Genomic DNA, 144179 nt, shown 5'->3' on the forward strand with positions numbered 1-144179 from the left:
GCATTGTACGTAAGTACCACAACTTCTTTATCCATTTTTCGCTTTCTGCGATATTGAACTTGTACCATAGATGAGGTTCTTGTAAACAGAGCCTTCCCATAATTTGGGGTGGCTGTGTCTTTTTGAGTTTAATTTCCCTAAGCTATAGTACCATAAGTGGAAGTGCCCTAGGCTCTGTTGCTTTGTTTCTTAGATGTTTCAGGAAACACCATACACTTCTCCAGAGTGGCTGTTGGCAATTTACATCCCGCCCATCAGCATAACAAGGCTCCCAGTTCTCCATGGCCTGTCCTGCCTTTCTGGATTTTACACTTTTTTCAGATGACCCTTTTGAGCATGGGGCAGTGAGACTTCATTGTAGTGTAGATTTCCTTTGTAAGCTTGCTTGGTTGGCCAAAAAGGGCGTATGCGTTTTTTCCTGAATATATTCAGGAAAAAACGCATACGCCCTTTTTGGCCAAGTGCATCATTGTGGACGTTCTGCCTCTTTTCCTATGCTTTACATGCAATTCCAGTCTACCTCCTGAAATCGGTTTCCTGCAATTCTGCCCCGCTTTCAAGTCCTCTTGGCAGCCTTACTTCAATATATTTTTGGACGATAGCTGTCATTTATAACTCTGCAGGTTTGTGAGTTACAGTGTCCCTGAGCTCCTTTCTTCAACTTGCTTTCTTGTGAGCTGGCCGCAACACCGCAGGATTGCTTCAGGCCCTAGTGTGGTTCCGCCGTGGAACGCTGAGCCTTTGGTTAATTCCTCTTCCTGGTGGGGAATGAGAGTTAAATATGCCCGTCCAGACACCTCCAGCTAGTCTCTCATTGGTTCTCCCTATTCCTGTTCATTTTCCGCAGAAATTGCAAACTGGGCCAAACAGGAGGTTAAAGGCACTGACTCTCCAAGTGGGGAGAGTGTTAGTAAAGCGTCTGGAATGTTGCACCCGAGTACCAGGGGACGAAACCTGAGACACATTTGAACACGTTTCCCGAACACACAGAGGATCATATTCTGGGTTCCACATGCATGTTTTAGCTGAAGGAAGAATCCCTTAAACCTGGAGAGTTGAGACCCATGGAATGGGTACCATGCAATATGACTTCAAAGGATCTGCATTTGCTCACCGATCCTCATCAATCCTATGACTGCTGTGTTTATGCCGCTGTACACAACCTTGATTCTCTTTCGGAGACATATAAATCAATAGGTTTTAAGATTATTACTAGTCAGGTATATTCTTAGGCGTTTAATATGGGGTGTTAAGTCCACTTCGTTGAACAAGGAGTAGCTCTTGTCTATTATATATTTGGCTTATGGAACGGTATCTGTGCCAAGTTCAATCTCTGGTTTTATGCAGCACCCCAACTCACCTTTCCCCTTAAGCAAGCATAAGTTGGTTTTCTACATTTGAGACCCTGTTCTGTTTTGTAATTCAGTTCCTGTGTAGCCAAGTTTACATTCCGTGTAGTAGTGATACCTTTTGATGTTTCTTTTTCTGTGTGACTTATTTCACTTAGAATCATCGTAGCTTAAGCCACTCATTATGCTGCTACGGGCCTGGTGACTTAGATTTCATTGCTGAGTGATATTGCATTGTACGTAAGTACCACAACATCTTTATCCTTTTTTCGCTTTCTGCGATATTGAATTTGTACCATAAACGAGGTTCTTGTAAACAGAGCCTTCCCATAATTTGAGTGGCTGTGTCTTTTTGAGTTTAATTTCCCTAAGCTATAGTACCATAAGTGGAAGTGCCCTAGGCTCTGTTGCTTTGTTTCTTAGATGTTTCAGGAAACACCATACACTTCTCCAGAGTGGCTGTTGGCAATTTACATCCCGCCCATCAGCATAACAAGGCTCCCAGTTCTCCATGGCCTGTCCTGCCTTTCTGGATTTTACACTTTTTTCAGATGACCCTTTTGAGCGTGGGTCAGTGAGACTTCATTGTAGTGTAGATTTCCTTTGTAAGCTTGCTTGGTTGGTCAAAAAGGGCGTATGCGTTTTTTCCTGAATATATTCAGGAAAAAACGCACACGCCCTTTTTGGCCAAGTGCATCATTGTGGACGTTCTGCCTCTTTTCCTATGCTTTACATGCAATTCCAGTCTACCTCCTGAAATCGGTTTCCTGCAATTCTACCCCGCTTTCAAGTCCTCTTGGCAGCCTTACTTCAATATATTTTTGGACGATAGCTGTCATTTATAACTCTGCAGGTTTGTGAGTTACAGTGTCCCTGAGCTCCTTTCTTCAACTCGCTTTCTTGTGAGCTGGCCGCAACACCGCAGGATTGCTTCAGGCCCTAGTGTGGTTCCGGCATAGAACGGTGAGCCTTTGGTTAATTCCTCTTCCTGGTGGGGAATGAGAGTTAAATATGCCCGTCCAGACACCTCCAGCTAGTCTCTCATTGGTTCTCCCTATTCCTGTTCATTTTCCGCAGAAATTGCAAACTGGGCCAAACAGGAGGTTAAAGGCACTGACTCTCCAAGTGGGGAGAGTGTTAGTAAAGCGTCTGGAATGTTGCACCTGAGTACCAGGGGACGAAAACTGAGACACATTTGAACACGTTTCCCGAACACACGGTGGATCATACTCTGGGTTCCACATGCATGATTTAGCTGAAGGAAGAATCCCTTAAACTTGGAGAGTTGAGACCCATGGAATGGGTACCATGCAATATGACTTCAAAGGGTCTGCATTTGCTCACCGAACCTCACCAATCCTATCACTACTGCATTTTTGCCGCTGTACACACGCTTGATTCTCTTTCAGAGACATATAAATCCATAGGTTTTAAGATTCTTACTAGTCAGGTATATTCTTAGGCGTTTAATATGGGGTGTTGAGTCCACTTCGTTGAACAAGGAGTAGCTATTGTCTATTATATATTACGCTTATGGAACGGTATCTGTGCCAAGTTCAATCTCTGGTTTTATGCAGCACCCCAACTCACCTTTCCCCTTAAGCAAGCATAAGTTGTTTTTCTACATTTGAGACCCTGTTCTGTTTTGTAATTCAGTTCCTGTGTAGCCAAGTTTACATTCCGTGTAGTAGTGATATCTTATGAAGTTTCTTTTTCTGTGTGACTTATTTCACTTAGCATCATCGTACCTGAATCCACTCGTTATGCTGCTACGGGCCTGATGACATAGATTTCATTGCTGAGTGATATTGCATTGTACGTAAGTACCACAACTTCTTTATCCATTTTTCGCTTTCTGCGATATTGAACTTGTACCATAAATGAGGTTCTTGTAAACAAAGCCTTCCCATAATTTGGGGTGGCTGTGTCTTTTTAAGTTTAATTTCCCTAAGCTATAGTACCATAAGTGGAAGTGCCCTAGGCTCTGTTGCTTTGTTTTGTAGATGATTCAGGAAACACCATACACTTCTCCAGAGTGGCTGTTGGCAATTTACATCCCGCCCATCAGCATAACAAGGCTCCCAGTTCTCCATGGCCTGTCCTGTCTTTCTGGATTTTACACTTTTTTCAGATGGCCCTTTTGACTGGGGGCAGTGAGACTTCATTGTAGTGCAGATTTCCTTTGCAAGCTTGCTTGGTTGGCCAAAAAGGGCGTATGCGTTTTTTCCTGAATATATTCAGGAAAAAACGCATACGCCCTTTTTGGCCAAGTGCATCATTGTGGACGTTCTGCCTCTTTTCCTATGCTTTACATGCAATTCCAGTCTACCTCCTGAAATCGGTTTCCTGCAATTCTGCCCCGCTTTCAAGTCCTCTTGGCAGCCTTACTTCAATATATTTTTGGACGATAGCTATCATTTATAACTCTGCAGATTTGTGAGTTACAGTGTCCCTGAGCTCCTTTCTTCAACTCGCTTTCTGGTGAGCTGGCCGCAACACCGCAGGATTGCTTCAAGCTCTAGTGTGGTTCCGGAACGGCACGCTGAGCCTTTGGTTAATTCCTCTTCCTGGTGCGAAATGAGAGTTAAATTTGCCTGACCAGACACCTCCAGCTTGTCTCTCATTGGTTCTCCCTATTCCTGTTCATTTTCCGCAGAAATTGCAAACTGGGCCAGACAGGAGGTTAAAGGCACTGACTCTCCAAGTGGGGAGAGTGTTAGTAAAGCGTCTGGAATGTTGCACCCGAGTACCAGGGGACGAAAACTGAGACACATTTGAACACGTTTCCCGAACACACGGTGGATCATACTCTGGGTTCCACATGCATGTTTTAGCTGAAGGAAGAATCCCTTAAACTTGGAGAGTTGAGACCCATGGAATGGGTACCATGCAATATGACTTCAAAGGGTCTGCATTTGCTCACCGAACCTCACCAATCCTATCACTACTGCATTTTTGCCGCTGTACACACGCTTGATTCTCTTTCAGAGACATATAAATCCATAGGTTTTAAGATTCTTACTAGTCAGGTATATTCTTAGGCGTTTAATATGGGGTGTTGAGTCCACTTCGTTGAACAAGGAGTAGCTATTGTCTATTATATATTACGCTTATGGAACGGTATCTGTGCCAAGTTCAATCTCTGGTTTTATGCAGCACCCCAACTCACCTTTCCCCTTAAGCAAGCATAAGTTGTTTTTCTACATTTGAGACCCTGTTCTGTTTTGTAATTCAGTTCCTGTGTAGCCAAGTTTACATTCCGTGTAGTAGTGATATCTTATGAAGTTTCTTTTTCTGTGTGACTTATTTCACTTAGAATCATCGTACCTGAATCCACTCGTTATGCTGCTAGGGGCCTGATGACATAGATTTCATTGCTGAGTGATATTGCATTGTACGTAAGTACCACAACTTCTTTATCCATTTTTCGCTTTCTGCGATATTGAACTTGTACCATAAACGTGGTTCTTGTAAACAGAGCCGTCCCAAACTTTTGGGTGGCTGTGTCTTTTTGAATTTAATTTCCCTAAGCTATAGGACCATAAGTGGAAGTGCCCTAGGCTCTGTTGCTTTGTTTCTTAGATGTTTCAGGAAACACCATACACTTCTCCAGAGTGGCTGTTGGCAATTTACATCCCGCCCATCAGCATAACAAGGCTCCCAGTTCTCCATGGCCTGTCCTGCCTTTCTGGATTTTACACATTTTTCAGATGGCCCTTTTGACCGGGGGGGCAGTGAGACTTCATTGTAGTGCAGATTTCGTTTGCAAGCTTGCTTGGTTGGCCAAGAAGGGCGTATGCGTTTTTTCCTGAATATATTCAGGAAAAAACGCATACGCCCTTTTTGGCCAAGTGCATCATTGTGGACGTTCTGCCTCTTTTCCTATGCTTTACATGCAATTCCAGTCTACCTCCTGAAATCGGTTTCCTGCAATTCTGCCCCGCTTTCAAGTCCTCTTGGCAGCCTTACTTCAATATTTTTGGACGATAGCTGTCATTTATAACTCTGCAGGTTTGTGAGTTACAGTGTCCCTGAGCTCCTTTCTTCAACTCGCTTTCTTGTGAGCTGGCCGCAACACCGCAGGATTGCTTCAGGCCCTAGTGTGGTTCCGGCACGGCACGCTGAGCCTTTGGTTAATTCCTCTTCCTGGTGGGGAATGAGAGTTAAATTTGCCCGTCCAGACACCTCCAGCTAGTCTCTCATTGGTTCTCGCTATTCCTGTTCATTTTCCGCAGAAATTGCAAACTGGGCCAAACAGGAGGTTAAAGGCACTGACTCTCCAAGTGGGGAGAGTGTTAGTAAAGCGTCTGGAATGTTGCACCCGAGTACCAGGGGACGAAAACTGAGACACATTTGAACACGTTTCCCGAACACATGGTGGATCATACTCTGGGTTCCACATGCATGTTTTAGCTGAAGGAAGAATCCCTTAAACCTGGAGAGTTGAGACCCATGGAATGGGTACCATGCAATATGACTTCAAAGGGTCTGCATTTGCTCACCGAACCTCACCAATCCTATCACTACTGCATTTTTGCCGCTGTACACACGCTTGATTCTCTTTCAGAGACATATAAATCCATAGGTTTTAAGATTCTTACTAGTCAGGTATATTCTTAGGCGTATAATATGGGGTGTTGAGTCCACTTCGTTGAACAAGGAGTAGCTCTTGTCTATTATATATTTGGCTTATGGAACGGTATCTGTGCCAAATTCAATCTCTGGTTTTATGCAGCACCCCAACTCACCTTTCCCCTTAAGCAAGCATAAGTTGGTTTTCTACATTTGAGACCCTGTTCTGTTTTGTAATTCAGTTCCTGTGTAGCCAAGTTTTCATTCCGTGTAGTAGTGATATCTTATGAAGTTTCTTTTTCTGTGTGACTTATCTCACTTAGAATCATCGTACCTGAATCCACTCATTATGCTGCTATGGGCCTGATGACATAGATTTCATTGCTGAGTGATATTGCATTGTACGTAAGTACCACAACTTCTTTATCCATTTTTCGCTTTCTGCGATATTGAACTTGTACCATAAATGATGTTCTTGTAAACAGAGCCTTCCCATAATTTGGGGTGGCTGTGTCTTTTTGAGTTTAATTTCCCTAAGCTATAGTACCATAAGTGGAAGTGCCCTAGGCTCTGTTGCTTTGTTTTGTAGATGATTCAGGAAACACCATACACTTCTCCAGAGTGGCTGTTGGCAATTTACATCCCGCCCATCAGCATAACAAGGCTCCCAGTTCTCCATGGCCTGTCCTGTCTTTCTGGATTTTACACTTTTTTCAGATGGCCCTTTTGACTGGGGGCAGTGAGACTTCATTGTAGTGCAGATTTCCTTTGCAAGCTTGCTTGGTTGGCCAAAAAGGGCGTATGCGTTTTTTCCTGAATATATTCAGGAAAAAACGCATACGCCCTTTTTGGCCAAGTGCATCATTGTGGACGTTCTGCCTCTTTTCCTATGCTTTACATGCAATTCCAGTCTACCTCCTGAAATCGGTTTCCTGCAATTCTGCCCCGCTTTCAAGTCCTCTTGGCAGCCTTACTTCAATATATTTTTGGACGATAGCTGTCATTTATAACTCTGCAGGTTTGTGAGTTACAGTGTCCCTGAGCTCCTTTCTTTAACTCGCTTTCTTGTGAGCTGGCCGCAACACCGCAGGATTGCTTCAGGCCCTAGTGTGGTTCCGGCACGGCACGCTGAGCCTTTGGTTAATTCCTCTTCCTTGTGGGGAATGAGACTTAAATATGCCCGTCCAGACACCTCCAGCTAGTCTCTCATTGGTTCTCCCTATTCCTGTTCATTTTCCGCAGAAATTGCAAACTGGGCCAAACAGGAGGTTAAAGGCACTGACTCTCCAAGTGGGGAGAGTGTTAGTAAAGCGTCTGGAATGTTGCACCCGAGTACCAGGGGACGAAAACTGAGACACATTTGAACACGTTTCCCGAACACACGGTGGATCATACTCTGGGTTCCACATGCATGTTTTAGCTGAATGAAGAATCCCTTAAAACTGGAGAGTTGAGACCCATGGAATGGATACCAGGCAATATGAATTCAAAGGGTCTGCATTTGCTCACCGAACCTCACCAATCCTATCACTACTGCATTTATGCCGCTGTACACACGCTTGATTCTCTTTCGGAGACATATAAATCCATAGGTTTTAAGATTATTACTAGTCAGGTATATTCTTAGGCGTTTAATATGGGGTGTTGAATCCACTTCGTTGAACAAGGAGTATCTATTGTCTATTATATATTACCCTTATGGAACGGTATCTGTGCCAAGTTCAATCTCTGGTTTTATGCAGCACCCCAACTCACCTTTCCCCTTAAGCAAGCATAAGTTGTTTTTCTACATTTGAGACCCTGTTCTGTTTTGTAATTCAGTTCCTGTGTAGCCAAGTTTACATTCCGTGTAGTAGTGATATCTTATGAAGTTTCTTTTTCTGTGTGACTTATTTCACTTAGAATCATCGTACCTGAATCCACTCGTTATGCTGCTACGGGCCTGATGACATAGATTTCATTGCTGAGTGATATTGCATTGTACGTAAGTACCACAACTTCTTTATCCATTTTTCGCTTTCTGCGATATTGAACTTGTACCATAAACGTGGTTCTTGTAAACAGAGCCGTCCCAAACTTTTGGGTGGCTGTGTCTTTTTGATTTTAATTTCCCTAAGCTATAGGACCATAAGTGGAAGTGCCCTAGGCTCTGTTGCTTTGTTTCTTAGATGTTTCAGGAAACACCATACACTTCTCCAGAGTGGCTGTTGGCAATTTACATCCCGCCCATCAGCATAACAAGGCTCCCAGTTCTCCATGGCCTGTCCTGCCTTTCTGGATTTTACACTTTTTTCAGATGACCCTTTTGAGTGTGGGGCAGTGAGACTTCATTGTAGTGCAGATTTCCTTTGCAAGCTTGCTTGGTTGGCCAAAAAGGGCGTATATGTTTTTTCCTGAATATATTCAGGAAAAAACGCATACGCCCTTTTTGGCCAAGTGCATCATTGTGGACGTTCTGCCTCTTTTCCTATGCTTTACATGCAATTCCAGTCTACCTCCTGAAATCGGTTTCCTGCAATTCTGCCCCGCTTTCAAGTCCTCTTGGCAGCCTTACTTCAATATATTTTTGGACGATAGCTGTCATTTATAACTCTGCAGGTTTGTGAATTACAGTGCCCCTGAGCTCCTTTCTTCAACTTGCTTTCTTGTGAGCTGGCCGCAACACCGCAGGATTGCTTCAGGCCCTAGTGTGGTTCCGGAACGGCACGCTGAGCCTTTGGTTAATTCCTCTTCCTGGTGGGAAATGAGAGTTAAAATTGCCCGTCCAGACACCTCCAGCTAGTCTCTCATTGGTTCTCCCTATTCCTGTTCATTTTCCGCAGAAATTGCAAACTGGGCCAAACAGGAGGTTAAAGGCACTGACTCTCCAAGTGGGGAGAGTGTTAGTAAAGCGTCTGGAATGTTGCACCCGAGTACCAGGGGACGAAAACTGAGACACATTTGAACACGTTTCCCGAACACACGGTGGATCATACTCTGGGTTCCACATGCATGTTTTAGCTGAAGGAAGAATCCCTTAAACCTGGAGAGTTGAGACCCATGGAATGGGTACCATGCAATATGACTTCAAAGGGTCTGCATTTGCTCACCGAACCTCACCAATCCTATCACTACTGCATTTATGCCGCTGTACACACGCTTGATTCTCTTTCGGAGACATATAAATCCATAAGGTTTAAGATTATTACTAGTCAGGTATATTCTTAGGCGTATAATATGGGGTGTTGAGTCCACTTCGTTGAACAAGGAGTAGCTATTGTCTATTATATATTTGGCTTATGGAACGGTATCTGTGCCAAGTTCAATCTCTGGTTTTATGCAGCACCCCAACTCACCTTTCCCCTTAAGCAAGCATAAGTTGGTTTTCTACATTTGAGACCCTGTTCTGTTTTGTAATTCAGTTCCTGTGTAGCCAAGTTTACATTCCGTGTAGTAGTGATATCTTATGAAGTTTCTTTTTCTGTGTGACTTATTTCACTTAGAATCATCGTACCTGAATCTACTCATTATGCTGCTACGGGCCTGATGACATAGATTTCATTGCTGAGTGATATTGCATTGTACGTAAGTAACACAACTTCTTTATCCATTTTTCGCTTTCTGCGATATTGAACTTGTACCATAAACGAGGTTCTTGTAAACAGAGACGTCCCAAACTTTGGGGTGGCTGTGTCTTTTTGATTTTAATTTCCCTAAGCTATAGTACCATAAGTGGAAGTGCCCTAGGCTCTGTTGCTTTGTTTCTTAGATGTTTCAGGAAACACCATACACTTCTCCAGAGTGGCTGTTGGCAATTTCCATCCCGTCCATCAGCATTACAAGGCACCCAGTTCTCCATGGCCTGTCCTGCCTTTCTGGATTTTACACTTTTTTCAGATGACCCTTTTGAGTGTGGGGCAGTGAGACTTCATTGTAGTGCAGATTTCCTTTGCAAGCTTGCTTGGTTGGTCAAAAAGGGCGTATGCGTTTTTCCCTGAATATATTCAGGAAAAAACGCATACGCCCTTTTTGGCCAAGTGCATCATTGTGGACGTTCTGCCTCTTTTCCTATGCTTTACATGCAATTCTAGTCTACCTCCTGAAATCGGTTTCCTGCAATTCTGCCCCGCTTTCAAGTCCTCTTGGCAGCCTTAGTTCAATATATTTTAGGACGATAGCTATCATTTATAACTCTGCAGATTTGTGAGTTACAGTGTCCCTGAGCTCCTTTCTTCAACTCGCTTTCTGCTGAGCTGGCCGCAACACCGCAGGATTGCTTCAGGCCCTAGTGTGGTTCCGGAACGGCACGCAGAGCCTTTGGTTAATTCCTCTTCCTGGTGGGAAATGAGAGTTAAATTTGCCTGACCAGACACCTCCAGCTTGTCTCTCATTGGTTCTCCCTATTCTTGTTCATTTTCCGCAGAAATTGCAAACTGGGCCAAACAGGAGGTTAAAGGCACTGACTCTCCAAGTGGGGAGAGTGTTAGTAAAGCGTCTGGAATGTTGCACCCGAGTACCAGGGGACGAAAACTGAGACACATTTGAACACGTTTCCCGAACACACGGTGGATCATACTCTGGGTTCCACATGCATGTTTTAGCTGAAGGAAGAATCCCTTAAACTTGGAGAGTTGAGACCCATGGAATGGGTACCATGCAATATGACTTCAAAGGGTCTGCATTTGCTCACCAAACCTCACCAATCCTATCACTACTGCATTTTTGCCGCTGTACACACGCTTGATTCTCTTTCAGAGACATATAAATCCATAGGTTTTAAGATTCTTACTAGTCAGGTATATTCTTAGGCGTATAATATGGGGTGTTGAGTCCACTTCGTTGAACAAGGAGTAGCTCTTGTCTATTATATATTTGGCTTATGGAACGGTATCTGTGCCAAATTCAATCTCTGGTTTTATGCAGCACCCCAACTCACCTTTCCCCTTAAGCAAGCATAAGTTGTTTTTCTACATTTGAGACCCTGTTCTGTTTTGTAATTCAGTTCCTGTGTAGCCAAGTTTTCATTCCGTGTAGTAGTGATATCTTATGAAGTTTCTTTTTCTGTGTGACTTATCTCACTTAGAATCATCGTACCTGAATCCACTCATTATGCTGCTATGGGCCTGATGACATAGATTTCATTGCTGAGTGATATTGCATTGTACGTAAGTACCACAACTTCTTTATCCATTTTTCGCTTTCTGCGATATTGAACTTGTACCATAAATGAGGTTCCTGTAAACAGAGCCTTCCCATAATTTGGGGTGGCTGTGTCTTTTTGAGTTTAATTTCCCTAAGCTATAGTACCATAAGTGGAAGTGCCCTAGGCTCTGTTGCTTTGTTTTGTAGATGATTCAGGAAACACCATACACTTCTCCAGAGTGGCTGTTGGCAATTTACATCCCGCCCATCAGCATAACAAGGCTCCCAGTTCTCCATGGCCTGTCCTGTCTTTCTGGATTTTACACTTTTTTCAGATGGCCCTTTTGACTGGGGGCAGTGAGACTTCATTGTAGTGCAGATTTCCTTTGCAAGCTTGCTTGGTTGGCCAAAAAGGGCGTATGCGTTTTTTCCTGAATATATTCAGGAAAAAACGCATACGCCCTTTTTGGCCAAGTGCATCATTGTGGACGTTCTGCCTCTTTTCCTATGCTTTACATGCAATTCCAGTCTACCTCCTGAAATCGGTTTCCTGCAATTCTGCCCCGCTGTCAAGTCCTCTTGGCAGCCTTACTTTAATATATTTTTGGACGATAGCTGTCATTTATAACTCTGCAGGTTTGTGAATTACAGTGCCCCTGAGCTCTTTTCTTCAACTCGCTTTCTTGTGAGCTGGCCGCAACACCGCAGGATTGCTTCAGGCCCTAGTGTGGTTCCGGCACGGCACGCTGAGCCTTTGGTTAATTCCTCTTCCTGGTGGGAAATGAGAGTTAAAATTGCCTGTCCAGACACCTCCAGCTAGTCTCTCATTGGTTCTCCCTATTCCTGTACATTTTCCGCAGAAATTGCAAACTGGGCCAAACAGTAGGTTAAAGGCACTGACTCTCCAAGTGGGGAGAGTGTTAGTAAAGCGTCTGGAATGTTGCACCCGAGTACCAGGGGACGAAACCTGAGACACATTTGAACACGTTTCCCGAACACACAGAGGATCATACTCTGGGTTCCACATGCATGTTTTAGCTGAAGGAAGAATCCCTTAAACCTAGAGAGTTGAGACCCTTGGAATGGGTATCATGCAATATGACTTCAAAGGATCTGCATTTGCTCACCGATCCTCATCAATCCTATGACTGCTGCGTTTATGCCGCTGTACACAACCTTGATTCTCTTTCGGAGACATATAAATCAATAGGTTTTAAGATTATTACTAGTCAGGTATATTCTTAGGCGTTTAATATGGGGTGTTAAGTCCACTTCGTTGAACAAGGAGTAGCTCTTGTCTATTATATATTTGGCTTATGGAACGGTATCTGTTCCAAGTTCAATCTCTGGTTTTATGCAGCACCCCAACTCACCTTTCCCCTTAAGCAAGCATAAGTTGGTTTTCTACATTTGAGACCCTGTTCTGTTTTGTAATTCAGTTCCTGTGTAGCCAAGTTTACATTCCGTGTAGTAGTGATACCTTTTGATGTTTCTTTTTCTGTGTGACTTATTTCACTTAGAATCATCGTAGCTTAAGCCACTCATTATGCTGCTACGGGCCTGGTGACTTAGATTTCATTGCTGAGTGATATTGCATTGTACGTAAGTACCACAACTTCTTTATCCATTTTTCGCTTTCTGCGATATTGAACTTGTACCATAAATGAGGTTCTTGTAAACAGAGCCTTCCCATAATTTGGGGTGGCTGTGTCTTTTTGAGTTTAATTTCCCTAAGCTATAGTACCATAAGTGGAAGTGCCCTAGGCTCTGTTGCTTTGTTTCTTAGATGTTTCAGGAAACACCATACACTTCTCCAGAGTGGCTGTTGGCAATTTACATCCCGCCCATCAGCATAACAAGGCTCCCAGTTCTCCATGGCCTGTCCTGCCTTTCTGGATTTTACACTTTTTTCAGATGACCCTTTTGAGCATGGGGCAGTGAGACTTCATTGTAGTGTAGATTTCCTTTGTAAGCTTGCTTGGTTGGCCAAAAAGGGCGTATGCGTTTTTTCCTGAATATATTCAGGAAAAAAGGCATACGCCCTTTTTGGCCAAGTGCATCATTGTGGACGTTCTGCCTCTTCTCCTATGCTTTACATGCAATTCCAGTCTACCTCCTGAAATCGGTTTCCTGCAATTCTGCCCCGCTTTCAAGTCCTCTTGGCAGCCTTACTTCAATATATTTTTGGACGATAGCTGTCATTTATAACTCTGCAGGTTTGTGAGTTACAGTGTCCCTGAGCTCCTTTCTTCAACTCGCTTTCTTGTGAGCTGGCCGCAACACCGCAGGATTGCTTCAGGCCCTAGTGTGGTTCCGCCGTGGAACGCTGAGCCTTTGGTTAATTCCTCTTCCTGGTGGGGAATGAGAGTTAAATATGCCCGTCCAGACACCTCCAGCTAGTCTCTCATTGGTTCTCCCTATTCCTGTTCATTTTCCGCAGAAATTGCAAACTGGGCCAAACAGGAGGTTAAAGGCACTGACTCTCCAAGTGGGGAGAGTGTTAGTAAAGCGTCTGGAATGTTGCACCCGAGTACCAGGGGACGAAAACTGAGACACATTTGAACACGTTTCCCGAACACACAGAGGATCATATTCTGGGTTCCACATGCATGTTTTAGCTGAAGGAAGAATCCCTTAAACCTGGAGAGTTGAGACCCATGGAATGGGTACCATGCAATATGAATTCAAAGGATCTGCATTTGCTCACCGATCCTCATCAATCCTATGACTGCTGTGTTTATGCCGCTGTACACAACCTTGATTCTCTTTCGGAGACATATAAATCAATAGGTTTTAAGATTATTACTAGTCAGGTATATTCTTAGGCGTTTAATATGGGGTGTTAAGTCCACTTCGTTGAACAAGGAGTAGCTCTTGTCTATTATATATTTGGCTTATGGAACGGTATCTGTGCCAAGTTCAATCTCTGGTTTTATGCAGCACCCCAACTCACCTTTCCCCTTAAGCAAGCATAAGTTGGTTTTCTACATTTGAGACCCTGTTCTGTTTTGTAATTCAGTTCCTGTGTAGCCAAGTTTACATTCCGTGTAGTAGTGATACCTTTTGATGTTTCTTTTTCTGTGTGACTTATTTCACTTAGAATCATCGTAGCTTAAGCCACTCATTATGCTGCTACGGGCCTGGTGACTTAGATTTCATTGCTGAGTGATATTGCATTGTACGTAAGTACCACAACTTCTTTATCCTTTTTTCGCTTTCTGCGATATTGAATTTGTACCATAAACGAGGTTCTTGTAAACAGAGCCTTCCCATAATTTGAGTGGCTGTGTCTTTTTGAGTTTAATTTCCCTAAGCTATAGTACCATAAGTGGAAGTGCCCTAGGCTCTGTTGCTTTGTTTCTTAGATGTTTCAGGAAACACCATACACTTCTCCAGAGTGGCTGTTGGCAATTTACATCCCGCCCATCAGCATAACAAGGCTCCCAGTTCTCCATGGCCTGTCCTGCCTTTCTGGATTTTACACTTTTTTCAGATGACCCTTTTGAGCGTGGGGCAGTGAGACTTCATTGTAGTGTAGATTTCCTTTGTAAGCTTGCTTGGTTGGTCAAAAAGGGCGTATGCGTTTTTTCCTGAATATATTCAGGAAAAAACGCATACGCCCTTTTTGGCCAAGTGCATCATTGTGGACGTTCTGCCTCTTTTCCTATGCTTTACATGCAATTCCAGTCTACCTCCTGAAATCGGTTTCCTGCAATTCTACCCCGCTTTCAAGTCCTCTTGGCAGCCTTACTTCAATATATTTTTGGACGATAGCTGTCATTTATAACTCTGCAGGTTTGTGAGTTACAGTGTCCCTGAGCTCCTTTCTTCAACTCGCTTTCTTGTGAGCTGGCCGCAACACCGCAGGATTGCTTCAGGCCCTAGTGTGGTTCCGGCGTGGAACAGTGAGCCTTTGGTTAATTCCTCTTCCTGGTGGGGAATGAGAGTTAAATATGCCCGTCCAGACACCTCCAGCTAGTCTCTCATTGGTTCTCCCTATTCCTGTTCATTTTCCGCAGAAATTGCAAACTGGGCCAAACAGGAGGTTAAAGGCACTGACTCTCCAAGTGGGGAGAGTGTTAGTAAAGCGTCTGGAATGTTGCACCCGAGTACCAGGGGACGAAAACTGAGACACATTTGAACACGTTTCCCGAACACACGGTGGATCATACTCTGGGTTCCACATGCATGTTTTAGCTGAAGGAAGAATCCCTTAAACCTGGAGAGTTGAGACCCATGGAATGGATACCAGGCAATATGAATTCAAAGGGTCTGCATTTGCTCACCGAACCTCACCAATCCTATCACTACTGCATTTATGCCGCTGTACACACGCTTGATTCTCTTTCGGAGACATATAAATCCATAGGTTTTAAGATTCTTACTAGTCAGGTATATTCTTAGGCGTTTAATATGGGGTGTTGAGTCCACTTCGTTGAACAAGGAGTAGCTATTGTCTATTATATATTACGCTTATGGAACGGTATCTGTGCCAAGTTCAATCTCTGGTTTTATGCAGCACCCCAACTCACCTTTCCCCTTAAGCAAGCATAAGTTGTTTTTCTACATTTGAGACCCTGTTCTGTTTTGTAATTCAGTTCCTGTGTAGCCAAGTTTACATTCCGTGTAGTAGTGATATCTTATGAAGTTTCTTTTTCTGTGTGACTTATTTCACTTAGCATCATCGTACCTGAATCCACTCGTTATGCTGCTATGGGCCTGATGACATAGATTTCATTGCTGAGTGATATTGCATTGTACGTAAGTACCACAACTTCTTTATCCATTTTTCGCTTTCTGCGATATTGAACTTGTACCATAAACGTGGTTCTTGTAAACAGAGCCGTCCCAAACTTTTGGGTGGCTGTGTCTTTTTGATTTTAATTTCCCTAAGCTATAGGACCATAAGTGGAAGTGCCCTAGGCTCTGTTGCTTTGTTTCTTAGATGTTTCAGGAAACACCATACACTTCTCCAGAGTGGCTGTTGGCAATTTACATCCCGCCCATCAGCATAACAAGGCTCCCAGTTCTCCATGGCCTGTCCTGCCTTTCTGGATTTTACACATTTTTCAGATGGCCCTTTTGACCAGGGGGGCAGTGAGACTTCTTTGTAGTGCAGATTTCCTTTGCAAGCTTGCTTGGTTGGCCAAAAAGGGCGTATGCGTTTTTTCCTGAATATATTCAGGAAAAAACGCATACGCCCTTTTTGGCCAAGTGCATCATTGTGGACGTTCTGCCTCTTTTCATATGCTTTAAATGCAATTCCAGTCTACCTCCTGAAATCGGTTTCCTGCAATTCTGCCCCGCTTTCAAGTCCTCTTGCAGCCTTACTTCAATATATTTTTGGACGATAGCTGTCATTTATAACTCTGCATGTTTGTGAATCACAGTGTCCCTGAGCTCCTTTCTTCAACTTGCTTTCTTGTGAGCTGGCCGCAACACCGCAGCATTGCTTCAGGCCCTAGTGTGGTTCCGGCACGGCACACTTAGCCTTTGGTTAATTCCTCTTCCTGGTGGGAAATGAGAGTTAAATTTGCCCGTCCAGACACCTCAGGCTAGTCTCTCATTGGTTCTCCCTATTCCTGTTCATTTTCCGCAGAAATTGCAAACTGGGCCAAACAGGAGGTTAAAGGCACTGACTCTCCAAGTGGGGAGAGTGTTAGTAAAGCATCTGGAATGTTGCACCCGAGTACCAGGGGACGAAAACTGAGACACATTTGAACACGTTTCCCGAACACATGGTGGATCATACTCTGGGTTCCACATGCATGTTTTAGCTGAAGGAAGAATCCCTTAAACCTGGAGAGTTGAGACCCATGGAATGGATACCAGGCAATATGAATTCAAAGGGTCTGCATTTGCTCACCGAACCTCACCAATCCTATCACTACTGCATTTATGCCGCTGTACACACGCTTGATTCTCTTTCGGAGACATATAAATCCATAGGTTTTAAGATTATTACTAGTCAGGTATATTCTTAGGCGTTTAATATGGGGTGTTGAGTCCACTTCGTTGAACAAGGAGTAGCTATTGTCTATTATATATTACGCTTATGGAACGGTAGCTGTGCCAAGTTCAATCTCTGGTTTTATGCAGCACCCCAACTCACCTTTCCCCTTAAGCAAGCATAAGTTGGTTTTCTACGTTTGAGACCCTGTTCTGTTTTGTAATTCAGTTCCTGTGTAGCCAAGTTTACATTCCGTGTAGTAGTGATATCTTATGAAGTTTCTTTTTCTGTGTGACTTATTTCACTTAGAATCATCGTACCTGAATCCACTCGTTATGCTGCTACGGGCCTGATGACATAGATTTCATTGCTGAGTGATATTGCATTGTACGTAAGTACCACAACTTTTTTATCCATTTTTCGCTTTCTGCGATATTGAACTTGTACCATAAACGTGGTTCTTGTAAACAGAGCCGTCCCAAACTTTTGGGTGGCTGTGTCTTTTTGATTTTAATTTCCCTAAGCTATAGGACCATAAGTGGAAGTGCCCTAGGCTCTGTTGCTTTGTTTCTTAGATGTTTCAGGAAACACCATACACTTCTCCAGAGTGGCTGTTGGCAATTTACATCCCGCCCATCAGCATAACAAGGCTCTCAGTTCTCCATGGCCTGTCCTGCCTTTCTGGATTTTACACTTTTTTCAGATGACCCTTTTGAGTGTGGGGCAGTGAGACTTCATTGTAGTGCAGATTTCCTTTGCAAGCTTGCTTGGTTGGCCAAAAAGGGCGTATATATTTTTTCCTGAATATATTCAGGAAAAAACGCATATGCCCTTTTTGGCCAAGTGCATCATTGTGGACGTTCTGCCTCTTTTCCTATGCTTTACATGCAATTCCAGTCTACCTCCTGAAATCGGTTTCCTGCAATTCTGCCCCGCTTTCAAGTCCTCTTGGCAGCCTTACTTCAATATATTTTTGGATGATAGCTGTCATTTATAACTCTGCAGGTTTGTGAATTACAGTGCCCCTGAGCTCCTTTCTTCAACTTGCTTTCTTGTGAGCTGGCCGCAACACCGCAGGATTGCTTCAGGCCCTAGTGTGGTTCCGGCGTGGAACAGTGAGCCTTTGGTTAATTCCTCTTCCTGGTGGGGAATGAGAGTTAAATATGCCCGTCCAGACACCTCCAGCTAGTCTCTCATTGGTTCTCCCTATTCCTGTTCATTTTCCGCAGAAATTGCAAACTGGGCCAAACAGGAGGTTAAAGGCACTGACTCTCCAAGTGGGGAGAGTGTTAGTAAAGCGTCTGGAATGTTGCACCCGAGTACCAGGGGACGAAAACTGAGACACATTTGAACACGTTTCCCGAACACACGGTGGATCATACTCTGGGTTCCACATGCATGTTTTAGCTGAAGGAAGAATCCCTTAAACCTGGAGAGTTGAGACCCATGGAATGGATACCAGGCAATATGAATTCAAAGGGTCTGCATTTGCTCACCGAACCTCACCAATCCTATCACTACTGCATTTATGCCGCTGTACACACGCTTGATTCTCTTTCGGAGACATATAAATCCATAGGTTTTAAGATTCTTACTAGTCAGGTATATTCTTAGGCGTTTAATATGGGGTGTTGAGTCCACTTCATTGAACAAGGAGTAGCTATTGTCTATTATATATTACGCTTATGGAACGGTATCTGTGCCAAGTTCAATCTCTGGTTTTATGCAGCACCCCAACTCACCTTTCCCCTTAAGCAAGCATAAGTTGTTTTTCTACATTTGAGACCCTGTTCTGTTTTGTAATTCAGTTCCTGTGTAGCCAAGTTTACATTCCGTGTAGTAGTGATATCTTATGAAGTTTCTTTTTCTGTGTGACTTATTTCACTTAGCATCATCGTACCTGAATCCACTCGTTATGCTGCTATGGGCCTGATGACATAGATTTCATTGCTGAGTGATATTGCATTGTACGTAAGTACCACAACTTCTTTATCCATTTTTCGCTTTCTGCGATATTGAACTTGTACCATAAACGTGGTTCTTGTAAACAGAGCCATCCCAAACTTTTGGGTGGCTGTGTCTTTTTGATTTTAATTTCCCTAAGCTATAGGACCATAAGTGGAAGTGCCCTAGGCTCTGTTGCTTTGTTTCTTAGATGTTTCAGGAAACACCATACACTTCTCCAGAGTGGCTGTTGGCAATTTACATCCCGCCCATCAGCATAACAAGGCTCCCAGTTCTCCATGGCCTGTCCTGCCTTTCTGGATTTTACACATTTTTCAGATGGCCCTTTTGACCGGGGGGGCAGTGAGACTTCATTGTAGTGCAGATTTCCTTTGCAAGCTTGCTTGGTTGGCCAAAAAGGGCGTATGCGTTTTTTCCTGAATATATTCAGGAAAAAACGCATACGCCCTTTTTGGCCAAGTGCATCATTGTGGACGTTCTGCCTCTTTTCATATGCTTTAAATGCAATTCCAGTCTACCTCCTGAAATCGGTTTCCTGCAATTCTGCCCCGCTTTCAAGTCCTCTTGCAGCCTTACTTCAATATATTTTTGGACGATAGCTGTCATTTATAACTCTGCATGTTTGTGAATCACAGTGTCCCTGAGCTCCTTTCTTCAACTTGCTTTCTTGTGAGCTGGCCGCAACACCGCAGCATTGCTTCAGGCCCTAGTGTGGTTCCGGCACGGCACACTTAGCCTTTGGTTAATTCCTCTTCCTGGTGGGAAATGAGAGTTAAATTTGCCCGTCCAGACACCTCAGGCTAGTCTCTCATTGGTTCTCCCTATTCCTGTTCATTTTCCGCAGAAATTGCAAACTGGGCCAAACAGGAGGTTAAAGGCACTGACTCTCCAAGTGGGGAGAGTGTTAGTAAAGCATCTGGAATGTTGCACCCGAGTACCAGGGGACGAAAACTGAGACACATTTGAACACGTTTCCCGAACACATGGTGGATCATACTCTGGGTTCCACATGCATGTTTTAGCTGAAGGAAGAATCCCTTAAACCTGGAGAGTTGAGACCCATGGAATGGATACCAGGCAATATGACTTCAAAGGGTCTGCATTTGCTCACCGAACCTCACCAATCCTATCACTACTGCATTTATGCCGCTGTACACACGCTTGATTCTCTTTCGGAGACATATAAATCCATAGGTTTTAAGATTATTACTAGTCAGGTATATTCTTAGGCGTTTAATATGGGGTGTTGAGTCCACTTCGTTGAACAAGGAGTAGCTATTGTCTATTATATATTACGCTTATGGAACGGTAGCTGTGCCAAGTTCAATCTCTGGTTTTATGCAGCACCCCAACTCACCTTTCCCCTTAAGCAAGCATAAGTTGGTTTTCTACGTTTGAGACCCTGTTCTGTTTTGTAATTCAGTTCCTGTGTAGCCAAGTTTACATTCCGTGTAGTAGTGATATCTTATGAAGTTTCTTTTTCTGTGTGACTTATTTCACTTAGAATCATCGTACCTGAATCCACTCGTTATGCTGCTACGGGCCTGATGACATAGATTTCATTGCTGAGTGATATTGCATTGTACGTAAGTACCACAACTTTTTTATCCATTTTTCGCTTTCTGCGATATTGAACTTGTACCATAAACGTGGTTCTTGTAAACAGAGCCGTCCCAAACTTTTGGGTGGCTGTGTCTTTTTGATTTTAATTTCCCTAAGCTATAGGACCATAAGTGGAAGTGCCCTAGGCTCTGTTGCTTTGTTTCTTAGATGTTTCAGGAAACACCATACACTTCTCCAGAGTGGCTGTTGGCAATTTACATCCCGCCCATCAGCATAACAAGGCTCTCAGTTCTCCATGGCCTGTCCTGCCTTTCTGGATTTTACACTTTTTTCAGATGACCCTTTTGAGTGTGGGGCAGTGAGACTTCATTGTAGTGCAGATTTCCTTTGCAAGCTTGCTTGGTTGGCCAAAAAGGGCGTATATATTTTTTCCTGAATATATTCAGGAAAAAACGCATACGCCCTTTTTGGCCAAGTGCATCATTGTGGACGTTCTGCCTCTTTTCCTATGCTTTACATGCAATTCCAGTCTACCTCCTGAAATCGGTTTCCTGCAATTCTGCCCCGCTTTCAAGTCCTCTTGGCAGCCTTACTTCAATATATTTTTGGATGATAGCTGTCATTTATAACTCTGCAGGTTTGTGAATAACAGTGCCCCTGAGCTCCTTTCTTCAACTTGCTTTCTTGTGAGCTGGCCGCAACACCGCAGGATTGCTTCAGGCCCTAGTGTGGTTCCGGCACGGCACGCTGAGCCTTTGGTTAATTCCTCTTCCTGGTGGGAAATGAGAGTTAAAATTGCCCGTCCAGACACCTCCAGCTAGTCTCTCATTGGTTCTCCCTATTCCTGTTCATTTTCCGCAGAAATTGCAAACTGGGCCAAACAGGAGGTTAAAGGCACTGACTCTCCAAGTGGGGAGAGTGTTAGTAAAGCGTCTGGAATGTTGCACCCGAGTACCAGGGGACGAAAACTGAGACACATTTGAACACGTTTCCCGAACACACGGTGGATCATACTCTGGGTTCCACATGCATGTTTTAGCTGAAGGAAGAATCCCTTAAACCTGGAGAGTTGAGACCCATGGAATGGGTACCATGCAATATGACTTCAAAGGGTCTGCATTTGCTCACCGAACCTCACCAATCCTATCACTACTGCATTTATGCCGCTGTACACACGCTTGATTCTCTTTCGGAGACATATAAATCCATAAGGTTTAAGATTATTACTAGTCAGGTATATTCTTAGGCGTATAATATGGGGTGTTGAGTCCACTTCGTTGAACAAGGAGTAGCTATTGTCTATTATATATTTGGCTTATGGAACGGTATCTGTGCCAAGTTCAATCTCTGGTTTTATGCAGCACCCCAACTCACCTTTCCCCTTAAGCAAGCATAAGTTGGTTTTCTACATTTGAGACCCTGTTCTGTTTTGTAATTCAGTTCCTGTGTAGCCAAGTTTACATTCCGTGTAGTAGTGATATCTTATGAAGTTTCTTTTTCTGTGTGACTTATTTCACTTAGAATCATCGTACCTGAATCCACTCATTATGCTGCTACGGGCCTGATGACATAGATTTCATTGCTGAGTGATATTGCATTGTACGTAAGTACCACAACTTCTTTATCCATTTTTCGCTTTCTGCGATATTGAACTTGTACCATAAACGAGGTTCTTGTAAACAGAGCCGTCCCAAACTTTGGGGTGGCTGTGTCTTTTTGAGTTTAATTTCCCTAAGCTATAGTACCATAAGTGGAAGTGCCCTAGGCTCTGTTGCTTTGTTTCTTAGATGTTTCAGGAAACACCATACACTTCTCCAGAGTGGCTGTTGGCAATTTCCATCCCGCCCATCAGCATTACAAGGCACCCAGTTCTCCATGGCCTGTCCTGCCTTTCTGGATTTTACACTTTTTTCAGATGACCCTTTTGAGTGTGGGGCAGTGAGACTTCATTGTAGTGCAGATTTCCTTTGCAAGCTTGCTTGGTTGGTCAAAAAGGGCGTATGCGTTTTTTCCTGAATATATTCAGGAAAAAACGCATACGCCCTTTTTGGCCAAGTGCATCATTGTGGACGTTCTGCCTCTTTTCCTATGCTTTACATGCAATTCTAGTCTACCTCCTGAAATCGGTTTCCTGCAATTCTGCCCCGCTTTCAAGTCCTCTTGGCAGCCTTAGTTCAATATATTTTAGGACGATAGCTATCATTTATAACTCTGCAGATTTGTGAGTTACAGTGTCCCTGAGCTCCTTTCTTCAACTCGCTTTCTGCTGAGCTGGCCGCAACACCGCAGGATTGCTTCAGGCCCTAGTGTGGTTCCGGAACGGCACGCAGAGCCTTTGGTTAATTCCTCTTCCTGGTGGGAAATGAGAGTTAAATTTGCCTGACCAGACACCTCCAGCTTGTCTCTCATTGGTTCTCCCTATTCTTGTTCATTTTCCGCAGAAATTGCAAACTGGGCCAAACAGGAGGTTAAAGGCACTGACTCTCCAAGTGGGGAGAGTGTTAGTAAAGCGTCTGGAATGTTGCACCCGAGTACCAGGGGACGAAAACTGAGACACATTTGAACACGTTTCCCGAACACACGGTGGATCATACTCTGGGTTCCACATGCATGTTTTAGCTGAAGGAAGAATCCCTTAAACTTGGAGAGTTGAGACCCATGGAATGGGTACCAGGCAATATGAATTCAAAGGGTCTGCATTTGCTCACCGAACCTCACCAATCCTATCACTACTGCATTTTTGCCGCTGTACACACGCTTGATTCTCTTTCAGAGACATATAAATCCATAGGGTTTAAGATTCTTACTAGTCAGGTATATTCTTAGGCGTATAATATGGGGTGTTGAGTCCACTTCGTTGAACAAGGAGTAGCTCTTGTCTATTATATATTTGGCTTATGGAACGGTATCTGTGCCAAATTCAATCTCTGGTTTTATGCAGCACCCCAACTCACCTTTCCCCTTAAGCAAGCATAAGTTGGTTTTCTACATTTGAGACCCTGTTCTGTTTTGTAATTCAGTTCCTGTGTAGCCAAGTTTTCATTCCGTGTAGTAGTGATATCTTATGAAGTTTCTTTTTCTGTGTGACTTATCTCACTTAGAATCATCGTACCTGAATCCACTCATTATGCTGCTATGGGCCTGATGACATAGATTTCATTGCTGAGTGATATTGCATTGTACGTAAGTACCACAACTTCTTTATCCATTTTTCGCTTTCTGCGATATTGAACTTGTACCATAAATGAGGTTCTTGTAAACAGAGCCTTCCCATAATTTGGGGTGGCTGTGTCTTTTTGAGTTTAATTTCCCTAAGCTATAGTACCATAAGTGGAAGTGCCCTAGGCTCTGTTGCTTTGTTTTGTAGATGATTCAGGAAACACCATACACTTCTCCAGAGTGGCTGTTGGCAATTTACATCCCGCCCATCAGCATAACAAGGCTCCCAGTTCTCCATGGCCTGTCCTGTCTTTCTGGATTTTACACTTTTTTCAGATGGCCCTTTTGACTGGGGGCAGTGAGACTTCATTGTAGTGCAGATTTCCTTTGCAAGCTTGCTTGGTTGGCCAAAAAGGGCGTATGCGTTTTTTCCTGAATATATTCAGGAAAAAACGCATACGCCCTTTTTGGCCAAGTGCATCATTGTGGACGTTCTGCCTCTTTTCCTATGCTTTACATGCAATTCCAGTCTACCTCCTGAAATCGGTTTCCTGCAATTCTGCCCCGCTTTCAAGTCCTCTTGGCAGCCTTACTTCAATATATTTTTGGATGATAGCTGTCATTTATAACTCTGCAGGTTTGTGAATTACAGTGCCCCTGAGCTCCTTTCTTCAACTTGCTTTCTTGTGAGCTGGCCGCAACACCGCAGGATTGCTTCAGGCCCTAGTGTGGTTCCGGCACGGCACGCTGAGCTTTTGGTTAATTCCTCTTCCTGGTGGGAAATGAGAGTTAAAATTGCCCGTCCAGACACCTCCAGCTAGTCTCTCATTGGTTCTCCCTATTCCTGTTCATTTTCCGCAGAAATTGCAAACTGGGCCAAACAGGAGGTTAAAGGCACTGACTCTCCAAGTGGGGAGAGTGTTAGTAAAGCGTCTGGAATGTTGCACCCGAGTACCAGGGGACGAAAACTGAGACACATTTGAACACGTTTCCCGAACACACGGTGGATCATACTCTGGGTTCCACATGCATGTTTTAGCTGAAGGAAGAATCCCTTAAACCTGGAGAGTTGAGACCCATGGAATGGGTACCATGCAATATGACTTCAAAGGGTCTGCATTTGCTCACCGAACCTCACCAATCCTATCACTACTGCATTTATGCCGCTGTACACACGCTTGATTCTCTTTCGGAGACATATAAATCCATAAGGTTTAAGATTATTACTAGTCAGGTATATTCTTAGGCGTATAATATGGGGTGTTGAGTCCACTTCGTTGAACAAGGAGTAGCTATTGTCTATTATATATTTGGCTTATGGAACGGTATCTGTGCCAAGTTCAATCTCTGGTTTTATGCAGCACCCCAACTCACCTTTCCCCTTAAGCAAGCATAAGTTGGTTTTCTACATTTGAGACCCTGTTCTGTTTTGTAATTCAGTTCCTGTGTAGCCAAGTTTACATTCCGTGTAGTAGTGATATCTTATGAAGTTTCTTTTTCTGTGTGACTTATTTCACTTAGAATCATCGTACCTGAATCCACTCATTATGCTGCTACGGGCCTGATGACATAGATTTCATTGCTGAGTGATATTGCATTGTACGTAAGTAACACAACTTCTTTATCCATTTTTCGCTTTCTGCGATATTGAACTTGTACCATAAACGAGGTTCTTGTATACAGAGCCGTCCCAAACTTTGGGGTGGCTGTGTCTTTTTGATTTTAATTTCCCTAAGCTATAGTACCATAAGTGGAAGTGCCCTAGGCTCTGTTGCTTTGTTTCTTAGTTGTTTCAGGAAACACCATACACTTCTCCAGAGTGGCTGTTGGCAATTTCCATCCCGCCCATCAGCATTACAAGGCACCCAGTTCTCCATGGCCTGTCCTGCCTTTCTGGATTTTACACTTTTTTCAGATGACCCTTTTGAGTGTGGGGCAGTGAGACTTCATTGTAGTGCAGATTTCCTTTGCAAGCTTGCTTGGTTGGTCAAAAAGGGCGTATGCGTTTTTTCCTGAATATATTCAGGAAAAAACGCATACGCCCTTTTTGGCCAAGTGCATCATTGTGGACGTTCTGCCTCTTTTCCTATGCTTTACATGCAATTCTAGTCTACCTCCTGAAATCGGTTTCCTGCAATTCTGCCCCGCTTTCAAGTCCTCTTGGCAGCCTTAGTTCAATATATTTTAGGACGATAGCTATCATTTATAACTCTGCAGATTTGTGAGTTACAGTGTCCCTGAGCTCCTTTCTTCAACTCGCTTTCTGCTGAGCTGGCCGCAACACCGCAGGATTGCTTCAGGCCCTAGTGTGGTTCCGGAACGGCACGCAGAGCCTTTGGTTAATTCCTCTTCCTGGTGGGAAATGAGAGTTAAATTTGCCCGTCCAGACACCTCCAGCTTGTCTCTCATTGGTTCTCCCTATTCTTGTTCATTTTCCGCAGAAATTGCAAACTGGGCCAAACAGGAGGTTAAAGGCACTGACTCTCCAAGTGGGGAGAGTGTTAGTAAAGCGTCTGGAATGTTGCACCCGAGTACCAGGGGACGAAAACTGAGACACATTTGAACACGTTTCCCGAACACACGGTGGATCATACTCTGGGTTCCACATGCATGTTTTAGCTGAAGGAAGAATCCCTTAAACTTGGAGAGTTGAGACCCATGGAATGGGTACCATGCAATATGACTTCAAAGGGTCTGCATTTGCTCACCGAACCTCACCAATCCTATCACTACTGCATTTTTGCCGCTGTACACACGCTTGATTCTCTTTCAGAGACATATAAATCCATAGGTTTTAAGATTCTTACTAGTCAGGTATATTCTTAGGCGTATAATATGGGGTGTTGAGTCCACTTCGTTGAACAAGGAGTAGCTCTTGTCTATTATATATTTGGCTTATGGAACGGTATCTGTGCCAAATTCAATCTCTGGTTTTATGCAGCACCCCAACTCACCTTTCCCCTTAAGCAAGCATAAGTTGGTTTTCTACATTTGAGACCCTGTTCTGTTTTGTAATTCAGTTCCTGTGTAGCCAAGTTTTCATTCCGTGTAGTAGTGATATCTTATGAAGTTTCTTTTTCTGTGTGACTTATCTCACTTAGAATCATCGTACCTGAATCCACTCATTATGCTGCTATGGGCCTGATGACATAGATTTCATTGCTGAGTGATATTGCATTGTACGTAAGTACCACAACTTCTTTATCCATTTTTCGCTTTCTGCGATATTGAACTTGTACCATAAATGAGGTTCTTGTAAACAGAGCCTTCCCATAATTTGGGGTGGCTGTGTCTTTTTGAGTTTAATTTCCCTAAGCTATAGTACCATAAGTGGAAGTGCCCTAGGCTCTGTTGCTTTGTTTTGTAGATGATTCAGGAAACACCATACACTTCTCCAGAGTGGCTGTTGGCAATTTACATCCCGCCCATCAGCATAACAAGGCTCCCAGTTCTCCATGGCCTGTCCTGTCTTTCTGGATTTTACACATTTTTCAGATGGCCCTTTTGACCGGGGGCCAGTGAGACTTCATTGTAGTGCAGATTTCGTTTGCAAGCTTGCTTGGTTGGCCAAAAAGGGCGTATGCGTTTTTTCCTGAATATATTCAGGAAAAAACGCATACGCCCTTTTTGGCCAAGTGCATCATTGTGGACGTTCTGCCTCTTTTCCTATGCTTTACATGCAATTCCAGTCTACCTCCTGAAATCGGTTTCCTGCAATTCTGCCCCGCTTTCAAATCCTCTTGGCAGCCTTACTTCAATATTTTTGGACGATAGCTGTCATTTATAACTCTGCAGGTTTGTGAGTTACAGTGTCCCTGAGCTCCTTTCTTCAACTCGCTTTCTTGTGAGCTGGCCGCAACACCGCAGGATTGCTTCAGGCCCTAGTGTGGTTCCGGCACGGCACGCTGAGTCTTTGGTTAATTCCTCTTCCTGGTGGGGAATGAGAGTTAAATTTGCCCGTCCAGACACCTCCAGCTAGTCTCTCATTGGTTCTCCCTATTCCTGTTCATTTTCCGCAGAAATTGCAAACTGGGCCAAACAGGAGGTTAAAGGCACTGACTCTCCAAGTGGGGAGAGTGTTAGTAAAGCATCTGGAATGTTGCACCCGAGTACCAGGGGACGAAAACTGAGACACATTTGAACACGCTTCCCGAACACATGGTGGATCATACTCTGGGTTCCACATGCATGTTTTAGCTGAAGGAAGAATCCCTTAAACCTGGAGAGTTGAGACCCATGGAATGGATACCAGGCAATATGAATTCAAAGGGTCTGCATTTGCTCACCGAACCTCACCAATCCTATCACTACTGCATTTATGCCGCTGTACACACGCTTGATTCTCTTTCGGAGACATATAAATCCATAGGTTTTAAGATTCTTACTAGTCAGGTATATTCTTAGGCGTTTAATATGGGGTGTTGAATCCACTTCGTTGAACAAGGAGTAGCTATTGTCTATTATATATTACCCTTATGGAACGGTAGCTGTGCCAAGTTCAATCTCTGGTTTTATGCAGCACCCCAACTCACCTTTCCCCTTAAGCAAGCATAAGTTGGTTTTCTACATTTGAGACCCTGTTCTGTTTTGTAATTCAGTTCCTGTGTAGCCAAGTTTACATTCCGTGTAGTAGTGATATCTTATGAAGTTTCTTTTTCTGTGTGACTTATTTCACTTAGAATCATCGTACCTGAATCCACTCGTTATGCTGCTACGGGCCTGATGACATAGATTTCATTGCTGAGTGATATTGCATTGTACGTAAGTACCACAACTTCTTTATCCATTTTTCGCTTTCTGCGATATTGAACTTGTACCATAAACGTGGTTCTTGTAAACAGAGCCGTCCCAAACTTTTGGGTGGCTGTGTCTTTTTGATTTTAATTTCCCTAAGCTATAGGACCATAAGTGGAAGTGCCCTAGGCTCTGTTGCTTTGTTTCTTAGATGTTTCAGGAAACACCATACACTTCTCCAGAGTGGCTGTTGGCAATTTACATCCCGCCCATCAGCATAACAAGGCTCCCAGTTCTCCATGGCCTGTCCTGCCTTTCTGGATTTTACACATTTTTCAGATGGCCCTTTTGACCGGGGGGGCAGTGAGACTTCATTGTAGTGCAGATTTCCTTTGCAAGCTTGCTTGGTTGGCCAAAAAGGGCGTATGCGTTTTTTCCTGAATATATTCAGGAAAAAACGCATACGCCCTTTTTGGCCAAGTGCATCATTGTGGACGTTCTGCCTCTTTTCCTATGCTTTACATGCAATTCCAGTCTACCTCCTGAAATCGGTTTCCTGCAATTCTGCCCCGCTGTCAAGTCCTCTTGGCAGCCTTACTTTAATATATTTTTGGACGATAGCTGTCATTTATAACTCTGCAGGTTTGTGAATTACAGTGCCCCTGAGCTCTTTTCTTCAACTTGCTTTCTTGTGAGCTGGCCGCAACACCGCAGGATTGCTTCAGGCCCTAGTGTGGTTCCGGCACGGCACGCTGAGCCTTTGGTTAATTCCTCTTCCTGGTGGGAAATGAGAGTTAAAATTGCCCGTCCAGACACCTCCAGCTAGTCTCTCATTGGTTCTCCGTATTCCTGTACATTTTCCGCAGAAATTGCAAACTGGGCCAAACAGTAGGTTAAAGGCACTGACTCTCCAAGTGGGGAGAGTGTTAGTAAAGCGTCTGGAATGTTGCACCCGAGTACCAGGGGACGAAACCTGAGACACATTTGAACACGTTTCCCGAACACACAGAGGATCATACTCTGGGTTCCACATGCATGTTTTAGCTGAAGGAAGAATCCCTTAAACCTGGAGAGTTGAGACCCTTGGAATGGGTACCATGCAATATGACTTCAAAGGATCTGCATTTGCTCACCGATCCTCATCAATCCTATGACTGCTGCGTTTATGCCGCTGTACACAACCTTGATTCTCTTTCGGAGACATATAAATCAATAGGTTTTAAGATTATTACTAGTCAGGTATATTCTTAGGCGTTTAATATGGGGTGTTAAGTCCACTTCGTTGAACAAGGAGTAGCTCTTGTCTATTATATATTTGGCTTATGGAATGGTATCTGTTCCAAGTTCAATCTCTGGTTTTATGCAGCACCCCAACTCACCTTTCCCCTTAAGCAAGCATAAGTTGGTTTTCTACATTTGAGACCCTGTTCTGTTTTGTAATTCAGTTCCTGTGTAGCCAAGTTTACATTCCGTGTAGTAGTGATACCTTTTGATGTTTCTTTTTCTGTGTGACTTATTTCACTTAGAATCATCGTAGCTTAAGCCACTCATTATGCTGCTACGGGCCTGGTGACTTAGATTTCATTGCTGAGTGATATTGCATTGTACGTAAGTACCACAACTTCTTTATCCATTTTTCGCTTTCTGCGATATTGAACTTGTACCATAAATGAGGTTCTTGTAAACAGAGCCTTCCCATAATTTGGGGTGGCTGTGTCTTTTTGAGTTTAATTTCCCTAAGCTATAGTACCATAAGTGGAAGTGCCCTAGGCTCTGTTGCTTTGTTTCTTAGATGTTTCAGGAAACACCATACACTTCTCCAGAGTGGCTGTTGGCAATTTACATCCCGCCCATCAGCATAACAAGGCTCCCAGTTCTCCATGGCCTGTCCTGCCTTTCTGGATTTTACACTTTTTTCAGATGACCCTTTTGAGCATGGGGCAGTGAGACTTCATTGTAGTGTAGATTTCCTTTGTAAGCTTGCTTGGTTGGCCAAAAAGGGCGTATGCGTTTTTTCCTGAATATATTCAGGAAAAAACGCATACGCCCTTTTTGGCCAAGTGCATCATTGTGGACGTTCTGCCTCTTTTCCTATGCTTTACATGCAATTCCAGTCTACCTCCTGAAATCGGTTTCCTGCAATTCTGCCCCGCTTTCAAGTCCTCTTGGCAGCCTTACTTCAATATATTTTTGGACGATAGCTGTCATTTATAACTCTGCAGGTTTGTGAGTTACAGTGTCCCTGAGCTCCTTTCTTCAACTCGCTTTCTTGTGAGCTGGCCGCAACACCGCAGGATTGCTTCAGGCCCTAGTGTGGTTCCGCCGTGGAATGCTGAGCCTTTGGTTAATTCCTCTTCCTGGTGGGGAATGAAATTAAATATGCCCGCCCAGACACCTCCAGCTAGTCTCTCATTGGTTCTCCCTATTCCTGTTCATTTTCCGCAGAAATTGCAAACTGGGCCAAACAGGAGGTTAAAGGCACTGACTCTCCAAGTGGGGAGAGTGTTAGTAAAGCGTCTGGAATGTTGCACCCGAGTACCAGGGGACGAAAACTGAGACACATTTGAACACGTTTCCCGAACACACAGAGGATCATATTCTGGGTTCCACATGCATGTTTTAGCTGAAGGAAGAATCCCTTAAACCTGGAGAGTTGAGACCCATGGAATGGGTACCATGCAATATGACTTCAAAGGATCTGCATTTGCTCACCGATCCTCATCAATCCTATGACTGCTGTGTTTATGCCGCTGTACACAACCTTGATTCTCTTTCGGAGACATATAAATCAATAGGTTTTAAGATTATTACTAGTCAGGTATATTCTTAGGCGTTTAATATGGGGTGTTAAGTCCACTTCGTTGAACAAGGAGTAGCTCTTGTCTATTATATATTTGGCTTATGGAACGGTATCTGTGCCAAGTTCAATCTCTGGTTTTATGCAGCACCCCAACTCACCTTTCCCCTTAAGCAAGCATAAGTTGGTTTTCTACATTTGAGACCCTGTTCTGTTTTGTAATTCAGTTCCTGTGTAGCCAAGTTTTCATTCCGTGTAGTAGTGATATCTTATGAAGTTTCTTTTTCTGTGTGACTTATCTCACTTAGAATCATCGTACCTGAATCCACTCATTATGCTGCTACGGGCCTGATGACATAGATTTCATTGCTGAGTGATATTGCATTGTACGTAAGTACCACAACTTCTTTATCCATTTTTCGCTTTCTGCGATATTGAACTTGTACCATAAATGAGGTTCTTGTAAACAAAGCCTTCCCATAATTTGGGGTGGCTGTGTCTTTTTGAGTTTAATTTCCCTAAGCTATAGTACCATAAGTGGAAGTGCCCTAGGCTCTGTTGCTTTGTTTTGTAGATGATTCAGGAAACACCATACACTTCTCCAGAGTGGCTGTTGGCAATTTACATCCCGCCCATCAGCATAACAAGGCTCCCAGTTCTCCATGGCCTGTCCTGCCTTTCTGGATTTTACACATTTTTCAGATGGCCCTTTTGACCGGGGGGGCAGTGAGACTTCATTGTAGTGCAGATTTCCTTTGCAAGCTTGCTTGGTTGGCCAAAAAGGGCGTATGCGTTTTTTCCTGAATATATTCAGGAAAAAACGCATACGCCCTTTTTGGCCAAGTGCATCATTGTGGACGTTCTGCCTCTTTTCATATGCTTTAAATGCAATTCCAGTCTACCTCCTGAAATCGGTTTCCTGCAATTCTGCCCCGCTTTCAAGTCCTCTTGGCAGCCTTACTTCAATATATTTTTGGACGATAGCTGTCATTTATAACTCTGCAGGTTTGTGAGTTACAGTGTCCCTGAGCTCCTTTCTTCAACTCGCTTTCTTGTGAGCTGGCCGCAACACCGCAGGATTGCTTCAGGCCCTAGTGTGGTTCCGGCACGGCACGCTGAGCCTTTGGTTAATTCCTCTTCCTGGTGGGGAATGAGAGTTAAATTTGCCCGTCCAGACACGTCCAGCTAGTCTCTCATTTGTTCTCCCTATTCCTGTTCATTTTCCGCAGAAATTGCAAACTGGGCCAAACAGGAGGTTAAAGGCACTGACTCTCCAAGTGGGGAGAGTGTTAGTAAAGCTTCTGGAATGTTGCACCCGAGTACCAGGGGACGAAAACTGAGACACATTTGAACACGTTTCCCGAACACACGGTGGATCATACTCTGGTTTCCACATGCATGTTTTAGCTGAAGGAAGAATCCCTTAAACCTGGAGAGTTGAGACCCATGGAATGGATACCAGGCAATATGAATTCAAAGGGTCTGCATTTGCTCACCGAACCTCACCAATCCTATCACTAGTGCATTTATGCCGCTGTACACACGCTTGATTCTCTTTCGGAGACATATAAATCCATAGGTTTTAAGATTCTTACTAGTCAGGTATATTCTTAGGCGTTTAATATGGGGTGTTGAGTCCACTTCTTTGAACAAGGAGTAGCTATTGTCTATTATATATTACGCTTATGGAACGGTATCTGTGCCAAGTTCAATCTCTGGTTTTATGCAGCACCCCAACTCACCTTTCCCCTTAAGCAAGCATAAGTTGGTTTTCTACATTTGAGACCCTGTTCTGTTTTGTAATTCAGTTCCTGTGTAGCCAAGTTTACATTCCGTGTAGTAGTGATATCTTATGAAGTTTCTTTTTCTGTGTGACTTATTTCACTTAGCATCATCGTACCTGAATCCACTCGTTATGCTGCTACGGGCCTGATGACATAGATTTCATTGCTGAGTGATATTGCATTGTACGTAAGTACCACAACTTCTTTATCCATTTTTCGCTTTCTGCGATATTGAACTTGTACCATAAACGTGGTTCTTGTAAACAGAGCCGTCCCAAACTTTTGGGTGGCTGTGTCTATTTGATTTTAATTTCCCTAAGCTATAGGACCATAAGTGGAAGTGCCCTAGGCTCTGTTGCTTTGTTTCTTAGATGTTTCAGGAAACACCATACACTTCTCCAGAGTGGCTGTTGGCAATTTACATCCCGCCCATCAGCATAACAAGGCTCCCAGTTCTCCATGGCCTGTCCTGCCTTTCTGGATTTTACACATTTTCAGATGGCCCTTTTGACCGGGGGGGCAGTGAGACTTCATTGTAGTGCAGATTTCCTTTGCAAGCTTGCTTGGTTGGCCAAAAAGGGCGTATGCGTTTTTTCCTGAATATATTCAGGAAAAAACGCATACGCCCTTTTTGGCCAAGTGCATCATTGTGGACGTTCTGCCTCTTTTCATATGCTTTAAATGCAATTCAAGTCTACCTCCTGAAATCGGTTTCCTGCAACTCTGCCCCGCTTTCAAGTCCTCTTGCAGCCTTACTTCAATATATTTTTGGACGATAGCTGTCATTTATAACTCTGCATGTTTGTGAATCACAGTGTCCCTGAGCTCCTTTCTTCAACTTGCTTTCTTGTGAGCTGGCCGCAACACCGCAGCATTGCTTCAGGCCCTAGTGTGTTTCCGGCACGGCACGCTGAGCCTTTGGTTAATTCCTCTTCCTGGTGGGAAATGAGAGTTAAATTTGCCCGTCCAGACACCTCAGGCTAGTCTCTCATTGGTTCTCCCTATTCCTGTTCATTTTCCGCAGAAATTGCAAACTGGGCCAAACAGGAGGTTAAAGGCACTGACTCTCCAAGTGGGGAGAGTGTTAGTAAAGCGTCTGGAATGTTGCACCCGAGTACCAGGGGACGAAAACTGAGACACATTTGAACACGTTTCCCGAACACACGGTGGATCATACTCTGGGTTCCACATGCATGTTTTAGCTGAAGGAAGAATCCCTTAAACTTGGAGAGTTGAGACCCATGGAATGGGTACCATGCAATATGACTTCAAAGGGTCTGCATTTGCTCACCGAACCTCACCAATCCTATCACTACTGCATTTTTGCCGCTGTACACACGCTTGATTCTCTTTCAGAGACATATAAATCCATAGGTTTTAAGATTCTTACTAGTGAGGTATATTCTTAGGCGTATAATATGGGGTGTTGAGTCCACTTCGTTGAACAAGGAGTAGCTCTTGTCTATTATATATTTGGCTTATGGAACGGTATCTGTGCCAAATTCAATCTCTGGTTTTATGCAGCACCCCAACTCACCTTTCCCCTTAAGCAAGCATAAGTTGGTTTTCTACATTTGAGACCCTGTTCTGTTTTGTAATTCAGTTCCTGTGTAGCCAAGTTTTCATTCCGTGTAGTAGTGATATCTTATGAAGTTTCTTTTTCTGTGTGACTTATCTCACTTAGAATCATCGTACCTGAATCCACTCATTATGCTGCTACGGGCCTGATGACATAGATTTCATTGCTGAGTGATATTGCATTGTACGTAAGTACCACAACTTCTTTATCCATTTTTCGCTTTCTGCGATATTGAACTTGTACCATAAATGAGGTTCTTGTAAACAAAGCCTTCCCATAATTTGGGGTGGCTGTGTCTTTTTGAGTTTAATTTCCCTAAGCTATAGTACCATAAGTGGAAGTGCCCTAGGCTCTGTTGCTTTGTTTTGTAGATGATTCAGGAAACACCATACACTTCTCCAGAGTGGCTGTTGGCAATTTACATCCCGCCCATCAGCATAACAAGGCTCCCAGTTCTCCATGGCCTGTCCTGCCTTTCTGGATTTTACACATTTTTCAGATGGCCCTTTTGACCGGGGGGGCAGTGAGACTTCATTGTAGTGCAGATTTCCTTTGCAAGCTTGCTTGGTTGGCCAAAAAGGGCGTATGCGTTTTTTCCTGAATATATTCAGGAAAAAACGCATACGCCCTTTTTGGCCAAGTGCATCATTGTGGACGTTCTGCCTCTTTTCCTATGCTTTACATGCAATTCCAGTCTACCTCCTGAAATCGGTTTCCTGCAATTCTGCCCCGCTGTCAAGTCCTCTTGGCAGCCTTACTTTAATATATTTTTGGACGATAGCTGTCATTTATAACTCTGCAGGTTTGTGAATTACAGTGCCCCTGAGCTCTTTTCTTCAACTCGCTTTCTTGTGAGCTGGCCGCAACACCGCAGGATTGCTTCAGGCCCTAGTGTGGTTCCGGCACGGCACGCTGAGCCTTTGGTTAATTCCTCTTCCTGGTGGGAAATGAGAGTTAAAATTGCCCGTCCAGACACCTCCAGCTAGTCTCTCATTGGTTCTCCGTATTCCTGTACATTTTCCACAGAAATTGCAAACTGGGCCAAACAGTAGGTTAAAGGCACTGACTCTCCAAGTGGGGAGAGTGTTAGTAAAGCGTCTGGAATGTTGCACCCGAGTACCAGGGGACGAAACCTGAGACACATTTGAACACGTTTCCCGAACACACAGAGGATCATATTCTGGGTTCCACATGCATGTTTTAGCTGAAGGAAGAATCCCTTAAACCTGGAGAGTTGAGACCCATGGAATGGGTGCCATGCAATATGACTTCAAAGGATCTGCATTTGCTCACCGATCCTCATCAATCCTATGACTGCTGTGTTTATGCCGCTGTACACAACCTTGATTCTCTTTCGGAGACATATAAATCAATAGGTTTTAAGATTATTACTAGTCAGGTATATTCTTAGGCGTTTAATATGGGGTGTTAAGTCCACTTCGTTGAACAAGGAGTAGCTCTTGTCTATTATATATTTGGCTTATGGAACGGTATCTGTGCCAAGTTCAATCTCTGGTTTTATGCAGCACCCCAACTCACCTTTCCCCTTAAGCAAGCATAAGTTGGTTTTCTACATTTGAGACCCTGTTCTGTTTTGTAATTCAGTTCCTGTGTAGCCAAGTTTACATTCCGTGTAGTAGTGATACCTTTTGATGTTTCTTTTTCTGTGTGACTTATTTCACTTAGAATCATCGTAGCTTAAGCCACTCATTATGCTGCTACGGGCCTGGTGACTTAGATTTCATTGCTGAGTGATATTGCATTGTACGTAAGTACCACAACTTCTTTATCCATTTTTCGCTTTCTGCGATATTGAACTTGTACCATAAATGAGGTTCTTGTAAACAGAGCCTTCCCATAATTTGGGGTGGCTGTGTCTTTTTGAGTTTAATTTCCCTAAGCTATAGTACCATAAGTGGAAGTGCCCTAGGCTCTGTTGCTTTGTTTCTTAGATGTTTCAGGAAACACCATACACTTCTCCAGAGTGGCTGTTGGCAATTTACATCCCGCCCATCAGCATAACAAGGCTCCCAGTTCTCCATGGCCTGTCCTGCCTTTCTGGATTTTACACTTTTTTCAGATGACCCTTTTGAGCATGGGGCAGTGAGACTTCATTGTAGTGTAGATTTCCTTTGTAAGCTTGCTTGGTTGGCCAAAAAGGGCGTATGCGTTTTTTCCTGAATATATTCAGGAAAAAACGCATACGCCCTTTTTGGCCAAGTGCATCATTGTGGACGTTCTGCCTCTTTTCATATGCTTTAAATGCAATTCCAGTCTACCTCCTGAAATCGGTTTCCTGCAATTCTGCCCCGCTTTCAAGTCCTCTTGGCAGCCTTACTTCAATATATTTTTGGACGATAGCTGTCATTTATAACTCTGCAGGTTTGTGAGTTACAGTGTCCCTGAGCTCCTTTCTTCAACTCGCTTTCTTGTGAGCTGGCCGCAACACCGCAGGATTGCTTCAGGCCCTAGTGTGGTTCCGGCACGGCACGCTGAGTCTTTGGTTAATTCCTCTTCCTGGTGGGGAATGAGAGTTAAATTTGCCCGTCCAGACACCTCCAGCTAGTCTCTCATTGGTTCTCCCTATTCCTGTTCATTTTCCGCAGAAATTGCAAACTGGGCCAAACAGGAGGTTAAAGGCACTGACTCTCCAAGTGGGGAGAGTGTTAGTAAAGCATCTGGAATGTTGCACCCGAGTACCAGGGGACGAAAACTGAGACACATTTGAACACGCTTCCCGAACACATGGTGGATCATACTCTGGGTTCCACATGCATGTTTTAGCTGAAGGAAGAATCCCTTAAACCTGGAGAGTTGAGACCCATGGAATGGATACCAGGCAATATGAATTCAAAGGGTCTGCATTTGCTCACCGAACCTCACCAATCCTATCACTACTGCATTTATGCCGCTGTACACACGCTTGATTCTCTTTCGGAGACATATAAATCCATAGGTTTTAAGATTCTTACTAGTCAGGTATATTCTTAGGCGTTTAATATGGGGTGTTGAATCCACTTCGTTGAACAAGGAGTAGCTATTGTCTATTATATATTACCCTTATGGAACGGTAGCTGTGCCAAGTTCAATCTCTGGTTTTATGCAGCACCCCAACTCACCTTTCCCCTTAAGCAAGCATAAGTTGGTTTTCTACATTTGAGACCCTGTTCTGTTTTGTAATTCAGTTCCTGTGTAGCCAAGTTTACATTCCGTGTAGTAGTGATATCTTATGAAGTTTCTTTTTCTGTGTGACTTATTTCACTTAGAATCATCGTACCTGAATCCACTCGTTATGCTGCTACGGGCCTGATGACATAGATTTCATTGCTGAGTGATATTGCATTGTACGTAAGTACCACAACTTCTTTATCCATTTTTCGCTTTCTGCGATATTGAACTTGTACCATAAACGTGGTTCTTGTAAACAGAGCCGTCCCAAACTTTTGGGTGGCTGTGTCTTTTTGATTTTAATTTCCCTAAGCTATAGGACCATAAGTGGAAGTGCCCTAGGCTCTGTTGCTTTGTTTCTTAGATGTTTCAGGAAACACCATACACTTCTCCAGAGTGGCTGTTGGCAATTTACATCCCGCCCATCAGCATAACAAGGCTCCCAGTTCTCCATGGCCTGTCCTGCCTTTCTGGATTTTACACATTTTTCAGATGGCCCTTTTGACCGGGGGGGCAGTGAGACTTCATTGTAGTGCAGATTTCCTTTGCAAGCTTGCTTGGTTGGCCAAAAAGGGCGTATGCGTTTTTTCCTGAATATATTCAGGAAAAAACGCATACGCCCTTTTTGGCCAAGTGCATCATTGTGGACGTTCTGCCTCTTTTCCTATGCTTTACATGCAATTCCAGTCTACCTCCTGAAATCGGTTTCCTGCAATTCTGCCCCGCTGTCAAGTCCTCTTGGCAGCCTTACTTTAATATATTTTTGGACGATAGCTGTCATTTATAACTCTGCAGGTTTGTGAATTACAGTGCCCCTGAGCTCTTTTCTTCAACTTGCTTTCTTGTGAGCTGGCCGCAACACCGCAGGATTGCTTCAGGCCCTAGTGTGGTTCCGGCACGGCACGCTGAGCCTTTGGTTAATTCCTCTTCCTGGTGGGAAATGAGAGTTAAAATTGCCCGTCCAGACACCTCCAGCTAGTCTCTCATTGGTTCTCCGTATTCCTGTACATTTTCCGCAGAAATTGCAAACTGGGCCAAACAGTAGGTTAAAGGCACTGACTCTCCAAGTGGGGAGAGTGTTAGTAAAGCGTCTGGAATGTTGCACCCGAGTACCAGGGGACGAAACCTGAGACACATTTGAACACGTTTCCCGAACACACAGAGGATCATACTCTGGGTTCCACATGCATGTTTTAGCTGAAGGAAGAATCCCTTAAACCTGGAGAGTTGAGACCCTTGGAATGGGTACCATGCAATATGACTTCAAAGGATCTGCATTTGCTCACCGATCCTCATCAATCCTATGACTGCTGCGTTTATGCCGCTGTACACAACCTTGATTCTCTTTCGGAGACATATAAATCAATAGGTTTTAAGATTATTACTAGTCAGGTATATTCTTAGGCGTTTAATATGGGGTGTTAAGTCCACTTCGTTGAACAAGGAGTAGCTCTTGTCTATTATATATTTGGCTTATGGAATGGTATCTGTTCCAAGTTCAATCTCTGGTTTTATGCAGCACCCCAACTCACCTTTCCCCTTAAGCAAGCATAAGTTGGTTTTCTACATTTGAGACCCTGTTCTGTTTTGTAATTCAGTTCCTGTGTAGCCAAGTTTACATTCCGTGTAGTAGTGATACCTTTTGATGTTTCTTTTTCTGTGTGACTTATTTCACTTAGAATCATCGTAGCTTAAGCCACTCATTATGCTGCTACGGGCCTGGTGACTTAGATTTCATTGCTGAGTGATATTGCATTGTACGTAAGTACCACAACTTCTTTATCCATTTTTCGCTTTCTGCGATATTGAACTTGTACCATAAATGAGGTTCTTGTAAACAGAGCCTTCCCATAATTTGGGGTGGCTGTGTCTTTTTGAGTTTAATTTCCCTAAGCTATAGTACCATAAGTGGAAGTGCCCTAGGCTCTGTTGCTTTGTTTCTTAGATGTTTCAGGAAACACCATACACTTCTCCAGAGTGGCTGTTGGCAATTTACATCCCGCCCATCAGCATAACAAGGCTCCCAGTTCTCCATGGCCTGTCCTGCCTTTCTGGATTTTACACTTTTTTCAGATGACCCTTTTGAGCATGGGGCAGTGAGACTTCATTGTAGTGTAGATTTCCTTTGTAAGCTTGCTTGGTTGGCCAAAAAGGGCGTATGCGTTTTTTCCTGAATATATTCAGGAAAAAACGCATACGCCCTTTTTGGCCAAGTGCATCATTGTGGACGTTCTGCCTCTTTTCCTATGCTTTACATGCAATTCCAGTCTACCTCCTGAAATCGGTTTCCTGCAATTCTGCCCCGCTTTCAAGTCCTCTTGGCAGCCTTACTTCAATATATTTTTGGACGATAGCTGTCATTTATAACTCTGCAGGTTTGTGAGTTACAGTGTCCCTGAGCTCCTTTCTTCAACTCGCTTTCTTGTGAGCTGGCCGCAACACCGCAGGATTGCTTCAGGCCCTAGTGTGGTTCCGCCGTGGAATGCTGAGCCTTTGGTTAATTCCTCTTCCTGGTGGGGAATGAAATTAAATATGCCCGCCCAGACACCTCCAGCTAGTCTCTCATTGGTTCTCCCTATTCCTGTTCATTTTCCGCAGAAATTGCAAACTGGGCCAAACAGGAGGTTAAAGGCACTGACTCTCCAAGTGGGGAGAGTGTTAGTAAAGCGTCTGGAATGTTGCACCCGAGTACCAGGGGACGAAAACTGAGACACATTTGAACACGTTTCCCGAACACACAGAGGATCATATTCTGGGTTCCACATGCATGTTTTAGCTGAAGGAAGAATCCCTTAAACCTGGAGAGTTGAGACCCATGGAATGGGTACCATGCAATATGACTTCAAAGGATCTGCATTTGCTCACCGATCCTCATCAATCCTATGACTGCTGTGTTTATGCCGCTGTACACAACCTTGATTCTCTTTCGGAGACATATAAATCAATAGGTTTTAAGATTATTACTAGTCAGGTATATTCTTAGGCGTTTAATATGGGGTGTTAAGTCCACTTCGTTGAACAAGGAGTAGCTCTTGTCTATTATATATTTGGCTTATGGAACGGTATCTGTGCCAAGTTCAATCTCTGGTTTTATGCAGCACCCCAACTCACCTTTCCCCTTAAGCAAGCATAAGTTGGTTTTCTACATTTGAGACCCTGTTCTGTTTTGTAATTCAGTTCCTGTGTAGCCAAGTTTTCATTCCGTGTAGTAGTGATATCTTATGAAGTTTCTTTTTCTGTGTGACTTATCTCACTTAGAATCATCGTACCTGAATCCACTCATTATGCTGCTACGGGCCTGATGACATAGATTTCATTGCTGAGTGATATTGCATTGTACGTAAGTACCACAACTTCTTTATCCATTTTTCGCTTTCTGCGATATTGAACTTGTACCATAAATGAGGTTCTTGTAAACAAAGCCTTCCCATAATTTGGGGTGGCTGTGTCTTTTTGAGTTTAATTTCCCTAAGCTATAGTACCATAAGTGGAAGTGCCCTAGGCTCTGTTGCTTTGTTTTGTAGATGATTCAGGAAACACCATACACTTCTCCAGAGTGGCTGTTGGCAATTTACATCCCGCCCATCAGCATAACAAGGCTCCCAGTTCTCCATGGCCTGTCCTGCCTTTCTGGATTTTACACATTTTTCAGATGGCCCTTTTGACCGGGGGGGCAGTGAGACTTCATTGTAGTGCAGATTTCCTTTGCAAGCTTGCTTGGTTGGCCAAAAAGGGCGTATGCGTTTTTTCCTGAATATATTCAGGAAAAAACGCATACGCCCTTTTTGGCCAAGTGCATCATTGTGGACGTTCTGCCTCTTTTCATATGCTTTAAATGCAATTCCAGTCTACCTCCTGAAATCGGTTTCCTGCAATTCTGCCCCGCTTTCAAGTCCTCTTGGCAGCCTTACTTCAATATATTTTTGGACGATAGCTGTCATTTATAACTCTGCAGGTTTGTGAGTTACAGTGTCCCTGAGCTCCTTTCTTCAACTCGCTTTCTTGTGAGCTGGCCGCAACACCGCAGGATTGCTTCAGGCCCTAGTGTGGTTCCGGCACGGCACGCTGAGCCTTTGGTTAATTCCTCTTCCTGGTGGGGAATGAGAGTTAAATTTGCCCGTCCAGACACGTCCAGCTAGTCTCTCATTTGTTCTCCCTATTCCTGTTCATTTTCCGCAGAAATTGCAAACTGGGCCAAACAGGAGGTTAAAGGCACTGACTCTCCAAGTGGGGAGAGTGTTAGTAAAGCTTCTGGAATGTTGCACCCGAGTACCAGGGGACGAAAACTGAGACACATTTGAACACGTTTCCCGAACACACGGTGGATCATACTCTGGTTTCCACATGCATGTTTTAGCTGAAGGAAGAATCCCTTAAACCTGGAGAGTTGAGACCCATGGAATGGATACCAGGCAATATGAATTCAAAGGGTCTGCATTTGCTCACCGAACCTCACCAATCCTATCACTAGTGCATTTATGCCGCTGTACACACGCTTGATTCTCTTTCGGAGACATATAAATCCATAGGTTTTAAGATTCTTACTAGTCAGGTATATTCTTAGGCGTTTAATATGGGGTGTTGAGTCCACTTCTTTGAACAAGGAGTAGCTATTGTCTATTATATATTACGCTTATGGAACGGTATCTGTGCCAAGTTCAATCTCTGGTTTTATGCAGCACCCCAACTCACCTTTCCCCTTAAGCAAGCATAAGTTGGTTTTCTACATTTGAGACCCTGTTCTGTTTTGTAATTCAGTTCCTGTGTAGCCAAGTTTACATTCCGTGTAGTAGTGATATCTTATGAAGTTTCTTTTTCTGTGTGACTTATTTCACTTAGCATCATCGTACCTGAATCCACTCGTTATGCTGCTACGGGCCTGATGACATAGATTTCATTGCTGAGTGATATTGCATTGTACGTAAGTACCACAACTTCTTTATCCATTTTTCGCTTTCTGCGATATTGAACTTGTACCATAAACGTGGTTCTTGTAAACAGAGCCGTCCCAAACTTTTGGGTGGCTGTGTCTATTTGATTTTAATTTCCCTAAGCTATAGGACCATAAGTGGAAGTGCCCTAGGCTCTGTTGCTTTGTTTCTTAGATGTTTCAGGAAACACCATACACTTCTCCAGAGTGGCTGTTGGCAATTTACATCCCGCCCATCAGCATAACAAGGCTCCCAGTTCTCCATGGCCTGTCCTGCCTTTCTGGATTTTACACATTTTCAGATGGCCCTTTTGACCGGGGGGGCAGTGAGACTTCATTGTAGTGCAGATTTCCTTTGCAAGCTTGCTTGGTTGGCCAAAAAGGGCGTATGCGTTTTTTCCTGAATATATTCAGGAAAAAACGCATACGCCCTTTTTGGCCAAGTGCATCATTGTGGACGTTCTGCCTCTTTTCATATGCTTTAAATGCAATTCAAGTCTACCTCCTGAAATCGGTTTCCTGCAACTCTGCCCCGCTTTCAAGTCCTCTTGCAGCCTTACTTCAATATATTTTTGGACGATAGCTGTCATTTATAACTCTGCATGTTTGTGAATCACAGTGTCCCTGAGCTCCTTTCTTCAACTTGCTTTCTTGTGAGCTGGCCGCAACACCGCAGCATTGCTTCAGGCCCTAGTGTGTTTCCGGCACGGCACGCTGAGCCTTTGGTTAATTCCTCTTCCTGGTGGGAAATGAGAGTTAAATTTGCCCGTCCAGACACCTCAGGCTAGTCTCTCATTGGTTCTCCCTATTCCTGTTCATTTTCCGCAGAAATTGCAAACTGGGCCAAACAGGAGGTTAAAGGCACTGACTCTCCAAGTGGGGAGAGTGTTAGTAAAGCGTCTGGAATGTTGCACCCGAGTACCAGGGGACGAAAACTGAGACACATTTGAACACGTTTCCCGAACACACGGTGGATCATACTCTGGGTTCCACATGCATGTTTTAGCTGAAGGAAGAATCCCTTAAACTTGGAGAGTTGAGACCCATGGAATGGGTACCATGCAATATGACTTCAAAGGGTCTGCATTTGCTCACCGAACCTCACCAATCCTATCACTACTGCATTTTTGCCGCTGTACACACGCTTGATTCTCTTTCAGAGACATATAAATCCATAGGTTTTAAGATTCTTACTAGTGAGGTATATTCTTAGGCGTATAATATGGGGTGTTGAGTCCACTTCGTTGAACAAGGAGTAGCTCTTGTCTATTATATATTTGGCTTATGGAACGGTATCTGTGCCAAATTCAATCTCTGGTTTTATGCAGCACCCCAACTCACCTTTCCCCTTAAGCAAGCATAAGTTGGTTTTCTACATTTGAGACCCTGTTCTGTTTTGTAATTCAGTTCCTGTGTAGCCAAGTTTTCATTCCGTGTAGTAGTGATATCTTATGAAGTTTCTTTTTCTGTGTGACTTATCTCACTTAGAATCATCGTACCTGAATCCACTCATTATGCTGCTACGGGCCTGATGACATAGATTTCATTGCTGAGTGATATTGCATTGTACGTAAGTACCACAACTTCTTTATCCATTTTTCGCTTTCTGCGATATTGAACTTGTACCATAAATGAGGTTCTTGTAAACAAAGCCTTCCCATAATTTGGGGTGGCTGTGTCTTTTTGAGTTTAATTTCCCTAAGCTATAGTACCATAAGTGGAAGTGCCCTAGGCTCTGTTGCTTTGTTTTGTAGATGATTCAGGAAACACCATACACTTCTCCAGAGTGGCTGTTGGCAATTTACATCCCGCCCATCAGCATAACAAGGCTCCCAGTTCTCCATGGCCTGTCCTGCCTTTCTGGATTTTACACATTTTTCAGATGGCCCTTTTGACCGGGGGGGCAGTGAGACTTCATTGTAGTGCAGATTTCCTTTGCAAGCTTGCTTGGTTGGCCAAAAAGGGCGTATGCGTTTTTTCCTGAATATATTCAGGAAAAAACGCATACGCCCTTTTTGGCCAAGTGCATCATTGTGGACGTTCTGCCTCTTTTCCTATGCTTTACATGCAATTCCAGTCTACCTCCTGAAATCGGTTTCCTGCAATTCTGCCCCGCTGTCAAGTCCTCTTGGCAGCCTTACTTTAATATATTTTTGGACGATAGCTGTCATTTATAACTCTGCAGGTTTGTGAATTACAGTGCCCCTGAGCTCTTTTCTTCAACTCGCTTTCTTGTGAGCTGGCCGCAACACCGCAGGATTGCTTCAGGCCCTAGTGTGGTTCCGGCACGGCACGCTGAGCCTTTGGTTAATTCCTCTTCCTGGTGGGAAATGAGAGTTAAAATTGCCCGTCCAGACACCTCCAGCTAGTCTCTCATTGGTTCTCCGTATTCCTGTACATTTTCCACAGAAATTGCAAACTGGGCCAAACAGTAGGTTAAAGGCACTGACTCTCCAAGTGGGGAGAGTGTTAGTAAAGCGTCTGGAATGTTGCACCCGAGTACCAGGGGACGAAACCTGAGACACATTTGAACACGTTTCCCGAACACACAGAGGATCATATTCTGGGTTCCACATGCATGTTTTAGCTGAAGGAAGAATCCCTTAAACCTGGAGAGTTGAGACCCATGGAATGGGTGCCATGCAATATGACTTCAAAGGATCTGCATTTGCTCACCGATCCTCATCAATCCTATGACTGCTGTGTTTATGCCGCTGTACACAACCTTGATTCTCTTTCGGAGACATATAAATCAATAGGTTTTAAGATTATTACTAGTCAGGTATATTCTTAGGCGTTTAATATGGGGTGTTAAGTCCACTTCGTTGAACAAGGAGTAGCTCTTGTCTATTATATATTTGGCTTATGGAACGGTATCTGTGCCAAGTTCAATCTCTGGTTTTATGCAGCACCCCAACTCACCTTTCCCCTTAAGCAAGCATAAGTTGGTTTTCTACATTTGAGACCCTGTTCTGTTTTGTAATTCAGTTCCTGTGTAGCCAAGTTTACATTCCGTGTAGTAGTGATACCTTTTGATGTTTCTTTTTCTGTGTGACTTATTTCACTTAGAATCATCGTAGCTTAAGCCACTCATTATGCTGCTACGGGCCTGGTGACTTAGATTTCATTGCTGAGTGATATTGCATTGTACGTAAGTACCACAACTTCTTTATCCATTTTTCGCTTTCTGCGATATTGAACTTGTACCATAAATGAGGTTCTTGTAAACAGAGCCTTCCCATAATTTGGGGTGGCTGTGTCTTTTTGAGTTTAATTTCCCTAAGCTATAGTACCATAAGTGGAAGTGCCCTAGGCTCTGTTGCTTTGTTTCTTAGATGTTTCAGGAAACACCATACACTTCTCCAGAGTGGCTGTTGGCAATTTACATCCCGCCCATCAGCATAACAAGGCTCCCAGTTCTCCATGGCCTGTCCTGCCTTTCTGGATTTTACACTTTTTTCAGATGACCCTTTTGAGCATGGGGCAGTGAGACTTCATTGTAGTGTAGATTTCCTTTGTAAGCTTGCTTGGTTGGCCAAAAAGGGCGTATGCGTTTTTTCCTGAATATATTCAGGAAAAAACGCATACGCCCTTTTTGGCCAAGTGCATCATTGTGGACGTTCTGCCTCTTTTCCTATGCTTTACATGCAATTCCAGTCTACCTCCTGAAATCGGTTTCCTGCAATTCTGCCCCGCTTTCAAGTCCTCTTGGCAGCCTTACTTCAATATATTTTTGGACGATAGCTCTCATTTATAACTCTGCAGGTTTGTGAGTTACAGTGTCCCTGAGCTCCTTTCTTCAACTCGCTTTCTTGTGAGCTGGCCGCAACACCGCAGGATTGCTTCAGGCCCTAGTGTGGTTCCGCCGTGGAATGCTGAGCCTTTGGTTAATTCCTCTTCCTGGTGGGGAATGAGAGTTAAATATGCCCGCCCAGACACCTCCAGCTAGTCTCTCATTGGTTCTCCCTATTCCTGTTCATTTTCCGCAGAAATTGCAAACTGGGCCAAACAGGAGGTTAAAGGCACTGACTCTCCAAGTGGGGAGAGTGTTAGTAAAGCGTCTGGAATGTTGCACCCGAGTACCAGGGGACGAAAACTGAGACACATTTGAACACGTTTCCCGAACACACAGAGGATCATATTCTGGGTTCCACATGCATGTTTTAGCTGAAGGAAGAATCCCTTAAACCTGGAGAGTTGAGACCCATGGAATGGGTACCATGCAATATGACTTCAAAGGATCTGCATTTGCTCACCGATCCTCATCAATCCTATGACTGCTGTGTTTATGCCGCTGTACACAACCTTGATTCTCTTTCGGAGACATATAAATCAATAGGTTTTAAGATTATTACTAGTCAGGTATATTCTTAGGCGTTTAATATGGGGTGTTAAGTCCACTTCGTTGAACAAGGAGTAGCTCTTGTCTATTATATATTTGGCTTATGGAACGGTATCTGTGCCAAGTTCAATCTCTGGTTTTATGCAGCACCCCAACTCACCTTTCCCCTTAAGCAAGCATAAGTTGGTTTTCTACATTTGAGACCCTGTTCTGTTTTGTAATTCAGTTCCTGTGTAGCCAAGTTTACATTCCGTGTAGTAGTGATACCTTTTGATGTTTCTTTTTCTGTGTGACTTATTTCACTTAGAATCATCGTAGCTTAAGCCACTCATTATGCTGCTACGGGCCTGGTGACTTAGATTTCATTGCTGAGTGATATTGCATTGTACGTAAGTACCACAACTTCTTTATCCATTTTTCGCTTTCTGCGATATTGAATTTGTACCATAAACGAGGTTCTTGTAAACAGAGCCTTCCCATAATTTGAGTGGCTGTGTCTTTTTGAGTTTAATTTCCCTAAGCTATAGTACCATAAGTGGAAGTGCCCTAGGCTCTGTTGCTTTGTTTCTTAGATGTTTCAGGAAACACCATACACTTCTCCAGAGTGGCTGTTGGCAATTTACATCCCGCCCATCAGCATAACAAGGCTCCCAGTTCTCCATGGCCTGTCCTGCCTTTCTGGATTTTACACTTTTTTCAGATGACCCTTTTGAGCGTGGGGCAGTGAGACATCATTGTAGTGTAGATTTCCTTTGTAAGCTTGCTTGGTTGGTCAAAAAGGGCGTATGCGTTTTTTCCTGAATATATTCAGGAAAAAACGCATACGCCCTTTTTGGCCAAGTGCATCATTGTGGACGTTCTGCCTCTTTTCCTATGCTTTACATGCAATTCCAGTCTACCTCCTGAAATCGGTTTCCTGCAATTCTACCCCGCTTTCAAGTCCTCTTGGCAGCCTTACTTCAATATATTTTTGGACGATAGCTGTCATTTATAACTCTGCAGGTTTGTGAGTTACAGTGTCCCTGAGCTCCTTTCTTCAACTCGCTTTCTTGTGAGCTGGCCGCAACACCGCAGGATTGCTTCAGGCCCTAGTGTGTTTCCGGCGTGGAACGGTGAGCCTTTGGTTAATTCCTCTTCCTGGTGGGGAATGAGAGTTAAATATGCCCGTCCAGACACCTCCAGCTAGTCTCTCATTGGTTCTCCCTATTCCTGTTCATTTTCCGCAGAAATTGCAAACTGGGCCAAACAGGAGGTTAAAGGCACTGACTCTCCAAGTGGGGAGAGTGTTAGTAAAGCGTCTGGAATGTTGCACCCGAGTACCAGGGGACGAAAACTGAGACACATTTGAACACGTTTCCCGAACACACGGTGGATCATACTCTGGTTTCCACATGCATGTTTTAGCTGAAGGAAGAATCCCTTAAACCTGGAGAGTTGAGACCCATGGAATGGATACCAGGCAATATGAATTCAAAGGGTCTGCATTTGCTCACCGAACCTCACCAATCCTATCACTACTGCATTTATGCCGCTGTACACACGCTTGATTCTCTTTCGGAGACATATAAATCCATAGGTTTTAAGATTCTTACTAGTCAGGTATATTCTTAGGCGTTTAATATGGGGTGTTGAGTCCACTTCTTTGAACAAGGAGTAGCTATTGTCTATTATATATTACGCTTATGGAATGGTATCTGTGCCAAGTTCAATCTCTGGTTTTATGCAGCACCCCAACTCACCTTTCCCCTTAAGCAAGCATAAGTTGGTTTTCTACATTTGAGACCCTGTTCTGTTTTGTAATTCAGTTCCTGTGTAGCCAAGTTTACATTCCGTGTAGTAGTGATATCTTATGAAGTTTCTTTTTCTGTGTGACTTATTTCACTTAGCATCATCGTACCTGAATCCACTCGTTATGCTGCTACGGGCCTGATGACATAGATTTCATTGCTGAGTGATATTGCATTGTACGTAAGTACCACAACTTCTTTATCCATTTTTCGCTTTCTGCGATATTGAACTTGTACCATAAACGTGGTTCTTGTAAACAGAGCCGTCCCAAACTTTTGGGTGGCTGTGTCTATTTGATTTTAATTTCCCTAAGCTATAGGACCATAAGTGGAAGTGCCCTAGGCTCTGTTGCTTTGTTTCTTAGATGTTTCAGGAAACACCATACACTTCTCCAGAGTGGCTGTTGGCAATTTACATCCCGCCCATCAGCATAACAAGGCTCCCAGTTCTCCATGGCCTGTCCTGCCTTTCTGGATTTTACACATTTTTCAGATGGCCCTTTTGACCGGGGGGGCAGTGAGACTTCATTGTAGTGCAGATTTCCTTTGCAAGCTTGCTTGGTTGGCCAAAAAGGGCGTATGCGTTTTTTCCTGAATATATTCAGGAAAAAACGCATACGCCCTTTTTGGCCAAGTGCATCATTGTGGACGTTCTGCCTCTTTTCATATGCTTTAAATGCAATTCAAGTCTACCTCCTGAAATCGGTTTCCTGCAACTCTGCCCCGCTTTCAAGTCCTCTTGCAGCCTTACTTCAATATATTTTTGGACGATAGCTGTCATTTATAACTCTGCATGTTTGTGAATCACAGTGTCCCTGAGCTCCTTTCTTCAACTTGCTTTCTTGTGAGCTGGCCGCAACACCGCAGCATTGCTTCAGGCCCTAGTGTGGTTCCGGCACGGCACGCTGAGCCTTTGGTTAATTCCTCTTCCTGGTGGGAAATGAGAGTTAAATTTGCCCGTCCAGACACCTCAGGCTAGTCTCTCATTGGTTCTCCCTATTCCTGTTCATTTTCCGCAGAAATTGCAAACTGGGCCAAACAGGAGGTTAAAGGCACTGACTCTCCAAGTGGGGAGAGTGTTAGTAAAGCGTCTGGAATGTTGCACCCGAGTACCAGGGGACGAAAACTGAGACACATTTGAACACGTTTCCCGAACACACGGTGGATCATACTCTGGGTTCCACATGCATGTTTTAGCTGAAGGAAGAATCCCTTAAACTTGGAGAGTTGAGACCCATGGAATGGGTACCATGCAATATGACTTCAAAGGGTCTGCATTTGCTCACCGAACCTCACCAATCCTATCACTACTGCATTTTTGCCGCTGTACACACGCTTGATTCTCTTTCAGAGACATATAAATCCATAGGTTTTAAGATTCTTACTAGTGAGGTATATTCTTAGGCGTATAATATGGGGTGTTGAGTCCACTTCGTTGAACAAGGAGTAGCTCTTGTCTATTATATATTTGGCTTATGGAACGGTATCTGTGCCAAATTCAATCTCTGGTTTTATGCAGCACCCCAACTCACCTTTCCCCTTAAGCAAGCATAAGTTGGTTTTCTACATTTGAGACCCTGTTCTGTTTTGTAATTCAGTTCCTGTGTAGCCAAGTTTTCATTCCGTGTAGTAGTGATATCTTATGAAGTTTCTTTTTCTGTGTGACTTATCTCACTTAGAATCATCGTACCTGAATCCACTCATTATGCTGCTACGGGCCTGATGACATAGATTTCATTGCTGAGTGATATTGCATTGTACGTAAGTACCACAACTTCTTTATCCATTTTTCGCTTTCTGCGATATTGAACTTGTACCATAAATGAGGTTCTTGTAAACAAAGCCATCCCATAATTTGGGGTGGCTGTGTCTTTTTGAGTTTAATTTCCCTAAGCTATAGTACCATAAGTGGAAGTGCCCTAGGCTCTGTTGCTTTGTTTTGTAGATGATTCAGGAAACACCATACACTTCTCCAGAGTGGCTGTTGGCAATTTACATCCCGCCCATCAGCATAACAAGGCTCCCAGTTCTCCATGGCCTGTCCTGCCTTTCTGGATTTTACACATTTTTCAGATGGCCCTTTTGACCAGGGGGGCAGTGAGACTTCATTGTAGTGCAGATTTCCTTTGCAAGCTTGCTTGGTTGGCCAAAAAGGGCGTATGCGTTTTTTCCTGAATATATTCAGGAAAAAACGCATACGCCCTTTTTGGCCAAGTGCATCATTGTGGACGTTCTGCCTCTTTTCATATGCTTTAAATGCAATTCCAGTCTACCTCCTGAAATCGGTTTCCTGCAATTCTGCCCCGCTTTCAAGTCCTCTTGGCAGCCTTACTTCAATATATTTTTGGACGATAGCTGTCATTTATAACTCTGCAGGTTTGTGAGTTACAGTGTCCCTGAGCTCCTTTCTTCAACTCGCTTTCTTGTGAGCTGGCCGCAACACCGCAGGATTGCTTCAGGCCCTAGTGTGGTTCCGGCACGGCACGCTGAGCCTTTGGTTAATTCCTCTTCCTGGTGGGGAATGAGAGTTAAATTTGCCCGTCCAGACACCTCCAGCTAGTCTCTCATTGGTTCTCCCTATTCCTGTTCATTTTCCGCAGAAATTGCAAACTGGGCCAAACAGGAGGTTAAAGGCACTGACTCTCCAAGTGGGGAGAGTGTTAGTAAAGCATCTGGAATGTTGCACCCGAGTACCAGGGGACGAAAACTGAGACACATTTGAACACGTTTCCCGAACACACGGTGGATCATACTCTGGGTTCCACATGCATGTTTTAGCTGAAGGAAGAATCCCTTAAACCTGGAGAGTTGAGACCCATGGAATGGATACCAGGCAATATGAATTCAAAGGGTCTGCATTTGCTCACCGAACCTCACCAATCCTATCACTACTGCATTTATGCCGCTGTACACACGCTTGATTCTCTTTCGGAGACATATAAATCCATAGGTTTTAAGATTCTTACTAGTCAGGTATATTCTTAGGCGTTTAATATGGGGTGTTGAGTCCACTTCGTTGAACAAGGAGTAGCTATTGTCTATTATATATTACGCTTATGGAACGGTAGCTGTGCCAAGTTCAATCTCTGGTTTTATGCAGCACCCCAACTCACCTTTCCCCTTAAGCAAGCATAAGTTGGTTTTCTACATTTGAGACCCTGTTCTGTTTTGTAATTCAGTTCCTGTGTAGCCAAGTTTACATTCCGTGTAGTAGTGATATCTTATGAAGTTTCTTTTTCTGTGTGACTTATTTCACTTAGAATCATCGTACCTGAATCCACTCGTTATGCTGCTATGGGCCTGATGACATAGATTTCATTGCTGAGTGATATTGCATTGTACGTAAGTACCACAACTTCTTTATCCATTTTTCCCTTTCTGCGATATTGAACTTGTACCATAAACGTGGTTCTTGTAAACAGAGCCGTCCCAAACGTTTGGGTGGCTGTGTCTTTTTGATTTTAATTTCCCTAAGCTATAGGACCATAAGTGGAAGTGCCCTAGGCTCTGTTGCTTTGTTTCTTAGATGTTTCAGGAAACACCATACACTTCTCCAGAGTGGCTGTTGGCAATTTACATCCCGCCCATCAGCATAACAAGGCTCCCAGTTCTCCATGGCCTGTCCTGCCTTTCTGGATTTTACACTTTTTTCAGATGACCCTTTTGAGTGTGGGGCAGTGAGACTTCATTGTAGTGCAGATTTCCTTTGCAAGCTTGCTTGGTTGGCCAAAAAGGGCGTATATGTTTTTTCCTGAATATATTCAGGAAAAAACGCATACGCCCTTTTTGGCCAAGTGCATCATTGTGGACGTTCTGCCTCTTTTCCTATGCTTTACATGCAATTCCAGTCTACCTCCTGAAATCGGTTTCCTGCAATTCTGCCCCGCTTTCAAGTCCTCTTGGCAGCCTTACTTCAATATATTTTTGGACGATAGCTGTCATTTATAACTCTGCAGGTTTGTGAATTACAGTGCCCCTGAGCTCCTTTCTTCAACTCGCTTTCTTGTGAGCTGGCCGCAACACCGCAGGATTGCTTCAGGCCCTAGTGTGGTTCCGGCACGGCACGCTGAGCCTTTGGTTAATTCCTCTTCCTGGTGGGAAATGAGAGTTAAAATTGCCCGTCCAGACACGTCCAGCTAGTCTCTCATTGGTTCTCCCTATTCCTGTTCATTTTCCGCAGAAATTGCAAACTGGGCCAAACAGGAGGTTAAAGGCACTGACTCTCCAAGTGGGGAGAGTGTTAGTAAAGCGTCTGGAATGTTGCACCCGAGTACCAGGGGACGAAAACTGAGACACATTTGAACACGTTTCCCGAACACACGGTGGATCATACTCTGGGTTCCACATGCATGTTTTAGCTGAAGGAAGAATCCCTTAAACCTGGAGAGTTGAGACCCATGGAATGGGTACCATGCAATATGACTTCAAAGGGTCTGCATTTGCTCACCGAACCTCACCAATCCTATCACTACTGCATTTATGCCGCTGTACACACGCTTGATTCTCTTTCGGAGACATATAAATCCATAGGGTTTAAGATTATTACTAGTCAGGTATATTCTTAGGCGTTTAATATGGGGTGTTGAGTCCACTTCTTTGAACAAGGAGTAGCTATTGTCTATTATATATTACGCTTATGGAACGGTATCTGTGCCAAGTTCAATCTCTGGTTTTATGCAGCACCCCAACTCACCTTTCCCCTTAAGCAAGCATAAGTTGTTTTTCTACATTTGAGACCCTGTTCTGTTTTGTAATTCAGTTCCTGTGTAGCCAAGTTTACATTCCGTGTAGTAGTGATATCTTATGAAGTTTCTTTTTCTGTGTGACTTATTTCACTTAGCATCATCGTACCTGAATCCACTCGTTATGCTGCTACGGGCCTGATGACATAGATTTCATTGCTGAGTGATATTGCATTGTACGTAAGTACCACAACTTCTTTATCCATTTTTCGCTTTCTGCGATATTGAACTTGTACCATAAACGTGGTTCTTGTAAACAGAGCCGTCCCAAACTTTTGGGTGGCTGTGTCTATTTGATTTTAATTTCCCTAAGCTATAGGACCATAAGTGGAAGTGCCCTAGGCTCTGTTGCTTTGTTTCTTAGATGTTTCAGGAAACACCATACACTTCTCCAGAGTGGCTGTTGGCAATTTACATCCCGCCCATCAGCATAACAAGGCTCCCAGTTCTCCATGGCCTGTCCTGCCTTTCTGGATTTTACACATTTTTCAGATGGCCCTTTTGACCGGGGGGGCAGTGAGACTTCATTGTAGTGCAGATTTCCTTTGCAAGCTTGCTTGGTTGGCCAAAAAGGGCGTATGCGTTTTTTCCTGAATATATTCAGGAAAAAACGCATACGCCCTTTTTGGCCAAGTGCATCATTGTGGACGTTCTGCCTCTTTTCATATGCTTTAAATGCAATTCAAGTCTACCTCCTGAAATCGGTTTCCTGCAACTCTGCCCCGCTTTCAAGTCCTCTTGCAGCCTTACTTCAATATATTTTTGGACGATAGCTGTCATTTATAACTCTGCAGGTTTGTGAATCACAGTGTCCCTGAGCTCCTTTCTTCAACTTGCTTTCTTGTGAGCTGGCCGCAACACCGCAGGATTGCTTCAGGCCCTAGTGTGGTTCCGGCACGGCACGCTGAGCCTTTGGTTAATTCCTCTTCCTGGTGGGAAATGAGAGTTATTTTGCCCGTCCAGACACCTCAGGCTAGTCTCTCATTGGTTCTCCCTATTCCTGTTCATTTTCCGCAGAAATTGCAAACTGGGCCAAACAGGAGGTTAAAGGCACTGACTCTCCAAGTGGGGAGAGTGTTAGTAAAGCGTCTGGAATGTTGCACCCGAGTACCAGGGGACGAAAACTGAGACACATTTGAACACGTTTCCCGAACACACGGTGGATCATACTCTGGGTTCCACATGCATGTTTTAGCTGAAGGAAGAATCCCTTAAACTTGGAGAGTTGAGACCCATGGAATGGGTACCATGCAATATGACTTCAAAGGGTCTGCATTTGCTCACCGAACCTCACCAATCCTATCACTACTGCATTTTTGCCGCTGTACACACGCTTGATTCTCTTTCAGAGACATATAAATCCATAGGTTTTAAGATTCTTACTAGTCAGGTATATTCTTAGGCGTATAATATGGGGTGTTGAGTCCACTTCTTTGAACAAGGAGTAGCTCTTGTCTATTATATATTTGGCTTATGGAACGGTATCTGTGCCAAATTCAATCTCTGGTTTTATGCAGCACCCCAACTCACCTTTCCCCTTAAGCAAGCATAAGTTGGTTTTCTACATTTGAGACCCTGTTCTGTTTTGTAATTCAGTTCCTGTGTAGCCAAGTTTTCATTCCGTGTAGTAGTGATATCTTATGAAGTTTCTTTTTCTGTGTGACTTATTTCACTTAGCATCATCGTACCTGAATCCACTCGTTATGCTGCTACGGGCCTGATGACATAGATTTCATTGCTGAGTGATATTGCATTGTACGTAAGTACCACAACTTCTTTATCCATTTTTCGCTTTCTGCGATATTGAACTTGTACCATAAATGAGGTTCTTGTAAACAAAGCCTTCCCATAATTTGGGGTGGCTGTGTCTTTTTGAGTTTAATTTCCCTAAGCTATAGTACCATAAGTGGAAGTGCCCTAGGCTCTGTTGCTTTGTTTTGTAGATGATTCAGGAAACACCATACACTTCTCCAGAGTGGCTGTTGGCAATTTACATCCCGCCCATCAGCATAACAAGGCTCCCAGTTCTCCATGGCCTGTCCTGCCTTTCTGGATTTTACACATTTTTCAGATGGCCCTTTTGACCGGGGGGGCAGTGAGACTTCATTGTAGTGCAGATTTCCTTTGCAAGCTTGCTTGGTTGGCCAAAAAGGGCGTATGCGTTTTTTCCTGAATATATTCAGGAAAAAACGCATACGCCCTTTTTGGCCAAGTGCATCATTGTGGACGTTCTGCCTCTTTTCATATGCTTTAAATGCAATTCCAGTCTACCTCCTGAAATCGGTTTCCTGCAATTCTGCCCCGCTTTCAAGTCCTCTTGGCAGCCTTACTTCAATATATTTTTGGACGATAGCTGTCATTTATAACTCTGCAGGTTTGTGAGTTACAGTGTCCCTGAGCTCCTTTCTTCAACTCGCTTTCTTGTGAGCTGGCCGCAACACCGCAGGATTGCTTCAGGCCCTAGTGTGGTTCCGGCACGGCACGCTGAGCCTTTGGTTAATTCCTCTTCCTGGTGGGGAATGAGAGTTAAATTTGCCCGTCCAGACACCTCCAGCTAGTCTCTCATTGGTTCTCCCTATTCCTGTTCATTTTCCGCAGAAATTGCAAACTGGGCCAAACAGGAGGTTAAAGGCACTGACTCTCCAAGTGGGGAGAGTGTTAGTAAAGCATCTGGAATGTGGCACCTGAGTACCAGGGGACGAAAACTGAGACACATTTGAACACGTTTCCCGAACACATGGTGGATCATACTCTGGGTTCCACATGCATGTTTTAGCTGAAGGAAGAATCCCTTAAACCTGGAGAGTTGAGACCCATGGAATGGATACCAGGCAATATGAATTCAAAGGGTCTGCATTTGCTCACCGAACCTCACCAATCCTATCACTACTGCATTTATGCCGCTGTACACACGCTTGATTCTCTTTCGGAGACATATAAATCCATAGGTTTTAAGATTCTTACTAGTCAGGTATATTCTTAGGCGTTTAATATGGGGTGTTGAGTCCACTTCGTTGAACAAGGAGTAGCTATTGTCTATTATATATTACGCTTATGGAACGGTATCTGTGCCAAGTTCAATCTCTGGTTTTATGCAGCACCCCAACTCACCTTTCCCCTTAAGCAAGCATAAGTTGTTTTTCTACATTTGAGACCCTGTTCTGTTTTGTAATTCAGTTCCTGTGTAGCCAAGTTTACATTCCGTGTAGTAGTGATATCTTATGAAGTTTCTTTTTCTGTGTGACTTATTTCACTTAGCATCATCGTACCTGAATCCACTCGTTATGCTGCTACGGGCCTGATGACATAGATTTCATTGCTGAGTGATATTGCATTGTACGTAAGTACCACAACTTCTTTATCCATTTTTCGCTTTCTGCGATATTGAACTTGTACCATAAACGTGGTTCTTGTAAACAGAGCCGTCCCAAACTTTTGGGTGGCTGTGTCTATTTGATTTTAATTTCCCTAAGCTATAGGACCATAAGTGGAAGTGCCCTAGGCTCTGTTGCTTTGTTTCTTAGATGTTTCAGGAAACACCATACACTTCTCCAGAGTGGCTGTTGGCAATTTACATCCCGCCCATCAGCATAACAAGGCTCCCAGTTCTCCATGGCCTGTCCTGCCTTTCTGGATTTTACACATTTTTCAGATGGCCCTTTTGACCGGGGGGGCAGTGAGACTTCATTGTAGTGCAGATTTCCTTTGCAAGCTTGCTTGGTTGGCCAAAAAGGGCGTATGCGTTTTTTCCTGAATATATTCAGGAAAAAACGCATACGCCCTTTTTGGCCAAGTGCATCATTGTGGACGTTCTGCCTCTTTTCATATGCTTTAAATGCAATTCAAGTCTACCTCCTGAAATCGGTTTCCTGCAACTCTGCCCCGCTTTCAAGTCCTCTTGCAGCCTTACTTCAATATATTTTTGGACGATAGCTGTCATTTATAACTCTGCATGTTTGTGAATCACAGTGTCCCTGAGCTCCTTTCTTCAACTTGCTTTCTTGTGAGCTGGCCGCAACACCGCAGCATTGCTTCAGGCCCTAGTGTGGTTCCGGCACGGCACGCTGAGCCTTTGGTTAATTCCTCTTCCTGGTGGGAAATGAGAGTTATTTTGCCCGTCCAGACACCTCAGGCTAGTCTCTCATTGGTTCTCCCTATTCCTGTTCATTTTCCGCAGAAATTGCAAACTGGGCCAAACAGGAGGTTAAAGGCACTGACTCTCCAAGTGGGGAGAGTGTTAGTAAAGCGTCTGGAATGTTGCACCCGAGTACCAGGGGACGAAAACTGAGACACATTTGAACACGTTTCCCGAACACACGGTGGATCATACTCTGGGTTCCACATGCATGTTTTAGCTGAAGGAAGAATCCCTTAAACTTGGAGAGTTGAGACCCATGGAATGGGTACCATGCAATATGACTTCAAAGGGTCTGCATTTGCTCACCGAACCTCACCAATCCTATCACTACTGCATTTTTGCCGCTGTACACACGCTTGATTCTCTTTCAGAGACATATAAATCCATAGGTTTTAAGATTCTTACTAGTCAGGTATATTCTTAGGCGTATAATATGGGGTGTTGAGTCCACTTCTTTGAACAAGGAGTAGCTCTTGTCTATTATATATTTGGCTTATGGAACGGTATCTGTGCCAAATTCAATCTCTGGTTTTATGCAGCACCCCAACTCACCTTTCCCCTTAAGCAAGCATAAGTTGTTTTTCTACATTTGAGACCCTGTTCTGTTTTGTAATTCAGTTCCTGTGTAGCCAAGTTTTCATTCCGTGTAGTAGTGATATCTTATGAAGTTTCTTTTTCTGTGTGACTTATTTCACTTAGCATCATCGTACCTGAATCCACTCGTTATGCTGCTACGGGCCTGATGACATAGATTTCATTGCTGAGTGATATTGCATTGTACGTAAGTACCACAACTTCTTTATCCATTTTTCGCTTTCTGCGATATTGAACTTGTACCATAAATGAGGTTCTTGTAAACAAAGCCTTCCCATAATTTGGGGTGGCTGTGTCTTTTTGAGTTTAATTTCCCTAAGCTATAGTACCATAAGTGGAAGTGCCCTAGGCTCTGTTGCTTTGTTTTGTAGATGATTCAGGAAACACCATACACTTCTCCAGAGTGGCTGTTGGCAATTTACATCCCGCCCATCAGCATAACAAGGCTCCCAGTTCTCCATGGCCTGTCCTGCCTTTCTGGATTTTACACATTTTTCAGATGGCCCTTTTGACCGGGGGGGCAGTGAGACTTCATTGTAGTGCAGATTTCCTTTGCAAGCTTGCTTGGTTGGCCAAAAAGGGCGTATGCGTTTTTTCCTGAATATATTCAGGAAAAAACGCATACGCCCTTTTTGGCCAAGTGCATCATTGTGGACGTTCTGCCTCTTTTCCTATGCTTTAAATGCAATTCCAGTCTACCTCCTGAAATCGGTTTCCTGCAATTCTGCCCCGCTTTCAAGTCCTCTTGGCAGGCTTACTTCAATATATTTTTGGACGATAGCTGTCATTTATAACTCTGCAGGTTTGTGAGTTACAGTGTCCCTGAGCTCCTTTCTTCAACTCGCTTTCTTGTGAGCTGGCCGCAACACCGCAGGATTGCTTCAGGCCCTAGTGTGGTTCCGGCACGGCACGCTGAGCCTTTGGTTAATTCCTCTTCCTGGTGGGGAATGAGAGTTAAATTTGCCCGTCCAGACACCTCCAGCTAGTCTCTCATTGGTTCTCCCTATTCCTGTTCATTTTCCGCAGAAATTGCAAACTGGGCCAAACAGGAGGTTAAAGGCACTGACTCTCCAAGTGGGGAGAGTGTTAGTAAAGCATCTGGAATGTTGCACCCGAGTACCAGGGGACGAAAACTGAGACACATTTGAACACGTTTCCCGAACACATGGTGGATCATACTCTGGGTTCCACATGCATGTTTTAGCTGAAGGAAGAATCCCTTAAACCTGGAGAGTTGAGACCCATGGAATGGATACCAGGCAATATGAATTCAAAGGGTCTGCATTTGCTCACCGAACCTCACCAATCCTATCACTACTGCATTTATGCCGCTGTACACACGCTTGATTCTCTTTCGGAGACATATAAATCCATAGGTTTTAAGATTCTTACTAGTCAGGTATATTCTTAGGCGTTTAATATGGGGTGTTGAGTCCACTTCGTTGAACAAGGAGTAGCTATTGTCTATTATATATTACGCTTATGGAACGGTATCTGTGCCAAGTTCAATCTCTGGTTTTATGCAGCACCCCAACTCACCTTTCCCCTTAAGCAAGCATAAGTTGTTTTTCTACATTTGAGACCCTGTTCTGTTTTGTAATTCAGTTCCTGTGTAGCCAAGTTTACATTCCGTGTAGTAGTGATATCTTATGAAGTTTCTTTTTCTGTGTGACTTATTTCACTTAGCATCATCGTACCTGAATCCACTCGTTATGCTGCTACGGGCCTGATGACATAGATTTCATTGCTGAGTGATATTGCATTGTACGTAAGTACCACAACTTCTTTATCCATTTTTCGCTTTCTGCGATATTGAACTTGTACCATAAACGTGGTTCTTGTAAACAGAGCCGTCCCAAACTTTTGGGTGGCTGTGTCTATTTGATTTTAATTTCCCTAAGCTATAGGACCATAAGTGGAAGTGCCCTAGGCTCTGTTGCTTTGTTTCTTAGATGTTTCAGGAAACACCATACACTTCTCCAGAGTGGCTGTTGGCAATTTACATCCCGCCCATCAGCATAACAAGGCTCCCAGTTCTCCATGGCCTGTCCTGCCTTTCTGGATTTTACACATTTTTCAGATGGCCCTTTTGACCGGGGGGGCAGTGAGACTTCATTGTAGTGCAGATTTCCTTTGCAAGCTTGCTTGGTTGGCCAAAAAGGGCGTATGCGTTTTTTCCTGAATATATTCAGGAAAAAACGCATACGCCCTTTTTGGCCAAGTGCATCATTGTGGACGTTCTGCCTCTTTTCATATGCTTTAAATGCAATTCAAGTCTACCTCCTGAAATCGGTTTCCTGCAACTCTGCCCCGCTTTCAAGTCCTCTTGCAGCCTTACTTCAATATATTTTTGGACGATAGCTGTCATTTATAACTCTGCATGTTTGTGAATCACAGTGTCCCTGAGCTCCTTTCTTCAACTTGCTTTCTTGTGAGCTGGCCGCAACACCGCAGCATTGCTTCAGGCCCTAGTGTGGTTCCGGCACGGCACGCTGAGCCTTTGGTTAATTCCTCTTCCTGGTGGGAAATGAGAGTTATTTTGCCCGTCCAGACACCTCAGGCTAGTCTCTCATTGGTTCTCCCTATTCCTGTTCATTTTCCGCAGAAATTGCAAACTGGGCCAAACAGGAGGTTAAAGGCACTGACTCTCCAAGTGGGGAGAGTGTTAGTAAAGCGTCTGGAATGTTGCACCCGAGTACCAGGGGACGAAAACTGAGACACATTTGAACACGTTTCCCGAACACACGGTGGATCATACTCTGGGTTCCACATGCATGTTTTAGCTGAAGGAAGAATCCCTTAAACTTGGAGAGTTGAGACCCATGGAATGGGTACCATGCAATATGACTTCAAAGGGTCTGCATTTGCTCACCGAACCTCACCAATCCTATCACTACTGCATTTTTGCCGCTGTACACACGCTTGATTCTCTTTCAGAGACATATAAATCCATAGGTTTTAAGATTCTTACTAGTGAGGTATATTCTTAGGCGTATAATATGGGGTGTTGAGTCCACTTCGTTGAACAAGGAGTAGCTCTTGTCTATTATATATTTGGCTTATGGAACGGTATCTGTGCCAAATTCAATCTCTGGTTTTATGCAGCACCCCAACTCACCTTTCCCCTTAAGCAAGCATAAGTTGGTTTTCTACATTTGAGACCCTGTTCTGTTTTGTAATTCAGTTCCTGTGTAGCCAAGTTTTCATTCCGTGTAGTAGTGATATCTTATGAAGTTTCTTTTTCTGTGTGACTTATCTCACTTAGAATCATCGTACCTGAATCCACTCATTATGCTGCTACGGGCCTGATGACATAGATTTCATTGCTGAGTGATATTGCATTGTACGTAAGTACCACAACTTCTTTATCCATTTTTCGCTTTCTGCGATATTGAACTTGTACCATAAATGAGGTTCTTGTAAACAAAGCCTTCCCATAATTTGGGGTGGCTGTGTCTTTTTGAGTTTAATTTCCCTAAGCTATAGTACCATAAGTGGAAGTGCCCTAGGCTCTGTTGCTTTGTTTTGTAGATGATTCAGGAAACACCATACACTTCTCCAGAGTGGCTGTTGGCAATTTACATCCCGCCCATCAGCATAACAAGGCTCCCAGTTCTCCATGGCCTGTCCTGCCTTTCTGGATTTTACACATTTTTCAGATGGCCCTTTTGACCGGGGGGGCAGTGAGACTTCATTGTAGTGCAGATTTCCTTTGCAAGCTTGCTTGGTTGGCCAAAAAGGGCGTATGCGTTTTTTCCTGAATATATTCAGGAAAAAACGCATACGCCCTTTTTGGCCAAGTGCATCATTGTGGACGTTCTGCCTCTTTTCCTATGCTTTAAATGCAATTCCAGTCTACCTCCTGAAATCGGTTTCCTGCAATTCTGCCCCGCTTTCAAGTCCTCTTGGCAGCCTTACTTCAATATATTTTTGGACGATAGCTGTCATTTATAACTCTGCAGGTTTGTGAGTTACAGTGTCCCTGAGCTCCTTTCTTCAACTCGCTTTCTTGTGAGCTGGCCGCAACACCGCAGGATTGCTTCAGGCCCTAGTGTGGTTCCGGCACGGCACGCTGAGCCTTTGGTTAATTCCTCTTCCTGGTGGGGAATGAGAGTTAAATTTGCCCGTCCAGACACCTCCAGCTAGTCTCTCATTGGTTCTCCCTATTCCTGTTCATTTTCCGCAGAAATTGCAAACTGGGCCAAACAGGAGGTTAAAGGCACTGACTCTCCAAGTGGGGAGAGTGTTAGTAAAGCATCTGGAATGTTGCACCCGAGTACCAGGGGACGAAAACTGAGACACATTTGAACACGTTTCCCGAACACATGGTGGATCATACTCTGGGTTCCACATGCATGTTTTAGCTGAAGGAAGAATCCCTTAAACCTGGAGAGTTGAGACCCATGGAATGGATACCAGGCAATATGAATTCAAAGGGTCTGCATTTGCTCACCGAACCTCACCAATCCTATCACTACTGCATTTATGCCGCTGTACACACGCTTGATTCTCTTTCGGAGACATATAAATCCATAGGTTTTAAGATTCTTACTAGTCAGGTATATTCTTAGGCGTTTAATATGGGGTGTTGAGTCCACTTCGTTGAACAAGGAGTAGCTATTGTCTATTATATATTACGCTTATGGAACGGTAGCTGTGCCAAGTTCAATCTCTGGTTTTATGCAGCACCCCAACTCACCTTTCCCCTTAAGCAAGCATAAGTTGGTTTTCTACATTTGAGACCCTGTTCTGTTTTGTAATTCAGTTCCTGTGTAGCCAAGTTTACATTCCGTGTAGTAGTGATATCTTATGAAGTTTCTTTTTCTGTGTGACTTATTTCACTTAGCATCATCGTACCTGAATCCACTCGTTATGCTGCTACGGGCCTGATGACATAGATTTCATTGCTGAGTGATATTGCATTGTACGTAAGTACCACAACTTCTTTATCCATTTTTCGCTTTCTGCGATATTGAACTTGTACCATAAACGTGGTTCTTGTAAACAGAGCCGTCCCAAACTTTTGGGTGGCTGTGTCTATTTGATTTTAATTTCCCTAAGCTATAGGACCATAAGTGGAAGTGCCCTAGGCTCTGTTGCTTTGTTTCTTAGATGTTTCAGGAAACACCATACACTTCTCCAGAGTGGCTGTTGGCAATTTACATCCCGCCCATCAGCATAACAAGGCTCCCAGTTCTCCATGGCCTGTCCTGCCTTTCTGGATTTTACACATTTTTCAGATGGCCCTTTTGACCGGGGGGGCAGTGAGACTTCATTGTAGTGCAGATTTCCTTTGCAAGCTTGCTTGGTTGGCCAAAAAGGGCGTATGCGTTTTTTCCTGAATATATTCAGGAAAAAACGCATACGCCCTTTTTGGCCAAGTGCATCATTGTGGACGTTCTGCCTCTTTTCATATGCTTTAAATGCAATTCAAGTCTACCTCCTGAAATCGGTTTCCTGCAACTCTGCCCCGCTTTCAAGTCCTCTTGCAGCCTTACTTCAATATATTTTTGGACGATAGCTGTCATTTATAACTCTGCATGTTTGTGAATCACAGTGTCCCTGAGCTCCTTTCTTCAACTTGCTTTCTTGTGAGCTGGCCGCAACACCGCAGCATTGCTTCAGGCCCTAGTGTGGTTCCGGCACGGCACGCTGAGCCTTTGGTTAATTCCTCTTCCTGGTGGGAAATGAGAGTTATTTTGCCCGTCCAGACACCTCAGGCTAGTCTCTCATTGGTTCTCCCTATTCCTGTTCATTTTCCGCAGAAATTGCAAACTGGGCCAAACAGGAGGTTAAAGGCACTGACTCTCCAAGTGGGGAGAGTGTTAGTAAAGCGTCTGGAATGTTGCACCCGAGTACCAGGGGACGAAAACTGAGACACATTTGAACACGTTTCCCGAACACACGGTGGATCATACTCTGGGTTCCACATGCATGTTTTAGCTGAAGGAAGAATCCCTTAAACTTGGAGAGTTGAGACCCATGGAATGGGTACCATGCAATATGACTTCAAAGGGTCTGCATTTGCTCACCGAACCTCACCAATCCTATCACTACTGCATTTTTGCCGCTGTACACACGCTTGATTCTCTTTCGGAGACATATAAATCCATAGGTTTTAAGATTCTTACTAGTGAGGTATATTCTTAGGCGTATAATATGGGGTGTTGAGTCCACTTCGTTGAACAAGGAGTAGCTCTTGTCTATTATATATTTGGCTTATGGAACGGTATCTGTGCCAAATTCAATCTCTGGTTTTATGCAGCACCCCAACTCACCTTTCCCCTTAAGCAAGCATAAGTTGGTTTTCTACATTTGAGACCCTGTTCTGTTTTGTAATTCAGTTCCTGTGTAGCCAAGTTTTCATTCCGTGTAGTAGTGATATCTTATGAAGTTTCTTTTTCTGTGTGACTTATCTCACTTAGAATCATCGTACCTGAATCCACTCATTATGCTGCTACGGGCCTGATGACATAGATTTCATTGCTGAGTGATATTGCATTGTACGTAAGTACCACAACTTCTTTATCCATTTTTCGCTTTCTGCGATATTGAACTTGTACCATAAATGAGGTTCTTGTAAACAAAGCCTTCCCATAATTTGGGGTGGCTGTGTCTTTTTGAGTTTAATTTCCCTAAGCTATAGTACCATAAGTGGAAGTGCCCTAGGCTCTGTTGTTTTTTTTTGTAGATGATTCAGGAAACACCATACACTTCTCCAGAGTGGCTGTTGGCAATTTACATCCCGCCCATCAGCATAACAAGGCTCCCAGTTCTCCATGGCCTGTCCTGCCTTTCTGGATTTTACACATTTTTCAGATGGCCCTTTTGACCGGGGGGGCAGTGAGACTTCATTGTAGTGCAGATTTCCTTTGCAAGCTTGCTTGGTTGGCCAAAAAGGGCGTATGCGTTTTTTCCTGAATATATTCAGGAAAAAACGCATACGCCCTTTTTGGCCAAGTGCATCATTGTGGACGTTCTGCCTCTTTTCCTATGCTTTAAATGCAATTCCAGTCTACCTCCTGAAATCGGTTTCCTGCAATTCTGCCCCGCTTTCAAGTCCTCTTGGCAGCCTTACTTCAATATATTTTTGGACGATAGCTGTCATTTATAACTCTGCAGGTTTGTGAGTTACAGTGTCCCTGAGCTCCTTTCTTCAACTCGCTTTCTTGTGAGCTGGCCGCAACACCGCAGGATTGCTTCAGGCCCTAGTGTGGTTCCGGCACGGCACGCTGAGCCTTTGGTTAATTCCTCTTCCTGGTGGGGAATGAGAGTTAAATTTGCCCGTCCAGACACCTCCAGCTAGTCTCTCATTGGTTCTCCCTATTCCTGTTCATTTTCCGCAGAAATTGCAAACTGGGCCAAACAGGAGGTTAAAGGCACTGACTCTCCAAGTGGGGAGAGTGTTAGTAAAGCATCTGGAATGTTGCACCCGAGTACCAGGGGACGAAAACTGAGACACATTTGAACACGTTTCCCGAACACATGGTGGATCATACTCTGGGTTCCACATGCATGTTTTAGCTGAAGGAAGAATCCCTTAAACCTGGAGAGTTGAGACCCATGGAATGGATACCAGGCAATATGAATTCAAAGGGTCTGCATTTGCTCACCGAACCTCACCAATCCTATCACTACTGCATTTATGCCGCTGTACACACGCTTGATTCTCTTTCGGAGACATATAAATCCATAGGTTTTAAGATTCTTACTAGTCAGGTATATTCTTAGGCGTTTAATATGGGGTGTTGAGTCCACTTCGTTGAACAAGGAGTAGCTATTGTCTATTATATATTACGCTTATGGAACGGTAGCTGTGCCAAGTTCAATCTCTGGTTTTATGCAGCACCCCAACTCACCTTTCCCCTTAAGCAAGCATAAGTTGGTTTTCTACATTTGAGACCCTGTTCTGTTTTGTAATTCAGTTCCTGTGTAGCCAAGTTTACATTCCGTGTAGTAGTGATATCTTATGAAGTTTCTTTTTCTGTGTGACTTATTTCACTTAGAATCATCGTACCTGAATCCACTCGTTATGCTGCTACGGGCCTGATGACATAGATTTCATTGCTGAGTGATATTGCATTGTACGTAAGTACCACAACTTCTTTATCCATTTTTCCCTTTCTGCGATATTGAACTTGTACCATAAACGTGGTTCTTGTAAACAGAGCCTTCCCAAACTTTTGGGTGGCTGTGTCTTTTTGATTTTAATTTCCCTAAGCTATAGGACCATAAGTGGAAGTGCCCTAGGCTCTGTTGCTTTGTTTCTTAGATGTTTCAGGAAACACCATACACTTCTCCAGAGTGGCTGTTGGCAATTTACATCCCGCCCATCAGCATAACAAGGCTCCCAGTTCTCCATGGCCTGTCCTGCCTTTCTGGATTTTACACTTTTTTCAGATGACCCTTTTGAGTGTGGGGCAGTGAGACTTCATTGTAGTGCAGATTTCCTTTGCAAGCTTGCTTGGTTGGCCAAAAAGGGCGTATATGTTTTTTCCTGAATATATTCAGGAAAAAACGCATACGCCCTTTTTGGCCAAGTGCATCATTGTGGACGTTCTGCCTCTTTTCCTACGCTTTACATGCAATTCCAGTCTACCTCCTGAAATCGGTTTCCTGCAATTCTGCCCCGCTTTCAAGTCCTCTTGGCAGCCTTACTTCAATATATTTTTGGACGATAGCTGTCATTTATAACTCTGCAGGTTTGTGAATTACAGTGCCCCTGAGCTCCTTTCTTCAACTTGCTTTCTTGTGAGCTGGCTGCAACACCGCAGGATTGCTTCAGGCCCTAGTGTGGTTCCGGCACGGCACGCTGAGCCTTTGGTTAATTCCTCTTCCTGGTGGGAAATGAGAGTTAAAATTGCCCGTCCAGACACCTCCAGCTAGTCTCTCATTGGTTCTCCCTATTCCTGTTCATTTTCCGCAGAAATTGCAAACTGGGCCAAACAGGAGGTTAAAGGCACTGACTCTCCAAGTGGGGAGAGTGTTAGTAAAGCGTCTGGAATGTTGCACCCGAGTACCAGGGGACGAAAACTGAGACACATTTGAACACGTTTCCCGAACACACGGTGGATCATACTCTGGGTTCCACATGCATGTTTTAGCTGAAGGAAGAATCCCTTAAACTTGGAGAGTTGAGACCCATGGAATGGGTACCATGCAATATGACTTCAAAGGGTCTGCATTTGCTCACCGAACCTCACCAATCCTATCACTACTGCATTTTTGCCGCTGTACACACGCTTGATTCTCTTTCGGAGACATATAAATCCATAGGTTTTAAGATTCTTACTAGTGAGGTATATTCTTAGGCGTATAATATGGGGTGTTGAGTCCACTTCGTTGAACAAGGAGTAGCTCTTGTCTATTATATATTTGGCTTATGGAACGGTATCTGTGCCAAATTCAATCTCTGGTTTTATGCAGCACCCCAACTCACCTTTCCCCTTAAGCAAGCATAAGTTGGTTTTCTACATTTGAGACCCTGTTCTGTTTTGTAATTCAGTTCCTGTGTAGCCAAGTTTTCATTCCGTGTAGTAGTGATATCTTATGAAGTTTCTTTTTCTGTGTGACTTATCTCACTTAGAATCATCGTACCTGAATCCACTCATTATGCTGCTACGGGCCTGATGACATAGATTTCATTGCTGAGTGATATTGCATTGTACGTAAGTACCACAACTTCTTTATCCATTTTTCGCTTTCTGCGATATTGAACTTGTACCATAAATGAGGTTCTTGTAAACAAAGCCTTCCCATAATTTGGGGTGGCTGTGTCTTTTTGAGTTTAATTTCCCTAAGCTATAGTACCATAAGTGGAAGTGCCCTAGGCTCTGTTGCTTTGTTTTGTAGATGATTCAGGAAACACCATACACTTCTCCAGAGTGGCTGTTGGCAATTTACATCCCGCCCATCAGCATAACAAGGCTCCCAGTTCTCCATGGCCTGTCCTGCCTTTCTGGATTTTACACATTTTTCAGATGGCCCTTTTGACCGGGGGGGCAGTGAGACTTCATTGTAGTGCAGATTTCCTTTGCAAGCTTGCTTGGTTGGCCAAAAAGGGCGTATGCGTTTTTTCCTGAATATATTCAGGAAAAAACGCATACGCCCTTTTTGGCCAAGTGCATCATTGTGGACGTTCTGCCTCTTTTCATATGCTTTAAATGCAATTCCAGTCTACCTCCTGAAATCGGTTTCCTGCAATTCTGCCCCGCTTTCAAGTCCTCTTGGCAGCCTTACTTCAATATATTTTTGGACGATAGCTGTCATTTATAACTCTGCAGGTTTGTGAGTTACAGTGTCCCTGAGCTCCTTTCTTCAACTCGCTTTCTTGTGAGCTGGCCGCAACACCGCAGGATTGCTTCAGGCCCTAGTGTGGTTCCGGCACGGCACGCTGAGCCTTTGGTTAATTCCTCTTCCTGGTGGGGAATGAGAGTTAAATTTGCCCGTCCAGACACCTCCAGCTAGTCTCTCATTGGTTCTCCCTATTCCTGTTCATTTTCCGCAGAAATTGCAAACTGGGCCAAACAGGAGGTTAAAGGCACTGACTCTCCAAGTGGGGAGAGTGTTAGTAAAGCATCTGGAATGTTGCACCCGAGTACCAGGGGACGAAAACTGAGACATATTTGAACACGTTTCCCGAACACATGGTGGATCATACTCTGGGTTCCACATGCATGTTTTAGCTGAAGGAAGAATCCCTTAAACCTGGAGAGTTGAGACCCATGGAATGGATACCAGGCAATATGAATTCAAAGGGTCTGCATTTGCTCACCGAACCTCACCAATCCTATCACTACTGCATTTATGCCGCTGTACACACGCTTGATTCTCTTTCGGAGACATATAAATCCATAGGTTTTAAGATTCTTACTAGTCAGGTATATTCATAGGCGTTTAATATGGGGTGTTGAGTCCACTTCGTTGAACAAGGAGTAGCTATTGTCAATTATATATTACGCTTATGGAACGGTAGCTGTGCCAAGTTCAATCTCTGGTTTTATGCAGCACCCCAACTCACCTTTCCCCTTAAGCAAGCATAAGTTGTTTTTCTACATTTGAGACCCTGTTCTGTTTTGTAATTCAGTTCCTGTGTAGCCAAGTTTACATTCCGTGTAGTAGTGATATCTTATGAAGTTTCTTTTTCTGTGTGACTTATTTCACTTAGCATCATCGTACCTGAATCCACTCGTTATGCTGCTACGGGCCTGATGACATAGATTTCATTGCTGAGTGATATTGCATTGTACGTAAGTACCACAACTTCTTTATCCATTTTTTGCTTTCTGCGATATTGAACTTGTACCATAAACGTGGTTCTTGTAAACAGAGCCGTCCCAAACTTTTGGGTGGCTGTGTCTATTTGATTTTAATTTCCCTAAGCTATAGGACCATAAGTGGAAGTGCCCTAGGCTCTGTTGCTTTGTTTCTTAGATGTTTCAGGAAACACCATACACTTCTCCAGAGTGGCTGTTGGCAATTTACATCCCGCCCATCAGCATAACAAGGCTCCCAGTTCTCCATGGCCTGTCCTGCCTTTCTGGATTTTACACATTTTTCAGATGGCCCTTTTGACCGGGGGGGCAGTGAGACTTCATTGTAGTGCAGATTTCCTTTGCAAGCTTGCTTGGTTGGCCAAAAAGGGCGTATGCGTTTTTTCCTGAATATATTCAGGAAAAAACGCATACGCCCTTTTTGGCCAAGTGCATCATTGTGGACGTTCTGCCTCTTTTCATATGCTTTAAATGCAATTCAAGTCTACCTCCTGAAATCGGTTTCCTGCAACTCTGCCCCGCTTTCAAGTCCTCTTGCAGCCTTACTTCAATATATTTTTGGACGATAGCTGTCATTTATAACTCTGCATGTTTGTGAATCACAGTGTCCCTAAGCTCCTTTCTTCAACTTGCTTTCTTGTGAGCTGGCCGCAACACCGCAGCATTGCTTCAGGCCCTAGTGTGGTTCCGGCACGGCACGCTGAGCCTTTGGTTAATTCCTCTTCCTGGTGGGAAATGAGAGTTATTTTGCCCGTCCAGACACCTCAGGCTAGTCTCTCATTGGTTCTCCCTATTCCAGTTCATTTTCCGCAGAAATTGCAAACTGGGCCAAACAGGAGGTTAAAGGCACTGACTCTCCAAGTGGGGAGAGTGTTAGTAAAGCGTCTGGAATGTTGCACCCGAGTACCAGGGGACGAAAACTGAGACACATTTGAACACGTTTCCCGAACACACGGTGGATCATACTCTGGGTTCCACATGCATGTTTTAGCTGAAGGAAGAATCCCTTAAACTTGGAGAGTTGAGACCCATGGAATGGGTACCATGCAATATGACTTCAAAGGGTCTGCATTTGCTCACCGAACCTCACCAATCCTATCACTACTGCATTTTTGCTGCTGTACACACGCTTGATTCTCTTTCAGAGACATATAAATCCATAGGTTTTAAGATTCTTACTAGTGAGGTATATTCTTAGGCGTATAATATGGGGTGTTGAGTCCACTTCGTTGAACAAGGAGTAGCTCTTGTCTATTATATATTTGGCTTATGGAACGGTATCTGTGCCAAATTCAATCTCTGGTTTTATGCAGCACCCCAACTCACCTTTCCCCTTAAGCAAGCATAAGTTGGTTTTCTACATTTGAGACCCTGTTCTGTTTTGTAATTCAGTTCCTGTGTAGCCAAGTTTTCATTCCGTGTAGTAGTGATATCTTATGAAGTTTCTTTTTCTGTGTGACTTATCTCACTTAGAATCATCGTACCTGAATCCACTCATTATGCTGCTACGGGCCTGATGACATAGATTTCATTGCTGAGTGATATTGCATTGTACGTAAGTACCACAACTTCTTTATCCATTTTTCGCTTTCTGCGATATTGAACTTGTACCATAAATGAGGTTCTTGTAAACAAAGCCTTCCCATAATTTGGGGTGGCTGTGTCTTTTTGAGTTTAATTTCCCTAAGCTATAGTACCATAAGTGGAAGTGCCCTAGGCTCTGTTGCTTTGTTTTGTAGATGATTCAGGAAACACCATACACTTCTCCAGAGTGGCTGTTGGCAATTTACATCCCGCCCATCAGCATAACAAGGCTCCCAGTTCTCCATGGCCTGTCCTGCCTTTCTGGATTTTACACATTTTTCAGATGGCCCTTTTGACCGGGGGGGCAGTGAGACTTCATTGTAGTGCAGATTTCCTTTGCAAGCTTGCTTGGTTGGCCAAAAAGGGCGTATGCGTTTTTTCCTGAATATATTCAGGAAAAAACGCATACGCCCTTTTTGGCCAAGTGCATCATTGTGGACGTTCTGCCTCTTTTCATATGCTTTAAATGCAATTCCAGTCTACCTCCTGAAATCGGTTTCCTGCAATTCTGCCCCGCTTTCAAGTCCTCTTGGCAGCCTTACTTCAATATATTTTTGGACGATAGCTGTCATTTATAACTCTGCAGGTTTGTGAGTTACAGTGTCCCTGAGCTCCTTTCTTCAACTCGCTTTCTTGTGAGCTGGCCGCAACACCGCAGGATTGCTTCAGGCCCTAGTGTGGTTCCGGCACGGCACGCTGAGCCTTTGGTTAATTCCTCTTCCTGGTGGGGAATGAGAGTTAAATTTGCCCGTCCAGACACCTCCAGCTAGTCTCTCATTGGTTCTCCCTATTCCTGTTCATTTTCCGCAGAAATTGCAAACTGGGCCAAACAGGAGGTTAAAGGCACTGACTCTCCAAGTGGGGAGAGTGTTAGTAAAGCATCTGGAATGTTGCACCCGAGTACCAGGGGACGAAAACTGAGACACATTTGAACACGTTTCCCGAACACATGGTGGATCATACTCTGGGTTCCACATGCATGTTTTAGCTGAAGGAAGAATCCCTTAAACCTGGAGAGTTGAGACCCATGGAATGGATACCAGGCAATATGAATTCAAAGGGTCTGCATTTGCTCACCGAACCTCACCAATCCTATCACTACTGCATTTATGCCGCTGTACACACGCTTGATTCTCTTTCGGAGACATATAAATCCATAGGTTTTAAGATTCTTACTAGTCAGGTATATTCTTAGGCGTTTAATATGGGGTGTTGAGTCCACTTCGTTGAACAAGGAGTAGCTATTGTCTATTATATATTACGCTTATGGAACGGTATCTGTGCCAAGTTCAATCTCTGGTTTTATGCAGCACCCCAACTCACCTTTCCCCTTAAGCAAGCATAAGTTGTTTTTCTACATTTGAGACCCTGTTCTGTTTTGTAATTCAGTTCCTGTGTAGCCAAGTTTACATTCCGTGTAGTAGTGATATCTTATGAAGTTTCTTTTTCTGTGTGACTTATTTCACTTAGCATCATCGTACCTGAATCCACTCGTTATGCTGCTACGGGCCTGATGACATAGATTTCATTGCTGAGTGATATTGCATTGTACGTAAGTACCACAACTTCTTTATCCATTTTTCGCTTTCTGCGATATTGAACTTGTACCATAAACGTGGTTCTTGTAAACAGAGCCGTCCCAAACTTTTGGGTGGCTGTGTCTATTTGATTTTAATTTCCCTAAGCTATAGGACCATAAGTGGAAGTGCCCTAGGCTCTGTTGCTTTGTTTCTTAGATGTTTCAGGAAACACCATACACTTCTCCAGAGTGGCTGTTGGCAATTTACATCCCGCCCATCAGCATAACAAGGCTCCCAGTTCTCCATGGCCTGTCCTGCCTTTCTGGATTTTACACATTTTTCAGATGGCCCTTTTGACCGGGGGGGCAGTGAGACTTCATTGTAGTGCAGATTTCCTTTGCAAGCTTGCTTGGTTGGCCAAAAAGGGCGTATGCGTTTTTTCCTGAATATATTCAGGAAAAAACGCATACGCCCTTTTTGGCCAAGTGCATCATTGTGGACGTTCTGCCTCTTTTCATATGCTTTAAATGCAATTCAAGTCTACCTCCTGAAATCGGTTTCCTGCAACTCTGCCCCGCTTTCAAGTCCTCTTGCAGCCTTACTTCAATATATTTTTGGACGAAAACTGTCATTTATAACTCTGCATGTTTGTGAATCACAGTGTCCCTGAGCTCCTTTCTTCAACTTGCTTTCTTGTGAGCTGGCCGCAACACTGCAGCATTGCTTCAGGCCCTAGTGTGGTTCCGGCACGGCACGCTGAGCCTTTGGTTAATTCCTCTTCCTGGTGGGAAATGAGAGTTATTTTGCCCGTCCAGACACCTCAGGCTAGTCTCTCATTGGTTCTCCCTATTCCTGTTCATTTTCCGCAGAAATTGCAAACTGGGCCAAACAGGAGGTTAAAGGCACTGACTCTCCAAGTGGGGAGAGTGTTAGTAAAGCGTCTGGAATGTTGCACCCGAGTACCAGGGGACGAAAACTGAGACACATTTGAACACGTTTCCCGAACACACGGTGGATCATACTCTGGGTTCCACATGCATGTTTTAGCTGAAGGAAGAATCCCTTAAACTTGGAGAGTTGAGACCCATGGAATGGGTACCATGCAATATGACTTCAAAGGGTCTGCATTTGCTCACCGAACCTCACCAATCCTATCACTACTGCATTTTTGCCGCTGTACACACGCTTGATTCTCTTTCAGAGACATATAAATCCATAGGTTTTAAGATTCTTACTAGTGAGGTATATTCTTAGGCGTATAATATGGGGTGTTGAGTCCACTTCGTTGAACAAGGAGTAGCTCTTGTCTATTATATATTTGGCTTATGGAACGGTATCTGTGCCAAATTCAATCTCTGGTTTTATGCAGCACCCCAACTCACCTTTCCCCTTAAGCAAGCATAAGTTGGTTTTCTACATTTGAGACCCTGTTCTGTTTTGTAATTCAGTTCCTGTGTAGCCAAGTTTTCATTCCGTGTAGTAGTGATATCTTATGAAGTTTCTTTTTCTGTGTGACTTATCTCACTTAGAATCATCGTACCTGAATCCACTCATTATGCTGCTACGGGCCTGATGACATAGATTTCATTGCTGAGTGATATTGCATTGTACGTAAGTACCACAACTTCTTTATCCATTTTTCGCTTTCTGCGATATTGAACTTGTACCATAAATGAGGTTCTTGTAAACAAAGCCTTCCCATAATTTGGGGTGGCTGTGTCTTTTTGAGTTTAATTTCCCTAAGCTATAGTACCATAAGTGGAAGTGCCCTAGGCTCTGTTGCTTTGTTTTGTAGATGATTCAGGAAACACCATACACTTCTCCAGAGTGGCTGTTGGCAATTTACATCCCGCCCATCAGCATAACAAGGCTCCCAGTTCTCCATGGCCTGTCCTGCCTTTCTGGATTTTACACATTTTTCAGATGGCCCTTTTGACCGGGGGGGCAGTGAGACTTCATTGTAGTGCAGATTTCCTTTGCAAGCTTGCTTGGTTGGCCAAAAAGGGCGTATGCGTTTTTTCCTGAATATATTCAGGAAAAAACGCATACGCCCTTTTTGGCCAAGTGCATCATTGTGGACGTTCTGCCTCTTTTCATATGCTTTAAATGCAATTCCAGTCTACCTCCTGAAATCGGTTTCCTGCAATTCTGCCCCGCTTTCAAGTCCTCTTGGCAGCCTTACTTCAATATATTTTTGGACGATAGCTGTCATTTATAACTCTGCAGGTTTGTGAGTTACAGTGTCCCTGAGCTCCTTTCTTCAACTCGCTTTCTTGTGAGCTGGCCGCAACACCGCAGGATTGCTTCAGGCCCTAGTGTGGTTCCGGCACGGCACGCTGAGCCTTTGGTTAATTCCTCTTCCTGGTGGGGAATGAGAGTTAAATTTGCCCGTCCAGACACCTCCAGCTAGTCTCCCATTGGTTCTCCCTATTCCTGTTCATTTTCCGCAGAAATTGCAAACTGGGCCAAACAGGAGGTTAAAGGCACTGACTCTCCAAGTGGGGAGAGTGTTAGTAAAGCATCTGGAATGTTGCACCCGAGTACCAGGGGACGAAAACTGAGACATATTTGAACACGTTTCCCGAACACATGGTGGATCATACTCTGGGTTCCACATGCATGTTTTAGCTGAAGGAAGAATCCCTTAAACCTGGAGAGTTGAGACCCACGGAATGGATACCAGGCAATATGAATTCAAAGGGTCTGCATTTGCTCACCGAACCTCACCAATCCTATCACTACTGCATTTATGCCGCTGTACACACGCTTGATTCTCTTTCGGAGACATATAAATCCATAGGTTTTAAGATTCTTACTAGTCAGGTATATTCTTAGGCGTTTAATATGGGGTGTTGAGTCCACTTCGTTGAACAAGGAGTAGCTATTGTCAATTATATATTACGCTTATGGAACGGTAGCTGTGCCAAGTTCAATCTCTGGTTTTATGCAGCACCCCAACTCACCTTTCCCCTTAAGCAAACATAAGTTGTTTTTCTACATTTGAGACCCTGTTCTGTTTTGTAATTCAGTTCCTGTGTAGCCAAGTTTACATTCCGTGTAGTAGTGATATCTTATGAAGTTTCTTTTTCTGTGTGACTTATTTCACTTAGAATCATCGTACCTGAATCCACTCGTTATGCTGCTACGGGCCTGATGACATAGATTTCATTGCTGAGTGATATTGCATTGTACGTAAGTACCACAACTTCTTTATCCATTTTTCCCTTTCTGCGATATTGAACTTGTACCATAAACGTGGTTCTTGTAAACAGAGCCGTCCCAAACTTTTGGGTGGCTGTGTCTTTTTGATTTTAATTTCCCTAAGCTATAGGACCATAAGTGGAAGTGCCCTAGGCTCTGTTGCTTTGTTTCTTAGATGTTTCAGGAAACACCATACACTTCTCCAGAGTGGCTGTTGGCAATTTACATCCCGCCCATCAGCATAACAAGGCTCCCAGTTCTCCATGGCCTGTCCTGCCTTTCTGGATTTTACACTTTTTTCAGATGACCCTTTTGAGTGTGGGGCAGTGAGACTTCATTGTAGTGCAGATTTCCTTTGCAAGCTTGCTTGGTTGGCCAAAAAGGGCGTATATGTTTTTTCCTGAATATATTCAGGAAAAAACGCATACGCCCTTTTTGGCCAAGTGCATCATTGTGGACGTTCTGCCTCTTTTCCTATTCTTTACATGCAATTCCAGTCTACCTCCTGAAATCGGTTTCCTGCAATTCTGCCCCGCTTTCAAGTCCTCTTGGCAGCCTTACTTCAATATATTTTTGGACGATAGCTGTCATTTATAACTCTGCAGGTTTGTGAATTACAGTGCCCCTGAGCTCCTTTCTTCAACTTGCTTTCTTGTGAGCTGGCCGCAACACCGCAGGATTGCTTCAGGGCCTAGTGTGGTTCCGGCACGGCACGCTGAGCCTTTGGTTAATTCCTCTTCCTGGTGGGAAATGAGAGTTAAAATTGCCCGTCCAGACACCTCCAGCTAGTCTCTCATTGGTTCTCCCTATTCCTGTTCATTTTCCGCAGAAATTGCAAACTGGGCCAAACAGGAGGTTAAAGGCACTGACTCTCCAAGTGGGGAGAGTGTTAGTAAAGCATCTGGAATGTTGCACCCGAGTACCAGGGGACGAAAACTGAGACACATTTGAACACGTTTCCCGAACACATGGTGGATCATACTCTGGGTTCCACATGCATGTTTTAGCTGAAGGAAGAATCCCTTAAACCTGGAGAGTTGAGACCCATGGAATGGATACCAGGCAATATGAATTCAAAGGGTCTGCATTTGCTCACCGAACCTCACCAATCCTATCACTACTGCATTTATGCCGCTGTACACACGCTTGATTCTCTTTCGGAGACATATAAATCCATAGGTTTTAAGATTCTTACTAGTCAGGTATATTCTTAGGCGTTTAATATGGGGTGTTGAGTCCACTTCGTTGAACAAGGAGTAGCTATTGTCTATTATATATTACGCTTATGGAACGGTAGCTGTGCCAAGTTCAATCTCTGGTTTTATGCAGCACCCCAACTCACCTTTCCCCTTAAGCAAGCATAAGTTGGTTTTCTACATTTGAGACCCTGTTCTGTTTTGTAATTCAGTTCCTGTGTAGCCAAGTTTACATTCCGTGTAGTAGTGATATCTTATGAAGTTTCTTTTTCTGTGTGACTTATTTCACTTAGAATCATCGTACCTGAATCCACTCGTTATGCTGCTACGGGCCTGATGACATAGATTTCATTGCTGAGTGATATTGCATTGTACGTAAGTACCACAACTTCTTTATCCATTTTTCCCTTTCTGCGATATTGAACTTGTACCATAAACGTGGTTCTTGTAAACAGAGCCTTCCCAAACTTTTGGGTGGCTGTGTCTTTTTGATTTTAATTTCCCTAAGCTATAGGACCATAAGTGGAAGTGCCCTAGGCTCTGTTGCTTTGTTTCTTAGATGTTTCAGGAAACACCATACACTTCTCCAGAGTGGCTGTTGGCAATTTACATCCCGCCCATCAGCATAACAAGGCTCCCAGTTCTCCATGGCCTGTCCTGCCTTTCTGGATTTTACACTTTTTTCAGATGACCCTTTTGAGTGTGGGGCAGTGAGACTTCATTGTAGTGCAGATTTCCTTTGCAAGCTTGCTTGGTTGGCCAAAAAGGGCGTATATGTTTTTTCCTGAATATATTCAGGAAAAAACGCATACGCCCTTTTTGGCCAAGTGCATCATTGTGGACGTTCTGCCTCTTTTCCTACGCTTTACATGCAATTCCAGTCTACCTCCTGAAATCGGTTTCCTGCAATTCTGCCCCGCTTTCAAGTCCTCTTGGCAGCCTTACTTCAATATATTTTTGGACGATAGCTGTCATTTATAACTCTGCAGGTTTGTGAATTACAGTGCCCCTGAGCTCCTTTCTTCAACTTGCTTTCTTGTGAGCTGGCCGCAACACCGCAGGATTGCTTCAGGCCCTAGTGTGGTTCCGGCACGGCACGCTGAGCCTTTGGTTAATTCCTCTTCCTGGTGGGAAATGAGAGTTAAAATTGCCCGTCCAGACACCTCCAGCTAGTCTCTCATTGGTTCTCCCTATTCCTGTTCATTTTCCGCAGAAATTGCAAACTGGGCCAAACAGGAGGTTAAAGGCACTGACTCTCCAAGTGGGGAGAGTGTTAGTAAAGCGTCTGGAATGTTGTACCCGAGTACCAGGGGACGAAAACTGAGACACATTTGAACACGTTTCCCGAACACACGGTGGATCATACTCTGGGTTCCACATGCATGTTTTAGCTGAAGGAAGAATCCCTTAAACCTGGAGAGTTGAGACCCATGGAATGGGTACCATGCAATATGACTTCAAAGGGTCTGCATTTGCTCACCGAACCTCACCAATCCTATCACTACTGCATTTATGCCGCTGTACACACGCTTGATTCTCTTTCGGAGACATATAAATCCATAGGGTTTAAGATTCTTACTAGTCAGGTATATTCTTAGGCGTATAATATGGGGTGTTGAGTCCACTTCGTTGAACAAGGAGTAGCTATTGTCTATTATATATTTGGCTTATGGAACGGTATCTGTGCCAAGTTCAATCTCTGGTTTTATGCAGCACCCCAACTCACCTTTCCCCTTAAGCAAGCATAAGTTGGTTTTCTACATTTGAGACCCTGTTCTGTTTTGTAATTCAGTTCCTGTGTAGCCAAGTTTACATTCCGTGTAGTAGTGATATCTTATGAAGTTTCTTTTTCTGTGTGACTTATTTCACTTAGAATCATCGTACCTGAATCCACTCATTATGCTGCTACGGGCCTGATGACATAGATTTCATTGCTGAGTGATATTGCATTGTACGTAAGTACCACAACTTCTTTATCCATTTTTCGCTTTCTGCGATATTGAACTTGTACCATAAATGAGGTTCTTGTAAACAGAGCCTTCCCATAATTTGGGGTGGCTGTGTCTTTTTGAGTTTAATTTCCCTAAGCTATAGTACCATAAGTGGAAGTGCCCTAGGCTCTGTTGCTTTGTTTCTTAGATGTTTCAGGAAACACCATACACTTCTCCAGAGTGGCTGTTGGCAATTTACATGCCGCCCATCAGCATAACAAGGCTCCCAGTTCTCCATGGCCTGTCCTGCCTTTCTGGATTTTACACTTTTTTCAGATGGCCCTTTTGACTGGGGGCAGTGAGACTTCATTGTAGTGCAGATTTCCTTTGCAAGCTTGCTTGGTTGGCCAAAAAGGGCGTATACGTTTTTTCCTGAATATATTCAGGAAAAAACGCATACGCCCTTTTTGGCCAAGTGCATCATTGTGGACGTTCTGCCTCTTTTCCTATGCTTTACATGCAATTCCAGTCTACCTCCTGAAATCGGTTTCCTGCAATTCTGCCCCGCTTTCAAGTCCTCTTGGCAGCCTTACTTCAATATATTTTTGGATGATAGCTGTCATTTATAACTCTGCAGGTTTGTGAATTACAGTGCCCCTGAGCTCCTTTCTTCAACTTGCTTTCTTGTGAGCTGGCCGCAACACCGCAGGATTGCTTCAGGCCCTAGTGTGGTTCTGGCACGGCACGCTGAGCCTTTGGTTAATTCTTCTTCCTGGTGGGAAATGAGAGTTAAAATTGCCCGTCCAGACACCTCCAGCTAGTCTCTCATTGGTTCTCCCTATTCCTGTTCATTTTCCGCAGAAATTGCAAACTGGGCCAAACAGGAGGTTAAAGGCACTGACTCTCCAAGTGGGGAGAGTGTTAGTAAAGCGTCTGGAATGTTGCACCCGAGTACCAGGGGACGAAACCTGAGACACATTTGAACACGTTTTCCGATCACACGGTGGATCATACTCTGGGTTCCACATGCATGTTTTAGCTGAAGGAAGAATCCCTTAAACCTGGAGAGTTGAGACCCTTGGAATGGGTACCATGCAATATGACTTCAAAGGGTCTGCATTTGCTCACCGAACCTCACCAATCCTATCACTACTGCATTTATGCCGCTGTACACACGCTTGATTCTCTTTCGGAGACATATAAATCCATAGGGTTTAAGATTATTACTAGTCAGGTATATTCTTAGGCGTATAATATGGGGTGTTGAGTCCACTTCGTTGAACAAGGAGTAGCTCTTGTCTATTATATATTTGGCTTATGGAACGGTATCTGTGCCAAGTTCAATCTCTGGTTTTATGCAGCACCCCAACTCACCTTTCCCCTTAAGCAAGCATAAGTTGGTTTTCTACATTTGAGACCCTGTTCTGTTTTGTAATTCAGTTCCTGTGTAGCCAAGTTTACATTCCGTGTAGTAGTGATATCTTATGAAGTTTCTTTTTCTGTGTGACTTATTTCACTTAGAATCATCGTACCTGAATCCACTCATTATGCTGCTACGGGCCTGATGACATAGATTTCATTGCTGAGTGATATTGCATTGTACGTAAGTACCACAACATCTTTATCCATTTTTCGCTTTCTGCGATATTGAACTTGTACCATAAATGAGGTTCTTGTAAACAGAGCCGTCCCAAACTTTTGGGTGGCTGTGTCTTTTTGAGTTTAATTTCCCTAAGCTATAGTACCATAAGTGGAAGTGCCCTAGGCTCTTTTGCTTTGTTTCTTAGATGTTTCAGGAAACACCATACACTTCTCCAGAGTGGCTGTTGGCAATTTACATCCCGCCCATCAGCATAACAAGGCTCCCAGTTCTCCATGGCCTGTCCTGCCTTTCTGAATTTTACACTTTTTTCAGATGGCCCTTTTGACTGGGGGCAGTGAGACTTCATTGTAGTGCAGATTTCCTTTGCAAGCTTGCTTGGTTGGCCAAAAAGTGCGTATACGTTATTTCCTGAATATATTCAGGAAAAAACGCATACGCCCTTTTTGGCCAAGTGCATCATTGTGGACGTTCTGCCTCTTTTCCTATGCTTTACATGCAATTCCAGTCTACCTCCTGAAATCGGTTTCCTGCAATTCTGCCCCGCTTTCAAGTCCTCTTGGCAGCCTTACTTCAATATATTTTTGGACGATAGCTGTCATTTATAACTCTGCAGGTTTGTGAATTACAGTGCCCCTGAGCTCCTTTCTTCAACTTGCTTTCTTGTGAGCTGGCCGCAACACCGCAGGATTGCTTCAGGGCCTAGTGTGGTTCCGGCACGGCACGCTGAGCCTTTGGTTAATTCCTCTTCCTGGTGGGAAATGAGAGTTAAAATTGCCCGTCCAGACACCTCCAGCTAGTCTCTCATTGGTTCTCCCTATTCCTGTTCATTTTCCGCAGAAATTGCAAACTGGGCCAAACAGGAGGTTAAAGGCACTGACTCTCCAAGTGGGGAGAGTGTTAGTAAAGCGTCTGGAATGTTGCACCCGAGTACCAGGGGACGAAACCTGAGACACATTTGAACACGTTTTCCGATCACACGGTGGATCATACTCTGGGTTCCACATGCATGTTTTAGCTGAAGGAAGAATCCCTTAAACCTGGAGAGTTGAGACCCTTGGAATGGGTACCATGCAATATGACTTCAAAGGGTCTGCATTTGCTCACCGAACCTCACCAATCCTATCACTACTGCATTTATGCCGCTGTACACACGCTTGATTCTCTTTCGGAGACATATAAATCCATAGGGTTTAAGATTATTACTAGTCAGGTATATTCTTAGGCGTATAATATGGGGTGTTGAGTCCACTTCGTTGAACAAGGAGTAGCTCTTGTCTATTATATATTTGGCTTATGGAACGGTATCTGTGCCAAGTTCAATCTCTGGTTTTATGCAGCACCCCAACTCACCTTTCCCCTTAAGCAAGCATAAGTTGGTTTTCTACATTTGAGACCCTGTTCTGTTTTGTAATTCAGTTCCTGTGTAGCCAAGTTTACATTCCGTGTAGTAGTGATATCTTATGAAGTTTCTTTTTCTGTGTGACTTATTTCACTTAGAATCATCGTACCTGAATCCACTCATTATGCTGCTACGGGCCTGATGACATAGATTTCATTGCTGAGTGATATTGCATTGTACGTAAGTACCACAACATCTTTATCCATTTTTCGCTTTCTGCGATATTGAACTTGTACCATAAATGAGGTTCTTGTTAACAGAGCCGTCCCAAACTTTGGGGTGGCTGTGTCTTTTTGATTTTAATTTCCCTAAGCTATAGTACCATAAGTGGAAGTGCCCTAGGCTCTGTTGCTTTGTTTCTTAGATGTTTCAGGAAACACCATACACTTCTCCAGAGTGGCTTTTGGCAATTTACATCCCGTCCATCAGCATAACAAGGCTCCCAGTTCTCCATGGCCTGTCCTGCCTTTCTGGATTTTACACTTTTTTAGGATGACCCTTTTGAGCGTGGGGCAGTGAGACTTCATTGTAGTGTAGATTTCCTTTGTAAGCTTGCTTGGTTGGCCAAAAAGGGCGTATGCGTTTTTTCCTGAATATATTCAGGAAAAAACGCATACGCCCTTTTTGGCCAAGTGCATCATTGTGGACGTTCTGCCTCTTTTCCTATGCTTTACATGCAATTCCAGTCTACCTCCTGAAATCGGTTTCCTGCAATTCTGCCCCGCTGTCAAGTCCTCTTGGCAGCCTTACTTTAATATATTTTTGGACGATAGCTGTCATTTATAACTCTGCAGGTTTGTGAATTACAGTGCCCCTGAGCTCTTTTCTTCAACTTGCTTTCTTGTGAGCTGGCCGCAACACCGCAGGATTGCTTCAGGCCCTAGTGTGGTTCCGGCACGGCACGCTGAGCCTTTGGTTAATTCCTCTTCCTGGTGGGAAATGAGAGTTAAAATTGCCCGTCCAGACACCTCCAGCTAGTCTCTCATTGGTTCTCCCTATTCCTGTACATTTTCCGCAGAAATTGCAAACTGGGCCAAACAGTAGGTTAAAGGCACTGACTCTCCAAGTGGGGAGAGTGTTAGTGAAGCGTCTGGAATGTTGCACCCGAGTACCAGGGGACGAAACCTGAGACACATTTGAACACGTTTCCCGAACACACAGAGGATCATACTCTGGGTTCCACATGCATGTTTTAGCTGAAGGAAGAATCCCTTAAACCTGGAGAGTTGAGACCCTTGGAATGGGTACCATGCAATATGACTTCAAAGGATCTGCATTTGCTCACCGATCCTCATCAATCCTATGACTGCTGCGTTTATGCCGCTGTACACAACCTTGATTCTCTTTCGGAGACATATAAATCAATAGGTTTTAAGATTATTACTAGTCAGGTATATTCTTAGGCGTTTAATATGGGGTGTTAAGTCCACTTCGTTGAACAAGGAGTAGCTCTTGTCTATTATATATTTGGCTTTTGGAATGGTATCTGTTCCAAGTTCAATCTCTGGTTTTATGCAGCACCCCAACTCACCTTTCCCCTTAAGCAAGCATAAGTTGGTTTTCTACATTTGAGACCCTGTTCTGTTTTGTAATTCAGTTCCTGTGTAGCCAAGTTTACATTCCGTGTAGTAGTGATACCTTTTGATGTTTCTTTTTCTGTGTGACTTATTTCACTTAGAATCATCGTAGCTTAAGCCACTCATTATGCTGCTACGGGCCTGGTGACTTAGATTTCATTGCTGAGTGATATTGCATTGTACGTAAGTACCACAACTTCTTTATCCATTTTTCGCTTTCTGCGATATTGAACTTGTACCATAAATGAGGTTCTTGTAAACAGAGCCTTCCCATAATTTGGGGTGGCTGTGTCTTTTTGAGTTTAATTTCCCTAAGCTATAGTACCATAAGTGGAAGTGCCCTAGGCTCTGTTGCTTTGTTTCTTAGATGTTTCAGGAAACACCATACACTTCTCCAGAGTGGCTGTTGGCAATTTACATCCCGCCCATCAGCATAACAAGGCTCCCAGTTCTCCATGGCCTGTCCTGCCTTTCTGGATTTTACACTTTTTTCAGATGACCCTTTTGAGCATGGGGCAGTGAGACTTCATTGTAGTGTAGATTTCCTTTGTAAGCTTGCTTGGTTGGCCAAAAAGGGCGTATGCGTTTTTTCCTGAATATATTCAGGAAAAAACGCATACGCCCTTTTTGGCCAAGTGCATCATTGTGGACGTTCTGCCTCTTTTCCTATGCTTTACATGCAATTCCAGTCTACCTCCTGAAATCGGTTTCCTGCAATTCTGCCCCGCTTTCAAGTCCTCTTGGCAGCCTTACTTCAATATATTTTTGGACGATAGCTGTCATTTATAACTCTGCAGGTTTGTGAGTTACAGTGTCCCTGAGCTCCTTTCTTCAACTCGCTTTCTTGTGAGCTGGCCGCAACACCGCAGGATTGCTTCAGGCCCTAGTGTGGTTCCGCCGTGGAACGCTGAGCCTTTGGTTAATTCCTCTTCCTGGTGGGGAATGAGAGTTAAATATGCCCGCCCAGACACCTCCAGCTAGTCTCTCATTGGTTCTCCCTATTCCTGTTCATTTTCCGCAGAAATTGCAAACTGGGCCAAACAGGAGGTTAAAGGCACTGACTCTCCAAGTGGGGAGAGTGTTAGTAAAGCGTCTGGAATGTTGCACCCGAGTACCAGGGGACGAAACCTGAGACACATTTGAACACGTTTCCCGAACACACAGAGGATCATATTCTGGGTTCCACATGCATGTTTTAGCTGAAGGAAGAATCCCTTAAACCTGGAGAGTTGAGACCCATGGAATGGGTACCATGCAATATGACTTCAAAGGATCTGCATTTGCTCACCGATCCTCATCAATCCTATGACTGCTGTGTTTATGCCGCTGTACACAACCTTGATTCTCTTTCGGAGACATATAAATCAATAGGTTTTAAGATTATTACTAGTCAGGTATATTCTTAGGCGTTTAATATGGGGTGTTAAGTCCACTTCGTTGAACAAGGAGTAGCTCTTGTCTATTATATATTTGGCTTATGGAACGGTATCTGTGCCAAGTTCAATCTCTGGTTTTATGCAGCACCCCAACTCACCTTTCCCCTTAAGCAAGCATAAGTTGGTTTTCTACATTTGAGACCCTGTTCTGTTTTGTAATTCAGTTCCTGTGTAGCCAAGTTTACATTCCGTGTAGTAGTGATACCTTTTGATGTTTCTTTTTCTGTGTGACTTATTTCACTTAGAATCATCGTAGCTTAAGCCACTCATTATGCTGCTACGGGCCTGGTGACTTAGATTTCATTGCTGAGTGATATTGCATTGTACGTAAGTACCACAACTTCTTTATCCATTTTTCGCTTTCTGCGATATTGAATTTGTACCATAAACGAGGTTCTTGTAAACAGAGCCTTCCCATAATTTGAGTGGCTGTGTCTTTTTGAGTTTAATTTCCCTAAGCTATAGTACCATAAGTGGAAGTGCCCTAGGCTCTGTTGCTTTGTTTCTTAGATGTTTCAGGAAACACCATACACTTCTCCAGAGTGGCTGTTGGCAATTTACATCCCGCCCATCAGCATAACAAGGCTCCCAGTTCTCCATGGCCTGTCCTGCCTTTCTGGATTTTACACTTTTTTCAGATGACCCTTTTGAGCGTGGGGCAGTGAGACATCATTGTAGTGTAGATTTCCTTTGTAAGCTTGCTTGGTTGGTCAAAAAGGGCGTATGCGTTTTTTCCTGAATATATTCAGGAAAAAACGCATACGCCCTTTTTGGCCAAGTGCATCATTGTGGACGTTCTGCCTCTTTTCCTATGCTTTACATGCAATTCCAGTCTACCTCCTGAAATCGGTTTCCTGCAATTCTACCCCGCTTTCAAGTCCTCTTGGCAGCCTTACTTCAATATATTTTTGGACGATAGCTGTCATTTATAACTCTGCAGGTTTGTGAGTTACAGTGTCCCTGAGCTCCTTTCTTCAACTCGCTTTCTTGTGAGCTGGCCGCAACACCGCAGGATTGCTTCAGGCCCTAGTGTGGTTCCGGCGTGGAACGGTGAGCCTTTGGTTAATTCCTCTTCCTGGTGGGGAATGAGAGTTAAATTTGCCCGTCCAGACACCTCCAGCTAGTCTCTCATTGGTTCTCCCTATTCCTGTTCATTTTCCGCAGAAATTGCAAACTGGGCCAAACAGGAGGTTAAAGGCACTGACTCTCCAAGTGGGGAGAGTGTTAGTAAAGCGTCTGGAATGTTGCACCCGAGTACCAGGGGACGAAAACTGAGACACATTTGAACACGTTTCCCGAACACACGGTGGATCATACTCTGGTTTCCACATGCATGTTTTAGCTGAAGGAAGAATCCCTTAAACCTGGAGAGTTGAGACCCATGGAATGGATACCATGCAATATGAATTCAAAGGGTCTGCATTTGCTCACCGAACCTCACCAATCCTATCACTACTGCATTTATGCCGCTGTACACACGCTTGATTCTCTTTCGGAGACATATAAATCCATAGGTTTTAAGATTCTTACTAGTCAGGTATATTCTTAGGCGTTTAATATGGGGTGTTGAGTCCACTTCTTTGAACAAGGAGTAGCTATTGTCTATTATATATTACGCTTATGGAACGGTATCTGTGCCAAGTTCAATCTCTGGTTTTATGCAGCACCCCAACTCACCTTTCCCCTTAAGCAAGCATAAGTTGGTTTTCTACATTTGAGACCCTGTTCTGTTTTGTAATTCAGTTCCTGTGTAGCCAAGTTTACATTCCGTGTAGTAGTGATATCTTATGAAGTTTCTTTTTCTGTGTGACTTATTTCACTTAGCATCATCGTACCTGAATCCACTCGTTATGCTGCTACGGGCCTGATGACATAGATTTCATTGCTGAGTGATATTGCATTGTACGTAAGTACCACAACTTCTTTATCCATTTTTCGCTTTCTGCGATATTGAACTTGTACCATAAACGTGGTTCTTGTAAACAGAGCCGTCCCAAACTTTTGGGTGGCTGTGTCTATTTGATTTTAATTTCCCTAAGCTATAGGACCATAAGTGGAAGTGCCCTAGGCTCTGTTGCTTTGTTTTGTAGATGATTCAGGAAACACCATACACTTCTCCAGAGTGGCTGTTGGCAATTTACATCCCGCCCATCAGCATAACAAAGCTCCCAGTTCTCCATGGCCTGTCCTGCCTTTCTGGATTTTACACATTTTTCAGATGGCCCTTTTGACCGGGGGGGGGCAGTGAGACTTCACTGTAGTGCAGATTTCCTTTGCAAGCTTGCTTGGTTGGCCAAAAAGGGCGTATGCGTTTTTTCCTGAATATATTCAGGAAAAAACGCATACGCCCTTTTTGGCCAAGTGCATCATTGTGGACGTTCTGCCTCTTTTCATATGCTTTAAATGCAATTCAAGTCTACCTCCTGAAATCGGTTTCCTGCAACTCTGCCCCGCTTTCAAGTCCTCTTGCAGCCTTACTTCAATATATTTTTGGACGATAGCTGTCATTTATAACTCTGCATGTTTGTGAATCACAGTGTCCCTGAGCTCCTTTCTTCAACTCGCTTTCTTGTGAGCTGGCCGCAACACCGCAGCATTGCTTCAGGCCCTAGTGTGGTTCCGGCACGGCACGCTGAGCCTTTGGTTAATTCCTCTTCCTGGTGGGAAATGAGAGTTAAATTTGCCCGTCCAGACACCTCAGGCTAGTCTCTCATTGGTTCTCCCTATTCCTGTTCATTTTCCGCAGAAATTGCAAACTGGGCCAAACAGGAGGTTAAAGGCACTGACTCTCCAAGTGGGGAGAGTGTTAGTAAAGCGTCTGGAATGTTGCACCCGAGTACCAGGGGACGAAAACTGAGACACATTTGAACACGTTTCCCGAACACACGGTGGATCATACTCTGGGTTCCACATGCATGTTTTAGCTGAAGGAAGAATCCCTTAAACTTGGAGAGTTGAGACCCATGGAATGGGTACCATGCAATATGACTTCAAAGGGTCTGCATTTGCTCACCGAACCTCACCAATCCTATGACTGCTGCATTTTTGCCGCTGTACACACGCTTGATTCTCTTTCAGAGACATATAAATCCATAGGTTTTAAGATTCTTACTAGTGAGGTATATTCTTAGGCGTATAATATGGGGTGTTGAGTCCACTTCGTTGAACAAGGAGTAGCTCTTGTCTATTATATATTTGGCTTATGGAACGGTATCTGTGCCAAATTCAATCTCTGGTTTTATGCAGCACCCCAACTCACCTTTCCCCTTAAGCAAGCATAAGTTGGTTTTCTACATTTGAGACCCTGTTCTGTTTTGTAATTCAGTTCCTGTGTAGCCAAGTTTTCATTCCGTGTAGTAGTGATATCTTATGAAGTTTCTTTTTCTGTGTGACTTATCTCACTTAGAATCATCGTACCTGAATCCACTCATTATGCTGCTACGGGCCTGATGACATAGATTTCATTGCTGAGTGATATTGCATTGTACGTAAGTACCACAACTTCTTTATCCATTTTTCGCTTTCTGCGATATTGAACTTGTACCATAAATGAGGTTCTTGTAAACAAAGCCTTCCCATAATTTGGGGTGGCTGTGTCTTTTTGAGTTTAATTTCCCTAAGCTATAGTACCATAAGTGGAAGTGCCCTAGGCTCTGTTGCTTTGTTTTGTAGATGATTCAGGAAACACCATACACTTCTCCAGAGTGGCTGTTGGCAATTTACATCCCGCCCATCAGCATAACAAGGCTCCCAGTTCTCCATGGCCTGTCCTGCCTTTCTGGATTTTACACATTTTTCAGATGGCCCTTTTGACCGGGGGGGCAGTGAGACTTCATTGTAGTGCAGATTTCCTTTGCAAGCTTGCTTGGTTGGCCAAAAAGGGCGTATGCGTTTTTTCCTGAATATATTCAGGAAAAAACGCATACGCCCTTTTTGGCCAAGTGCATCATTGTGGACGTTCTGCCTCTTTTCATATGCTTTAAATGCAATTCCAGTCTACCTCCTGAAATCGGTTTCCTGCAATTCTGCCCCGCTTTCAAGTCCTCTTGGCAGCCTTACTTCAATATATTTTTGGACGATAGCTGTCATTTATAACTCTGCAGGTTTGTGAGTTACAGTGTCCCTGAGCTCCTTTCTTCAACTCGCTTTCTTGTGAGCTGGCCGCAACACCGCAGGATTGCTTCAGGCCCTAGTGTGGTTCCGGCACGGCACGCTGAGCCTTTGGTTAATTCCTCTTCCTGGTGGGGAATGAGAGTTAAATATGCCCGTCCAGACACCTCCAGCTAGTCTCTCATTGGTTCTCCCTATTCCTGTACATTTTCCGCAGAAATTGCAAACTGGGCCAAACAGGAGGTTAAAGGCACTGACTCTCCAAGTGGGGAGAGTGTTAGTAAAGCGTCTGGAATGTTGCACCCGAGTACCAGGGGACGAAACCTGAGACACATTTGAACACGTTTCCCGAACACACGGTGGATCATACTCTGGTTTCCACATGCATGTTTTAGCTGAAGGAAGAATCCCTTAAACCTGGAGAGTTGAGACCCATGGAATGGATACCAGGCAATATGAATTCAAAGGGTCTGCATTTGCTCACCGAACCTCACCAATCCTATCACTACTGCATTTATGCCGCTGTACACACGCTTGATTCTCTTTCGGAGACATATAAATCCATAGGTTTTAAGATTCTTACTAGTCAGGTATATTCTTAGGCGTTTAATATGGGGTGTTGAGTCCACTTCTTTGAACAAGGAGTAGCTATTGTCTATTATATATTACGCTTATGGAACGGTATCTGTGCCAAGTTCAATCTCTGGTTTTATGCAGCACCCCAACTCACCTTTCCCCTTAAGCAAGCATAAGTTGTTTTTCTACATTTGAGACCCTGTTCTGTTTTGTAATTCAGTTCCTGTGTAGCCAAGTTTACATTCCGTGTAGTAGTGATATCTTATGAAGTTTCTTTTTCTGTGTGACTTATTTCACTTAGCATCATCGTACCTGAATCCACTCGTTATGCTGCTACGGGCCTGATGACATAGATTTCATTGCTGAGTGATATTGCATTGTACGTAAGTACCACAACTTCTTTATCCATTTTTCGCTTTCTGCGATATTGAACTTGTACCATAAACGTGGTTCTTGTAAACAGAGCCGTCCCAAACTTTTGGGTGGCTGTGTCTATTTGATTTTAATTTCCCTAAGCTATAGGACCATAAGTGGAAGTGCTCTAGGCTCTGTTGCTTTGTTTCTTAGATGTTTCAGGAAACACCATACACTTCTCCAGAGTGGCTGTTGGCAATTTCCATCCCGCCCATCAGCATTACAAGGCACCCAGTTCTCCATGGCCTGTCCTGCCTTTCTGGATTTTACACTTTTTTCAGATGACCCTTTTGAGTGTGGGGCAGTGAGACTTCATTGTAGTGCAGATTTCCTTTGCAAGCTTGCTTGGTTGGCCAAAAAGGGCGTATGCGTTTTTTCCTGAATATATTCAGGAAAAAACGCATACGCCCTTTTTGGCCAAGTGCATCATTGTGGACGTTCTGCCTCTTTTCCTATGCTTTACATGCAATTCCAGTCTACCTCCTGAAATCGGTTTCCTGCAATTCTGCCCCGCTGTCAAGTCCTCTTGGCAGCCTTACTTTAATATATTTTTGGACGATAGCTGTCATTTATAACTCTGCAGGTTTGTGAATTACAGTGCCCCTGAGCTCTTTTCTTCAACTCGCTTTCTTGTGAGCTGGCCGCAACACCGCAGGATTGCTTCAGGCCCTAGTGTGGTTCCGGCACGGCACGCTGAGCCTTTGGTTAATTCCTCTTCCTGGTGGGAAATGAGAGTTAAAATTGCCTGTCCAGACACCTCCAGCTAGTCTCTCATTGGTTCTCCCTATTCCTGTACATTTTCCGCAGAAATTGCAAACTGGGCCAAACAGTAGGTTAAAGGCACTGACTCTCCAAGTGGGGAGAGTGTTAGTAAAGCGTCTGGAATGTTGCACCCGAGTACCAGGGGACGAAACCTGAGACACATTTGAACACGTTTCCCGAACACACAGAGGATCATACTCTGGGTTCCACATGCATGTTTTAGCTGAAGGAAGAATCCCTTAAACCTGGAGAGTTGAGACCCTTGGAATGGGTACCATGCAATATGACTTCAAAGGATCTGCATTTGCTCACCGATCCTCATCAATCCTATGACTGCTGCGTTTATGCCGCTGTACACAACCTTGATTCTCTTTCGGAGACATATAAATCAATAGGTTTTAAGATTATTACTAGTCAGGTATATTCTTAGGCGTTTAATATGGGGTGTTAAGTCCACTTCGTTGAACAAGGAGTAGCTCTTGTCTATTATATATTTGGCTTATGGAACGGTATCTGTTCCAAGTTCAATCTCTGGTTTTATGCAGCACCCCAACTCACCTTTCCCCTTAAGCAAGCATAAGTTGGTTTTCTACATTTGAGACCCTGTTCTGTTTTGTAATTCAGTTCCTGTGTAGCCAAGTTTACATTCCGTGTAGTAGTGATACCTTTTGATGTTTCTTTTTCTGTGTGACTTATTTCACTTAGAATCATCGTAGCTTAAGCCACTCATTATGCTGCTACGGGCCTGGTGACTTAGATTTCATTGCTGAGTGATATTGCATTGTACGTAAGTACCACAACTTCTTTATCCATTTTTCGCTTTCTGCGATATTGAACTTGTACCATAAATGAGGTTCTTGTAAACAGAGCCTTCCCATAATTTGGGGTGGCTGTGTCTTTTTGAGTTTAATTTCCCTAAGCTATAGTACCATAAGTGGAAGTGCCCTAGGCTCTGTTGCTTTGTTTCTTAGATGTTTCAGGAAACACCATACACTTCTCCAGAGTGGCTGTTGGCAATTTACATGCCGCCCATCAGCATAACAAGGCTCCCAGTTCTCCATGGCCTGTCCTGCCTTTCTGGATTTTACACTTTTTTCAGATGGCCCTTTTGACTGGGGGCAGTGAGACTTCATTGTAGTGCAGATTTCCTTTGCAAGCTTGCTTGGTTGGCCAAAAAGGGCGTATGCGTTTTTTCCTGAATATATTCAGGAAAAAACGCATACGCCCTTTTTGGCCAAGTGCATCATTGTGGACGTTCTGCCTCTTTTCCTATGCTTTACATGCAATTCCAGTCTACCTCCTGAAATCGGTTTCCTGCAATTCTGCCCCGCTGTCAAGTCCTCTTGGCAGCCTTACTTTAATATATTTTTGGACGATAGCTGTCATTTATAACTCTGCAGGTTTGTGAATTACAGTGCCCCTGAGCTCTTTTCTTCAACTTGCTTTCTTGTGAGCTGGCCGCAACACCGCAGGATTGCTTCAGGCCCTAGTGTGGTTCCGGCACGGCACGCTGAGCCTTTGGTTAATTCCTCTTCCTGGTGGGAAATGAGAGTTAAAATTGCCCGTCCAGACACCTCCAGCTAGTCTCTCATTGGTTCTCCGTATTCCTGTACATTTTCCACAGAAATTGCAAACTGGGCCAAACAGTAGGTTAAAGGCACTGACTCTCCAAGTGGGGAGAGTGTTAGTAAAGCGTCTGGAATGTTGCACCCGAGTACCAGGGGACGAAACCTGAGACACATTTGAACACGTTTCCCGAACACACAGAGGATCATACTCTGGGTTCCACATGCATGTTTTAGCTGAAGGAAGAATCCCTTAAACCTGGAGAGTTGAGACCCTTGGAATGGGTACCATGCAATATGACTTCAAAGGATCTGCATTTGCTCACCGATCCTCATCAATCCTATGACTGCTGCGTTTATGCCGCTGTACACAACCTTGATTCTCTTTCGGAGACATATAAATCAATAGGTTTTAAGATTATTACTAGTCAGGTATATTCTTAGGCGTTTAATATGGGGTGTTAAGTCCACTTCGTTGAACAAGGAGTAGCTCTTGTCTATTATATATTTGGCTTATGGAATGGTATCTGTTCCAAGTTCAATCTCTGGTTTTATGCAGCACCCCAACTCACCTTTCCCCTTAAGCAAGCATAAGTTGGTTTTCTACATTTGAGACCCTGTTCTGTTTTGTAATTCAGTTCCTGTGTAGCCAAGTTTACATTCCGTGTAGTAGTGATACCTTTTGATGTTTCTTTTTCTGTGTGACTTATTTCACTTAGAATCATCGTAGCTTAAGCCACTCATTATGCTGCTACGGGCCTGGTGACTTAGATTTCATTGCTGAGTGATATTGCATTGTACGTAAGTACCACAACTTCTTTATCCATTTTTCGCTTTCTGCGATATTGAACTTGTACCATAAATGAGGTTCTTGTAAACAGAGCCTTCCCATAATTTGGGGTGGCTGTGTCTTTTTGAGTTTAATTTCCCTAAGCTATAGTACCATAAGTGGAAGTGCCCTAGGCTCTGTTGCTTTGTTTCTTAGATGTTTCAGGAAACACCATACACTTCTCCAGAGTGGCTGTTGGCAATTTACATCCCGCCCATCAGCATAACAAGGCTCCCAGTTCTCCATGGCCTGTCCTGCCTTTCTGGATTTTACACATTTTTCAGATGGCCCTTTTGACCGGGGGGGCAGTGAGACTTCATTGTAGTGCAGATTTCCTTTGTAAGCTTGCTTGGTTGGCCAAAAAGGGCGTATGCGTTTTTTCCTGAATATATTCAGGAAAAAACGCATACGCCCTTTTTGGCCAAGTGCATCATTGTGGACGTTCTGCCTCTTTTCCTATGCTTTACATGCAATTCCAGTCTACCTCCTGAAATCGGTTTCCTGCAATTCTGCCCCGCTTTCAAGTCCTCTTGGCAGCCTTACTTCAATATATTTTTGGACGATAGCTGTCATTTATAACTCTGCAGGTTTGTGAGTTACAGTGTCCCTGAGCTCCTTTCTTCAACTCGCTTTCTTGTGAGCTGGCCGCAACACCGCAGGATTGCTTCAGGCCCTAGTGTGGTTCCGCCGTGGAACGCTGAGCCTTTGGTTAATTCCTCTTCCTGGTGGGGAATGAGAGTTAAATATGCCCGTCCAGACACCTCCAGCTAGTCTCTCATTGGTTCTCCCTATTCCTGTTCATTTTCCGCAGAAATTGCAAACTGGGCCAAACAGGAGGTTAAAGGCACTGACTCTCCAAGTGGGGAGAGTGTTAGTAAAGCGTCTGGAATGTTGCACCCGAGTACCAGGGGACGAAACCTGAGACACATTTGAACACGTTTCCCGAACACACAGAGGATCATATTCTGGGTTCCACATGCATGTTTTAGCTGAAGGAAGAATCCCTTAAACCTGGAGAGTTGAGACCCATGGAATGGGTACCATGCAATATGACTTCAAAGGATCTGCATTTGCTCACCGAACCTCACCAATCCTATCACTACTGCATTTATGCCGCTGTACACACGCTTGATTCTCTTTCGGAGACATATAAATCCATAGGTTTTAAGATTCTTACTAGTCAGGTATATTCTTAGGCGTTTAATATGGGGTGTTGAGTCCACTTCGTTGAACAAGGAGTAGCTATTGTCTATTATATATTACGCTTATGGAACGGTATCTGTGCCAAGTTCAATCTCTGGTTTTATGCAGCACCCCAACTCACCTTTCCCCTTAAGCAAGCATAAGTTGTTTTTCTACATTTGAGACCCTGTTCTGTTTTGTAATTCAGTTCCTGTGTAGCCAAGTTTACATTCCGTGTAGTAGTGATATCTTATGAAGTTTCCTTTTCTGTGTGACTTATTTCACTTAGCATCATCGTACCTGAATCCACTCGTTATGCTGCTACGGGCCTGATGACATAGATTTCATTGCTGAGTGATATTGCATTGTACGTAAGTACCACAACTTCTTTATCCATTTTTCGCTTTCTGCGATATTGAACTTGTACCATAAACGTGGTTCTTGTAAACAGAGCCGTCCCAAACTTTTGGGTGGCTGTGTCTATTTGATTTTAATTTCCCTAAGCTATAGGACCATAAGTGGAAGTGCCCTAGGCTCTGTTGCTTTGTTTCTTAGATGTTTCAGGAAACACCATACACTTCTCCAGAGTGGCTGTTGGCAATTTACATCCCGCCCATCAGCATAACAAGGCTCCCAGTTCTCCATGGCCTGTCCTGCCTTTCTGGATTTTACACATTTTTCAGATGGCCCTTTTGACCGGGGGGGGGCAGTGAGACTTCATTGTAGTGCAGATTTCCTTTGCAAGCTTGCTTGGTTGGCCAAAAAGGGCGTATGCGTTTTTTCCTGAATATATTTAGGAAAAAACGCATACGCCCTTTTTGGCCAAGTGCATCATTGTGGACGTTCTGCCTCTTTTCCTACGCTTTACATGCAATTCCAGTCTACCTCCTGAAATCGGTTTCCTGCAATTCTGCCCCGCTTTCAAGTCCTCTTGGCAGCATTACTTCAATATATTTTTGGACGATAGCTGTCATTTATAACTCTGCAGGTTTGTGAATTACAGTGCCCCTGAGCTCCTTTCTTCAACTTGCTTTCTTGTGAGCTGGCCGCAACACCGCAGGATTGCTTCAGGCCCTAGTGTGGTTCCGGCACGGCACGCTGAGCCTTTGGTTAATTCCTCTTCCTGGTGGGAAATGAGAGTTAAAATTGCCCGTCCAGACACCTCCAGCTAGTCTCTCATTGGTTCTCCCTATTCCTGTTCATTTTCCGCAGAAATTGCAAACTGGGCCAAACAGGAGGTTAAAGGCACTGACTCTCCAAGTGGGGAGAGTGTTAGTAAAGCGTCTGGAATGTTGCACCCGAGTACCAGGGGACGAAAACTGAGACACATTTGAACACGTTTCCCGAACACACGGTGGATCATACTCTGGGTTCCACATGCATGTTTTAGCTGAAGGAAGAATCCCTTAAACCTGGAGAGTTGAGACCCATGGAATGGGTACCATGCAATATGACTTCAAAGGGTCTGCATTTGCTCACCGAACCTCACCAATCCTATCACTACTGCATTTATGCCGCTGTACACACGCTTGATTCTCTTTCGGAGACATATAAATCCATAGGGTTTAAGATTATTACTAGTCAGGTATATTCTTAGGCGTATAATATGGGGTGTTGAGTCCACTTCGTTGAACAAGGAGTAGCTATTGTCTATTATATATTTGGCTTATGGAACGGTATCTGTGCCAAGTTCAATCTCTGGTTTTATGCAGCACCCCAACTCACCTTTCCCCTTAAGCAAGCATAAGTTGGTTTTCTACATTTGAGACCCTGTTCTGTTTTGTAATTCAGTTCCTGTGTAGCCAAGTTTACATTCCGTGTAGTAGTGATATCTTATGAAGTTTCTTTTTCTGTGTGACTTATTTCACTTAGAATCATCGTACCTGAATCCACTCATTATGCTGCTACGGGCCTGATGACATAGATTTCATTGCTGAGTGATATTGCATTGTACGTAAGTACCACAACTTCTTTATCCATTTTTCGCTTTCTGCGATATTGAACTTGTACCATAAATGAGGTTCTTGTAAACAGAGCCTTCCCATAATTTGGGGTGGCTGTGTCTTTTTGTGTTTAATTTCCCTAAGCTATAGTACCATAAGTGGAAGTGCCCTAGGCTCTGTTGCTTTGTTTCTTAGATGTTTCAGGAAACACCATACACTTCTCCAGAGTGGCTGTTGGCAATTTACATGCCGCCCATCATCATAACAAGGCTCCCAGTTCTCCATGGCCTGTCCTGCCTTTCTGGATTTTACACTTTTTTCAGATGGCCCTTTTGACTGGGGGCAGTGAGACTTCATTGTAGTGCAGATTTCCTTTGCAAGCTTGCTTGGTTGGCCAAAAAGGGCGTATACGTTTTTTCCTGAATATATTCAGGAAAAAACGCATACGCCCTTTTTGGCCAAGTGCATCATTGTGGACGTTCTGCCTCTTTTCCTATGCTTTACATGCAATTCCAGTCTACCTCCTGAAATCGGTTTCCTGCAATTCTGCCCCGCTTTCAAGTCCTCTTGGCAGCCTTACTTCAATATATTTTTGGATGATAGCTGTCATTTATAACTCTGCAGGTTTGTGAATTACAGTGCCCCTGAGCTCCTTTCTTCAACTTGCTTTCTTGTGAGCTGGCCGCAACACCGCAGCATTGCTTCAGGCCCTAGTGTGGTTCCGGCACGGCACGCTGAGCCTTTGGTTAATTCCTCTTCCTGGTGGGAAATGAGAGTTAAATTTGCCCGTCCAGACACCTCAGGCTAGTCTCTCATTGGTTCTCCCTATTCCTGTTCATTTTCCGCAGAAATTGCAAACTGGGCCAAACAGGAGGTTAAAGGCACTGACTCTCCAAGTGGGGAGAGTGTTAGTAAAGCGTCTGGAATGTTGCACCCGAGTACCAGGGGACGAAAACTGAGACACATTTGAACACGTTTCCCGAACACACGGTGGATCATACTCTGGGTTCCACATGCATGTTTTAGCTGAAGGAAGAATCCCTTAAACTTGGAGAGTTGAGACCCATGGAATGGGTACCATGCAATATGACTTCAAAGGGTCTGCATTTGCTCACCGAACCTCACCAATCCTATCACTACTGCATTTTTGCCGCTGTACACATGCTTGATTCTCTTTCAGAGACATATAAATCCATAGGTTTTAAGATTCTTACTAGTGAGGTATATTCTTAGGCGTATAATATGGGGTGTTGAGTCCACTTCGTTGAACAAGGAGTAGCTCTTGTCTATTATATATTTGGCTTATGGAACGGTATCTGTGCCAAATTCAATCTCTGGTTTTATGCAGCACCCCAACTCACCTTTCCCCTTAAGCAAGCATAAGTTGGTTTTCTACATTTGAGACCCTGTTCTGTTTTGTAATTCAGTTCCTGTGTAGCCAAGTTTTCATTCCGTGTAGTAGTGATATCTTATGAAGTTTCTTTTTCTGTGTGACTTATCTCACTTAGAATCATCGTACCTGAATCCACTCATTATGCTGCTACGGGCCTGATGACATAGATTTCATTGCTGAGTGATATTGCATTGTACGTAAGTACCACAACTTCTTTATCCATTTTTCGCTTTCTGCGATATTGAACTTGTACCATAAATGAGGTTCTTGTAAACAAAGCCTTCCCATAATTTGGGGTGGCTGTGTCTTTTTGAGTTTAATTTCCCTAAGCTATAGTACCATAAGTGGAAGTGCCCTAGGCTCTGTTGCTTTGTTTTGTAGATGATTCAGGAAACACCATACACTTCTCCAGAGTGGCTGTTGGCAATTTACATCCCGCCCATCAGCATAACAAGGCTCCCAGTTCTCCATGGCCTGTCCTGCCTTTCTGGATTTTACACATTTTTCAGATGGCCCTTTTGACCGGGGGGGCAGTGAGACTTCATTGTAGTGCAGATTTCCTTTGCAAGCTTGCTTGGTTGACCAAAAAGGGCGTATGCGTTTTTTCCTGAATATATTCAGGAAAAAACGCATACGCCCTTTTTGGCCAAGTGCATCATTGTGGACGTTCTGCCTCTTTTCATATGCTTTAAATGCAATTCCAGTCTACCTCCTGAAATCGGTTTCCTGCAATTCTGCCCCGCTTTCAAGTCCTCTTGGCAGCCTTACTTCAATATATTTTTGGACGATAGCTGTCATTTATAACTCTGCAGGTTTGTGAGTTACAGTGTCCCTGAGCTCCTTTCTTCAACTCGCTTTCTTGTGAGCTGGCCGCAACACCGCAGGATTGCTTCAGGCCCTAGTGTGGTTCCGGCACGGCACGCTGAGCCTTTGGTTAATTCCTCTTCCTGGTGGGGAATGAGAGTTAAATATGCCCGTCCAGACACCTCCAGCTAGTCTCTCATTGGTTCTCCCTATTCCTGTACATTTTCCGCAGAAATTGCAAACTGGGGCAAACAGGAGGTTAAAGGCACTGACTCTCCAAGTGGGGAGAGTGTTAGTAAAGCGTCTGGAATGTTGCACCCGAGTACCAGGGGACGAAACCTGAGACACATTTGAACACGTTTCCCGAACACACGGTGGATCATACTCTGGTTTCCACATGCATGTTTTAGCTGAAGGAAGAATCCCTTAAACCTGGAGAGTTGAGACCCATGGAATGGGTACCATGCAATATGACTTCAAAGGGTCTGCATTTGCTCACCGAACCTCACCAATCCTATCACTACTGCATTTATGCCGCTGTACACACGCTTGATTCTCTTTCGGAGACATATAAATCCATAGGTTTTAAGATTCTTACTAGTCAGGTATATTCTTAGGCGTTTAATATGGGGTGTTGAGTCCACTTCTTTGAACAAGGAGTAGCTATTGTCTATTATATATTACGCTTATGGAACGGTATCTGTGCCAAGTTCAATCTCTGGTTTTATGCAGCACCCCAACTCACCTTTCCCCTTAAGCAAGCATAAGTTGTTTTTCTACATTTGAGACCCTGTTCTGTTTTGTAATTCAGTTCCTGTGTAGCCAAGTTTACATTCCGTGTAGTAGTGATATCTTATGAAGTTTCTTTTTCTGTGTGACTTATTTCACTTAGCATCATCGTACCTGAATCCACTCGTTATGCTGCTACGGGCCTGATGACATAGATTTCATTGCTGAGTGATATTGCATTGTACGTAAGTACCACAACTTCTTTATCCATTTTTCGCTTTCTGCGATATTGAACTTGTACCATAAACGTGGTTCTTGTAAACAGAGCCGTCCCAAACTTTTGGGTGGCTGTGTCTATTTGATTTTAATTTCCCTAAGCTATAGGACCATAAGTGGAAGTGCCCTAGGCTCTGTTGCTTTGTTTCTTAGATGTTTCAGGAAACACCATACACTTCTCCAGAGTGGCTGTTGGCAATTTCCATCCCGCCCATCAGCATTACAAGGCACCCAGTTCTCCATGGCCTGTCCTGCCTTTCTGGATTTTACACTTTTTTCAGATGACCCTTTTGAGTGTGGGGCAGTGAGACTTCATTGTAGTGCAGATTTCCTTTGCAAGCTTGCTTGGTTGGCCAAAAAGGGCGTATGCGTTTTTTCCTGAATATATTCAGGAAAAAACGCATACGCCCTTTTTGGCCAAGTGCATCATTGTGGACGTTCTGCCTCTTTTCCTACGCTTTACATGCAATTCCAGTCTACCTCCTGAAATCGGTTTCCTGCAATTCTGCCCCGCTGTCAAGTCCTCTTGGCAGCCTTACTTTAATATATTTTTGGACGATAGCTGTCATTTATAACTCTGCAGGTTTGTGAATTACAGTGGCCCTGAGCTCTTTTCTTCAACTTGCTCTCTTGTGAGCTGGCCGCAACACCGCAGGATTGCTTCAGGCCCTAGTGTGGTTCCGGCACGGCACGCTGAGCCTTTGGTTAATTCCTCTTCCTGGTGGGAAATGAGAGTTAAAATTGCCCGTCCAGACACCTCCAGCTAGTCTCTCATTGGTTCTCCGTATTCCTGTACATTTTCCACAGAAATTGCAAACTGGGCCAAACAGGAGGTTAAAGGCACTGACTCTCCAAGTGGGGAGAGTGTTAGTAAAGCGTCTGGAATGTTGCACCCGAGTACCAGGGGACGAAACCTGAGACACATTTGAACACGTTTCCCGAACACACAGAGGATCATACTCTGGGTTCCACATGCATGTTTTAGCTGAAGGAAGAATCCCTTAAACCTGGAGAGTTGAGACCCTTGGAATGGGTACCATGCAATATGACTTCAAAGGATCTGCATTTGCTCACCGATCCTCATCAATCCTATGACTGCTGCGTTTATGCCGCTGTACACAACCTTGATTCTCTTTCGGAGACATATAAATCAATAGGTTTTAAGATTATTACTAGTCAGGTATATTCTTAGGCGTTTAATATGGGGTGTTAAGTCCACTTCGTTGAACAAGGAGTAGCTCTTGTCTATTATATATTTGGCTTATGGAATGGTATCTGTTCCAAGTTCAATCTCTGGTTTTATGCAGCACCCCAACTCACCTTTCCCCTTAAGCAAGCATAAGTTGGTTTTCTACATTTGAGACCCTGTTCTGTTTTGTAATTCAGTTCCTGTGTAGCCAAGTTTACATTCCGTGTAGTAGTGATACCTTTTGATGTTTCTTTTTCTGTGTGACTTATTTCACTTAGAATCATCGTAGCTTAAGCCACTCATTATGCTGCTACGGGCCTGGTGACTTAGATTTCATTGCTGAGTGATATTGCATTGTACGTAAGTACCACAACTTCTTTATCCATTTTTCGCTTTCTGCGATATTGAACTTGTACCATAAATGAGGTTCTTGTAAACAGAGCCTTCCCATAATTTGGGGTGGCTGTGTCTTTTTGAGTTTAATTTCCCTAAGCTATAGTACCATAAGTGGAAGTGCCCTAGGCTCTGTTGCTTTGTTTCTTAGATGTTTCAGGAAACACCATACACTTCTCCAGAGTGGCTGTTGGCAATTTACATCCCGCCCATCAGCATAACAAGGCTCCCAGTTCTCCATGGCCTGTCCTGCCTTTCTGGATTTTACACTTTTTTCAGATGACCCTTTTGAGCATGGGGCAGTGAGACTTCATTGTAGTGTAGATTTCCTTTGTAAGCTTGCTTGGTTGGCCAAAAAGGGCGTATGCGTTTTTTCCTGAATATATTCAGGAAAAAACGCATACGCCCTTTTTGGCCAAGTGCATCATTGTGGACGTTCTGCCTCTTTTCCTATGCTTTACATGCAATTCCAGTCTACCTCCTGAAATCGGTTTCCTGCAATTCTGCCCCGCTTTCAAGTCCTCTTGGCAGCCTTACTTCAATATATTTTTGGACGATAGCTGTCATTTATAACTCTGCAGGTTTGTGAGTTACAGTGTCCCTGAGCTCCTTTCTTCAACTCGCTTTCTTGTGAGCTGGCCGCAACACCGCAGGATTGCTTCAGGCCCTAGTGTGGTTCCGCCGTGGAACGCTGAGCCTTTGGTTAATTCCTCTTCCTGGTGGGGAATGAGAGTTAAATATGCCCGTCCAGACACCTCCAGCTAGTCTCTCATTGGTTCTCCCTATTCCTGTTCATTTTCCGCAGAAATTGCAAACTGGGCCAAACAGGAGGTTAAAGGCACTGACTCTCCAAGTGGGGAGAGTGTTAGTAAAGCGTCTGGAATGTTGCACCCGAGTACCAGGGGACGAAACCTGAGACACATTTGAACACGTTTCCCGAACACACAGAGGATCATATTCTGGGTTCCACATGCATGTTTTAGCTGAAGGAAGAATCCCTTAAACCTGGAGAGTTGAGACCCATGGAATGGGTACCATGCAATATGACTTCAAAGGATCTGCATTTGCTCACCGATCCTCATCAATCCTATGACTGCTGTGTTTATGCCGCTGTACACAACCTTGATTCTCTTTCGGAGACATATAAATCAATAGGTTTTAAGATTATTACTAGTCAGGTATATTCTTAGGCGTTTAATATGGGGTGTTAAGTCCACTTCGTTGAACAAGGAGTAGCTCTTGTCTATTATATATTTGGCTTATGGAACGGTATCTGTTCCAAGTTCAATCTCTGGTTTTATGCAGCACCCCAACTCACCTTTCCCCTTAAGCAAGCATAAGTTGGTTTTCTACATTTGAGACCCTGTTCTGTTTTGTAATTCAGTTCCTGTGTAGCCAAGTTTACATTCCGTGTAGTAGTGATACCTTTTGATGTTTCTTTTTCTGTGTGACTTATTTCACTTAGAATCATCGTAGCTTAAGCCACTCATTATGCTGCTACGGGCCTGGTGACTTAGATTTCATTGCTGAGTGATATTGCATTGTACGTAAGTACCACAACTTCTTTATCCATTTTTCGCTTTCTGCGATATTGAATTTGTACCATAAACGAGGTTCTTGTAAACACAGCCTTCCCATAATTTGGGGTGGCTGTGTCTTTTTGAGTTTAATTTCCCTAAGCTATAGTACCATAAGTGGAAGTGCCCTAGGCTCTGTTGCTTTGTTTCTTAGATGTTTCAGGAAACACCATACACTTCTCCAGAGTGGCTGTTGGCAATTTACATCCCGCCCATCAGCATAACAAGGCTCCCAGTTCTCCATGGCCTGTCCTGCCTTTCTGGATTTTACACTTTTTTCAGATGACCCTTTTGAGCGAGGGGCAGTGAGACATCATTGTAGTGTAGATTTCCTTTTTAAGCTTGCTTGGTTGGTCAAAAAGGGCGTATGCGTTTTTTCCTGAATATATTCAGGAAAAAACGCATACGCCCTTTTTGGCCAAGTGCATCATTGTGGACGTTCTGCCTCTTTTCCTATGCTTTACATGCAATTCCAGTCTACCTCCTGAAATCGGTTTCCTGCAATTCTACCCCGCTTTCAAGTCCTCTTGGCAGCCTTACTTCAATATATTTTTGGACGATAGCTGTCATTTATAACTCTGCAGGTTTGTGAGTTACAGTGTCCCTGAGCTCCTTTCTTCAACTCGCTTTCTTGTGAGCTGGCCGCAACACCGCAGGATTGCTTCAGGCCCTAGTGTGGTTCCGGCGTGGAACGGTGAGCCTTTGGTTAATTCCTCTTCCTGGTGGGGAATGAGAGTTAAATATGCCCGTCCAGACACCTCCAGCTAGTCTCTCATTGGTTCTCCCTATTCCTGTTCATTTTCCGCAGAAATTGCAAACTGGGCCAAACAGGAGGTTAAAGGCACTGACTCTCCAAGTGGGGAGAGTGTTAGTAAAGCGTCTGGAATGTTGCACCCGAGTACCAGGGGACGAAAACTGAGACACATTTGAACACGTTTCCCGAACACACGGTGGATCATACTCTGGTTTCCACATGCATGTTTTAGCTGAAGGAAGAATCCCTTAAACCTGGAGAGTTGAGACCCATGGAATGGATACCAGGCAATATGAATTCAAAGGGTCTGCATTTGCTCACCGAACCTCACCAATCCTATCACTACTGCATTTATGCCGCTGTACACACGCTTGATTCTCTTTCGGAGACATATAAATCCATAGGTTTTAAGATTCTTACTAGTCAGGTATATTCTTAGGCGTTTAATATGGGGTGTTGAGTCCACTTCTTTGAACAAGGAGTAGCTATTGTCTATTATATATTACGCTTATGGAACGGTATCTGTGCCAAGTTCAATCTCTGGTTTTATGCAGCACCCCAACTCACCTTTCCCCTTAAGCAAGCATAAGTTGTTTTTCTACATTTGAGACCCTGTTCTGTTTTGTAATTCAGTTCCTGTGTAGCCAAGTTTACATTCCGTGTAGTAGTGATATCTTATGAAGTTTCTTTTTCTGTGTGACTTATTTCACTTAGCATCATCGTACCTGAATCCACTCGTTATGCTGCTACGGGCCTGATGACATAGATTTCATTGCTGAGTGATATTGCATTGTACGTAAGTACCACAACTTCTTTATCCATTTTTCGCTTTCTGCGATATTGAACTTGTACCATAAACGTGGTTCTTGTAAACAGAGCCGTCCCAAACTTTTGGGTGGCTGTGTCTATTTGATTTTAATTTCCCTAAGCTATAGGACCATAAGTGGAAGTGCCCTAGGCTCTGTTGCTTTGTTTCTTAGATGTTTCAGGAAACACCATACACTTCTCCAGAGTGGCTGTTGGCAATTTACATCCCGCCCATCAGCATAACAAGGCTCCCAGTTCTCCATGGCCTGTCCTGCCTTTCTGGATTTTACACATTTTTCAGATGGCCCTTTTGACCGGGGGGGCAGTGAGACTTCATTGTAGTGCAGATTTCCTTTGCAAGCTTGCTTGGTTGGCCAAAAAGGGCGTATGCGTTTTTTCCTGAATATATTCAGGAAAAAACGCATACGCCCTTTTTGGCCAAGTGCATCATTGTGGACGTTCTGCCTCTTTTCATATGCTTTAAATGCAATTCAAGTCTACCTCCTGAAATCGGTTTCCTGCAACTCTGCCCCGCTTTCAAGTCCTCTTGCAGCCTTACTTCAATATATTTTTGGACGATAGCTGTCATTTATAACTCTGCATGTTTGTGAATCACAGTGTCCCTGAGCTCCTTTCTTCAACTTGCTTTCTTGTGAGCTGGCCGCAACACCGCAGCATTGCTTCAGGCCCTAGTGTGGTTCCGGCACGGCACGCTGAGCCTTTGGTTAATTCCTCTTCCTGGTGGGAAATGAGAGTTAAATTTGCCCGTCCAGACACCTCAGGCTAGTCTCTCATTGGTTCTCCCTATTCCTGTTCATTTTCCGCAGAAATTGCAAACTGGGCCAAACAGGAGGTTAAAGGCACTGACTCTCCAAGTGGGGAGAGTGTTAGTAAAGCGTCTGGAATGTTGCACCCGAGTACCAGGGGACAAAAACTGAGACACATTTGAACACGTTTCCCGAACACACGGTGGATCATACTCTGGGTTCCACATGCATGTTTTAGCTGAAGGAAGAATCCCTTAAACTTGGAGAGTTGAGACCCATGGAATGGGTACCATGCAATATGACTTCAAAGGGTCTGCATTTGCTCACCGAACCTCACCAATCCTATCACTACTGCATTTTTGCCGCTGTACACACGCTTGATTCTCTTTCAGAGACATATAAATCCATAGGTTTTAAGATTCTTACTAGTGAGGTATATTCTTAGGCGTATAATATGGGGTGTTGAGTCCACTTCGTTGAACAAGGAGTAGCTCTTGTCTATTATATATTTGGCTTATGGAACGGTATCTGTGCCAAATTCAATCTCTGGTTTTATGCAGCACCCCAACTCACCTTTCCCCTTAAGCAAGCATAAGTTGGTTTTCTACATTTGAGACCCTGTTCTGTTTTGTAATTCAGTTCCTGTGTAGCCAAGTTTACATTCCGTGTAGTAGTGATATCTTATGAAGTTTCTTTTTCTGTGTGACTTATCTCACTTAGAATCATCGTACCTGAATCCACTCATTATGCTGCTACGGGCCTGATGACATAGATTTCATTGCTGAGTGATATTGCATTGTACGTAAGTACCACAACTTCTTTATCCATTTTTCGCTTTCTGCGATATTGAACTTGTACCATAAATGAGGTTCTTGTAAACAAAGCCTTCCCATAATTTGGGGTGGCTGTGTCTTTTTGAGTTTAATTTCCCTAAGCTATAGTACCATAAGTGGAAGTGCCCTAGGCTCTGTTGCTTTGTTTTGTAGATGATTCAGGAAACACCATACACTTCTCCAGAGTGGCTGTTGGCAATTTACATCCCGCCCATCAGCATAACAAGGCTCCCAGTTCTCCATGGCCTGTCCTGCCTTTCTGGATTTTACACATTTTTCAGATGGCCCTTTTGACCGGGGGGGCAGTGAGACTTCATTGTAGTGCAGATTTCCTTTGCAAGCTTGCTTGGTTGGCCAAAAAGGGCGTATGCGTTTTTTCCTGAATATATTCAGGAAAAAACGCATACGCCCTTTTTGGCCAAGTGCATCATTGTGGACGTTCTGCCTCTTTTCATATGCTTTAAATGCAATTCCAGTCTACCTCCTGAAATCGGTTTCCTGCAATTCTGCCCCGCTTTCAAGTCCTCTTGGCAGCCTTACTTCAATATATTTTTGGACGATAGCTGTCATTTATAACTCTGCAGGTTTGTGAGTTACAGTGTCCCTGAGCTCCTTTCTTCAACTCGCTTTCTTGTGAGCTGGCCGCAACACCGCAGGATTGCTTCAGGCCCTAGTGTGGTTCCGGCACGGCACGCTGAGCCTTTGGTTAATTCCTCTTCCTGGTGGGGAATGAGAGTTAAATTTGCCCGTCCAGACACCTCCAGCTAGTCTCTCATTGGTTCTCCCTATTCCTGTTCATTTTCCGCAGAAATTGCAAACTGGGCCAAACAGGAGGTTAAAGGCACTGACTCTCCAAGTGGGGAGAGTGTTAGTAAAGCATCTGGAATGTTGCACCCGAGTACCAGGGGACGAAAACTGAGACACATTTGAACACGTTTCCCGAACACACAGAGGATCATACTCTGGGTTCCACATGCATGTTTTAGCTGAAGGAAGAATCCCTTAAACCTGGAGAGTTGAGACCCATGGAATGGATACCAGGCAATATGAATTCAAAGGGTCTGCATTTGCTCACCGAACCTCACCAATCCTATCACTACTGCATTTATGCCGCTGTACACACGCTTGATTCTCTTTCGGAGACATATAAATCCATAGGTTTTAAGATTCTTACTAGTCAGGTATATTCTTAGGCGTTTAATATGGGGTGTTGAGTCCACTTCGTTGAACAAGGAGTAGCTATTGTCTATTATATATTACGCTTATGGAACGGTAGCTGTGCCAAGTTCAATCTCTGGTTTTATGCAGCACCCCAACTCACCTTTCCCCTTAAGCAAGCATAAGTTGGTTTTCTACATTTGAGACCCTGTTCTGTTTTGTAATTCAGTTCCTGTGTAGCCAAGTTTACATTCCGTGTAGTAGTGATATCTTATGAAGTTTCTTTTTCTGTGTGACTTATTTCACTTAGAATCATCGTACCTGAATCCACTCGTTATGCTGCTACGGGCCTGATGACATAGATTTCATTGCTGAGTGATATTGCATTGTACGTAAGTACCACAACTTCTTTATCCATTTTTCCCTTTCTGCGATATTGAACTTGTACCATAAACGTGGTTCTTGTAAACAGAGCCGTCCCAAACTTTTGGGTGGCTGTGTCTTTTTGATTTTAATTTCCCTAAGCTATAGGACCATAAGTGGAAGTGCCCTAGGCTCTGTTGCTTTGTTTCTTAGATGTTTCAGGAAACACCATACACTTCTCCAGAGTGGCTGTTGGCAATTTACATCCCGCCCATCAGCATAACAAGGCTCCCAGTTCTCCATGGCCTGTCCTGCCTTTCTGGATTTTACACTTTTTTCAGATGACCCTTTTGAGTGTGGGGCAGTGAGACTTCATTGTAGTGCAGATTTCCTTTGCAAGCTTGCTTGGTTGGCCAAAAAGGGCGTATATGTTTTTTCCTGAATATATTCAGGAAAAAACGCATACGCCCTTTTTGGCCAACTGCATCATTGTGGACGTTCTGCCTCTTTTCCTATGCTTTACATGCAATTCCAGTCTACCTCCTGAAATCGGTTTCCTGCAATTCTGCCCCGCTTTCAAGTCCTCTTGGCAGCCTTACTTCAATATATTTTTGGACGATAGCTGTCATTTATAACTCTGCAGGTTTGTGAATTACAGTGCCCCTGAGCTCCTTTCTTCAACTTGCTTTCTTGTGAGCTGGCCGCAACACCGCAGGATTGCTTCAGGCCCTAGTGTGGTTCCGGCACGGCACGCTGAGCCTTTGGTTAATTCCTCTTCCTGGTGGGAAATGAGAGTTAAAATTGCCCGTCCAGACACCTCCAGCTAGTCTCTCATTGGTTCTCCCTATTCCTGTTCATTTTCCGCAGAAATTGCAAACTGGGCCAAACAGGAGGTTAAAGGCACTGACTCTCCAAGTGGGGAGAGTGTTAGTAAAGCGTCTGGAATGTTGCACCCGAGTACCAGGGGACGAAAACTGAGACACATTTGAACACGTTTCCCGAACACACGGTGGATCATACTCTGGGTTCCACATGCATGTTTTAGCTGAAGGAAGAATCCCTTAAACCTGGAGAGTTGAGACCCATGGAATGGGTACCATGCAATATGACTTCAAAGGGTCTGCATTTGCTCACCGAACCTCACCAATCCTATCACTACTGCATTTATGCCGCTGTACACACGCTTGATTCTCTTTCAGAGACATATAAATCCATAGGGTTTAAGATTATTACTAGTCAGGTATATTCTTAGGCGTTTAATATGGGGTGTTGAGTCCACTTCTTTGAACAAGGAGTAGCTATTGTCTATTATATATTACGCTTATGGAACGGTATCTGTGCCAAGTTCAATCTCTGGTTTTATGCAGCACCCCAACTCACCTTTCCCCTTAAGCAAGCATAAGTTGTTTTTCTACATTTGAGACCCTGTTCTGTTTTGTAATTCAGTTCCTGTGTAGCCAAGTTTACATTCCGTGTAGTAGTGATATCTTATGAAGTTTCTTTTTCTGTGTGACTTATTTCACTTAGCATCATCGTACCTGAATCCACTCGTTATGCTGCTACGGGCCTGATGACATAGATTTCATTGCTGAGTGATATTGCATTGTACGTAAGTACCACAACTTCTTTATCCATTTTTCGCTTTCTGCGATATTGAACTTGTACCATAAACGTGGTTCTTGTAAACAGAGCCGTCCCAAACTTTTGGGTGGCTGTGTCTATTTGATTTTAATTTCCCTAAGCTATAGGACCATAAGTGGAAGTGCCCTAGGCTCTGTTGCTTTGTTTCTTAGATGTTTCAGGAAACACCATACACTTCTCCAGAGTGGCTGTTGGCAATTTACATCCCGCCCATCAGCATAACAAGGCTCCCAGTTCTCCATGGCCTGTCCTGCCTTTCTGGATTTTACACATTTTTCAGATGGCCCTTTTGACCGGGGGGGCAGTGAGACTTCATTGTAGTGCAGATTTCCTTTGCAAGCTTGCTTGGTTGGCCAAAAAGGGCGTATGCGTTTTTTCCTGAATATATTCAGGAAAAAACGCATACGCCCTTTTTGGCCAAGTGCATCATTGTGGACGTTCTGCCTCTTTTCATATGCTTTAAATGCAATTCAAGTCTACCTCCTGAAATCGGTTTCCTGCAACTCTGCCCCGCTTTCAAGTCCTCTTGCAGCCTTACTTCAATATATTTTTGGACGATAGCTGTCATTTATAACTCTGCATGTTTGTGAATCACAGTGTCCCTGAGCTCCTTTCTTCAACTTGCTTTCTTGTGAGCTGGCCGCAACACCGCAGCATTGCTTCAGGCCCTAGTGTGGTTCCGGCACGGCACGCTGAGCCTTTGGTTAATTCCTCTTCCTGGTGGGAAATGAGAGTTATTTTGCCCGTCCAGACACCTCAGGCTAGTCTCTCATTGGTTCTCCCTATTCCTGTTCATTTTCCGCAGAAATTGCAAACTGGGCCAAACAGGAGGTTAAAGGCACTGACTCTCCAAGTGGGGAGAGTGTTAGTAAAGCGTCTGGAATGTTGCACCCGAGTACCAGGGGACGAAAACTGAGACACATTTGAACACGTTTCCCGAACACACGGTGGATCATACTCTGGGTTCCACATGCATGTTTTAGCTGAAGGAAGAATCCCTTAAACTTGGAGAGTTGAGACCCATGGAATGAGTACCATGCAATATGACTTCAAAGGGTCTGCATTTGCTCACCGAACCTCACCAATCCTATCACTACTGCATTTTTGCCGCTGTACACACGCTTGATTCTCTTTCAGAGACATATAAATCCATAGGTTTTAAGATTCTTACTAGTGAGGTATATTCTTAGGCGTATAATATGGGGTGTTGAGTCCACTTCGTTGAACAAGGAGTAGCTCTTGTCTATTATATATTTGGCTTATGGAACGGTATCTGTGCCAAATTCAATCTCTGGTTTTATGCAGCACCCCAACTCACCTTTCCCCTTAAGCAAGCATAAGTTGGTTTTCTACATTTGAGACCCTGTTCTGTTTTGTAATTCAGTTCCTGTGTAGCCAAGTTTTCATTCCGTGTAGTAGTGATATCTTATGAAGTTTCTTTTTCTGTGTGACTTATCTCACTTAGAATCATCGTACCTGAATCCACTCATTATGCTGCTACGGGCCTGATGACATAGATTTCATTGCTGAGTGATATTGCATTGTACGTAAGTACCACAACTTCTTTATCCATTTTTCGCTTTCTGCGATATTGAACTTGTACCATAAATGAGGTTCTTGTAAACAAAGCCTTCCCATAATTTGGGGTGGCTGTGTCTTTTTGAGTTTAATTTCCCTAAGCTATAGTACCATAAGTGGAAGTGCCCTAGGCTCTGTTGCTTTGTTTTGTAGATGATTCAGGAAACACCATACACTTCTCCAGAGTGGCTGTTGGCAATTTACATCCCGCCCATCAGCATAACAAGGCTCCCAGTTCTCCATGGCCTGTCCTGCCTTTCTGGATTTTACACATTTTTCAGATGGCCCTTTTGACCGGGGGGGCAGTGAGACTTCATTGTAGTGCAGATTTCCTTTGCAAGCTTGCTTGGTTGGCCAAAAAGGGCGTATGCGTTTTTTCCTGAATATATTCAGGAAAAAACGCATACGCCCTTTTTGGCCAAGTGCATCATTGTGGACGTTCTGCCTCTTTTCATATGCTTTAAATGCAATTCCAGTCTACCTCCTGAAATCGGTTTCCTGCAATTCTGCCCCGCTTTCAAGTCCTCTTGGCAGCCTTACTTCAATATATTTTTGGACGATAGCTGTCATTTATAACTCTGCAGGTTTGTGAGTTACAGTGTCCCTGAGCTCCTTTCTTCAACTCGCTTTCTTGTGAGCTGGCCGCAACACCGCAGGATTGCTTCAGGCCCTAGTGTGGTTCCGGCACGGCACGCTGAGCCTTTGGTTAATTCCTCTTCCTGGTGGGGAATGAGAGTTAAATTTGCCCGTCCAGACACCTCCAGCTAGTCTCTCATTGGTTCTCCCTATTCCTGTTCATTTTCCGCAGAAATTGCAAACTGGGCCAAACAGGAGGTTAAAGGCACTGACTCTCCAAGTGGGGAGAGTGTTAGTAAAGCATCTGGAATGTTGCACCCGAGTACCAGGGGACGAAAACTGAGACATATTTGAACACGTTTCCCGAACACATGGTGGATCATACTCTGGGTTCCACATGCATGTTTTAGCTGAAGGAAGAATCCCTTAAACCTGGAGAGTTGAGACCCATGGAATGGATACCAGGCAATATGAATTCAAAGGGTCTGCATTTGCTCACCGAACCTCACCAATCCTATCACTACTGCATTTATGCCGCTGTACACACGCTTGATTCTCTTTCGGAGACATATAAATCCATAGGTTTTAAGATTCTTACTAGTCAGGTATATTCATAGGCGTTTAATATGGGGTGTTGAGTCCACTTCGTTGAACAAGGAGTAGCTATTGTCAATTATATATTACGCTTATGGAACGGTAGCTGTGCCAAGTTCAATCTCTGGTTTTATGCAGCACCCCAACTCACCTTTCCCCTTAAGCAAGCATAAGTTGTTTTTCTACATTTGAGACCCTGTTCTGTTTTGTAATTCAGTTCCTGTGTAGCCAAGTTTACATTCCGTGTAGTAGTGATATCTTATGAAGTTTCTTTTTCTGTGTGACTTATTTCACTTAGCATCATCGTACCTGAATCCACTCGTTATGCTGCTACGGGCCTGATGACATAGATTTCATTGCTGAGTGATATTGCATTGTACGTAAGTACCACAACTTCTTTATCCATTTTTTGCTTTCTGCGATATTGAACTTGTACCATAAACGTGGTTCTTGTAAACAGAGCCGTCCCAAACTTTTGGGTGGCTGTGTCTATTTGATTTTAATTTCCCTAAGCTATAGGACCATAAGTGGAAGTGCCCTAGGCTCTGTTGCTTTGTTTCTTAGATGTTTCAGGAAACACCATACACTTCTCCAGAGTGGCTGTTGGCAATTTACATCCCGCCCATCAGCATAACAAGGCTCCCAGTTCTCCATGGCCTGTCCTGCCTTTCTGGATTTTACACATTTTTCAGATGGCCCTTTTGACCGGGGGGGCAGTGAGACTTCATTGTAGTGCAGATTTCCTTTGCAAGCTTGCTTGGTTGGCCAAAAAGGGCGTATGCGTTTTTTCCTGAATATATTCAGGAAAAAACGCATACGCCCTTTTTGGCCAAGTGCATCATTGTGGACGTTCTGCCTCTTTTCATATGCTTTAAATGCAATTCAAGTCTACCTCCTGAAATCGGTTTCCTGCAACTCTGCCCCGCTTTCAAGTCCTCTTGCAGCCTTACTTCAATATATTTTTGGACGATAGCTGTCATTTATAACTCTGCATGTTTGTGAATCACAGTGTCCCTAAGCTCCTTTCTTCAACTTGCTTTCTTGTGAGCTGGCCGCAACACCGCAGCATTGCTTCAGGCCCTAGTGTGGTTCCGGCACGGCACGCTGAGCCTTTGGTTAATTCCTCTTCCTGGTGGGAAATGAGAGTTATTTTGCCCGTCCAGACACCTCAGGCTAGTCTCTCATTGGTTCTCCCTATTCCTGTTCATTTTCCGCAGAAATTGCAAACTGGGCCAAACAGGAGGTTAAAGGCACTGACTCTCCAAGTGGGGAGAGTGTTAGTAAAGCGTCTGGAATGTTGCACCCGAGTACCAGGGGACGAAAACTGAGACACATTTGAACACGTTTCCCGAACACACGGTGGATCATACTCTGGGTTCCACATGCATGTTTTAGCTGAAGGAAGAATCCCTTAAACTTGGAGAGTTGAGACCCATGGAATGGGTACCATGCAATATGACTTCAAAGGGTCTGCATTTGCTCACCGAACCTCACCAATCCTATCACTACTGCATTTTTGCTGCTGTACACACGCTTGATTCTCTTTCAGAGACATATAAATCCATAGGTTTTAAGATTCTTACTAGTGAGGTATATTCTTAGGCGTATAATATGGGGTGTTGAGTCCACTTCGTTGAACAAGGAGTAGCTCTTGTCTATTATATATTTGGCTTATGGAACGGTATCTGTGCCAAATTCAATCTCTGGTTTTATGCAGCACCCCAACTCACCTTTCCCCTTAAGCAAGCATAAGTTGGTTTTCTACATTTGAGACCCTGTTCTGTTTTGTAATTCAGTTCCTGTGTAGCCAAGTTTTCATTCCGTGTAGTAGTGATATCTTATGAAGTTTCTTTTTCTGTGTGACTTATTTCACTTAGAATCATCGTACCTGAATCCACTCATTATGCTGCTACGGGCCTGATGACATAGATTTCATTGCTGAGTGATATTGCATTGTACGTAAGTACCACAACTTCTTTATCCATTTTTCGCTTTCTGCGATATTGAACTTGTACCATAAATGAGGTTCTTGTAAACAAAGCCTTCCCATAATTTGGGGTGGCTGTGTCTTTTTGAGTTTAATTTCCCTAAGCTATAGTACCATAAGTGGAAGTGCCCTAGGCTCTGTTGCTTTGTTTTGTAGATGATTCAGGAAACACCATACACTTCTCCAGAGTGGCTGTTGGCAATTTACATCCCGCCCATCAGCATAACAAGGCTCCCAGTTCTCCATGGCCTGTCCTGCCTTTCTGGATTTTACACATTTTTCAGATGGCCCTTTTGACCGGGGGGGCAGTGAGACTTCATTGTAGTGCAGATTTCCTTTGCAAGCTTGCTTGGTTGGCCAAAAAGGGCGTATGCGTTTTTTCCTGAATATATTCAGGAAAAAACGCATACGCCCTTTTTGGCCAAGTGCATCATTGTGGACGTTCTGCCTCTTTTCATATGCTTTAAATGCAATTCCAGTCTACCTCCTGAAATCGGTTTCCTGCAATTCTGCCCCGCTTTCAAGTCCTCTTGGCAGCCTTACTTCAATATATTTTTGGACGATAGCTGTCATTTATAACTCTGCAGGTTTGTGAGTTACAGTGTCCCTGAGCTCCTTTCTTCAACTCGCTTTCTTGTGAGCTGGCCGCAACACCGCAGGATTGCTTCAGGCCCTAGTGTGGTTCCGGCACGGCACGCTGAGCCTTTGGTTAATTCCTCTTCCTGGTGGGGAATGAGAGTTAAATTTGCCCGTCCAGACACCTCCAGCTAGTCTCTCATTGGTTCTCCCTATTCCTGTTCATTTTCCGCAGAAATTGCAAACTGGGCCAAACAGGAGGTTAAAGGCACTGACTCTCCAAGTGGGGAGAGTGTTAGTAAAGCATCTGGAATGTTGCACCCGAGTACCAGGGGACGAAAACTGAGACACATTTGAACACGTTTCCCGAACACATGGTGGATCATACTCTGGGTTCCACATGCATGTTTTAGCTGAAGGAAGAATCCCTTAAACCTGGAGAGTTGAGACCCATGGAATGGATACCAGGCAATATGAATTCAAAGGGTCTGCATTTGCTCACCGAACCTCACCAATCCTATCACTACTGCATTTATGCCACTGTACACACGCTTGATTCTCTTTCGGAGACATATAAATCCATAGGTTTTAAGATTCTTACTAGTCAGGTATATTCTTAGGCGTTTAATATGGGGTGTTGAGTCCACTTCGTTGAACAAGGAGTAGCTATTGTCTATTATATATTACGCTTATGGAACGGTATCTGTGCCAAGTTCAATCTCTGGTTTTATGCAGCACCCCAACTCACCTTTCCCCTTAAGCAAGCATAAGTTGTTTTTCTACATTTGAGACCCTGTTCTGTTTTGTAATTCAGTTCCTGTGTAGCCAAGTTTACATTCCGTGTAGTAGTGATATCTTATGAAGTTTCTTTTTCTGTGTGACTTATTTCACTTAGCATCATCGTACCTGAATCCACTCGTTATGCTGCTACGGGCCTGATGACATAGATTTCATTGCTGAGTGATATTGCATTGTACGTAAGTACCACAACTTCTTTATCCATTTTTCGCTTTCTGCGATATTGAACTTGTACCATAAACGTGGTTCTTGTAAACAGAGCCGTCCCAAACTTTTGGGTGGCTGTGTCTATTTGATTTTAATTTCCCTAAGCTATAGGACCATAAGTGGAAGTGCCCTAGGCTCTGTTGCTTTGTTTCTTAGATGTTTCAGGAAACACCATACACTTCTCCAGAGTGGCTGTTGGCAATTTACATCCCGCCCATCAGCATAACAAGGCTCCCAGTTCTCCATGGCCTGTCCTGCCTTTCTGGATTTTACACATTTTTCAGATGGCCCTTTTGACCGGGGGGGCAGTGAGACTTCATTGTAGTGCAGATTTCCTTTGCAAGCTTGCTTGGTTGGCCAAAAAGGGCGTATGCGTTTTTTCCTGAATATATTCAGGAAAAAACGCATACGCCCTTTTTGGCCAAGTGCATCATTGTGGACGTTCTGCCTCTTTTCATATGCTTTAAATGCAATTCAAGTCTACCTCCTGAAATCGGTTTCCTGCAACTCTGCCCCGCTTTCAAGTCCTCTTGCAGCCTTACTTCAATATATTTTTGGACGATAGCTGTCATTTATAACTCTGCATGTTTGTGAATCACAGTGTCCCTGAGCTCCTTTCTTCAACTTGCTTTCTTGTGAGCTGGCCGCAACACCGCAGCATTGCTTCAGGCCCTAGTGTGGTTCCGGCACGGCACGCTGAGCCTTTGGTTAATTCCTCTTCCTGGTGGGAAATGAGAGTTATTTTGCCCGTCCAGACACCTCAGGCTAGTCTCTCATTGGTTCTCCCTATTCCTGTTCATTTTCCGCAGAAATTGCAAACTGGGCCAAACAGGAGGTTAAAGGCACTGACTCTCCAAGTGGGGAGAGTGTTAGTAAAGCGTCTGGAATGTTGCACCCGAGTACCAGGGGACGAAAACTGAGACACATTTGAACACGTTTCCCGAACACACGGTGGATCATACTCTGGGTTCCACATGCATGTTTTAGCTGAAGGAAGAATCCCTTAAACTTGGAGAGTTGAGACCCATGGAATGGGTACCATGCAATATGACTTCAAAGGGTCTGCATTTGCTCACCGAACCTCACCAATCCTATCACTACTGCATTTTTGCTGCTGTACACACGCTTGATTCTCTTTCAGAGACATATAAATCCATAGGTTTTAAGATTCTTACTAGTGAGGTATATTCTTAGGCGTATAATATGGGGTGTTGAGTCCACTTCGTTGAACAAGGAGTAGCTCTTGTCTATTATATATTTGGCTTATGGAACGGTATCTGTGCCAAATTCAATCTCTGGTTTTATGCAGCACCCCAACTCACCTTTCCCCTTAAGCAAGCATAAGTTGGTTTTCTACATTTGAGACCCTGTTCTGTTTTGTAATTCAGTTCCTGTGTAGCCAAGTTTTCATTCCGTGTAGTAGTGATATCTTATGAAGTTTCTTTTTCTGTGTGACTTATCTCACTTAGAATCATCGTACCTGAATCCACTCATTATGCTGCTACGGGCCTGATGACATAGATTTCATTGCTGAGTGATATTGCATTGTACGTAAGTACCACAACTTCTTTATCCATTTTTCGCTTTCTGCGATATTGAACTTGTACCATAAATGAGGTTCTTGTAAACAAAGCCTTCCCATAATTTGGGGTGGCTGTGTCTTTTTGAGTTTAATTTCCCTAAGCTATAGTACCATAAGTGGAAGTGCCCTAGGCTCTGTTGCTTTGTTTTGTAGATGATTCAGGAAACACCATACACTTCTCCAGAGTGGCTGTTGGCAATTTACATCCCGCCCATCAGCATAACAAGGCTCCCAGTTCTCCATGGCCTGTCCTGCCTTTCTGGATTTTACACATTTTTCAGATGGCCCTTTTGACCGGGGGGGCAGTGAGACTTCATTGTAGTGCAGATTTCCTTTGCAAGCTTGCTTGGTTGGCCAAAAAGGGCGTATGCGTTTTTTCCTGAATATATTCAGGAAAAAACGCATACGCCCTTTTTGGCCAAGTGCATCATTGTGGACGTTCTGCCTCTTTTCATATGCTTTAAATGCAATTCCAGTCTACCTCCTGAAATCGGTTTCCTGCAATTCTGCCCCGCTTTCAAGTCCTCTTGGCAGCCTTACTTCAATATATTTTTGGACGATAGCTGTCATTTATAACTCTGCAGGTTTGTGAGTTACAGTGTCCCTGAGCTCCTTTCTTCAACTCGCTTTCTTGTGAGCTGGCCGCAACACCGCAGGATTGCTTCAGGCCCTAGTGTGGTTCCGGCACGGCACGCTGAGCCTTTGGTTAATTCCTCTTCCTGGTGGGGAATGAGAGTTAAATTTGCCCGTCCAGACACCTCCAGCTAGTCTCCCATTGGTTCTCCCTATTCCTGTTCATTTTCCGCAGAAATTGCAAACTGGGCCAAACAGGAGGTTAAAGGCACTGACTCTCCAAGTGGGGAGAGTGTTAGTAAAGCATCTGGAATGTTGCACCCGAGTACCAGGGGACGAAAACTGAGACATATTTGAACACGTTTCCCGAACACATGGTGGATCATACTCTGGGTTCCACATGCATGTTTTAGCTGAAGGAAGAATCCCTTAAACCTGGAGAGTTGAGACCCACGGAATGGATACCAGGCAATATGAATTCAAAGGGTCTGCATTTGCTCACCGAACCTCACCAATCCTATCACTACTGCATTTATGCCGCTGTACACACGCTTGATTCTCTTTCGGAGACATATAAATCCATAGGTTTTAAGATTCTTACTAGTCAGGTATATTCTTAGGCGTTTAATATGGGGTGTTGAGTCCACTTCGTTGAACAAGGAGTAGCTATTGTCAATTATATATTACGCTTATGGAACGGTAGCTGTGCCAAGTTCAATCTCTGGTTTTATGCAGCACCCCAACTCACCTTTCCCCTTAAGCAAGCATAAGTTGTTTTTCTACATTTGAGACCCTGTTCTGTTTTGTAATTCAGTTCCTGTGTAGCCAAGTTTACATTCCGTGTAGTAGTGATATCTTATGAAGTTTCTTTTTCTGTGTGACTTATTTCACTTAGAATCATCGTACCTGAATCCACTCGTTATGCTGCTACGGGCCTGATGACATAGATTTCATTGCTGAGTGATATTGCATTGTACGTAAGTACCACAACTTCTTTATCCATTTTTCCCTTTCTGCGATATTGAACTTGTACCATAAACGTGGTTCTTGTAAACAGAGCCGTCCCAAACTTTTGGGTGGCTGTGTCTTTTTGATTTTAATTTCCCTAAGCTATAGGACCATAAGTGGAAGTGCCCTAGGCTCTGTTGCTTTGTTTCTTAGATGTTTCAGGAAACACCATACACTTCTCCAGAGTGGCTGTTGGCAATTTACATCCCGCCCATCAGCATAACAAGGCTCCCAGTTCTCCATGGCCTGTCCTGCCTTTCTGGATTTTACACTTTTTTCAGATGACCCTTTTGAGTGTGGGGCAGTGAGACTTCATTGTAGTGCAGATTTCCTTTGCAAGCTTGCTTGGTTGGCCAAAAAGGGCGTATATGTTTTTTCCTGAATATATTCAGGAAAAAACGCATACGCCCTTTTTGGCCAAGTGCATCATTGTGGACGTTCTGCCTCTTTTCCTATTCTTTACATGCAATTCCAGTCTACCTCCTGAAATCGGTTTCCTGCAATTCTGCCCCGCTTTCAAGTCCTCTTGGCAGCCTTACTTCAATATATTTTTGGACGATAGCTGTCATTTATAACTCTGCAGGTTTGTGAATTACAGTGCCCCTGAGCTCCTTTCTTCAACTTGCTTTCTTGTGAGCTGGCCGCAACACCGCAGGATTGCTTCAGGCCCTAGTGTGGTTCCGGCACGGCACGCTGAGCCTTTGGTTAATTCCTCTTCCTGGTGGGAAATGAGAGTTAAAATTGCCCGTCCAGACACCTCCAGCTAGTCTCTCATTGGTTCTCCCTATTCCTGTTCATTTTCCACAGAAATTGCAAACTGGGCCAAACAGGAGGTTAAAGGCACTGACTCTCCAAGTGGGGAGAGTGTTAGTAAAGCGTCTGGAATGTTGCACCCGAGTACCAGGGGACGAAAACTGAGACACATTTGAACACGTTTCCCGAACACACGGTGGATCATACTCTGGGTTCCACATGCATGTTTTAGCTGAAGGAAGAATCCCTTAAACCTGGAGAGTTGAGACCCTTGGAATGGGTACCATGCAATATGACTTCAAAGGGTCTGCATTTGCTCACCGAACCTCACCAATCCTATCACTACTGCATTTATGCCGCTGTACACACGCTTGATTCTCTTTCGGAGACATATAAATCCATAGGGTTTAAGATTATTACTAGTGAGGTATATTCTTAGGCGTATAATATGGGGTGTTGAGTCCACTTCGTTGAACAAGGAGTAGCTATTGTCTATTATATATTTGGCTTATGGAACGGTATCTGTGCCAAGTTCAATCTCTGGTTTTATGCAGCACCCCAACTCACCTTTCCCCTTAAGCAAGCATAAGTTGGTTTTCTACATTTGAGACCCTGTTCTGTTTTGTAATTCAGTTCCTGTGTAGCCAAGTTTACATTCCGTGTAGTAGTGATATCTTATGAAGTTTCTTTTTCTGTGTGACTTATTTCACTTAGAATCATCGTACCTGAATCCACTCATTATGCTGCTATGGGCCTGATGACATAGATTTCATTGCTGAGTGATATTGCATTGTACGTAAGTACCACAACTTCTTTATCCATTTTTCGCTTTCTGCGATATTGAACTTGTACCATAAATGAGGTTCTTGTAAACAGAGCCTTCCCATAATTTGGGGTGGCTGTGTCTTTTTGAGTTTAATTTCCCTAAGCTATAGTACCATAAGTGGAAGTGCCCTAGGCTCTGTTGCTTTGTTTCTTAGATGTTTCAGGAAACACCATACACTTCTCCAGAGTGGCTGTTGGCAATTTACATGCCGCCCATCAGCATAACAAGGCTCCCAGTTCTCCATGGCCTGTCCTGCCTTTCTGGATTTTACACTTTTTTCAGATGGCCCTTTTGACTGGGGGCAGTGAGACTTCATTGTAGTGCAGATTTCCTTTGCAAGCTTGCTTGGTTGGCCAAAAAGGGCGTATACGTTTTTTCCTGAATATATTCAGGAAAAAACGCATACGCCCTTTTTGGCCAAGTGCATCATTGTGGACGTTCTGCCTCTTTTCCTATGCTTTACATGCAATTCCAGTCTACCTCCTGAAATCGGTTTCCTGCAATTCTGCCCCGCTTTCAAGTCCTCTTGGCAGCCTTACTTCAATATATTTTTGGACGATAGCTGTCATTTATAACTCTGCAGGTTTGTGAATTACAGTGCCCCTGAGCTCCTTTCTTCAACTTGCTTTCTTGTGAGCTGGCCGCAACACCGCAGGATTGCTTCAGGCCCTAGTGTGGTTCTGGCACGGCACGCTGAGCCTTTGGTTAATTCTTCTTCCTGGTGGGAAATGAGAGTTAAAATTGCCCGTCCAGACACCTCCAGCTAGTCTCTCATTGGTTCTCCCTATTCCTGTTCATTTTCCGCAGAAATTGCAAACTGGGCCAAACAGGAGGTTAAAGGCACTGACTCTCCAAGTGGGGAGAGTGTTAGTAAAGCGTCTGGAATGTTGCACCCGAGTACCAGGGGACGAAAACTGAGACACATTTGAACACGTTTCCCGAACACACGGTGGATCATACTCTGGGTTCCACATGCATGTTTTAGCTGAAGGAAGAATCCCTTAAACCTGGAGAGTTGAGACCCATGGAATGGGTACCATGCAATATGACTTCAAAGGGTCTGCATTTGCTCACCGAACCTCACCAATCCTATCACTACTGCATTTATGCCGCTGTACACACGCTTGATTCTCTTTCGGAGACATATAAATCCATAGGGTTTAAGATTATTACTAGTCAGGTATATTCTTAGGCGTATAATATGGGGTGTTGAGTCCACTTCGTTGAACAAGGAGTAGCTATTGTCTATTATATATTTGGCTTATGGAACGGTATCTGTGCCAAGTTCAATCTCTGGTTTTATGCAGCACCCCAACTCACCTTTCCCCTTAAGCAAGCATAAGTTGGTTTTCTACATTTGAGACCCTGTTCTGTTTTGTAATTCAGTTCCTGTGTAGCCAAGTTTACATTCCGTGTAGTAGTGATATCTTATGAAGTTTCTTTTTCTGTGTGACTTATTTCACTTAGAATCATCGTACCTGAATCCACTCATTATGCTGCTATGGGCCTGATGACATAGATTTCATTGCTGAGTGATATTGCATTGTACGTAAGTACCACAACTTCTTTATCCATTTTTCGCTTTCTGCGATATTGAACTTGTACCATAAATGAGGTTCTTGTAAACAGAGCCTTCCCATAATTTGGGGTGGCTGTGTCTTTTTGAGTTTAATTTCCCTAAGCTATAGTACCATAAGTGGAAGTGCCCTAGGCTCTGTTGCTTTGTTTCTTAGATGTTTCAGGAAACACCATACACTTCTCCAGAGTGGCTGTTGGCAATTTACATGCCGCCCATCAGCATAACAAGGCTCCCAGTTCTCCATGGCCTGTCCTGCCTTTCTGGATTTTACACTTTTTTCAGATGGCCCTTTTGACTGGGGGCAGTGAGACTTCATTGTAGTGCAGATTTCCTTTGCAAGCTTGCTTGGTTGGCCAAAAAGGGCGTATACGTTTTTTCCTGAATATATTCAGGAAAAAACGCATACGCCCTTTTTGGCCAAGTGCATCATTGTGGACGTTCTGCCTCTTTTCCTATGCTTTACATGCAATTCCAGTCTACCTCCTGAAATCGGTTTCCTGCAATTCTGCCCCGCTTTCAAGTCCTCTTGGCAGCCTTACTTCAATATATTTTTGGACGATAGCTGTCATTTATAACTCTGCAGGTTTGTGAATTACAGTGCCCCTGAGCTCCTTTCTTCAACTTGCTTTCTTGTGAGCTGGCCGCAACACCGCAGGATTGCTTCAGGCCCTAGTGTGGTTCTGGCACGGCACGCTGAGCCTTTGGTTAATTCTTCTTCCTGGTGGGAAATGAGAGTTAAAATTGCCCGTCCAGACACCTCCAGCTAGTCTCTCATTGGTTCTCCCTATTCCTGTTCATTTTCCGCAGAAATTGCAAACTGGGCCAAACAGGAGGTTAAAGGCACTGACTCTCCAAGTGGGGAGAGTGTTAGTAAAGCGTCTGGAATGTTGCACCCGAGTACCAGGGGACGAAAACTGAGACACATTTGAACACGTTTCCCGAACACACGGTGGATCATACTCTGGGTTCCACATGCATGTTTTAGCTGAAGGAAGAATCCCTTAAACCTGGAGAGTTGAGACCCTTGGAATGGGTACCATGCAATATGACTTCAAAGGGTCTGCATTTGCTCACCGAACCTCACCAATCCTATCACTACTGCATTTATGCCGCTGTACACACGCTTGATTCTCTTTCGGAGACATATAAATCCATAGGGTTTAAGATTATTACTAGTCAGGTATATTCTTAGGCGTATAATATGGGGTGTTGAGTCCACTTCGTTGAACAAGGAGTAGCTCTTGTCTATTATATATTTGGCTTATGGAACGGTATCTGTGCCAAGTTCAATCTCTGGTTTTATGCAGCACCCCAACTCACCTTTCCCCTTAAGCAAGCATAAGTTGGTTTTCTACATTTGAGACCCTGTTCTGTTTTGTAATTCAGTTCCTGTGTAGCCAAGTTTACATTCCGTGTAGTAGTGATATCTTATGAAGTTTCTTTTTCTGTGTGACTTATTTCACTTAGAATCATCGTACCTGAATCCACTCATTATGCTGCTACGGGCCTGATGACATAGATTTCATTGCTGAGTGATATTGCATTGTACGTAAGTACCACAACATCTTTATCCATTTTTCGCTTTCTGCGATATTGAACTTGTACCATAAATGAGGTTCTTGTAAACAGAGCCGTCCCAAACTTTTGGGTGGCTGTGTCTTTTTGAGTTTAATTTCCCTAAGCTATAGTACCATAAGTGGAAGTGCCCTAGGCTCTTTTGCTTTGTTTCTTAGATGTTTCAGGAAACACCATACACTTCTCCAGAGTGGCTGTTGGCAATTTACATCCCGCCCATCAGCATAACAAGGCTCCCAGTTCTCCATGGCCTGTCCTGCCTTTCTGGATTTTACACTTTTTTCAGATGGCCCTTTTGACTGGGGGCAGTGAGACTTCATTGTAGTGCAGATTTCCTTTGCAAGCTTGCTTGGTTGGCCAAAAAGGGCGTATACGTTATTTCCTGAATATATTCAGGAAAAAACGCATACGCCCTTTTTGGCCAAGTGCATCATTGTGGACGTTCTGCCTCTTTTCCTATGCTTTACATGCAATTCCAGTCTACCTCCTGAAATCGGTTTCCTGCAATTCTGCCCCGCTTTCAAGTCCTCTTGGCAGCCTTACTTCAATATATTTTTGGACGATAGCTGTCATTTATAACTCTGCAGGTTTGTGAATTACAGTGCCCCTGAGCTCCTTTCTTCAACTTGCTTTCTTGTGAGCTGGCCGCAACACCGCAGGATTGCTTCAGGGCCTAGTGTGGTTCCGGCACGGCATGCTGAGCCTTTGGTTAATTCCTCTTCCTGGTGGGAAATGAGAGTTACAATTGCCCGTCCAGACACCTCCAGCTAGTCTCTCATTGGTTCTCCCTATTCCTGTTCATTTTCCGCAGAAATTGCAAACTGGGCCAAACAGGAGGTTAAAGGCACTGACTCTCCAAGTGGGGAGAGTGTTAGTAAAGCGTCTGGAATGTTGCACCCGAGTACCAGGGGACGAAAACTGAGACACATTTGAACACGTTTCCCGAACACACGGTGGATCATACTCTGGGTTCCACATGCATGTTTTAGCTGAAGGAAGAATCCCTTAAACCTGGAGAGTTGAGACCCACGGAATGGTACCATGCAATATGACTTCAAAGGGTCTGCATTTGCTCACCGAACCTCACCAATCCTATCACTACTGCATTTATGCCGCTGTACACACGCTTGATTCTCTTTCGGAGACATATAAATCCATAGGTTTTAAGATTCTTACTAGTCAGGTATATTCTTAGGCGTTTAATATGGGGTGTTGAGTCCACTTCGTTGAACAAGGAGTAGCTATTGTCTATTATATATTACGCTTATGGAACGGTAGCTGTTCCAAGTTCAATCTCTGGTTTTATGCAGCACCCCAACTCACCTTTCCCCATAAGCAAGCATAAGTTGGTTTTCTACATTTGAGACCCTGTTCTGTTTTGTAGTTCAGTTCCTGTGTAACCAAGTTTACATTCCGTGTAGTAGTGATATCTTATGAAGTTTCTTTTTCTGTGTGACTTATTTCACTTAGAGTCATCATACCTGAATCCACTCGTTATGCTGCTACGGGCCTGATGACATAGATTTCATTGCTGAGTGATATTGCATTGTACGTAAGTACCACAACTTCTTTATCCATTTTTCGCTTTCTGCGATATTGAACTTGTACCATAAATGAGGTTCTTGTTAACAGAGCCGTCCCAAACTTTGGGGTGGCTGTGTCTTTTTGATTTTAATTTCCCTAAGCTATAGTACCATAAGTGGAAGTGCCCTAGGCTCTGTTGCTTTGTTTCTTAGATGTTTCAGGAAACACCATACACTTCTCCAGAGTGGCTTTTGGCAATTTACATCCCGTCCATCAGCATAACAAGGCTCCCAGTTCTCCATGGCCTGTCCTGCCTTTCTGGTTTTTACACTTTTTTAGGATGACCCTTTTGAGCGTGGGGCAGTGAGACTTCATTGTAGTGTAGATTTCCTTTGTAAGCTTGCTTGGTTGGCCAAAAAGGGCGTATGCGTTTTTTCCTGAATATATTCAGGAAAAAACGCATACGCCCTTTTTGGCCAAGTGCATCATTGTGGACGTTCTGCCTCTTTTCCTATGCTTTACATGCAATTCCAGTCTACCTCTTGAAATCGGTTTCCTGCAATTCTGCCCCGCTTTCAAGTCCTCTTGGCAGCCTTACTTCAATATATTTTTGGACGATAGCTGTCATTTATAACTCTGCAGGTTTGTGAGTTACAGTGTCCCTGAGCTCCTTTCTTCAACTCGCTTTCTTCTGAGCTGGCCGCAACACCGCAGGATTGCTTCAGGCCCTAGTGTGTTTCCAGCACGGCACGATGAGCCTTTGGTTAATTCCTCTTCCTGGTGGGGAATGAGAGTTAAATTTGCCCGTCCAGACCCCTCCAGCTAGTCTCTCATTGGTTCTCCCTATTCTTGTTCATTTTCCGCAGAAATTGCAAACTGGGCCAAACAGGAGGTTAAAGGCACTGACTCTCCAAGTGGGGAGAGTGTTAGTAAAGCGTCTGGAATGTTGCACCCGAGTACCAGGGGACGAAAACTGAGACACATTTGAACACGTTTCCCGAACACACGGTGGATCATACTCTGGGTTCCACATGCATGTTTTAGCTGAAGGAAGAATCCCTTAAACTTGGAGAGTTGAGACCCATGGAATGGGTACCATGCAATATGACTTCAAAGGGTCTGCATTTGCTCACCGAACCTCAACAGTCCTATCACTACTGCATTTATGCCGCTGTACACACGCTTGATTCTCTTTCGGAGACATATAAATCCATAGGTTTTAAGATTCTTACTAGTCAGGTATATTCTTAGGCGTATAATATGGGGTGTTGAGTCCACTTCGTTGAACAAGGAGTAGCTCTTGTCTATTATATATTTGGCTTATGGAACGGTATCTGTTCCAAGTTCAATCTCTGGTTTTATGCAGCACCCCAACTCACCTTTCCCCTTAAGGAAGCATAAGTTGGTTTTCTACATTTGAGAACCTGTTCTGTTTTGTAATTCAGTTCCTGTGTAGCCAAGTTTACATTCCGTGTAGTAGTGATATCTTATGAAATTTCTCTTTCTGTGTGACTTATTTCACTTAGAATCATCGTACCTGAATCCACTCATTATGCTGCTACGGGCCTGATGACATAGATTTCATTGCTGAGTGATATTGCATTGTACGTAAGTACCACAACTTCTTTATGCATTTTTCACTTTCTGTGATATTGAACTTGTACCATAAACGAGGTTCTTGTAAACAGAGCCATCCCAAACTTTGGGGTGGCTGTGTCTTTTTGATTTTAATTTCCCGAAGCTATAGGACCATAAGTGGAAGTGCCCTAGGCTCTGTTGCTTTGTTTCTTAGATGTTTCAGGAAACACCATACACTTCTCCAGAGTGGCTGTTGGCAATTTACATCCCGTCCATCAGCATAACAAGGCTCCCAGTTCTCCATGGCCTGTCCTGCCTTTCTGGATTTTACACTTTTTTCAGATGACCCTTTTGACCGGGGGGCAGTGAGACTTCATTGTAGTGCAGATTTCCTTTGCAAGCTTGCTTGGTTGGCCAAAAAGGGCGTATGCGTTTTTTCCTGAATATATTCAGGAAAAAACGCATACGCCCTTTTTGGCCAAGTGCATCATTGTGGACGTTCTGCCTCTTTTCCTATGCTTTACATGCAATTCCAGTCTACCTCCTGAAATCGGTTTCCTGCAATTCTGCCCCGCTTTCAAGTCCTCTTGGCAGCCTTACTTCAATATATTTTTGGACGATAGCTGTCATTTATAACTCTGCAGGTTTGTGAGTTACAGTGTCCCTGAGCTCCTTTCTTCAACTCGCTTTCTTGTGAGCTGGCCGCAACACCGCAGGATTGCTTCAGGCCCTAGTGTGGTTCCGGCACGGCACGCTGAGCCTTTGGTTAATTCCTCTTCCTGGTGGGGAATGAGAGTTAAATTTGCCCGTCCAGACACCTCCAGCTAGTCTCCCATTGGTTCTCCCTATTCCTGTTCATTTTCCGCAGAAATTGCAAACTGGGCCAAACAGGAGGTTAAAGGCACTGACTCTCCAAGTGGGGAGAGTGTTAGTAAAGCATCTGGAATGTTGCACCCGAGTACCAGGGGACGAAAACTGAGACACATTTGAACACGTTTCCCGAACACACGGTGGATCATACTCTGGGTTCCACATGCATGTTTTAGCTGAAGGAAGAATCCCTTAAACCTGGAGAGTTGAGACCCTTGGAATGGGTACCATGCAATATGACTTCAAAGGGTCTGCATTTGCTCACCGAACCTCACCAATCCTATCACTACTGCATTTATGCCGCTGTACACACGCTTGATTCTCTTTCGGAGACATATAAATCCATAGGGTTTAAGATTATTACTAGTCAGGTATATTCTTAGGCGTTTAATATGGGGTGTTGAGTCCACTTCGTTGAACAAGGAGTAGCTATTGTCAATTATATATTACGCTTATGGAACGGTATCTGTGCCAAGTTCAATCTCTGGTTTTATGCAGCACCCCAACTCACCTTTCCCCTTAAGCAAGCATAAGTTGGTTTTCTACATTTGAGACCCTGTTCTGTTTTGTAATTCAGTTCCTGTGTAGCCAAGTTTACATTCCGTGTAGTAGTGATATCTTATGAAGTTTCTTTTTCTGTGTGACTTATTTCACTTAGAATCATCGTACCTGAATCCACTCGTTATGCTGCTATGGGCCTGATGACATAGATTTCATTGCTGAGTGATATTGCATTGTACGTAAGTACCACAACTTCTTTATCCATTTTTCGCTTTCTGCGATATTGAACTTGTACCATAAATGAGGTTCTTGTAAACAGAGCCTTCCCATAATTTGGGGTGGCTGTGTCTTTTTGAGTTTAATTTCCCTAAGCTATAGTACCATAAGTGGAAGTGCCCTAGGCTCTGTTGCTTTGTTTCTTAGATGTTTCAGGAAACACCATACACTTCTCCAGAGTGGCTGTTGGCAATTTACATCCCGCCCATCAGCATAACAAGGCTCCCAGTTCTCCATGGCCTGTCCTGCCTTTCTGGATTTTACACTTTTTTCAGATGGCCCTTTTGACTGGGGGCAGTGAGACTTCATTGTAGTGCAGATTTCCTTTGCAAGCTTGCTTGGTTGGCCAAAAAGGGCGTATACGTTTTTTCCTGAATATATTCAGGAAAAAACGCATACGCCCTTTTTGGCCAAGTGCATCATTGTGGACGTTCTGCCTCTTTTCCTATGCTTTACATGCAATTCCAGTCTACCTCCTGAAATCGGTTTCCTGCAATTCTGCCCCGCTTTCAAGTCCTCTTGGCAGCCTTACTTCAATATATTTTTGGACGATAGCTGTCATTTATAACTCTGCAGGTTTGTGAATTACAGTGCCCCTGAGCTCCTTTCTTCAACTTGCTTTCTTGTGAGCTGGCCGCAACACCGCAGGATTGCTTCAGGCCCTAGTGTGGTTCTGGCACGGCACGCTGAGCCTTTGGTTAATTCTTCTTCCTGGTGGGAAATGAGAGTTAAAATTGCCCGTCCAGACACCTCCAGCTAGTCTCTCATTGGTTCTCCCTATTCCTGTTCATTTTCCGCAGAAATTGCAAACTGGGCCAAACAGGAGGTTAAAGGCACTGACTCTCCAAGTGGGGAGAGTGTTAGTAAAGCGTCTGGAATGTTGCACCCGAGTACCAGGGGACGAAAACTGAGACACATTTGAACACGTTTCCCGAACACACGGTGGATCATACTCTGGGTTCCACATGCATGTTTTAGCTGAAGGAAGAATCCCTTAAACCTGGAGAGTTGAGACCCATGGAATGGGTACCATGCAATATGACTTCAAAGGGTCTGCATTTGCTCACCGAACCTCACCAATCCTATCACTACTGCATTTATGCCGCTGTACACACGCTTGATTCTCTTTCGGAGACATATAAATCCATAGGGTTTAAGATTATTACTAGTCAGGTATATTCTTAGGCGTATAATATGGGGTGTTGAGTCCACTTCGTTGAACAAGGAGTAGCTATTGTCTATTATATATTTGGCTTATGGAACGGTATCTGTGCCAAGTTCAATCTCTGGTTTTATGCAGCACCCCAACTCACCTTTCCCCTTAAGCAAGCATAAGTTGGTTTTCTACATTTGAGACCCTGTTCTGTTTTGTAATTCAGTTCCTGTGTAGCCAAGTTTACATTCCGTGTAGTAGTGATATCTTATGAAGTTTCTTTTTCTGTGTGACTTATTTCACTTAGAATCATCGTACCTGAATCCACTCATTATGCTGCTATGGGCCTGATGACATAGATTTCATTGCTGAGTGATATTGCATTGTACGTAAGTACCACAACTTCTTTATCCATTTTTCGCTTTCTGCGATATTGAACTTGTACCATAAATGAGGTTCTTGTAAACAGAGCCTTCCCATAATTTGGGGTGGCTGTGTCTTTTTGAGTTTAATTTCCCTAAGCTATAGTACCATAAGTGGAAGTGCCCTAGGCTCTGTTGCTTTGTTTCTTAGATGTTTCAGGAAACACCATACACTTCTCCAGAGTGGCTGTTGGCAATTTACATGCCGCCCATCAGCATAACAAGGCTCCCAGTTCTCCATGGCCTGTCCTGCCTTTCTGGATTTTACACTTTTTTCAGATGGCCCTTTTGACTGGGGGCAGTGAGACTTCATTGTAGTGCAGATTTCCTTTGCAAGCTTGCTTGGTTGGCCAAAAAGGGCGTATACGTTTTTTCCTGAATATATTCAGGAAAAAACGCATACGCCCTTTTTTGCCAAGTGCATCATTGTGGACGTTCTGCCTCTTTTCCTATGCTTTACATGCAATTCCAGTCTACCTCCTGAAATCGGTTTCCTGCAATTCTGCCCCGCTTTCAAGTCCTCTTGGCAGCCTTACTTCAATATATTTTTGGACGATAGCTGTCATTTATAACTCTGCAGGTTTGTGAATTACAGTGCCCCTGAGCTCCTTTCTTCAACTTGCTTTCTTGTGAGCTGGCCGCAACACCGCAGGATTGCTTCAGGCCCTAGTGTGGTTCTGGCACGGCACGCTGAGCCTTTGGTTAATTCTTCTTCCTGGTGGGAAATGAGAGTTAAAATTGCCCGTCCAGACACCTCCAGCTAGTCTCTCATTGGTTCTCCCTATTCCTGTTCATTTTCCGCAGAAATTGCAAACTGGGCCAAACAGGAGGTTAAAGGCACTGACTCTCCAAGTGGGGAGAGTGTTAGTAAAGCGTCTGGAATGTTGCACCCGAGTACCAGGGGACGAAAACTGAGACACATTTGAACACGTTTCCCGAACACACGGTGGATCATACTCTGGGTTCCACATGCATGTTTTAGCTGAAGGAAGAATCCCTTAAACCTGGAGAGTTGAGACCCTTGGAATGGGTACCATGCAATATGACTTCAAAGGGTCTGCATTTGCTCACCGAACCTCACCAATCCTATCACTACTGCATTTATGCCGCTGTACACACGCTTGATTCTCTTTCGGAGACATATAAATCCATAGGGTTTAAGATTATTACTAGTCAGGTATATTCTTAGGCGTATAATATGGGGTGTTGAGTCCACTTCGTTGAACAAGGAGTAGCTCTTGTCTATTATATATTTGGCTTATGGAACGGTATCTGTGCCAAGTTCAATCTCTGGTTTTATGCAGCACCCCAACTCACCTTTCCCCTTAAGCAAGCATAAGTTGGTTTTCTACATTTGAGACCCTGTTCTGTTTTGTAATTCAGTTCCTGTGTAGCCAAGTTTACATTCCGTGTAGTAGTGATATCTTATGAAGTTTCTTTTTCTGTGTGACTTATTTCACTTAGAATCATCGTACCTGAATCCACTCATTATGCTGCTACGGGCCTGATGACATAGATTTCATTGCTGAGTGATATTGCATTGTACGTAAGTACCACAACATCTTTATCCATTTTTCGCTTTCTGCGATATTGAACTTGTACCATAAATGAGGTTCTTGTAAACAGAGCCGTCCCAAACTTTTGGGTGGCTGTGTCTTTTTGAGTTTAATTTCCCTAAGCTATAGTACCATAAGTGGAAGTGCCCTAGGCTCTTTTGCTTTGTTTCTTAGATGTTTCAGGAAACACCATACACTTCTCCAGAGTGGCTGTTGGCAATTTACATCCCGCCCATCAGCATAACAAGGCTCCCAGTTCTCCATGGCCTGTCCTGCCTTTCTGGATTTTACACTTTTTTCAGATGGCCCTTTTGACTGGGGGCAGTGAGACTTCATTGTAGTGCAGATTTCCTTTGCAAGCTTGCTTGGTTGGCCAAAAAGGGCGTATACGTTATTTCCTGAATATATTCAGGAAAAAACGCATACGCCCTTTTTGGCCAAGTGCATCATTGTGGACGTTCTGCCTCTTTTCCTATGCTTTACATGCAATTCCAGTCTACCTCCTGAAATCGGTTTCCTGCAATTCTGCCCCGCTTTCAAGTCCTCTTGGCAGCCTTACTTCAATATATTTTTGGACGATAGCTGTCATTTATAACTCTGCAGGTTTGTGAATTACAGTGCCCCTGAGCTCCTTTCTTCAACTTGCTTTCTTGTGAGCTGGCCGCAACACCGCAGGATTGCTTCAGGGCCTAGTGTGGTTCCGGCACGGCATGCTGAGCCTTTGGTTAATTCCTCTTCCTGGTGGGAAATGAGAGTTAAAATTGCCCGTCCAGACACCTCCAGCTAGTCTCTCATTGGTTCTCCCTATTCCTGTTCATTTTCCGCAGAAATTGCAAACTGGGCCAAACAGGAGGTTAAAGGCACTGACTCTCCAAGTGGGGAGAGTGTTAGTAAAGCGTCTGGAATGTTGCACCCGAGTACCAGGGGACGAAAACTGAGACACATTTGAACACGTTTCCCGAACACACGGTGGATCATACTCTGGGTTCCACATGCATGTTTTAGCTGAAGGAAGAATCCCTTAAACCTGGAGAGTTGAGACCCACGGAATGGTACCATGCAATATGACTTCAAAGGGTCTGCATTTGCTCACCGAACCTCACCAATCCTATCACTACTGCATTTATGCCGCTGTACACACGCTTGATTCTCTTTCGGAGACATATAAATCCATAGGTTTTAAGATTCTTACTAGTCAGGTATATTCTTAGGCGTTTAATATGGGGTGTTGAGTCCACTTCGTTGAACAAGGAGTAGCTATTGTCTATTATATATTACGCTTATGGAACGGTATCTGTTCCAAGTTCAATCTCTGGTTTTATGCAGCACCCCAACTCACCTTTCCCCATAAGCAAGCATAAGTTGGTTTTCTACATTTGAGACCCTGTTCTGTTTTGTAGTTCAGTTCCTGTGTAACCAAGTTTACATTCCGTGTAGTAGTGATATCTTATGAAGTTTCTTTTTCTGTGTGACTTATTTCACTTAGAGTCATCATACCTGAATCCACTCGTTATGCTGCTACGGGCCTGATGACATAGATTTCATTGCTGAGTGATATTGCATTGTACGTAAGTACCACAACTTCTTTATCCATTTTTCGCTTTCTGCGATATTGAACTTGTACCATAAATGAGGTTCTTGTTAACAGAGCCGTCCCAAACTTTGGGGTGGCTGTGTCTTTTTGATTTTAATTTCCCTAAGCTATAGTACCATAAGTGGAAGTGCCCTAGGCTCTGTTGCTTTGTTTCTTAGATGTTTCAGGAAACACCATACACTTCTCCAGAGTGGCTTTTGGCAATTTACATCCCGTCCATCAGCATAACAAGGCTCCCAGTTCTCCATGGCCTGTCCTGCCTTTCTGGTTTTTACACTTTTTTAGGATGACCCTTTTGAGCGTGGGGCAGTGAGACTTCATTGTAGTGTAGATTTCCTTTGTAAGCTTGCTTGGTTGGCCAAAAAGGGCGTATGCGTTTTTTCCTGAATATATTCAGGAAAAAACGCATACGCCCTTTTTGGCCAAGTGCATCATTGTGGACGTTCTGCCTCTTTTCCTATGCTTTACATGCAATTCCAGTCTACCTCTTGAAATCGGTTTCCTGCAATTCTGCCCCGCTTTCAAGTCCTCTTGGCAGCCTTACTTCAATATATTTTTGGACGATAGCTGTCATTTATAACTCTGCAGGTTTGTGAGTTACAGTGTCCCTGAGCTCCTTTCTTCAACTCGCTTTCTTCTGAGCTGGCCGCAACACCGCAGGATTGCTTCAGGCCCTAGTGTGTTTCCAGCACGGCACGATGAGCCTTTGGTTAATTCCTCTTCCTGGTGGGGAATGAGAGTTAAATTTGCCCGTCCAGACCCCTCCAGCTAGTCTCTCATTGGTTCTCCCTATTCTTGTTCATTTTCCGCAGAAATTGCAAACTGGGCCAAACAGGAGGTTAAAGGCACTGACTCTCCAAGTGGGGAGAGTGTTAGTAAAGCGTCTGGAATGTTGCACCCGAGTACCAGGGGACGAAAACTGAGACACATTTGAACACGTTTCCCGAACACACGGTGGATCATACTCTGGGTTCCACATGCATGTTTTAGCTGAAGGAAGAATCCCTTAAACTTGGAGAGTTGAGACCCATGGAATGGGTACCATGCAATATGACTTCAAAGGGTCTGCATTTGCTCACCGAACCTCAACAGTCCTATCACTACTGCATTTATGCCGCTGTACACACGCTTGATTCTCTTTCGGAGACATATAAATCCATAGGTTTTAAGATTCTTACTAGTCAGGTATATTCTTAGGCGTATAATATGGGGTGTTGAGTCCACTTCGTTGAACAAGGAGTAGCTCTTGTCTATTATATATTTGGCTTATGGAACGGTATCTGTTCCAAGTTCAATCTCTGGTTTTATGCAGCACCCCAACTCACCTTTCCCCTTAAGGAAGCATAAGTTGGTTTTCTACATTTGAGAACCTGTTCTGTTTTGTAATTCAGTTCCTGTGTAGCCAAGTTTACATTCCGTGTAGTAGTGATATCTTATGAAATTTCTCTTTCTGTGTGACTTATTTCACTTAGAATCATCGTACCTGAATCCACTCATTATGCTGCTACGGGCCTGATGACATAGATTTCATTGCTGAGTGATATTGCATTGTACGTAAGTACCACAACTTCTTTATGCATTTTTCACTTTCTGTGATATTGAACTTGTACCATAAACGAGGTTCTTGTAAACAGAGCCATCCCAAACTTTGGGGTGGCTGTGTCTTTTTGATTTTAATTTCCCGAAGCTATAGGACCATAAGTGGAAGTGCCCTAGGCTCTGTTGCTTTGTTTCTTAGATGTTTCAGGAAACACCATACACTTCTCCAGAGTGGCTGTTGGCAATTTACATCCCGTCCATCAGCATAACAAGGCTCCCAGTTCTCCATGGCCTGTCCTGCCTTTCTGGATTTTACACTTTTTTCAGATGACCCTTTTGACCGGGGGGCAGTGAGACTTCATTGTAGTGCAGATTTCCTTTGCAAGCTTGCTTGGTTGGCCAAAAAGGGCGTATGCGTTTTTTCCTGAATATATTCAGGAAAAAACGCATACGCCCTTTTTGGCCAAGTGCATCATTGTGGACGTTCTGCCTCTTTTCCTATGCTTTACATGCAATTCCAGTCTACCTCCTGAAATCGGTTTCCTGCAATTCTGCCCCGCTTTCAAGTCCTCTTGGCAGCCTTACTTCAATATATTTTTGGATGATAGCTGTCATTTATAACTCTGCATGTTTGTGAGTTACAGTTTCCCTGAGCTCCTTTCTTCAACTCGCTTTCTTGTGAGCTGGCCGCAACACCGCAGAATTGCTTCAGGCCCTAGTGTGGTTCCGGCACGGCACGCTGAGCCTTTGGTTAATTCCTCTTCCTGGTGGGGAATGAGAGTTAAATTTGCCCGTCCAGACACCTCCAGCTAGTCTCTCATTGGTTCTCCCTATTCCTGTTCATTTTCCGCAGATATTGCAAACTGGGCCAAACAGGAGGTTAAAGGCACTGACTCTCCAAGTGGGGAGAGTGTTAGTAAAGCGTCTGGAATGTTGCACCCGAGTACCAGGGGACGAAAACTGAGACACATTTGAACACGTTGCCCGAACACACGGTGGATCATACTCTGGGTTCCACATGCATGTTTTAGCTGAAGGAAGAATCCCTTAAACCTGGAGAGTTGAGACCCACGGAATGGTACCATGCAATATGACTTCAAAGGGTCTGCATTTGCTCACCGAACCTCACCAATCCTATCACTACTGCATTTATGACGCTGTACACACGCTTGATTCTCTTTCGGAGACATATAAATCCATAGGTTTTAAGATTCTTACTACTCAGGTATATTCTTAGGCGTTTAATATGGGGTGTTGAGTCCACTTCGTTGAACAAGGAGTAGCTATTGTCTATTATATATTACGCTTATGGAATGGTATCTGTGCTAATTTCCATCTCTGGTTTTATGCAGCACCCCAACTCACCTTTCCCCTTAAGCAAGCATAAGTTGGTTTTCTACATTTGAGACCCTGTTCTGTTTTGTAATTCAGTTCCTGTGTAGCCAAGTTTATATTCCGTGTAGTAGTGATATCTTATGAAGTTTCTTTTTCTGTGTGACTTATTTCACTTAGAATCATCGTACCTGAATCCACTCGTTATGCTGCTACGGGCCTGATGACATAGATTTCATTGCTGAGTGATATTGCATTGTACGTAAGTACCACAACTTCTTTATCCATTTTTCGCTTTCTGCGATATTGAACTTGTACCATAAATGAGGTTCTTGTTAACAGAGCCGTCCCAAACTTTGGGGTGGCTGTGTCTTTTTGATTTTAATTTCCCTAAGCTCTAGTACCATAAGTGGAAGTGCCCTAGGCTCTGTTGCTTTGTTTCTTAGATGTTTCAGGAAACACCATACACTTCTCCAGAGTGGCTTTTGGCAATTTACATCCCATCCATCAGCATAACAAGGCTCCCAGTTCTCCATGGCCTGTCCTGCCTTTCTGGATTTTACACTTTTTTCAGATGACCCTTTTGACCGGGGGGCAGTGAGACTTTATTGTAGTGCAGATTTCCTTTGCAAGCTTGCTTGGTTGGCCAAAAAGGGCGTATGCGTTTTTTCCTGAATATATTCAGGAAAAAACACATACGCCCTTTTTGGCCAAGTGCATCATTGTGGACGTTCTGCCTCTTTTCCTATGCTTTACATGCAATTCCAGTCTACCTCCTGAAATCGGTTTCCTGCAATTCTGCCCCGCTTTCAAGTCCTCTTGGCAGCCTTACTTCAATATATTTTTGGACGATAGCTGTCATTTATAACTCTGCAGGTTTGTGAGTTACAGTTTCCCTGAGCTCCTTTCTTCAACTCGCTTTCTTGTGAGCTGGCCGCAACACCGCAGGATTGCTTCAGGCCCTAGTGTGGTTCCGGCACGGCACGCTGAGCCTTTGGTTAATTCCTCTTCCTGGTGGGGAATGAGAGTTAAATTTGCCCGTCCAGACACGTCCAGCTAGTCTCTCATTTGTTCTCCCTATTCCTGTTCATTTTCCGCAGAAATTGCAAACTGGGCCAAACAGGAGGTTAAAGGCACTGACTCTCCAAGTGGGTAGAGTGTTAGTAAAGCGTCTGGAATGTTGCACCCGAGTACCAGGGGACGAAAACTGAGACACATTTGAACACGTTGCCCAAACACACGGTGGATCATACTCTGGGTTCCACGTGCATGTTTCAGCTGAAGGAAGAATCCCTTAAACCTGGAGAGTTGAGACCCATGGAATGGGTACCATGCAATATGACTTCAAAGGGTCTGCATTTGCTCACCGAACCTCACCAATCCTATCACTACTGCATTTATGACGCTGTACACACGCTTGATTCTCTTTCGGAGACATATAAATCCATAGGTTTTAAGATTCTTACTAGTCAGGTATATTCTTAGGCGTTTAATATGGGGTGTTGAGTCCACTTCGTTGAACAAGGAGTAGCTATTGTCTATTATATATTTGGCTTATGGAACGGTATCTGTGCCAATTTCAATCCCTGGTTTTATGCAGCACCCCAACTCACCTTTCCCCTTAAGCAAGCATAAGTTGGTTTTCTACATTTGAGACGCTGTTCTGTTTTGTAATTCAGTTCCTGTGTAGCCAAGTTTACATTCCGTGTAGTAGTGATATCTTATGAAGTTTCTTTTTCTGTGTGACTTATTTCACTTAGAATCATCGTACCTGAATCCACTCATTATGCTGCTATGGCCCTGATGACATAGATTTCATTGCTGAGTGATATTGCATTGTACGTATGTACCACAACTTCTTTATCCATTTTTCGATTTCTGTGATATTGAACTTGTACCATAAACGAGGTTCTTGTAAACAGAGCCATCCCAAACATTGGGGTGGCTGTGTCTTTTTGATTTTAATTTCCCTAAGCTATAGGACCATAAGTGGAAGTGCCCTAGGCTCTGTTGCTTTGTTTCTTAGATGTTTCAGGAAACACCATACACTTCTCCAGAGTGGCTGTTTGCAATTTACATCCTGCCCATCAGCATAACAAGGCTCCCAGTTCTCCATGGCCTGTCCTGCCTTTCTGGATTGCACACTTTTTCAGATGACCCTTTTGACCGGGGGGCAGTGAGACTTCATTGTAGTGCAGATTTCCTTTGCAAGCTTGCTTGGTTGGCCAAAAAGGGCGTATGCGTTTTTTCCTGAATATATTCAGGAAAAAACGCATACGCCCTTTTTGGCCAAGTGCATCATTGTGGACGTTCTGCCTCTTTTCCTATTCTTTACATGCAATTCCAGTCTACCTCCTGAAATCGGTTTCCTGCAATTCTGCCCCGCTTTCAAGTCCTCTTGGCAGCCTTACTTCAATATATTTTTGGACGATAGCTATCATTTATAACTCTGCAGGTTTGTGAGTTACAGTGTCCCTGAGCTCCTTTCTTCAACTCACTTTCTTGTGAGCTGGCCGCAACACCGCAGGATTGCTTCAGGCCCTAGTGTGGTTCCGGCACGGCACGCTGAGCCTTTGGTTAATTCCTCTTCCTGGTGGGAAATGAGAGTTAAATTTGCCCGACCATACACGACCAGCTAGTCTCTCATTGGTTCTCCCTATTCCTGTACATTTTCCGCAGAAATTGCAAACTGGGCCAAACAGGAGGTTAAAGGCACTGACTCTCCAAGTGGGGAGAGTGTTAGTAAAGCGTCTGGAATGTTGCACCCGAGTACCAGGGGACGAAAACTGAGACACATTTGAACACGTTGCCCGAACACACGGTGGATCATACTCTGGGTTCCACATGCATGTTTTAGCTGAAGGAAGAATCCCTTAAACCTGGAGAGTTGAGACCCACGGAATGGTACCATGCAATATGACTTCAAAGGGTCTGCATTTGCTCACCGAACCTCACCAATCCTATCACTACTGCATTTATGCCGCTGTACACACACTTGATTCTCTTTCGGAGACATATAAATCCATAGGTTTTAAGATTCTTACTACTCAGGTATATTCTTAGGCGTTTAATATGGGGTGTTGAGTCCACTTCGTTGAACAAGGAGTAGCTATTGTCTATTATATATTACGCTTATGGAACGGTATCTGTGCTAATTTCCATCTCTGGTTTTATGCAGCACCCCAACTCACCTTTCCCCTTAAGCAAGCATAAGTTGGTTTTCTACATTTGAGACCCTGTTCTGTTTTGTAATTCAGTTCCTGTGTAGCCAAGTTTATATTCCGTGTAGTAGTGATATCTTATGAAGTTTCTTTTTCTGTGTGACTTATTTCACTTAGAATCATCGTACCTGAATCCACTCGTTATGCTGCTACGGGCCTGATGACATAGATTTCATTGCTGAGTGATATTGCATTGTACATAAGTACCACAACTTCTTTATCCATTTTTCGCTTTCTGCGATATTGAACTTGTACCATAAATGAGGTTCTAGTTAACAGAGCCGTCCCAAACTTTGGGGTGGCTGTGTCTTTTTGATTTTAATTTCCCTAAGCTATAGTACCATAAGTGGAAGTGCCCTAGGCTCTGTTGCTTTGTTTCTTAGATGTTTCAGGAAACACCATACACTTCTCCAGAGTGGCTTTTGGCAATTTACATCCCATCCATCAGCATAACAAGGCTCCCAGTTCTCCATGGCCTGTCCTGCCTTTCTGGATTTTACACTTTTTTCAGATGACCCTTTTGACCGGGGGGCAGTGAGACTTTATTGTAGTGCAGATTTCCTTTGCAAGCTTGCTTGGTTGGCCAAAAAGGGCGTATGCGTTTTTTCCTGAATATATTCAGGAAAAAACGCATACGCCCTTTTTGGCCAAGTGCATCATTGTGGACGTTCTGCCTCTTTTCCTATGCTTTACATGCAATTCCAGTCTACCTCCTGAAATCGGTTTCCTGCAATTCTGCCCCGCTTTCAAGTCCTCTTGGCAGCCTTACTTCAATATATTTTTGGACGATAGCTGTCATTTATAACTCTGCAGGTTTGTGAGTTACAGTTTCCCTGAGCTCCTTTCTTCAACTCGCTTTCTCGTGAGCTGGCCGCAACACCGCAGGATTGCTTCAGGCCCTAGTGTGGTTCCGGCACGGCACGCTGAGCCTTTGGTTAATTCCTCTTCCTGGTGGGGAATGAGAGTTAAATTTGCCCGTCCAGACACGTCCAGCTAGTCTCTCATTTGTTCTCCCTATTCCTGTTCATTTTCCGCAGAAATTGCAAACTGGGCCAAACAGGAGGTTAAAGGCACTGACTCTCCAAGTGGGGAGAGTGTTAGTAAAGCGTCTGGAATGTTGCACCCGAGTACCAGGGGACGAAAACTGAGACACATTTGAACACGTTTCCCGAACACACAGTGGATCATACTCTGGGTTCCACGTGCATGTTTCAGCTGAAGGAAGAATCCCTTAAACCTGGAGAGTTGAGACCCATGGAATGGGTACCATGCAATATGACTTCAAAGGGTCTGCATTTGCTCACCGAACCTCACCAATCCTATCACTACTGCATTTATGACGCTGTACACACGCTTGATTCTCTTTCGGAGACATATAAATCCATAGGTTTTAAGATTCTTACTAGTCAGGTATATTCTTAGGCGTTTAATATGGGGTGTTGAGTCCACTTCGTTGAACAAGGAGTAGCTATTGTCTATTATATATTTGGCTTATGGAACGGTATCTGTGCCAATTTCAATCCCTGGTTTTATGCAGCACCCCAACTCACCTTTCCCCTTAAGCAAGCATAAGTTGGTTTTCTACATTTGAGACGCTGTTCTGTTTTGTAATTCAGTTCCTGTGTAGCCAAGTTTACATTCCGTGTAGTAGTGATATCTTATGAAGTTTCTTTTTCTGTGTGACTTATTTCACTTAGAATCATCGTACCTGAATCCACTCATTATGCTGCTATGGGCCTGATGACATAGATTTCATTGCTGAGTGATATTGCATTGTACGTAAGTACCACAACTTCTTTATCCATTTTTCGATTTCTGTGATATTGAACTTGTACCATAAACGAGGTTCTTGTAAACAGAGCCGTCCCAAACATTGGGGTGGCTGTGTCTTTTTGATTTTAATTTCCCTAAGCTATAGGACCATAAGTGGAAGTGCCCTAGGCTCTGTTGCTTTGTTTCTTAGATGTTTCAGGAAACACCATACACTTCTCCAGAGTGGCTGTTTGCAATTTACATCCTGCCCATCAGCATAACAAGGCTCCCAGTTCTCCATGGCCTGTCCTGCCTTTCTGGATTGCACACTTTTTCAGATGACCCTTTTGACCGGGGGGCAGTGAGACTTCATTGTAGTGCAGATTTCCTTTGCAAGCTTGCTTGGTTGGCCAAAAAGGGCGTATGCGTTTTTTCCTGAATATATTCAGGAAAAAACGCATACGCCCTTTTTGGCCAAGTGCATCATTGTGGACGTTCTGCCTCTTTTCCTATTCTTTACATGCAATTCCAGTCTACCTCCTGAAATCGGTTTCCTGCAATTCTGCCCCGCTTTCAAGTCCTCTTGGCAGCCTTACTTCAATATATTTTTGGACGATAGCTATCATTTATAACTCTGCAGGTTTGTGAGTTACAGTGTCCCTGAGCTCCTTTCTTCAACTCACTTTCTTGTGAGCTGGCTGCAACACCGCAGGATTGCTTCAGGCCCTAGTGTGGTTCCGGCACGGCACGCTGAGCCTTTGGTTAATTCCTCTTCCTGGTGGGAAATGAGAGTTAAATTTGCCCGACCATACACGACCAGCTAGTCTCTCATTGGTTCTCCCTATTCCTGTACATTTTCCGCAGAAATCGCAAACTGGGCCAAACAGGAGGTTAAAGGCACTGACTCTCCAAGTGGGGAGAGTGTTAGTAAAGCGTCTGGAATGTTGCACCCGAGTACCAGGGGACGAAAACTGAGACACATTTGAACACGTTGCCCGAACACACGGTGGATCATACTCTGGGTTCCACATGCATGTTTTAGCTGAAGGAAGAATCCCTTAAACCTGGAGAGTTGAGACCCACGGAATGGTACCATGCAATATGACTTCAAAGGGTCTGCATTTGCTCACCGAACCTCACCAATCCTATCACTACTGCATTTATGCCGCTGTACACACGCTTGATTCTCTTTCGGAGACATATAAATCCATAGGTTTTAAGATTCTTACTACTCAGGTATATTCTTAGGCGTTTAATATGGGGTGTTGAGTCCACTTCGTTGAACAAGGAGTAGCTATTGTCTATTATATATTACGCTTATGGAACGGTATCTGTGCTAATTTCCATCTCTGGTTTTATGCAGCACCCCAACTCACCTTTCCCCTTAAGCAAGCATAAGTTGGTTTTCTACATTTGAGACCCTGTTCTGTTTTGTAATTCAGTTCCTGTGTAGCCAAGTTTATATTCCGTGTAGTAGTGATATCTTATGAAGTTTCTTTTTCTGTGTGACTTATTTCACTTAGAATCATCGTACCTGAATCCACTCGTTATGCTGCTACGGGCCTGATGACATAGATTTCATTGCTGAGTGATATTGCATTGTACGTAAGTACCACAACTTCTTTATCCATTTTTCGCTTTCTGCGATATTGAACTTGTACCATAAATGAGGTTCTAGTTAACAGAGCCGTCCCAAACTTTGGGGTGGCTGTGTCTTTTTGATTTTAATTTCCCTAAGCTATAGTACCATAAGTGGAAGTGCCCTAGGCTCTGTTGCTTTGTTTCTTAGATGTTTCAGGAAACACCATACACTTCTCCAGAGTGGCTTTTGGCAATTTACATCCCATCCATCAGCATAACAAGGCTCCCAGTTCTCCATGGCCTGTCCTGCCTTTCTGGATTTTACACTTTTTTCAGATGACCCTTTTGACCGGGGGGCAGTGAGACTTTATTGTAGTGCAGATTTCCTTTGCAAGCTTGCTTGGTTGGCCAAAAAGGGCGTATGCGTTTTTTCCTGAATATATTCAGGAAAAAACGCATACGCCCTTTTTGGCCAAGTGCATCATTGTGGACGTTCTGCCTCTTTTCCTATGCTTTACATGCAATTCCAGTCTACCTCCTGAAATCGGTTTCCTGCAATTCTGCCCCGCTTTCAAGTCCTCTTGGCAGCCTTACTTCAATATATTTTTGGACGATAGCTGTCATTTATAACTCTGCAGGTTTGTGAGTTACAGTGTCCCTGAGCTCCTTTCTTCAACTCGCTTTCTTGTGAGCTGGCCGCAACACCGCAGCATTGCTTCAGGCCCTAGTGTGGTTCCGGGACGGCACACTGAGCCTTTGGTTAATTCCTCTTCCTGGTGGGGAATGAGAGTTAAATTTGCCCGTCCAGACACCTCCAGCTAGTCTCTCATGGGTTCTCCCTATTCCTGTTCATTTTCCGCAGAAATTGCAAACTGGGCCAAACAGGAGGTTAAAGGCACTGACTCTCCAAGTGGGGAGAGTGTTAGTAAAGCGTCTGGAATGTTGCACCCGAGTACCAGGGGACGAAAACTGAGACACATTTGAACACGTTTTCCGATCACACGGTGGATCATGCTCTGGGTTCCACATGCATGTTTTAGCTGAAGGAAGAATCCCTTAAACCTGGAGAGTTGAGACCCATGGAATGGGTACCATGCAATATGACTTCAAAGGGTCTGCATTTGCTCACCGAACCTCACCAATCCTATCACTACTGCATTTATGCCGCTGTACACACGCTTGATTCTCTTTCGGAGACATATAAATCCATAGGTTTTAAGATTCTTACTAGTCAGGTATATTCTTAGGCGTTTAATATGGGGTGTTGAGTCCACTTCGTTGAACAAGGAGTAGCTATTGTCTATTATATATTTGGCTTATGGAACGGTATCTGTGCCAAGTTCAATCTCTGGTTTTATGCAGCACCCCAACTCACCTTTCCCCTTAAGCAAGCATAAGTTGGTTTTCTACATTTGAGACCCTGTTCTGTTTTGTAATTCAGTTCCTGTGTAGCCAAGTTTACATTCTGTGTAGTACTGATATCTTATGAAGTTTCTCTTTCTGTGTGACTTATTTCACTTAGAATCATCGTACCTGAATCCACTCATTATGCTGCTACGGGCCTGATGACATAGATTTCATTGCTGATTGATATTGCATTGTACGTAAGTACCACAACTTCTTTATGCATTTTTCACTTTCTGTGATATTGAACTTGTACCATAAACGAGGTTCTTGTAAACAGAGCCATCCCAAACTTTGGGGTGGCTGTGTCTTTTTGATTTTAATTTCCCGAAGCTATAGGACCATAAGTGGAAGTGCCCTAGGCTCTGTTGCTTTGTTTGTTAGATGTTTCAGGAAACACCATACACTTCTCCAGAGTGGCTGTTGGCAATTTACATCCCGCCCATCAGCATAACAAGGCTCCCAGTTCTCCATGGCCTGTCCTGCCTTTCTGGATTTTACACTTTTTTCAGATGACCCTTTTGAGCGTGGGGCAGTGAGACTTCATTGTAGTGAAGATTTCCTTTGCAAGCTTGCTTGGTTGGCCATGAAGGGCGTATGCGTTT

Source organism: Lagenorhynchus albirostris, chromosome 4 (genome assembly GCF_949774975.1).
Source record: "Lagenorhynchus albirostris chromosome 4, mLagAlb1.1, whole genome shotgun sequence".
Lineage (NCBI taxonomy): Eukaryota > Metazoa > Chordata > Mammalia > Artiodactyla > Delphinidae > Lagenorhynchus > Lagenorhynchus albirostris.